The sequence below is a fragment of the Oryza brachyantha genome, chromosome 5 (genome assembly GCF_000231095.2).
Source record: "Oryza brachyantha chromosome 5, ObraRS2, whole genome shotgun sequence".
Taxonomy (NCBI): domain Eukaryota; kingdom Viridiplantae; phylum Streptophyta; class Magnoliopsida; order Poales; family Poaceae; genus Oryza; species Oryza brachyantha.
In genome coordinates, this window is record NC_023167.2 from 1,914,655 (window position 1) to 2,036,550 (window position 121,896).

Here is a 121,896-nt window from a genome sequence, read left to right on the forward strand (position 1 = left end):
CGCCGCCCTCCGGCTGGCGGCGTACATGGACGGCTTGGTGACAAGGTTGTAGACGGGGGCGATCTTGTCCACCTTCTGGACGTCCACCTCGCCATTGCCGGAGGAGTTCTTGGGACGAGCCATGGTGAATGTGTTTAATTTTTGTGTGTTTTTCTCTCTCTAATGTGTTCTTGATGCCGATCGAGATTGCTTCAGTGGCGAGCTCAATTTATAGAGCCTGCAATAATTCGTCCTGAAAAATCTACTTTCAGGTACTTTATGGGATTATAAATTGCTCCGTGTGCCTCTAAAAATACGCTCAACAAACTTTCTTCTATTGTATTTTAGACCATTAGCTCTAAACTATCTTTTATATTTATTTCTTAAAATATTTAAGGGTAAGTTATATTGTATTTTCCTTCTGGTTGATTATACTTCCTCCGTTGCATATTATAAAACTTGTTAAGTTTGTTAAGATTCATCTATATATCAATGTATATGTTTTGTATATGTGCTTAGCTTCATTATTACATATGTAAATCTAGACAAGACAAAAAGTCTTATAGTCTAAGACATAGGAAATACTTAATTTGTTTCACTTTTCTGTACGGAGTTTAGCATATAGCTTCGTTGTACACCATTGTATACCAAAATAAGTTTCACTTAATACTAGGTTAGGTCAGAAATCTTGTATAACATTGATAGAACTCATGCAACTTATTAAATTAATTTAGAATAAGTTTTATTCAGATTTTATGAACTTCCATTAAATTCCCATAGGTTAGTTTAATTTCTCTAATAGAGTAGATAATACCCCAACAATAATACGGTGCTACTGTACCTATCAATATCTGTCACTGGTCAGCACAGTGATCCAGCAAGCAGCAGTATCCTCTCATTTGTTGCATCAGAAATATTCTGTTCCTACGTGCCGTGGGAATTAAGCATCTACTCTGCAGAGTAGACAAAATTGTAAACCATTGTATAGTCCTAGTAGCGATGTAGTGCAGCTTTGTTGAGAATCTTGTGGAGAAATCGCGAGATTTCGGTATCTCCAAAACTCGCCAAGACTGTCTCATGCATGCCAGGCAAGAATTTAATTTGTTTAATAAAACGAAGGGTCAAACGTAAATATAAAAATTAGAGTAACTATTCGGTGCATTTTACTTGTAGTATTATACTACCAGTAGAAAAAGGCTATTTTTACTTTGTTAATTACTTGATTAGCAGTATTTTGTAATTTTATTTTTTTTTGCAATAAATATCATAAAAAGAACGATATTACTCCTTTAAATTTCTACTACACCTAAAATTATTGTTACTATAATTTAATCACCGTCGTCGGATAAAAATAGATTAACGATATGGATTAAATTCTACTACAATTAAAATACACCGGAGTCGGCCACTAAAAGTTAACGGTGTCATATAAAATACGTGGAGGGAGTAATATATAACAAGCATATAAGTCTTATGTAAATAAAAAATATCTATAACTTAGTGATAATAACATTAAAACTACATACTATAATTATTTTGTAATTATATTAGCATGATTAATTTCGGTGAAAAAAAAATACACAACACATCTATAGCAAACTGGATAGAATATTGAAAATTGGTCGAAACCCTACAAATTAACTCTTGGTCTTCTAAACCCTTTAGAAATGCAATTATATTCCCTAAACCCTAAGTTAGTGTGAAAACATCGTCATCTGCGATGTGCAGCACCACATGCTCAAAAGCGAGAAGGTTCATTATCTCCATTGACCAACGAAGGAAGCCTCACTGATCGGAGGGCAGTTTTCACGTGGGGAAAGCGAGAGCAGATGGTATATAAACTTGATGTGTGATGAATGAACGTTTGCGACACATGGGTTGGGTTCCTTTTTACATAAAAACACTATCTTGTTTTTATAGTTATTTAACGATATAAACGATAAAATCAATTAGTATAAAGTTAAAATATACTCTAAAATATGAGATGACGAAGATTTATATAGAACCTTTTTAAAAAAACATATTATTTAACAGTTTAGAAAGCGTGCACGTGAAAACAAAGAAATAATCTAGGATAAGCTGCAGAAAAGAACGCAGCCCATGAAACAATATATGAAAACCATGAAATAACTCTAGATGTATGCTACTCTTTAGAAAAATAGATGCACAGCAAAGACGAGGATTTTATATGAAATTCCTTACATGAAAAAACACAGACGCTGTTCAACTAGCTAGCAAATACTACCTCCGTTTTATATTGTAAATCTTTTTGGCTTTGCTTAAATCTATTGATTGATGAGTGTATATACTTTATATATACATCTAGATTCATTAGCATCAATATGAATCTAGGCAATGCTAGAAAGACTTACATTACGAAACGGATGGAGTATCATATTACAAGGAGGTGATTACATATCCAGTAGCAGTAGATGTAATAGTATGTCTGACCTAAATATACTGGATGCTAAAATTCGGATATCAGACACTACTAGAAAGAATTCAAAGGAAAGATTCAGGGTATTCAATTCCGTGTCAATAATACCTGCTGAGTCTCTTTGTGCCGAAAGTTCGTCGGGCAATCACCAACAGGTAAGGTCATTACCGTTATCAAAACCGTCAGCGAACTAAGTGCAAAGCTACCTTGTCAACTAGCAACCCTAATTCTGACAGAGAACTATTTCTCCATCATTGGATCCTTCTAGGTTTAAGTCAGCTAACAACAGAAGATATTTCACAAGCCACAGATCAGTGCTGTGAAGATAAGAGGGCTAGATGGCTGTATCAATCAGGAAAGGCAGCAGCAAGGAAGAAGCTAGCTTCTTCAGAAGTCCAAAAGAGTTCTTTTTTTTTGCTGAAATCCGTAGATTCCTCATGTAAATTGCTCAATCGAAAGTGCTCGATTGATTCCAATGCTTTTTGAAAACATCGTGCCTCATGACTGCTTGGAAGTGGAGGGAAACATCACGATCACCCCAGGGAGAAATTGCGTGTAAGTTTCTCTGAATAAGCACCTGATCAAAATCAGTAAATTAACTTTGTGTCGACCAATCCATCAGTCTCAAAATTAACCTTGTTAAGCTCTCGAATTCCTGGATGCAAAATCATGCAGGATATAGATCATAATCATGTAGGTGGTACAGGTGTAAGAACATATGATTTCCAGAAACACACTTGAATTCACTGAACTGAAGACATATTAATTTATCTGTATCACATCGTCATGTGAAGCTTGCCTGCTCTTGTATATCTTACCAAATGGCAACCAAGCAAGAGCAAAAGGCAGGACATTCATCGTACCCAATACAGTGTGATTTTCAGTCGACACAACGTTAAAGTTCAGGAATAGGTTATGAATGATGACTCCAGATTATAGCTCGTGGCGATCGCAATCTCGATAATTTCGCTGTTCATGCAGCTGATCTGTGTTGCTCCAGAGACCAATCAAATGCAGAGGTATCCATCACTGTTAGCTGCAAGAGCATCAGGTTCTCTCCAGACAGAGTGACTTGGACTCACAACAGTAGTCTACTCTGCCTCATTGAGACGGCAATGACCTGCACATATATTCAGGGAAGCACTTGCACTCTCATGCATAGATAGTGGGCACTCGAAAGCAAAGATTTTTATGAACTCATGTTGCCTGCTGGCTTTCTCTAAAGCTGGATCATATAATGATCTTTGTTCTAAAATGTAGAAGATATTTTAGTGCTGGCTGATCTTTTTGATGTGCTGCCTTTGTGAAATATCTACAAGTTGGTGATTGCAATCTTTAACAGCATCCATGCATGATATAATGCTTTAATTAGGAGTAACAGGTGAAATCTGAATAAAACAAACAAAAGAGAATCTGGTTATAAGGTTTTCAGATTTGGTTGTTATGTTTATTTTTATTTAGTTAAAAATCCCAGTGATAAATCTCTTGAATAACCCCAATGATAGTTCAACAAAACTTTGTTAACTTTCACTTTCTGGCTGTCTCATATAAAGTAAAGATATTTTAGTGACATTTTAAAAGGAAGCTTTTACATGATCTTTTTGATGTGCTGGCTTTGTGAAATATCTACAAGTTGGCGACTGCAATGCGTGAAAACAAAAAAATATATATTTCAGCTGTCCATACATATGGGTTACTGTTTTAGGAGCAACTGGTGAAATCTGAATAAAACAAACAGCTGAATGCCTGAGGGTGTATCTGATTATGAGTTCTACAAATTTGCTTGTTATGTTTATTTTTGGTTGGTTAAAATCACCTTTCTACAAATCCCAGTGATGGCTCAACAAAACTTTGTTAGTTTTCACTTTCTGACTGCCTAACTTATGCGTATTCTTTTGTTTGAAAAAAAGAACTTTTTAGGAGCTAGCCAAGAACTTATGCTTAACTTTGGATTAATGCATATGCATTCAGTGCTAGCCTTGCAGCAGAGATGGCTTCAGTCTCAAATAAGCAACCTTTAATTTGCTAGTTAAATTAGCTGTTGCCACTACAAGGAATCTGACGTTCTATCTACTATGATGGGTAAACGTCATTTTCCCTAGTGAAAATAGGTGTTCAAACTCTGCTTCAATTACGGTCGATGCATCATGCTGATAGTAATTCTTTTTTTGTTTCGATCGGTGAATCTTCTTTGCTTATTGAGACACTCTACCTAGGTAAACGTGGCACAAAAACATGATCGGAAATGGATGCACACTGCATTTGTGATTTGATATCTGAACGTTACAAATGTCACCGTGGTAATAGTGCGGATATATTACTAAGTTATCTTTGGAAATCCTTATTTGGAATAAGAAATCATTAAAAATAACGGTGAACTCAAATTTTGTTTTAGTATCATTACAGAAAAATATAGTGTGTTTTATCCTTTTTTTTCTTTCTGTACATTATATATGTACAATGCTGTGACAGCAACTAATAGTTTTTTTTTCATTTTTTGAACTTGATTAATATTTTCCTAAATACAGTATTTAAAAACCATTAATTTGGTCACACTTATTTTGTATTCTTGCCAACCATGGATAAAGTGGTTTTTTCAAAATAATTAAATTCCAGAGGGTTACTTTAGAATGTTATTAAATAGTTCAAAAAATTGTAATTATCATACTTCATGAGTGTGCCGCTATAAACCTACAAAATTTGATACTCCCTCTATTTCAAAATATATGACATATTTTGGTTTATTAGGACAAGAATTTGACCAAATATTACTCTATTAGGAAACACTTTTTATGACATAAAATTAATATTATGGACTTGTATTAAAAAACACTTTGTTATTATTATATTTTGTTTCACATAAGTGATATATTAATAGAGTAATATTTGATCAAACTCTTATTCCAACAAACAAAATATATCATATATTTTGAAATGGATGGAGTATTGTTATTCCAGTGCAGCTTGCTAGAATTCCATCAATTCCAGTGTACAATTGCATATAGCAAAATGATTCATGAAACTAGAGGGCTTACAGATCATACCTGCAATTAAAGAAAGATTACGCTAATTTGCCACGTACATAAATATATAATTGGAGGGACAGCTTAAGTTTGAGATATTTTTGGCATCATATCATTTGGAGTGTGGTAGTGCAAATATTTTGAACTATCACAATTCACAAGTGAAAGAGTGTAAAATTGACAGAAGTTCCAAGACACCAAAGTTAATGGTCTTGACAATTTTATGGTCCTTGAAAGTACACGTAGGCATCAAATTTTACACTATAAAATATATTATCTCCTGATACCATCACAAGACTATAAAAAAATACCCGTCTTATATATTACATATGATATTACAAGAAGATTATGTGATTAACACCCCTACATAATTGGTAGCTATGACTATGTCTTATATATGGCATCACAAGAGCAATAAACATGTAAAAACTTTTGCGTACTGACACATACACATATTATTACATATATTTCATTGACTGACACCACTTACACTGTCTTGTCGACAGACATATGCAACCGTCATAGATAGAGCCACATGTTTCCCAACGAAACCATGGCATGTTAGCTAGTTGTTCGCTATAGCCACTGGTATATCACCACCAGTTTTTCCAGCCATAGACCCAACCCGAACAACGGTGACGGCCATGCCCTCAGCCCGGCCCGTCGGCGATATCTTTGTGGTAGCATATGATGACGGCTTGCCGACGAGGTTGTGGGCCTGTCGGATCTTCTCCACCTTTCTCACCCTCACCACACCTTCCACCGGGAGCTCGTTGGTCATGTTCTTGGCTCCACCCCGAAGCATCGTCGTCGTTGTCGTTGTCGTCTCCCCCGTTTCCTCTCTTCGCCGCTCTTTAATCGAATGATGGAGATCGACCTAGCTATTTATCTAGGGTTTCGAGAGCTCTAGCTATGGCAAGATGGTACATGTTCTTGAGTGAGCTTGCCAGCCTTGGCCACCATTTATACTACTCCTAGACAACTACCAACGAGTTGTGTTCTTGTGGGACTCTGCACTAGATCTCCAGTGAAGATGCCAATTGTACAGTGAGAGAGCAACCAATCAATGGAGAAATGTGCAATGGATGCTCCTGACTCCTGTTCGATCGACGTGGCTAGCTGCTTTTTCTTTTGCCTTTTGGATTTGGATGTAGCAGCATAATATTAGGTCTTGTTTGTTAGGTCGTTGCTGTGCAGAGTGGTTATCATTTGGGCATCTTTGCTTGATTCCAAATTAGCCTGATCTTTTTGCTGCTCCCATGTGGAAATTATCGATCCCGAATTCGTATCGATGCTCGATCTTGATCGGAAGTGAAAACTCATATGCTGATCTCAGGATTATTTTATGATTAGAGCCTCGTGCTGGAAGGATTTGTGAGCATATGGAATATATATATATATAACATCTAGTCATGATTGTGGTCTAATTAATTAGTTCTATGAGGGGAAAATCATGGAGAGATGGAGTGTAGATTTATATAACTGTAAATATCTGAATCGGTCCGTGCAAATTTTCCTGGGTCGTCTGCAATTGCTTGTAAAAATGTAATTTGAAGGTTATACGAATTAAGGAGATGGTTCATATTTTTTTTGGCTGCTTCAGATCATCATCCTGAAGCTTAATTATAGTGGATTAATAGTTCATTGACACTGCCAATCTCGTGCTTATATGCCTAACAAAGACGAATTAATTAATCGTGCGTGTTGCACGTTCCATGGTATATATATAATCCAAAAGCTTAGCATCTCCAATATAACTGAGCACACTAGAAAAGTGTCAGCAGGATGCTGCTTTTTCATATATATACAAGCCCATATGCTTTCTCTTTTGTCGGAGAAATATATATATATATATATTTGTCAACTTTATTTATCCCTTGGCATATATCTGGGCCCCAAGCTGTGTGAGGTTTCTATACGTTGTCATCAATTAAAACTCGACCAGTGGAGAAATGACCGTCCCCACAGTTTTCCATTAAGAAGAAAGCTCAGCCAAATCAGTCGAGAAAGATCATGAACCCTGGCCCTCTACACGTGGACTCGTCTCCTGAGGATCAGTCCTTAATCCATGCTTTGAGGTTTCCTACCCCATACACAAGGGTATGCCCTCCATAGATCGATAATTAACACGTGTTAGGAGTTAACGAGTGATATTTTTAACCAAGCCTAATATTCGCTCCTGTGGGGAGTCAAACCAAGGACCTATAGGTGCTAATCAAGCACTTGTAAGTTGTAACCGCTAGGGTACCTTGTCATCAATTAATTAAATGTTGTGACAATAGTGTAGTAAACCTTACAAGACAATAACAATTAGGTGATCACACTAAAAAAAAATAACCTGTCGAGGCTTTTCTAATAGTATTTTTTTAATGTCTTTACAAAGTGTAGAGACACTAAAGTGTCTCATAAGTGTCTAGTAGTGACTTGCCTTTATAAACAAAGAGGCAATTTTTAGTGTTTGAATGCATTGCAGTATTTTTGTAGAGGCATTTTGTTTGTTTATGGGAGGTAGAATGATTTTCTAGGGACATTAAATTATACCCCAAGTATAGCACAACTATTGTAGAAATATAGAAAAACTTTAATACCGTACCTTTGCATCTGCCAATCTTTGAACTCATGATCTCTTGACACAAAAGTCCATTTCACTATCATTTGCATCACTTTTATGGAAAGGTATCGCAAGTGATGTAAGTATTTACCCCTCTAAGGATATAATAGAGAATCACTATATGTAATCAGAGGTTTGTTTAACCTATTCACTTTATGCAAGCCCAACTAACATCAATTATGTAAGAATTACAATGAAAATAAAACAAGAATACTAGAGAATGATATCAAGTCCCTCACATTGACATGGAATCCCCTCATAAAAGATGAGATTGCCTCCAGCTCCACTTTGGTTGCACCCTACCTCCGCCATTGCCATCGCAACAACTAGATCTACATCCTCAATGCCCCCGCCTGGTACCCCCACTGCTCCCTCATCCTCCCCTTTGGGATTGTCACAACATATGCTCCTATGCAATCTCTAGCCCCACCCCCTTCTCATCTCCTCTTATCCATGGAAGCATTGGCTTTGGTGATAGAGGCAATTTCGAGTGAGGATCACCTAACACCTCTCATGGTGTAGCTGTTGCACTATATGGGATAGTTTGACGCCACCTAATGTACGAGTGAAGTGGAGGAGAAATGTGACTATGGAACATCAAGGACCATCATATCACCATAATCGTGCCATTCTTGGGCCTCGACGATGTCTACAATCTTTGCCACCTCCATCTCCTTAGATTACGTACATGTTCTTCCCAGCCATGCTTCCCATTTAGTAGTGTTTGGCCTTTTGTGAACTATATTTCTAATTCTAGCATGTTAGGTCCAACTGTCTATTTAGTGAGATTTGTTTAACATTGTTAATATTAAAATTTGGTAAATTCCCGTATTGGATTCGGATAAGGAAAGGTGCAATCGCCGATAGAAATTTTATCTGAAAGGGTTCGAATCCGACAGGGAATCGTGAGGACCAAGGCTTGGCGGCGTAAATTTATCTGTTAATTAGAGTTAGTTAGGATTTTTATTTCATCTCTAAGGTTGTTAGAGTCCGATCGGGATTTGTGTGTTAGAGATAGAATCTATCTAGGAGTTTGTTATTTCTTTTTATCTATTAGGAGTCGCATGTCATGTCCAACACGGACTAGCATTTACCCGAGGGTATAAATATGTATGCCTAGGGTCATTCTAATCATCTACATCAATCAATAGATCAATTACTCTCGGCGCATCGCCACCCTCCTAACCGAGGTTTCAACTCAAGCGGAACTTAATTGGCACCTGACGTAGGGCTGCATCGTCTCGATCTCCGACGGAGGGGTAAGTCCTACGTTCCGCCGGGCCACTGTAACCGTTCGGCTAGATTAGAACTGTCTCAGTTCGGTCTAATCTTCTAATCTAGTTGCGCGATTGCTAGCTATCGTATCAGTTTCAACTTAGATCACTTTCGTGTTTTGAGTTGATCTGGTCGACCACTTTGGACGATCTATGTTCGTTTGATGTTTGTCATTTGACATATTCAATCTAGTACTGTCTCGGTTAGGTCCGATCTAGTAGATTGCGTTTGTCAGATAGTTTATATCAGATCGATATATTTTGTTCATTGTTTTATCGGAGTACCAGCCGATAAGTTATCAGTCATCGGCTTATTGGCTTGATAGCAATCTAGATCTATTTAGTATCTATCCTGACATTGCTAGGTTTAATCTTGAACCGTCTTGGGTGGGTCCGATCTTCTATGATTATTCTTAGCAATCTGGGTTAGGTATTTTATAGATCTTGGTTGTTTGTCCGCCGTCTATAGCCGATGATTTTTGCCGGCCTGCATGCTTATCATATTTACATCAATAGAGTAGCCGATTGCTTTACTGCATTATTTCTATACCAATCGGCTTGATTTAGTTAGATCGGTAGTTATTTATGGTGCATCGGCTTATGAGAATTACATACAAATTGGTTTTAGCCGATCGTAACACATGATTCATTGTTTATTCTAAGTAATTCGCTGGTTTATTTATTAGCCTTATCGATCTTTATATTTCCTATAATCATATCGTGCTCGACTGCATGCTGTCTTAGTTAAGTCCAATCTCTGCACGTCAAGTTTGATCCGGTTATGGGGGCTCATCCGATCGACTAAGATTAATAAGTAACTTGGCGGCTAAGATGGTCTAATATTTAATTTAAGTCTATTTCTATCAAGTATCTAGCCGATCCAAGCTTTTTACAACCGATCGTTCATCCTATCGGCTAACCGTTGCAGCATTAACATCTGATCAGCTGGATTACTAGTTGTCTATCGGCTCGATAGCCGATCGGCTTATTTTATTGTTCATCTTGTCTGTTGCAGGATCAAACTGACTGGCATGTCCGCGCATTCTAAGATTTAGGTCCTGCATTGGAGCTATCTAAGATTGACTCCTAGGCCTACGTGTGTGACCGTTGATTGTTATTTTCAGCGTCAACAAACATGTAGAGTGGATTATGCGGACTTTAGGCTAGGGTTTTATAAGTGGTATTAGAGCCTAAACCTACATTGCACAGGCGTACATGCGTCGTGACCCATGGAGGAACACGTTGCAGCACTATGGCACCAAAGAAATATACTAGGTATTTACTTGCTAAGTAGCGGTAAACTACCATGGACATCAGCCCTGAACGAGGGAGAGTATGCCATTAGTAGTGCTTGTACCATTTGTGTGTTCTAATTCAGGTCCAAACGTTGGTATTAGTACCACGAGGCGAGGACAAATGTTCGAGTGGGGCATCATATGAACGTGGATCCTTAGAGTGAACCATGCAGATTAAGGTCAAACTTCATCGAGATGGACAATAATAGGACATGTCCCCATCGTCGGCACTTTCTCTCCCTTCCTCTACTCAAATGGCTCGATGTGCATCGTCATGATACATCATAGATACTAGGTTGGTAATTGGGTAGCATGTCTGATACCACCTAGTATTAGTTTAGTATTGATGGGTAACAACTAGTATTGATGAGTACTAGATCCAATACCGATGGAGTACCAAATCTAGTATCTCGACCATATATTACACAGTTCTAGAAGTCAGTATTGATGTGTATCAACTAGAGTATCATTGGGTACTAGATCCGATACTGACATAGTACTAAATCTAGTATCTCTCCAATATATTACAGAATTAAGTAAACTGTCATAGAGTATAATTGAAGACCCAAAATTAGATGGCAAGGGTGACTAGTAGTGAACAGAGACGAAAGATCTACTTTATTTTTTACATGAGAAATTGTACATGTTGTGGTATGAAGATGTTTGGTTTTACATCTTGAGCGGCTTTTAGTTTTTTTTATGAAACTATTTTGTTCATTAAACCAACAAATTAATCATTTAGGATGACATGTGCTTCCATTTAGGAAACAAATCGTACCAACCAAAGTGGAAGGTATGTTGTCTTACTGTGACAAATACACTTTGAAACATGTTAACGTATACGACGTTTGTAAGAAAGGCCTGTGCACATATGACCCTTTCTCCAATCATGCATCTCTCACCTCCTCCAAAATAAAAATTAATTAAGACGCATTTGGAAGTCATAGGAACTTAATTAATATTAAATTTAGTTCAATTCCTAAAAGACGCCTGAAAATCTCTTTATTTCAAGGTAGGCCTAGAGATGAAATCCGAGAGGCAAACATAATCATCGGTAACCTTAATTTTATAACATAATTAAGACAGTCATACACACTGTAGCATCCACAGCTAGAGTTCATCAGTACACACGTATCTGAGAATACAAATACTTGTAGGATATTATATAAGGACGGAACCACGAAATTCCTAAGTCTTATAGGACGGCTCAACAATTATATATATATAAAAACAAATTTTAACTAAACTTAGTATTTTTCTAATGTATTTTTTTAACCAGACGTGAGACTCAAGTCCAACCTGCCCATGCCTAATTCCGCTGCTGATATTATATATGTTATATGACATACATAAAGCAACACTTGTATACATGGAGTACATTAATTTAAGCATATATGCATCGATCATTTGCAAAACTTAATTTATGGCCTGGTTTGTTGCTGGATCATTGAACCCCTTCTTCTTCCTCCAGATGGAGTCCCAGGCTATGTCATCGACGTTGATCACCTCGCCGGCCTTCTTCTCCGGCGCCGCCGCCGGTGGCAGCAGCACCCCGTTCATGACCGGCACGATCTTGTACTCCACCCTCTGGACATGAACTTCGCCGCCGTCGGCCGGTACACGAACGCCGCCGCTGCTGCCGCCGTGGTTGCCGCCGCCTCGCGACATCGCCGGAGATGGATTGTCTAGCTAGAATTAATATGTACTCTAGGTAGATTGATATGCTAGCTCTTGGTTGATACGGATCGTATTTATAGGCTCCATGCATGGCTCAGCTGGAAAAGATCCAATTATATTGTGCAATTAACTCTCTCTGATATGAACAAGTAGTAGCTTTGCATATCGTTAAAGTTGCATGCGAGTGTAACTTACAATGTAAGGCACCGGTGAACGTACTGCCTCAGCCACAAAATATAGAACATTTTAACGTTAAACACGAGTGTTAAAAAAGTAAATAAATTAAGTAAAAAAAACTATGATTGATTGAGAAGACAAAATAACGCTTCGTTTTATTTAAAATTTGTATCCAAATATATAAAATTATAAGTCTTTCTTAAAGTTTATATAGCAATAAATTAAATCATAACATAAGTTTTTGAGTGAGACGAATAACCGAATGTAGACCTGAAATCAACGGTGTACATAGGAATATTGTATTTTAGAATTGATTTTAAATCCTAATTAAAGTTATAATATTTATTTTTGGCCAAGTTTCCAAATTCTATAAGTTGTTTTTTTTAAGAAATTTGCAATTGTGTCATTACAATTTTGCAAAGTTAGATATATCTTAATAACAAGTAGGACACACATTAGTCAATGACATGTGGGTCAAGATGACATATCTCCAATTTAGCAAAATTATATTGGCAGTATTGGAATTTTTTTATTTTTAAGATTAGAGACAATTAATGCCATTGATTCGAAGAAATGTATTTTTAATCTTCAATTAAGGCTAGCCACACATGCATAATTGATCGGTTGTCTAGCAAAAAGTCCGAAAGAGTGGCGCCGGATAGAATCGATCGGTTGTCTGATTGACAGGTGACAGACCGGCCGAATTATCCAAATGTTGACTTGCTTTATCATAAACAGTAGCATACGTGTTTCACCGAGAAGAAATAATGCTGGCCATAACTATAGGGGCCAGCCATATTTTTATTGTTAATATGCAGTCATTATAACACGGCCTTAAATTAAATTAGTTTCTTTGAGTTTGATTAGTTTCTATAACATTATAACAATATTTTAATATGAAATGAAAATACTACAAAAATATGTCTACTCATTTATCTAGTGAAAGTAATTTGGTGTAGTAGATGTCAGCATTTTTTTAATACAAAATTAGTCAAACTTAAGAGTCTAGACTTAGAATAAATTAAATCAAACACAACTTATAATATGACAATAAAACAGCACTACTGCAGGAGAGAGGCTCCTACCACAAGCCAAATGTTAGACATGTCGCATATAAGATGGAAGCTTAAATTTTGTATTTTTATCATTATGTTATTTCCAGTGATTCTACTGGATGTGAAAAGGACGTACGTAGGTATTTATGGTTTTGTGCATCTTAAAATATAAAAGAAATATTAGTTAAGGATAATTTCTTATTGCCTCTCTGTTAGATTAATAGGCTAAGGTCCATTTAACCCCAATAAACTCCATAAGCCCAATTAGTATTAAGAGGATTAATATCATCTTGATCTGTCGCATATCTCCATATATCTACCCGGGATTAATTGACTCCCTCCTTTCAAGAATAATCCTCAGCCTTCTGTTCCGCGTTGCTTCTTGTCTCCCTAGTTCTGACCGCATACACGAATGGACAATCAAAGTTTCTGGGGAGCGTATTCTTGGGAGCGACTGCTCATGATCTTCAGCGCCCTCTTCCTCGACTGGATCATCATGTCTGCTGCTGGTGGAGGCAACGGCGCTGGCAATGGAGCAGGATACGGCGATAGTACCGGTGGAGCCGGGAACAACTTCATCGAGGCAATAACACCAACAGTGCCTCATCTACTTAGGAGCTTAGAGCATCTCCAGCGGTTTGGCCATTTTTGGCTCTCAATTTGTCTATTTAGCCAACTTGCCAAAAAGATTTCTCTCCATCCCTACTGTATGCTCCAACAGACTCTTTATTTCTAACTCTCCAAATCCTAACGGCTAGTTTCCTCTCCAAACAAAATCAATTATGGAATCCCATTCAGTTTTCAGGCTTTCGGAAGGAAGACGATCAAGCTGCAGTATTTGAACAAAAGGTACATTAATCGACCAAGATGAGAAGTCAAGTGAGCACAGATCACAAACAAGTTGATACGGTGAGATTGAGACCACACAGTAGACAGTACACCAGAACTACTACCCCATCTCCTCTGCAAATGCCATACATACTACAGGAGTAAATTCCCCAGCAATGCACAGGGGGACAGATGATCACATTCACCTTTCTGGATTCTGATTTCTATTCACCCAACAACCATATGCATCTCTATCTCTAGTCATGAACAATCTAGATTCAGAAGGAGAGAGGGTTAATATGCATCGAATAGTTGAACCATGTATCATAGTTTATCTTTTGTTGGCATATTAAGATTGCACAATTGTTTCATTAGCACATAAAACTGAGAAAGTATATAGGAAGTTGAAAACTAATGTTTATATAATAAAAATTTTGGTCTTTTTTAAGATGGCACCAAACTACTCAACAGAGTTTATTATTGGTCTTTTTAAGATGGCACCAAACTACTCAACAGAGAAAAAAGAACAGAGAAACTACTCAACATGCCTTAAACCTCTCAATTTTTGTACTAATTTTGAGTTCAGCCTCCAATCATGCTGTTACCAGCCCAAACTATTCAACATAGAAAAAAGAACGGTGCTTGAGAAGCATTAGCTTTACTGCAAGCATATGAACAAATGCTGGAACAGACCGTGCAGCGACTAGCTCGCTCAGCGGCGACGGACTCCAGGCCAGCGACGACGAACTGGAGAGGGCAGCGCTGCAGCGGCGGTGGCCTGGCCGGCCAGATCTGGACGGGGGAAGAGGCGGTCTGGCCGGAAGCGGCGGCGGCCGGACGGCGGTGGACGGCTCGCTATTTCTTCGATGGCTGCCGCGGCTGCTGCCTAGCCGGACGGTGGTGGCGGCCGGACTGGAGAGGGGAGCAGCGGTGGGGGTGGCTGGATCTGGACGGCTGCGGGGGGAGGGGGTCTCGCAGGACGGCGGCGTGGTTGGCCGGCCGCGGGGGCGGTAGATCCGCGCGGCACCGGCCTCCAGTCAGGTTGGCTGGCCAAATTTGGCCAGTTTGGGGCTGCTTTGGCCAGCCGGATGACTTAGCCATACAGTTGGCCAGTCTGTTGTTAGAGTTTTTAAAAAAAATGGTTAAATTTGAGTGAGATGGGGCATCTGTTGGAGATGCTTTTACTCTGGATATTTGATTTCTATCCATATCATTGTGTTAAACATGTTACTAGTTGAGTAGTTGATGGTTTTTCTGTTATTAGTTTGTTCATGCTTAAACTACCAATAGATATATCTATATGCATGCCATATTTAGTTCGATGACCTTTATTACCCCATCTCTTGTCTACCAACAAGAGTCAATAACATGTTTATTCTACACCCACATATTATTCAGAGCATGAAACATAAATAAGAAATTCACCTGGTTATATTGAAAAATAGTTTGTTTCAGACAATTGATTAGTCTTGAGATCCAAATATCATGCGTATACAATTTTGAAGTTAAAGTTAATTTGTCTATATTAGAAAGTTTAGTCTACTGATTAAAATATGTTTTTAGATGTTGCTATCACATGAGATCCCGTTGGATAATATAATCGGTAGTATTAGGTCTAATACTTATGTGGTATCTGCCAATATGTCAAGCTAATATTCACTTGGTAATACCCATTCATATCAGGACTACAGTCATTTCCATGGGCCTTGAGCCCAACTCTAGTTGGATGTTACAGACCATGTTTGCTCATGGATTCTTTCGTGGAGCTTCTTTAAGGGACAATTGCTTTTTTTTTTATCCCGTTTCGAAGCCTAACTAACAAAATAACCTTTTTTTCATTTGACCCTCGTTTTTTAAAAAAAACCAGCCGTCAGACCATATTTCATTAATCATTACTGAAGGTGTTCATATAACAAAAAAATTACACCAATGCCCTCGCTCATTTGACTATGCTTTACTACGTGAATTCGGATTGTATTTGGTCATTTATAAATATGTGCACAAAATTGAATTGCTTGAAATATATGTGATACATTATGGAGAAATTTGAGATATATTTGATACTTTTTGCACAAATTTGAATTATATTTTTGATAGTTCAAATTTATCTAAAACGTATCAAATATATGTAAGTATTTTGAATTTCTCCATAGCGTATCACATATATTTCAATCATTTTAATTTTGTGGACATATTTGCAAATGAACAAATCCTACCTAGATTAACATAACAAAATAGGGCCAAATGAGCAATGGCATCAGTATCATTTTCTATATTAGCGCCTGCATTAATGCTATCATATAAAAGGCTAGAAATTGGGTATATTAATTAAAAAAATGTCCAAGTAGATATATTATTTTGGAATATTTAAAAATAACAGATATTGAGATAAGAGTCATGTAGACATACAATTTAGAAAATAAATCCTAAAATTTGGATTGAAAATTAGACAATAACTAATAGTCAGGCAACAATACATGTAGAAATATAATTTAGAAAAATATCTAAAATTTGTAGTCATGTAGAAATACAACTTAGGAACATCTAAAATTTGGATTAAAAGTAAATAATATTCATATAAAGTATCTGCAAAAAATTTAGAAATATATAAAATAACAATTAAAATAAGTATTATGGAATAATTTAGAAGTATCTAATATTTGGGTAAAAAATAAATATTATGTAGTAAATAGTTCATGTGGAAGTACAATTTATAAATATCTTAAATTAACATTAAAAATAAATATTATTGAGAAGCAAAATATATAGAAACCAAAACAAGTTATAAGAAATTTGTTTATGCTTGTGCACGCAAGTGCACGGGTAGATGGCCAATTAATTAAGTAATACCAGGATTAACTAAGGAAGAACACGTATATATGCAACTATTTATTAGCATAGCTAAATTAACCCTCGACGTCCTTGTCTGTAACAACAGTACGTAATAATAATCCTGTTAATCAATTTGCTACCTCCTAATTCCAAAATATTTCATCTTTAATTAACAATACAAACATAAATTAAGTTGAAGTGAAAAATAAACCAAAGTGCCCTTCATTAACAGAGTAGTACCGGTAGAGATCGATGAGGATCGAAATAAGGAAGGCAAAAGTAAATGAAAATAAAACTCCATCCATTACGGACTCTAGCGAGTAAAGAGAAATAAGTGAACTTATTTTGAGACGAATAATAGATATATACTACTATAAATGAACTATTTATTTTAGAATATAAGTAACCAAGATAATGATAATAATCACACTAAATATAACATAATAATATGCTGCTCAGAAACACATAAAATAGTAATATAAATATGCATGAAAGTGTTTATGTACCTTAAACCTATAAAAAGATAGGGACGACTGATAGTATGGTATAGTTTATATATTTATTTATATATATATATATAATATATGTATGATATATTTTTCTAGCTGCAAAGTGCATGGTAGCTCTAGCTAGCTGTCTGCTGCGGCCTCCTCCTCCGCCCATTGCCGTTTCATCCTCTCGATGTACGCCCCGGACTCCCTGTCGATGTTCCTTCCCGCCGGCGGTGCTCCGCCGCCCATCGTCGGCGTCGGCACGGCGTTCACCACCGTCGGCGGCGGCGCCGTCTTCGTCTTCATCACCGGCTTATCATAATCGATCCTCTCCACCCTGCTGACGCTGATCTCCCCCTCAGGCGACATATATACCCAGTAGCTAGTAGGTACTCGTACTCCAGTAGGTAGCTAGCTGCTGAGCTGATCTCTATAGATGGATTGATTGGTGGATTTATTGGCAGGTTTCATTTGCCCGTATATATATTTATAGATGGGAGAGATGGCACGTACATGTAATCCTAATTAACTATCACCCATTCACTCTTGTCGTGAAAAAAGCCATACAATATATTTGCAAATAAAAAATAATTCGTGAATAAAATTTTTATATATGTGTTATTGACGATCTAAAAGCAAATGCTAATAATAACACCATATGTTGAGAAAATTCTAAAATTAACTATAAATATAAAGTCGAAATTTTAAATTTTTTCTTGTAATTAAGCAAAGACAAAGACAAAAAGTTGAGGCTATATGGACAGTACGGTCCCAAGGACAGAAACGAAAAGGAGAGACCAGAAGCTTCATGCTAATTGTGTTGATTGACCCTATTCATTCAGCTTAATCAGGAAAATGCACTGATGTTTCTGACGAAAATCACAGGCCACTGCATGCCGCTGGAGGCAATTAACGTCCAAATCAGATATATCATGGTCGGTTCAGAATAGAAGCCAAATAGTGCAGGATATCTGCAGGTCAATTGTTAAAAGGTAATAAAGTAGTATGAATATCCAGAAGAGAGGCTAGCTGCTTGCTACTAGTAACAAAGCTCTGAATAGTACTCTGATGGAGCAAGCTCTTGACCATATGCATGCATGCACACAAGTGCCTGGAACTTCCTTGGACAGTACTCTTGAGTCTCAATTCGCTTTATTTACGTAATCAAATTGCAGTTGGTTAATTTCGTCTGCAAGAATGCGTCATGAAGAATTACCGATGGTTGTCTTTATGCTTCTGCTTATATTTTATAAACCAAAAGTTAATTTTAATTTTAACCTTAAATTTAGAGTAAATTTTAGGATTTTTATCCTAATTTATTTTTTGGTCTTAACATTCAGATTATTAAAAACACACATATATAAGATTCAGTCATAAATTATTTTATTTGCAAATATGTTTTGTTTTCTGAAAAGGTCAATCAATCAACACCCACCCCCTAACGCGGAAGCTGTGCCTTAAGGCCTAAGATTACTGCTGCTGAATGCTAATTACCAACTAAAGTGTGGCATATGATTGATCGGCGCACGGCAACATAAATGCTCATCTATTTGGTCGGGGAAAAGCGAAAAGATATATTTATAAACAAAATAATTTATAACTACTTTTTCTACATGTTCTTACCTACCTAAAAACAAAGGCTTGAAAAATAAACTATGATAAAAACTTTAAATTTAAGTTTTGAAATATAAATTTTGGTTTATAACCATACGTACAAGTGAGAAAATGAGGGTGATACTCTCTCTGGCCGGTTTGACATTTTTACCATCATTAACTCTTGAACACTTGTGTAACCATTCATCTTATCAAAAATATATAATATTTTTTTAGAGTGAAGTACACCCGCGGTCCCTAAACTTATGTGCATGTGTCATCTAGGTCCCTCAACTCTCAAAATACATTTTTAGGTTCTCAAACTTGTCCAGGGGTATCATATAGGTCCAAACGGGCTCCAACCCACTCCATTCATCCGCTGACGTGACATGCCACGGTGGCGCCTATGAGAGAGAGAAAAGAATAAGGAGAGAGATAATGACATGTGGGACCAACATGGCCCCAACAACACGTAAGCGCTACCGTGACATGCCACGTCAGCGGATGGAGCGGCCTGATTGGGCCCATATGACACATTCAGACAAGCTTGGGGACCTAAAAATGCATTTTGAGAGTTTAGGAAACTAGATGATATATGCACATAAGTTTAGGGACCACTGGTACACTTTACTCGTTATATTATATATGTAACATGATTCATTTTCTAATGCATGTACAACTTATAAATTGTTTTCTTCTAGAATACAGAAGGTTAGCTTAATACGATATATATATCGTGGTATATTTGAGACGTATCTAGCCGATACATGTGTAAATAAAGATGTATATAACGGATTTGCTGCATATATGTCGGCACGAAATCTTTTATTTTTTGTCATTTAGTTTCAGTCCTTTATGCTCTCATCTTTTCGCTTTTAGAACCAAAATTCAAATTTTCAATATTAAATTTGCAGTTCATTTTAAGAGTTTTTATTATTATTTTTTAGTCCTTGCTTTTAAATCACTAATAACAAGTGTTTTTGCCTTATCTCAATCAACTAGAAGCGAAAACTTATTCGAATAAATAATAGTTATATACTTAATAATAATGGTGCACTTTTTTTTGGCTATCGTTCATTGATCTATCTAGTAAAACAAAGTTTAGCCTGCCAGTAAAGATTGGTCTCTTTAATGCATTGATCGGTGCAACAACTTGCTTAGTGCCACGCGTTCTTCTTTTGCGTTTATACTTATATTTCCAAGCCAAAATTTAAATCTTTAATTTTAAATTTAGAATTGATTTTAAAGTTTTTTTATCGTAGTTATTTTTCAGTCTTGGCTTTTAGATCACTAAAACACGTATATAAAAATTTTATTCATAAATTATTTTTAACTTTTAAATATATCAGTTGATATTTTTTCCCAAAATACTAAGAGATTACCTCAAGCTAATTAATTTGTGTCATGGTGCAAACAAACGTATTGTCAGCTCACATCTTCTTTAGTCATCATTTCTCATCATGTATCACGTATATCTGGTTAATTTTACCGTCTTAAAAAATATGTTTAGATGCTAAAATTTAGAATAATTTAAGTATCTCAAGATACAAACAATCTTAAAGGATAAAATTTCACGCTAAAAAATATGTTATGTTCTATTTATTAAAAAATGCCCTAAATATATTTATTAAAAAATGCCCTATATACATATTTAGGCTTCATGCTTTCTAAATTAATTAACCTCGACGTAATGATAAAGACAAAGACGACAACATCAATAATAATTCTAGCTAGCTAGACACTGGAAATTAGCATCAAACCATTCATATCTATATTCTGTATATGCATTTATATATGCATGAAAATTTGTTGCATTCTCTCTAACGTCTCCACGTCGACGAAGCACGAACCGACGTCGCCGCCGCCGCCGACTCCGCCGCCCATTGCCGTTTCATCCTTCTGATGTACCCTTCGGCGGCCACGTCGATGCTGTTGCGTGTAGCAGGCGGCGCCACCGCTGCTGCTGCTGCTGCTCCGCCGCCCATCCTCGGCGTCAGCCGCACCGAGTTCACCACCGTCGTCGTCGCCGCCGCCGTCTTCGTCTTCGTCGCCGGCTCGATCCTCTCCACTCTGTGGACTCTGATCTCCGTCATATTAATTAATTGTGTGTTGATGTGTTCAGGTTGAGCTAGCTAACTGGCTACCTCTGAACTGAACTGAACTGAATGAATGATCACAAACCACACAAGGCAAGTGTTTATATAAGAAAGATTACAGAAATAATTAGCCCTAAACTATGTGGAGCATGCACCGTAGTGCCCAAACCAAAGGATTAAAAAAAATTAGCGGTCATGTGCGTTGATTATGTTGACCTATTCAGCTGATCAGGAAACTGCATGCACTTTTTTTCTGATGAATATGACTGCATGCAGGAGATAAATTTGCCAGCCAAAACACTAGCTTTCTGCATTAGTGCTGGATCTGCAGGTCAATTATAAGGTAAAGCTGTATGAACCATTTGACGTATATATAGGCCAGCTAGCTAGCGCGTACGGGGTCATCTTTAGGGTTTTTTTAAATAAAAAATAATTTGTGAATAAAGATTTTATATACGTCTTTATAGCGATCTAAAAGCCAAAGCTATAAATTAAACTTCAGTGAAAAAACCTTAAAATTAACTCCAAATTTAAGGTTAAAAGTTTAAGTTTTGGGTTATAAACATAACCCAAAGCCAAAAGAAATAATTTAGAAATGCTTATATTGAGCACATTCGTAAACCTCAAGGGGTTTAACTTTTTCCTTTTTTATGCGCACAACTTGAACTGCTAAATTGTTTTTTTTTAAAAAAAAAAGAAGTTTTATATGAAAGTTGCTTTAAAAGTCATATGAATCCATTTGTTAAATTTACAATAGTTAATACTTAATTATATGCTAATGATATTTTACGTTTTGTGTGAGATAATTAGCCAAATGACATTAGCGTTTAGGAATCCGCCCATTAAGTACTCCTTTCTCTCAAAACAAATTAACTTTTCGGTTTTTAGATACAAATATTTAACTCTTCGTCTTATTAAAAAAGTTTACGATTAATATTTTTATTTTTATTAGATGATAAAACATGAATAGTATTTTATGTGTGACTAATTTTTTAAAAATTTCTTAAAATTTTTTAATAAGACGGATGATCAAAAGCTAAAAAAAGGAAAAATTTTGTTTTTTTGGACGGAGAGAGTACATGTTTTTCAGACAGAAGACTGACGGAGGTAGCTAGCAGACTTTGACCACACAGATCCAAGACAAGTACGTACCCTGAAACTTCCTTGGATACGTAGTCTCAGTTTGATTAATTAATTATGACATCAAATTGCAGCTGGTTAATGTCCTCTGCTTGAATGCGCGTCCGGGCTGTGGAGCGTTCCAAATTCGAATCAGATTCAGTAATTAAATTATTTGCAAGCCGTGAACGGGCACAAGCTAGAGAGATGTGACTCCATCGATCGCTGAATAGGCTGATGTTAAACATTAAAAATAGAGGTACAGTAGTATATACGTATTAAATTTGATGCTTATTTATTTATTTGTTTGTTTATTTATATTTATGAGTGTGTATATCTATATCAGAAGTTGCATATATTGCGATTTTTTTGTCCGGAATAGTATAATTAGCTGTCAATCACTAGCTAGCAGCTGCCTCTTGCTGCCTGCCATGTACAGTTTGCATGCCTTAGCATCATCTTTTGATGCCTATGAGGTAAAATTTAAATTTTTAATCGTAAATTTTGAGTTAATTTTAAGTTTTTAGTCGTGGTTTATTTTTTATCTTTAATTGTATATTGTCAAGAAAACATATGTAATTTTTAAATTATATTTTATTTGTAAATATCACTTCATCTTTTGGCTTTTGCTTATGTTTATACACTAATTTCTAAATTTTTAACGTTAAAATTTAGAGTTAATTTTAAGGGTATTTTATTGTAGTTTATTTTCCAACCTTCACTTTTAGATCGCTATGAACACATATATAAAAATTTTATTCTTAAATTATTTTTTATTTTCAAATATCTCGTTTGACTTTTTTCTTTAAAAACCCTAAAGATGTCCACCCTGGTTTCTTAGGAGAAAAGCCAACGATGGCCCGTGAGATATGAGCTATTATATATTACTACTACCTCTGGTTTTTTGTTTGACGCCGTTAACTTGATCATCTTTTTATCCTTCATCTTATTCAAAAAATTTATATATTTATTAATTATTTTATTATGATTTGATTTATTACTAAAATAATTTTAAGTATAATTTATAATTTTATATATTTGAACAAAATTTTTGAATAATACGAAAGATCCTACATAAATAAAAAGTCAACCCGTCAAAGAAAACGAAGGAAAGTATATGACATATTTCATTTCCTGCCTTGATTCCTCAAGTCAAAAAAGGTGGCATCTTAGCGTTGATCAGCATACTGCGATATACTAGTCGTTGTCAAGTTTGTAGTGTACATATTGTTTTTCTAGAATAATGCAACACAGTTTCATATATACTTTGTGATGTCATAACGGTACATACGATCCGAATTAATCTGCCTACTCTCCCTCTATCTCATAATAGTACTATTTATATCTGCCGTTTATTAGGGGATTAAGATTAACATGAGAAATTGTTGTGATCGATTGAGTTGAGATCATGGATGAAAAAATTAAATAAGATATATAAGGTTGTGACTGTTTGAGGTGACAATTAAAGTAGGTGAAAAAGGCCATATGTTCTTTCCTCACTATTGATTTTAGTTTTTCACGGCCACATGCCCAAGCTATTCCACGCCAAACAATAATATAGAAGTTTATCATCTAAAGTTTTCTTTTAATTTTGTAATAGTTGATTTTATCATTTATAATCTGAAATAATTACCACAAAACTAGATGATCTAGAAAAACTAAATCTCATGAGAGAGGAACAACACAGATGCAGTAGTATTTTGGGATAAATTTTAAATTAAACAGGTGGTAATATTATAATTTTATTAAAAATTTTATATAATTATTAATTATTTAGTTGTTATTTGATTATTAGTAAAGAGTCTTCAAACCTGACTTATAATATTACATATCTGTATAAAAATTGAAAAAGACCAACGATCAAACCTATGTCGAAATATTAATTAACGGTATAAAGTAAAAAAAAAAGGAGAGAGTATGTTAAAAAAGAATACATTGTCAACTTTTCAGGATATATATAAGAGCTGCCATGGCTCTGCTTTAATCATCTCTCAAGAGTCAAGGTCAGAATAATACATTACTCCTAATTAATCATGTAAGACTTGCCGAAAAAAAAAGACTGTCATGTTGACTCGACGATTACGGAACACATATAATCCATACTACTACAGTATTTAGGCTTAACTTAGCTTTGATAACTGAAATAATTAATTAACCTCACTCAAACATCATTAACAACCTTGAGCAATTTTACAGCACTTGAGAAGCTACCATTAGATACGAAAACACAGTACCAAATTTTACACTGAAATTTTGGTAACTCTGAGCACATACTCAACGACTATAAAATTGCTCAACAACTAATTAATCAAATCCATACCAATCCGGCTAACTAATTAATGACACAGTATATTCACAACAACAAAATAATTAACCATCCATGCATCATACATATATACTCCATATGCACTAATTGATCGATCTTAGCTAATTAACGCTGCTGCTGCTGCTTCTTCCTCGCCGCCGCCGCCGCCTCCGCCGCCAGCCGCCGTCTCACCCTGTCGATGTACTTCCCGGCGGCCTCGTCGATGCTAGGCGTCTGCACGGCGTTCACCACCGTCGCCGTCGTCGTCTGGATCTTCTCCACCCTGTGGACGCTGATCTCCGCCGCGCTCGGCATAGTACTGTTCGTCGTCGCCCTAGCTGTTCGCTCGATCGATCGAGAGGATGAACACACGTACAAATTAAGGATGCTGAAAAGCTACCAGCTGCTGATCGATGGCTCTGAATCTGATGATGTGTGCTCAAGTTTTGTGGGCTCTGGATGTGATGATCATGAAGCTGGCCACTCAAGCCATGTATTTATACAGGCTAGCTCAGGAGAAATAGTGTGGTACACTGATTGACCCAACACCAAGGGTGATTGTTTGTCTTATTTCGATAAAAAACAAATAATATATTTATTAATAAAAAATAATTTATAAATAAAACTTATATATATTCTTAACTATCTAAAAGCTAGTGCTGCAAAATAAACTACAATAATAAAATCCTAAAATCTACTCTAGATTTAATTTCAAAAATTTAAATTTTAGCTTATAAGCATAAACAGAAGTAAAATGATGGGGCCACGAAACAAAATGCCAGACAAAGATCGAAGCTTCCTCATGCATGTGAGCTGTTTCAATGGATTGACCAAATCAGTTTAGGAAAATGCACTGCTCTTTCTCTGCACGAACGAAAATCACATAATGCCGGAGATCGATTAAACTTAATTGCAAGCCGGGGATCGATGTGCAGCTAGGTCAATGAAAGCGTTAAAGTTGTATGAATCATTTGAAGATCCAGCGAGGAAAATATGGACCATCTAAAAGCTACTCGTATTAGCTATAGCTAGCTAGCTCCTGCGTGTTTTCGAACAGTAGACTGAAAACTTATCGACCAAGAACTTGACTGGAACTTACTTACACCCAGTTCGCTTTAATTTCGTCAAATTACACGCTTGTTTGCGTCAGGAATGGAGCGTTCCAAATTCGAATCAGATTCGGCCGGTCGGTCTGATCAGAGGCAGAATCGAATTGCAATTTGCAGGACGCGCGCGGCCCGCGGATGATCATCACAACGACTTTGACTGGATCGCCGCATACACGCATGTGTACTGTCTACGCTCGTATTTATAAAAATTGATGCATATTATTTCGTCAGGAATCATATTATACCTCTGTCCCTAAATATTTGACGCCGTTGACTTTTTTATACACGTTTGACCATTCGTCTTATTCAAAAAATTTATATAATTATTGATTATTTTTATATCATTTCATTTATTATTAAGTATACTTTTACCATACATATAGCTTTACATATTTTGCAAAAAATTTTGAATAAGACGAATGGTCAAACATATATAAAAAAGACAAAAAGAGTATTAGTTAGGAGACAATAGGTGTGATTGTTTGGTTTTTTCATAGAAAAAGTTAAATGACATATTTATAAACGAAAAATAATTTAATAAACTTTTTATATACATATAGTTAACAAACTAAAAGCCAAGAATAAAAATAAACTTCGGTGAAAAGATCCTAAATTAACTCTAAATTTAAGTAAAAATTTTTAATAATAACTTATAAGCATAAATATAAGTAAAAAAATATGGGTGAAATCGCTGTCAGGCAGTTGCCTGACTGTACCTATGCAAACACGGTAGACAGCTGCTAGCTCTATTGCCTTGTGACCTAACATGTGGCCAGGGGTATTTTTGACCTTTCACACTATTTCACTCACATATTCAACTGAAAATTCAATATTTCAATGGTCATGGTGTCCAACAGAAAATATTCACCTTTTGAGAGTATCTCAGCCTAAAAGAAAATGACTATTGTCGTGTCCTAAAGCTAAAACCACAAAATTATGATGTCCTATGGCAATTTGCTAGTATTTTTTTAATTGTAATATATACTTTATAAACTATACGTGCTAAAAACATTGACACAAATACTACGGACAATATTGAGATTACTGGTGTCCAAGATATTGTTCTCGGTGTTACGTATTGCCAAACAATTCAATATTTCGCGTCACATAGTTGACCTCCAAAATGTTTTCATTGATTTCAATTTCAGAAAACTTCTTTCCACCAACACTACATTGACAAAAGTATAATTAAGAGGGCAAGAGGGACAACTGTGCTTAGAGGAGATGTGGCTGGCGGGTGACTCCATGGATCTCTCCTATGGATAACTTTATTTCTAGCCTCTAATATTTATCCCAACATAAATTCAGTTATATCCTTTACCTACTATCAATCCGTAAATCGATGAGTTTTATTCCTTCGGTGCCTTTTATCTAAAGGCAGGGCCTCATGCCTATGGTCTAAAAATTGTCACGGGATTATATAATAATGCGTAGTAGAAAAAGAAAAGTATTAGAAAGAATAATAGAGAGAGCTAGAACACAATCAACCCATGATCAAGAGAAAATTGCTTTTGTGTCCCTGAAAAATTTAGCCAGTCCCTTATATACCCTCGAGTTTTGGTCACTCTCCTATATACCCCTAAATTTTTGTTTTGATTCCTTCTATACCTCTCTCATGAGTTGACCATAAGTTGACCGTTAAATAAGTGTAAAAATATCGATTTTATCACTGGATAGGTAAGGAACGAGGAAATAAAGTATTTATACATTAAAAATCTATACTTTGTTGTATGACAATAAGTTTGATGTATGAGAAAGTAATAAGCGTAGCGCAATAGATTTTTAAATGGTAACCATAATAATTTAAGTTAGCATTTTTTTAAGTTATACAACACACAGCAAATCTATTGTACTACTATCACAAAAATACATTACATATTTTTAATAAAAATGATATATTTTATTATTATAAAATATTTTTGTCATGAATAATACATTACACCGTAAAGAATATAATAGTCACATACAACAAATTTATAGCTTTTAATACTATATTCTGCATATTTCTATTATTTTTCTTTCCAGGCAAAAGGGCAAAATTGATATTTTTATAAAAATTAAACGGTCAACTAACGGTCAATCGACCAAAAGGGTATGGAAGGGATTAAAAATCAAAATTCAAGAGCATGCAAGAGAGTTAGCAAAATTCAAGGACATATAAGGGATAGGCTAATATTTGGAGGACATAGAAGGAATTTTTCTAATGGTCAATCGATCAACTTTTGGCTGTATTTTTTACTATATTTTTCTTAGATTTTTTTCTCAAATTTTACACGTACACTTTCTAAACTGTTTAAATGGTATGTTTTTTAAAAAAGTTTCTATTCTAAGTAGATTTTAAATTTTTCAATGACCAACTCCATTATCTGTACAATTAAATAGTAGCTACCAAAAAATCAACCTTTTAGCCCCAAAAGGAACACACGGTACATGAGCTGCAAAAGGGTTTAATTTACGCGTTAGAGAAAGTAAAGAGCAGAGATGATAGCGATATATGCAAATGCAATGAACTGTATTTATACAAGAATCGAATAATCGAAGGCGTCAACCGTCATGCACGACGCGTTCTTGACAACCAGCTGCAAGTATATATATGACGCGTGTACGTACGCTCCAACGTACAATACTTTGCCGTACGTACGGTACGAGACCTAATTTACTAATTTCTCTATATTCTAATAGATCATACCATTGATTTTTAATAATATGTTTGATATTTCATCTTATCAAAAAAATATGCAAATATGTTGTAGTTTATGTTCTTCTGATGATGAAGTATGATGAAGAATGACAAATCAAAAATTACACAAGTGTGATAGCTATTTAATAGTATAAAAAATGGAATTAACTACATGAAGATGCAAATCTATTTTACAAGTGTGAGATAATCTTCCTGAAATTTTTTTTAAAAAAATACATTGTTTAGCACTTCGAAATGTACGTGTATAAAATACGAGAATAATATGAGAATAATCAGGTAAAAGAACACACGGCCATAATCATATTCATAATTATGTTGGGGCAAGTAATAAAAAGAATAAGACGTACGTGTATATATGCATGTGTGCATGCTGATATCACTATGCATGCGTCAGCAGGGCCAGGCAGGAACGAACAAATAATAAAGATATATTCGATCAGTACGTACGTTTCAACCAGTTAATGTTCCGTTCTCACATATATGCATGATTCATGTGAAAATTGATACCTCTGTATTTTAAAAAATTACTCTCTAATACTCTTATTTATTTGATCCATAATGATTTTGTTTTTAAAATTATTATTACATTGGAGTTTGGTAGAGTAGAAAATAAAGTATTGTGATTTGGAAAGGTAAGGTATTTATTAGGGTTTCAAAATAAATGTGAGGTAGTCTAACAATTTTGTATATATAAATGTGAGGTAAGCTTAAAAAGAAAATCGGAGGACATATATAGGGGGCGGCTGGGCGAACAAACCTGTGTATCGATTATTTGGCAGCTTTTAATGGTGACTATAATGATTTAATTTGGATTTAGAAGCTAGTATATATTTATCTATTGAGCAATATATATTATTTATATATATATATATATACACACACATTAGCATCCACATATATATCTAATTAATTTTAGAAAATTTTATACTTTAAAATGGAAGTATTATTAATATTTAATCAGATGATCATCACTTGCTAGTGCAAACGGTGCATTGATCTAGTCCAATCATCCTTTGTCACGGCGCGGCGAAAATTAAACCAAAATATATTTTACAATTAGCTAGAGAAAACTTTCAATAGTTAGTGTTTCTAACGTTAATTAACCATTTGGCAATAACCATCAAGATAACAAAGACATTGACATGGATATTGCATGCCTTATATTTGACTGGACATTTCAGTGATACACAAATTTCACCAATACATTTCCTAGCCAGCCATATCATAACTATATATAGACTTGAGAGAGGCACAGGCTGCTTCACATGAATGGGCCTGATTTAAAAGAGGCCCAGCCATTTGCATGTTTTGCATTTTCCTCGCGCAAATACATTAATTAATTTGAGATTTTTTTTTTATTACAGGGCACACGCTACTCCTCACGCTCATATAGGCAAACTTAAGGCTGTGTTCGGCAGTTGTTGGGAGGTGCGTTAGTTATCTCGCTTAAAAAACGCAGTAATAGATTAATATATAATTAGTTAATTATGAACTATTAAAAAATATATAATAGATTAATATGATTTTAAAACAACTTTTCGATAGAAAACTTTTGCAAAAAATACACCGTTTAGCGGTTCGGGAAGCGTGCGCGTGGAAAACGGGAGAATCTGGTTTGTTAACTTGCAATGCCGAACACGGCCTTAGTCTGTGTTCTTTAAACTATATTCTTTCTTAGCTTTGGTATGTATATTTTATGATTACTAATATTTTTTTAAGTTTCTGTATGAAAATCTTCTCATAGAGTAGATTTTTAATTTTATAATAATTAATTTTATTATATTATATTAAATAATTATCAAAAATTAGATAATTTTTCATCGTTCATTAACCAAAAGAGCACGACCTAATATGTAGAACGGTCGGCGCAGCAGCAAATCCATAGGGCACTAAATATGTACCGAAAGAGCACTCGCGTACGAGTAAAAGCCAAATTGAAAGAATTCCATAATTAAATCAACAAAATTATTAGCCAGCATGCAATAGATTGACAAACCTACTAAACCCAGATTTGTACCAAGAGGAGATCAATTGATCGATCGTAAGCAAATAGATTAATTAACACAAGCACGGTAGTGTAGAAAGAAATTAAGCACTCATATACGTCCGTCCAGAGATCACTAATGATCACTTCTAGCTCCTAATTAATTCTTTATAATAATAATCTTAGGCTTAGAAAATCTGTGCAGCTAGAGTATTAGTAATTAATCACTAGCTGCTAGTGCGAATTCATCTTCCATTTCATCTGGTCGATGAAGATCTGTGCCCAGATGTCGACGCCGTTGCCACCGATCTCCTCCACCCTGTCCACCGCCACGCCCACGCCCACGCCCACGCCGTCGCCGGCGATGGCTGCCGGCGCCCGCACTACTGCGGCGGCGTCTTCCCGCTGCCGCCGCCGGCCAATCTTTGCCACCATGTCGACGCAGACCGCAGCTCGGTCGTCGTCGCCGGCGCCGGCCTGCTGCCACGTCGACGGCGATATGCTGGCAGCTGGCCAGAACGACAAGATTAATCAACGAGTGACAAATTAAGTCGAGATCGAGAGAGAGAGACAAGACAGAGAGATGGAAGGGATGCTACTATGGCCTTGTTTAGTTCCTAAACTTTTTTTTTAAAAACATTACATCGAATTTTTAGACATTTAAATAAAGCATTAAATATAGATGAACTAAAAAACTAATTATACAGTTATGAAAGAAATCTTGAGACGAATCTTTTGAGTCTAATTAGCCCATGATTAGCCATAAGTGCTACAGTAACCAACATGTGCTAATGACGGATTAATTAGGCTAAAAAGATTCGTCTCGCGGTTTCTAGGCTAGCCGGGAAATTCGTTTTTTCATTCGTGTCCAAAAACCCTTTCTGACATCCGATCAAACATTTGACGTGACACTTCTCCCAAAAATTTTCTCAATCTAAACATCACCTATATATACAGCTACCCGACGTCAAAGTCAAATCAATTTGAGTAAATGGCACTTTCTCCCTGTATAGTATTTAACCATTCGTCTTATTTAATTTTTTAAAAAAAATTAAAAAAAATAGTCATACATAAAATATTTATCATCTACTAAAAATAAAAATATTAATCATAATTTTTTTAATAAGACGAAAAACAAATATTATAGGTAAAAAGTATAAGATTGGTTTGTTTTGGGATGGAACGAAAGAGTATTTTGGTTTTTGGGCTATCTTTTTTACCTACCACACATCTGTCTCGTTTTTCATATTAACCCAAGTAAATTTATCGTCGTTTTGGTTTAAACAACTCGGAAAATTTTTCTGACCATATCTAACCTCTGTTTTATATGGACTGTATGTAGATAGAAGTTCATCAATGTAACAGAGCTAATGTGTTTTTAGGTTCTTGATGTTTACCAAAAAGTAACGTGAGTTACCCAATCTAAAATGAAAAGTGAAACTGGATAATAAAATATGACCAAGAATAATTCGCTCTTTTCTTTTGCTTGTGAGAAAACTTAAGGAGTCGGTCATTAATTTGCTGATGATATTCCTTTGTCTTGCTTGCTATTCTCACTGCTTTAAGCTGTTGCTTAATTATTCTGATTTCGAATATAAGGCCAGGTTCTGTGATCTATCGAGATACTTGCTAGGCATATAGAAGTTGCACGGAAGCTACTAGCTCGGAATTGATGGGAATCATCAGCACATAACATGTTCATTATTCGATTCCTTGGGTGGCCCAGAAATCTGGGATCGAGTCATCCCTCCAATTTAATAATTTATGTTGTTTCATCAACATGATCTTTAAAACCTAATTTTGATATGATTATGTTTATTTATTTACATATATATAAACAAAAAATTATTTGTATTAAAGTACTTTTTAATACTTATGCATAATATATATATATATATAGCAATCTAACAATCAAGGCTGAAAAATAAAGTAAAACAAAAAATCTCAAAATTAACACCAAATTTAATATTGAAAATTCCTAAGGTTTCTTATGGTTTGATTTTATTTTCCTTCGTACAATAAATTTTTAACTTTATGCTATTTAGTTTCATCATTTATACTATTAAATAGCTATCAAAAAATTAGATAATCTTTCATCTTCTATTCCTTATTTCATCAGCGAAAGAACAGAGCCAATGTCCAGGGGTGAAAACAGGACGGATATTACCCGCCCGTCCAACCGACCGAATTAATCTAGAACAAATTTGTGTCACCAAATCGGGTATCGGGAAGATAATATGGATTTCGAAGCTGGGTCTAGGTACTTTTTTGGAAATAAGTACAGGTTTAGAAATATTGTATCCAATGGATATACTTGACAAAAAAAATAGATAGTACCTAGTTGAACATACACATGTGACCGATAGTCATATCCCATCGAACGCCCATACTGCATTCACAAACTATTATAACCTAATAACAACAAAAACCTTATTATAAGTACTCCATATTAACGTTCATTGATTTTATCTGTAGTTCTTACTCATATATACTAACATAGTGTAATGTAACGAATTAATTATGCTTTCCTTAGCTACGGTTAGCTGTTATTTATATGATATATAGTTATAGTTGAGATTTATGAAATGGTTGAATAGCTAGCTTATCATGTATGTGGTATATATAAATGCTGCTTTAATTTGATATATCCGGAATTCGTATGTTATTTGCGTCTGAGGTTATTCATTAAAAGTATTTGTATTGCGGTAGGATGTGAGAAGGGTGCTATCCGAACCGGTTTCACCAGTACCAACGTCAGATAAATAGTACGGAGTAATCCGCTGCCCGGAATCCCGACGGATCCTCCTTTTCTTTCTTTTTTTTTCCGTCGTCCAACGGTCCCGCCCCCACGCGCCGCGGCGGCGCATCTGAACCGGAAAAAAAAAGGAGAATCCATGGCGGCGGCGGATGAGGAGCAGCAGCTGCTCCACCTGAAGCTCGCCTTCCTCGCCCGGGAGCCCCCCTCCTGCGTCCTCTCCCTCGCCAGGTACACACGCCGCCGCCCCGCTCCACTCGTGCTCGCTCGATCGAGTCCCCGGTCTTCTCGCCCGCGCTCTCCTCCTCTCACCTGTCAATCATCCCGCTAGTGTGATTAGTCGTGACCGCGATGGCCAAATCCGTCCCCTGATTGATGATCTGCTGGCTTGGGCTGCGCTGGCTACCTGCGGTTTGCCTTGCTGATTCAGACGATAATGCTGGAGAGGCAGCGATTGTTTTTTGGGTTTAGTGGAAGCTGTCTATTTACCATCAGTAATGCAATGTGCTAATAAAACTTGGCACATCTTCATATCAACAAAGCAAAGCAAGTTCAGAGAACTTGTCAATTTTTGTCTTATACTAGTTAAATATCCGTGCTTTGCTACGGATTTTATGATATGTTATGAAGTTTTCTTATATGAAATAGTCACCTTAATTTAAATTTATATGTAGATATCAATCTATATTTAACTGATTTTTATATCAACAAATTTGAAGGCTAAATTCTAAAACTGTAGTGATAGTAGGTGATGGTGGCCACTCAGTATAGATAAATGTGTCAGGATACTTCATATAAGATTAAAAATTGTCTTCTCAAATGTATGGTTGTGACTTACCAATACGTTTAGATGAGGCAAAGTAATAGTACTTTTTTTCTCTTTTTTTTTTGAAAACCCTTCATTGTTTTGTTTATTTAAATGTTTTTATTTGATTTGTGCAGAAAAGCTGGGGGAGGTTCTGTCACGCCACCCGTTCAAAATTTTATTTTGGCGAATTGTACTGGCAATAATGTAAATGTCTTCTGTTATCTCGCAATAACTGTCAACTGAAACAAACCGTGATGTCTGCGTTCTAGAAATTTACAAATGACAAAACGGTCACTGACTTAATTTACTTGAGAGATAGAACAAAGATATTTTTTATAAGTTTCTGGTTATTTGTTAATATTTTCCCGAGTGCTGGTCTAAAACATTGCGTATTTATACAGGCATGGGGAGACCAAAAATGTACTTATGTTACAACTATTCTTAAAAGGATTATAGCAGAAGCTGAGTTGTCGTCAGATATTGTGATTGATGGACTGTACGAGGAATTTGGCCAGTTCATGTCATCAAAATCAGTACGTCTTGTAAACATTATAATATGACCAGGTAGTTGATAAATGTTGAAATTTTATACTAGAAGTAGCTCATTTTATAGCATTTGCAGAATAATTCATCCTTAAATAGGACTGAGAAGATCTATAGAGAGATATCTTTTCTTTCTCCTACAGGTGAGTTTGTAATTTTGAAGTCTTTCAAACTATAGTAGTTTATAACATGCACGTTTTGTGTAGATGACAATAAGCTAGTAAGCTTGGTTGCTCGTTTATCATGTTCTACTAATATGCTGGAAGGTGATACAGGGTATGATGCCATTAAATGTAATTACAATTTAGTTTTAAATTACTATCATCTATATCAAGCTATTTTCATATATTCTTGATTCATGTCAGTGGACATTTTTATTTTACAGGTGCTCTCTTTGGCCATCAAGTTTATTCCTATCTGAGTTTATTCTTTCATACCCAAAAATTTTCTCTAAAAAGTGTTGCTTTGAGGTAAAGATTGATTATTATTAGTGTCTCTGTTTAGATGCATCGAAATGTTATCTTTAGCCAGTGTATATATTTATAGGAATATGTTCATCTTATCTACTCTATCATCTGCTGTAAAATAATAATATAACCAGGGATGGATCTAAAGCCAGACAACCTGGTCATTCCCTAGCGAAGATTGGTTATTTCTAGCTCTCTTGTGATTAGTACTTACTGAAAATTATGCATACTGCTGTTTTAGATTTGTTTATACATATATCTTGCTTACGCATGTGTTTTGCAACCCAAAGACATAAAAGACCATTGTACATTTTTCTGATGATTATAAATTGTGTAATATTGAGGTTGGACTCTGAATGTATGTCACTTTTACCTTGATACTTTTCTTGAGCAGATAGATAGGTGGTTATTTAGTACTGGTCTACTGGATCATGTTCCTTATTGATATCATACATTTTCCTTGCCTGTTACATCAAAAAAAGCTCATGGCCAAAATATTTAGAAGCTATGTGTGAGTGTTTCTTAATGTTCTCGTGATAAACAGCTAGGTTCTGGCGTTGGTTTGGTTGGTGTATGCCTGAACTATGTTGGCGCCTCCAAGGTATGAAAATTCATAACGCCACTCTCCATTAAAGCAAATGTCTATCTATCTGTGAAAAAGTAATGTTTGTATAGTCTGTTGAGATGACTTAACTGAGAAATGAAAATGCAGATATGAGACACTTATTCAACTCTTCAAGTTTGGCTGACTGTACATACTAGTGATGATTATGCCATGAGCTATTCCCTCCGAACTAAGGCTCCGTTTATTTCCACTTAGGATCTATTATAATCTAGATTATTAGAAATAATCTGAAACAAACTAATAAATTATTGTAATTTAGAGCCAGATTACTATAATCTGATAAGCTCATCCAAGGATATATTTTTTCAGATTGTTGGGTGGATAAAGGCCCACTACTCTTGGATACTTTAAAGAAATTGTACCTACTTCATCAGCTTATAATAATCCAGTTTATAGTAATCTGGCTTAGTAATCTAGATTACAATAATCTTAAGTGGAAACAAACAGAGCATAAGCTCATAAACTTCTTTAAAGGTCAGGGATTAGTTCAAGAGGGAAGACATGTGATGCAAAGTGTTTGTATGATGATGCAGGTTATTCTTACTGATGGTGATGTATCTACACTAGAAAACATGAAAGCCAACATGGAAATGAATAAATTATGCGTTGAGAAGGAAGGTTCTCAACTTCTGAAAGAGAACAAGAATAAGGTATGCTATATATTCTTATAGAGATGGCATCTTCTATGCTTTCAGGATTATATCTTGTGGATTGCTTTCAGTCTGGTTTCATTTGAGGAAATAGGTTTGTGCTTTCAAAAAAAAAATGTCATACTAGCTTAATTAGCCTCCCTCTTGTAGTCTTGTTGCAAGATCCATAGTGCACTTTAACCACTAGATACCAGCTTGAATCAGATACCTCACCTTTTGAGGTTAGATCAAATTCATTACTGGGTAAAAATATGACTGTACTATATTCTGGCATGCAGGTACAATGCAAATATCTTTCATGGGAAGAAGCATCTGAAAGCGTTTTATCGGACTGCATGCCAGACTTAGTGTGAGTACAGTATTTCCTTTGGCAATATTTTTTCTTATTATTATATCAGTTTACATGACCCTTATTCATTCATCTGACACTGGATATGGGACTGTGGGAGCCATGAAGCACTTGTTTACTCTTGTTTATATTATAGTTATCAATTTGTCGAGTTGTTGAGAGTTGGAAAATAGAGAACAAAACCCTTTAAGCATAGTGTTGTCGAGTTAATGGCTGTCAAACTGCAGTGATCTGGTTGAACAAATACAAATAACCTTGCAAGCGAATGACAGGATACATCCCTGTTTTTCATGATCTGGATTACATCAATTCCTTCATCTGTTTCGCTCTCGTTTTGATAAACACTAACTTCATATCTTTTGCCAGGCTTGGTGCAGATATAATATATGATCCGGTCTGCGTGCCACACCTCATTAGAGTACTTTCTATGCTATTGAGAAGGGGCAATAACCGAGGAACTAATAATGTTGCAAACAAAGAAGAAATCAGCAACGAATTCAGTAGCACTGCGACAGAAGCTCCTGTCGCCTACATAGCCACAGTGATTCGAAACGTGGAGACATTCAATTGTTTTGAGAAAGCAGCTGCAGATGCCAACTTCTCTGTTGTCAACATTACCAACAGTGAAGCTCCTTCGAGTCTTCTTCCTTACATGCTCTCATATGACAGATCGAGTGTGCAGCTACTTAAAATTACATTATCTACCTAAGACACTGAAATTCCAACTGATATTTTTTTAAGTAACCAGCTGGTTATGATAATAAATTTGTTGCTGTTTCCATGTGAAGTGTTTGCTCCATGTTCTTTCGTACTTGCCCATGTGATTTGTGGGAAAAAAAAAGACTACAGCAATCGCATGGTGGGTTTTGCACTTACTTTTTCAATTTGTGAGCATTCTGCAAATCAGGGGCTCACATTGTTTTGCTAACGCATTTTTGTAAATGAAAAATAATTTAAAGTTAAAACTTTTATATACATGTTCATACCGACTCAAAAACAAAAGTGAAAAACCACAAAATCAAACCCAAAAAAATTTAAAATTTAATTACTCAAAAACAAAAGTGAAAAACCACAAAATCAAACCCAAAAAAATTTAAAATTTAATTTTTAGCTTATAAGTGGTTGTAACCGTGAAACAATGAGAGTCAGGGTGTCTGCGACATATCGCAAATTTAACGCATGAACTTGCTAATTATTACGCCAAGATATACTTCAATCCAGCCCATGTCTGCTGGATTGATAGAGCTTTGGGTATTGGATCGTTGCTCATCAATAACATGTAAGAAAAATCCATATTTCATATACACCGAGCTGCCAGCAAAATTCTGTACAATTCACAACGTTGCTCATTTTCTACAAAATTAGCAGGGCTCATTGGTACTTAATCCTATAGAAGCACTAGTGCTGCACTCCTGGACCAAAATGGTGGATTATATATCACAGGTGGTGGGTCGGTGAAAAAGGCAAAGCAGTATGTAACCTCTCATCAAGCAAATTTAAATGCAGTGATTGCCAATATAGTGACAGCTCTGAAGAAAATGTCGTTCATGCTTTTCTGTATTCTGACTGCAACCTCCTCATCCTTTAAGTTCATATCACTTGGGCTTCTAAATATGCCAGTAATCGTGTCTCGCAACCCGTTTACTGCCCAGGAGAGCCAAAAGAGCCCAAGTCCTACACCAGTGTTCACCAGTCGGGTAGCAGCGATGGGACTCTTCATACCAATAGCCATCTTGCACACAACTGACAGAAGAACAGCCAAGCCAGTTCCAGCAATGCCAATAGAGCATTGTGTCAACAGTTCACTGATCTCAGGACCAGCTTTTTTCAATGAGTTAATTGTTGAGCTGCTCATCTCTTTGTCCAGGAGAATAGATAAAACTGCTTCACTAGCATGGAAATAGTTCTTCTGATACAAGTCACGTTCTTTGATGTTTTTGTTCTTCTGCTTCTTCTTCGACAAAGATTTTGACTTCATGCTTGCAGTGCTGAGTATTTAAAAACACATTAATTGTAAAAATAACCTTGGATGCAGTTTGAATAACAGGTAACCCCAAGTACAAAGAGAAATATGAAATATGATTGTAGTTTAGCACAAATTAATATCCAATAATTCTCACATCTATTCTATGTTTGTAACTTTTTATTTGTTCGGACAAAAAATCCCAGTCAGATACTGTTTGTGCCTAGTCTAAGCTGCAGGTGATTGTTTCTTTTGGAACTATAAAGTCCATACTAAGCAGCTGTCTGAAGAATAACAATTGAAATACTCAAACCTAAGTCCTTCAAGTGATCGAGTCTTTAAATCTTTATGATGACTATGGCAGAAGAACAGTATAGAAGTCACGGCAATAATGTGTGTTACGATAAACATCAACATGAACTATGCAAGGGAATGCAACTGAGTGTTGTACCTTTTTGCATCAACTGCCATGCTTGCTAAATTTGAATCAGATGCTTGGTTGTTACCTCGGGAACGCCTTTTCCTGTTTATGAAAAACTACATGTGTAAGACAAGCAAAAAAAAGGCTTTGAACAATGAGGATGAGGCATTAACACAAAACAAAAGCATAGGATTCAACCATTACAGAGGCAATGGAATGCCCTTTCTTAAAAGATCAGTGTGAGGCATAAAGAAATGCATTGTTTAGGCCAATGACAATAAGAAAAACTTTTGACATCTATCTTATATTTCTTCACAGATCATCGTGAGGCATAAAGAAGTGATGCAGCAATCTCTAGAATTAAGTTGGAAGTTTTGATCCATGCATGGAATTTATTAATTCCAACAAGAAACAGATATGTTATCCACTATTCATGGCCAGTTGAAAAGGTGTGAATGTGTCCAGCTGAATATTTTATCTTCCTAATGCGGCTAAAAGATGATAATAGGTGCCTAATAGCTTTCATCTAATCGAGTTAGAATCATTGGTCTAGCTTAAAGTGCTCAAGATAACAGGACTACTAAGGAGTTTACATATCACTCAAGTATTAAACCTCATTTAACAATGAATAAGATGAACAAAAAGGTCTACAAGGAGCATGATGCTTCACGGTATTACCTGTCAAAATAAGGAACTAGATATGCTGACTTGCAACTGCTTGTTTCTCGTTTATGCATATTGAAATCTAAGACAATCGAGAGTAAATATCTCATCTCATCTCCATTCCCATTGAAGAGGACTCTCCCATTTTGATCTATGGTAAGGGCAGAGCCATGGGACTGGAAAAATTCCACAAGAGGATCAGGGATAACAAGTTGATTTTCTGGTAGATACTGCTGGGGCTCATCCAATCCAAACTCACAGATAGATAACTTATCATCAGGGATATATGGTTGATTGGCCATGCTGATTGGAAGAGCCGATATCTTATCATCAGGGATATATGGTTGAGTACCCAAGTTGATTGGCATAGTTTGGTGCCCCGTAAGTTCAGCCAGTAAAGATACATCAAGTTCTTTCACATCGGACCCTGACCTTAGAAATCTCAGGATTTTCTCCTGCCTTGCGCATTGCTCAGTGATTCCAAGGCCAAGTTGAACCGAGTCAGGGTGAGAATCTGCTGCACATGCATCAAGGTTAGAATCGCCATAAAATGCAAAACTGAAAATATTTCTGAAACTGAATCTGATCGACACATGTACAACAGAAATTTTGACAGATTAAATTTTGAAACAAACGGGACAAACCGCTTAGTGAGAGTATAGTTTTTTTTAATCTTAACCAGAACTGTGTTACATACTATCAACAAACAATCCTAATAGAAAAGTCCATTGCGACCTCGATGGACAATCTTGTACTATGTGCAACGCAGAAGAAATCAACCGATGTGTAAAGCAATGGTTCGTGGTCTCATCTGTAAACCAGAAGCCAAAGCATGAACAAGCAACGGATTTTGTTTCTACTACTTTATGCAAAGCAAACTACAGATTAAACTTTAGGAACAAAGCAGGCTTCTTTGCACGCAAGAACACCTAACCGAATCCCCCCTAGGCTAGCCATTCATAGCTGAGACGAACCATTCAATTGTGGGGAATTTTTCACCAGATTAGATCCCCGGCGTGTCACTGCTGCGCATGCATAAGAAGTAACCGAACAGACAACGCGAGCACCGCTAGAAGGAGGAAGCACATGTGAAGACGAGACACACACAGACCTTGGACGTCGATGAGCGCGGCCATGTCAGGCATGGCGAAAGCCTGCGGGTGGGCGGGCACCATGACCATGGCGGCGGCGGCGTCGAGGTGGTGCGCGCAGAGGTGGACGGCGGCGGCGTCCTGCGGCGGCCTCTTCGCCTGGAGCGGCAGCACGCCATGGAGGTCCTAGGAAAAAAGCAAGAAATCCCCACCGCCAATCAGGCAACCAAACCAAACCAAACCAAACCCATCCCGGCATCTGAGAGGAGAGGAGCAAAGAACGCACCTTGGAGGGCGCGAGGACGACGGGGGAGGCGGCGAGGAGGGAGGAGAGCTCGCCCACCATCCCAGCCCGTCCGGTGATGAGGCGGCAGCAATCGCAGACGGGGCAGGGATTAAATCCCGCGGATTCACCGGCGGAACGGGTGGATGCGGCGGCGTGCGGGGCGGCGTGGAGCAACGGCAGCGAGGGGAAAAGGCAGGGAAGAAAAAAGGCCCGATTTTTGGCCGCCGCGGCGGTGGATTTCGTGTGGTCGCGGAGGAAGATTCGGGAAGCGGTGGAGCATTGGTTTTCGTTGGTGGTCGCGGGAAGGAGAAGGCGTTGATATTTCTGGCTGCCACTTTGGCTGCTACCACCTCCATCCACCTTTGCCATTTGGCGGTACCGCCAGCTTGGTTCTGTGGTTTCCTGCTTGCTCCTGTACAAGGAAGAGATAAAAGCAAGTTCAATAGTATATTCAACTACTAACTCTAATTTATCCGTAATCAATCTAATAGTCTATTTATATAATAGTTATCTATAAAACATCAATACATAGTCTCACGTGTCATACATAAATTTTACATAAATTTTGTCTTAGAGTTTGTATGCAGCTGACTACAAATTAGTAGTCCACCTCTCTTCTCTCTCCTCTCTTATCTCTTTAAAATATGTTTATAGCTAGCTTATAGCCTGTTATTGTACCTGCTCTAAGTGCTCCCCAGCTATAATATTTATTTTAGGTATGAGTCAGCTATAACCATATTTTAAAGAGATAAAGAGGGGAGAGAGAAGAGAGGTGGGCTACTAATTTGTAGTCAGTTATACATGGGCTCCAAGATAAAATATGTGTATGATATGTGGAACCATATATTGATGTTTTGTATGTAACTATTATATGAATTGGCTATTAGATTGACTATAGATGAATAGAGCTAGCAGTTGGCTATACTATTGAATTTGCTCTAAGTGGGGTCTATTTGAATTTGAGTTTGCACAAAAGCATAGTAACATTTTAATGCAAAATATATTTAATGGTGAAAAATACAGCTGTATTTTAACCTATTTAAGTTTGGTGCTACCTTAGCTCTCTCTCACGAGGTTGCCTCTCTTCTCAACTTCTCTATAGTTTTTTAAGTATGGATGCCTTTTCGGAACAATTAAACTACATATTACTGCTTTAAAATTATATTGATTTGTTTTTAGGGTTTTTATATAATATTTAATTAATTATGCTCTAATTCGTTGCTACATTTTGCATGCCGTTGGGGAAGGATTCCTGACATCTCCTTTGTTCATATGATTTTGTGGTTTCATGTTTGTTTTTTGCAAGGATGAAGATAAGCAGTGGGATTATATAATGAGTTATTATCAGTTGTCGCTTCTATTCCAGAGAAGTTTTCTTACGAGGTATCTCTTGGGTGTACAGTTTTTCAAAAAAAAAAGGATATTGGTGCCGAAAACGATGGGTAGTTCACCCACATGTAAAATTCAAAGGGACCTGCATGTGAAAATATAGTATTATTTTTAGTAAATTTCATAATACTACCTACTTTGATCAAATTATCACAAAACTACGGTTATTTCGATAAAAAAATCAATAAATATGTTTTTGTTTGAAAATTTATAAAACTAAATCCCCAATGCTCATATAATTGACGATATATATATATATATATATATATATATATATATATATATATATATATATATATATATATATATATATATAACACCCATTAACTGAGCGATATATCTGACACGGCAAACGTCAGTAGCAGCATACAAAATGTTTCCGGTCATAGGAGGGGAGAGGGGAGGGGCAATTTTGAAAGCAGCACTCCTAGAGTTGAGTGAGAATATTTAAGGGAAAATTGTAAGGATGCCATTATAATTTTGTAAAATTAGAGATATGTCATCCTAGTCCACATGTCATGACTCATGCGGGCCCTACATGTAATTGAGATACCAATGACATATCTCTAACTTTATAAAATTATAATGGTATGTTTGAAAATTTCCAATATTTAACGGGTGGTTTCTCTGAGTGAATAAAACGTCGGTATAACGTTGAGGGGATAGTGCTTATGAATTACCATGGACACGTACGGACCATCAGAGTGTGTATATATTGCCAACCAAATGGACGTTGTGATCTAGTTTCGTAGTTTTTCAAACAAAAATGTATTTATATTAAATTTTATTAAAAAGTATATAAATAAAAACATCCTGAAGATTCTAGGAGAAATTGTAGCTGATATAAACTTGGCAAACGGGTACAAAGACCAAACGGGCCGCGTTTCCTCTCATGCAGGCCCATGCAGCCCATGACCACCCACTCCGCTCCGCTTTCTTCCCCTCCCGCCGCCGGCGGAACCCAAGCTCGCCGCCGCCGCCGCCGCCGCCCACTCCACATCCACTTGACTGACTGACACAGCCGGAGTAGCCCGTGGGTTACCCTCCACCTCGTGTCCAGCGACCAGCGGAGGAGCAGAAATGTCTTCTTGGGAAGACGACGACTCGGCGGCCGCGGCGGCGGCGACCACTGACGTGGAGCTCCTGAAGCGAGCGTGGCGCAACGAGAAGGCCTCCCCGGAGATCCTCCGCTTCGACTCCCCCCTCGTCTCCCGCGTCCGCGAGCAGATCCAGCTCCTCGTCGGTTTCCTCCCCTCCCCTCCCCTCCCCTCCCCCTCCAGTTCGTCGTGCTCTAGCTCAAAATTTCCCCGGAATCGCTGGCAGGAGGAGACGCTGGACGACTTCGCGGAGAGCGGCGTCGACGACCTGGTGGTGTCGCTCTACCAGATGGACCTCGACCGCACGCTCTTCCTCCTCCGCTCCTACCTCCGCCTCCGCCTACAAAAGGTCAAATCAAAATCACTCCTTTTCCTCCCCTTTTCTTTGTGCTTCACCTGCATAAGCAAGGCTGCATTGGATCGATCAATCAGTGACTGAACTGGTTTTGGTGTAGTAGATTGAGAAGTACACGGTGCACATCTCCAAGTCTGAGCATCTCTTGAGCCGGCTGTCGCAGCAGGAGCAGCGCTTCGCCAAGAGGTATTTCGTGCAAACTAGACCCGCTCTACTACTCGTACTCGTAGCGTATGCTGGTTGGTTAGTGAATTGAGGAGCTCTTGATGATCCTTTTGATCTGTTGCAAGCTGTACTGAGGTGATGGAGAAGCATCTCGAGCAGTCGGTGCTGTCGAAGCTTCCCTATGGGTATGACTCCATCACGAGGCAATCGTTGTCGAGCACGGAGGATGACATGGGTATTCCATTTGATCTTTGTGATTAATGTGTTTGTTTGGGATGCAATACGATTCTGTTGGTTGTAGCTGTAGTCTATACATATGCTGCTTAATGCAAATTCTGGGTGGAAAAGCTCACCATTTTCAGAGTATCGACTTCGAACATAACATTACTGATTTGTGGAATGCAAAAAAAGGGGCCTTTTTGTATGCTCATGCATCTTGCAGTCCCATCTGATGGCCCTCTAGTTCAGCGCTCACTACTGTTACCTAAGCCTTATCTCAAAACCTCCCATCCCACAAATGGGAATATGCTAAACAGCTCTGGACCAGAATCAAGCTCGTGTCAATTGATCCTTTAATTACAACTTTTGGGGAATACTAATGACTGCTCCGTTATAACATAGTGTATATTCTTTGAAATGGTTTACTGGCAACAAAACGTTCTACCTTACTGGAATTTAACTGTTATTTTTTCCCTGAAACTGGCATTGTGTCATTTTCCACATCCATACCATAGATCTGCTCTAAACATTTCTTCGTACGGGAAGTGCATTACGCACCAGTATGACAAGGATGATTGGGTTAGTAGCCAGAGAAGTGCGAAACATTTTAGGGAGTACTGAGTGAGGTTCGACAACCATACACAAGTGGGATAATGCACTTTGTCTAACATATTCGCCAGTTTTTTACTAATTACCAACTCAGCCAAAGATTTATGTTGATAGATTTTACCTTATATAGTGATTGCAGAAGACATCTCCAATCCACCAGAGAACTGTGTCGCATACAATTAGGAATTAACCTATATTCATTGACGACAATTTCTACATAACCTATGGAGCTGAAAAGTATTCCACATGCATTTAACTAGAGCAGTAACCTTAGATTCACTTTTAGTAAAAGAGTAAAGAAAGTTCCAGAAAACTGTTTCCTTTTAAAAAAAGTTGCAGTGTATATACCACAGGGGCCTCCCCTAGTGTTTCTGGTTAAAAAAATGGTTCCAGCAAAAGGTGCTTTCCCATGTTAATAACAGATTTGGGGAAATATTTATAGACTGTCCATATACATGGCTTTCATTGCTCAAAATGTTCTCTTATATCTGAAGATATGGGACAAATGTGTTTTTGAGTGATGTAGCATTGTAACTGACCACTAAACACTATCTGATTCGGTTTTATTTGCCTTGCTCAGTTCCAGAGCCCCAGCTAGACACCTTCGTCTTTTGCAAAACCAAGAGCGATGTAGGGGCCTTCCAGCTAGATGATATGTAAGTGATGAAGCTCACTTGCTTTTTTTTTTACTGTTGCACCTTTTCAAGCTCTACTTAACTGTGACTCTTATTTCCATGTAGAGGTGAGGAGGTTGTGGATTTGGTTGCTGACGACTTGTATGTCCTTCGGTACAAGTCCATCAAGGGCCTCGTCGAGAGCGGCCAAATTGACCTTATTTGATGCCAATCACAGGGATGCTAGCAAGTGGCCACTGAAGATCAAAATCCTGTGACAGACGTATCATAAACCTCTGGTTCACCAATCTTCACTGGTCTTGTCATGATATATTTAAGTGGGTCAACTTTGGATATGAGAGTGACCTGATGTGCTAATTCCTGCGGAAGACGGAATTAACTTGCACCATATGTGTTCGGCAGCAACCAGTTAGGATAACAAACTATCGTCTATCTGTGCATGTTATAAATCTGTTAATTTTCTGGATTGTCATCAGCTGTGTTGTTAACCCTGGTCCTTCAAGAACCAAGATCGTTAATGTCCTCGACAGGAAAAAAAAATCAAGTTCACTGGTGTTCATTATAAATTGGACAACTATTTCCCTTAGTTGGCAGAACATGGCTGCAATGTTATCTGATCGTCCGATTAATCGCGACGGGCTGATCGGTCCCCTGACCTCGATCAGGGCATTCTAAACGATTAGGTCGATCAGTTTCTGATCGTCCGATTAATCGGGGATCAATCGGCCGATCAGCTGCTCTAAACGATCAGGCCGATCAGGATGTTTTGGGCCATCCTGGAAAATCTTTTGTCACTTAGAATTTTAGTTGGGCCGGCTCATTATTTGTAGGGTTTCTTTCCCCTTTCCCTCAAAGGTAAGTTCCATCTAACCCTCAAATAATATCTCTATTGTTGCATATTATGGTGCACACTAAATAGTATATAGAATTATTATGGTTCGGTAAATATACTGCACTACTGTACCGACCAGCCTCGATTAATCGGGCTGATCGACAATTAATCGTCCTGATCGACCAAATCGGTGCGATGGCGATCAGGTCCGATCGGCCGATCAGACAACATTGCATGGCTGACAATGGCACCTGTAGCCATTTTTATAATTAGTGAGCAATCAGGATCATGTAATCCCACTCAACTTTGTCTTAAAAGTGGAGTGCTTGCTTTGATGAAAGAGTATCTTGAAAGTACCATTTCCACAAAAGAAAGGTGATACTATCTGCTCTCCATGTTTCTTAGTGCTGAAGGTGCAAGATTTGTTGTTTCTGTTTCATAGATCATTGCTGCTTTCGCATGATGCTAATTGTTGCATACAATTGCCAGTTTTGTCATGTTAATCTCGGCATCAGATCTGCACAGAATGGCTTCTTTTTGACATTCAACTGAATCAAGCAATGAACTGAGACAGCTAGGAAAAAGGTTGTTAATCAACCTCTTGCAGTTTCTTGCCTGGCAAAACACTCTTTATTTGGAAGGTTGATATTCTCATGTCTAGTTTCTATGTTGATAATGTAGTATGCAACTGTGAATGGGCCAACAAATTAATTTGGTCTGATACCCTCATCCGTTCTTGAAGAGATTTGTTTTAGAATGCTTTCGGTCAAACCTAAAAAGCTCAAGTCATTAATATACGCAGGAAACTAATATTTTGATGTATAAAATAACATTATCATATTTCTCATAAGCATTTTATTCTGTGGTTATTTTTAAGGAATAGTTTGCAGAGTCATCCCTTAGACATGCTGGCCTTGCTTCTAATGATTGATTTATATTCGCTCTGTTCCACATTATAAGACTCTCTAGTCTTGTCTAGATTCATATGCGTGCTAACGAAAATATGAATGAATCTAGATAAACTTTTGAAAGTCTTATAATATATAGTTAGTATAAGTGTTATTCGGTTTACACAAATGAAGTATAGAAAAATCAAATGAATTTTTGTTTCCTTCAACATGGATAAGATATTGTCTTGGAACTTTTGTAGATCTGCCTATGTTTTCTTCTAGATTACGAGGATGCCATTTACGGTGGCACTTCAGAAATTTTCTAGTAATAGTTTTACAATAATGATTTAGACCTGTAACAAATTTGCATTTGCCTCTTTTAGTATTTCATAACTCGTTCAGCTTAGCTGTCTCCATGTAAATACACTTGAATTCTTGGCAGGAACTATAGGGTCAGGGCTACAGAAATGCTCATTCAATTTGCTGGTCCATCGCCTATACATTCTTAGTACACAGGATTACATTAACTGGGATGCCTTGCATGCTCCCCAAACGCTGTCACAAATACTCACAGTCACAGCTCAGCAAAGGTCGAATTTTTATGTTGTTTCCTCTTTCCAATTGTCTCCCAAAATATTTTCTTTTTACATAAAAACGAAATCTTTGTACATTGCTACTACTCATTTCCCGTTCCATAACAGGTATAACATGTTTTATATAATGAAATGCAATTTAGCCTTTTCATCAAAAATTATGTATTGAAATGTATCGGTAACAATTACGCGATAATAAAACCAATCGATTTAAATCCTGGTTTCACAAATATGCTGGTGTACATGCGTTCTTAGATTGCGCGGATCTGAAAGTTATATTCCTTTTCCATAAGGGAAAAAACACCCAAAAAAATATACATAAAAACATTTTATACATGTATCTATAACTACTTAAAAGCAAATGCCAAAACTATAATAAATGAAATCCTAAAATCAAGTTTAAAACTAATTTTAAAATACTAAATTTTCTCTTAAGGCTAAAAGCTGAAGGTATACGTTGACATCCACAATAACTTAGAGCACCCAAAAGTTAATTTTTACATACATATAAAAAAAAAGTGACAATAATACAATAAAAGGAAACATAAGATGTGGACATAACGTCAGAAGCAGATGGCTGCATGTGCACCAATCCTTATTCTAGTGAGAGCACCGAGCACAGCAACTAGTTTTTATCTTTTAGCTTCTATTTATATTTATAAACTAAAATTTAAATTTTAAATTGGTGTTGATTTTAGGATTTTTATCAAATATTTTTTTATCCTTAATTTACAGATATATATATATATAATTTATTAATTACTTTTATTTATAAATATACCGTTTAGCGATACCGTGCATCTCCAGAGCAGCACAGGGCCGGGAGTAAATTTCGCGATTTGGAGACGAAACGAAAGCGAAACCAACCTGCAATTTATCAAACAATCGATCGGAAAAAGCAGAGACCACAACCTCTTCTCCACGACTCCTCAGCTACAGCTACGAGCAACCTCTCTCTCTCTCTCTCTCTCTCTCTCTCTATGTGGCCGCCATGAGCTTTGCCTAGATCACAGCTGGATTTCTTGGCTGCATCCTCCTCTTCTTCTCTTCTTCTTCCTTGTTTCTTTCTTTGCAGCTGTGCGCGTGAGAAGCAGTAGGAGCTGTGAGCTGTGGAGCTCGCTCTCTCTTTTCTTGCTGGACCAGCTGGTGGCTTAAAGATCCTGCCTTTCTTGCTTCCTTTCCCTGGAGATCCCCTCTCTGAAGGTCCCTGAGATCTCCTAGGAGGAGTTTGCTGGTGTTCTTCCACCCGTGCTGCTTGTTCTTTGTTCGATTTGTTAGCGCCGTGGTGGGAGGGGAGCTCGTCTCCTTGGTTCGAGATCTCGGTGAGTTGGATGAGTTTGTGTTGATTGGACTTTTGGCTGTGTTTCTTAGCTGATCCCTTCTGTTCTTGCTGTGAATGTTAATTTTTAGTTGGATCCATTCGGTTTTGAGTTGATGTACTGTTTCTTTTGGGGATTTTCAAATTTCTGGGTGAGTGATTGGGCTATTGTTGATCTACAGATTCGCGAGTGCGAGTACTTTTCCAACAAAAAAATTGGTATTTCTTTTAGGATATTTGCAGTGCACTTCTCTAATCTCTTCGATGTATGAGGTTTGCTCTGAATGGGGATAATATTCATTGACGATGTGCTATGAACTGCCCTTTGCGCCTCCTAATTTGCATCTTGTCAGGACAAATTTCATCAATCGGGTTCCTTCCTATAGAGAACAAAAGTTTACCTCTTGATTTTTCGTATACTGTACGTATGGTCCCGTACACATCGTTGAATCATGTGGTTTTTTGTCAAATAATTAATATTCGTTGATGTAAAAGTGTACATGATTGACATGGTACGTTGTTTCGGATGAAACCACTTCCATGTATGATTTATCTAATGCCTTGGACAGTTGACTTAATTTCACAAAGGACTATGTCTTTACCACGCTTAAAATTATGATCCTAGTCTTTTCCCTTTTGTTATACTAAAAAAGCTGATCTGAATCTGATTTATTTTTCCTCCTTATGATTCAGACACCTTCTGAAATGGATTTTTTCACCGAGTACGGTGAAGGAAGCAGGTACAAAATAGAAGAAGTAATAGGAAAAGGGAGTTATGGTGTGGTTTGCTCTGCTTTGGATACTCACACCGGTGATAAGGTTGCTATCAAGAAAATCAATGACATCTTTGAGCATGTCTCTGATGCAACGCGTATACTTCGCGAGATCAAGTTGCTTAGACTCCTGCGACATCCGGATATTGTCGAAATTAAGCATATTCTACTTCCTCCATCAAGGAGAGAATTCAAGGATATCTACGTTGTTTTTGAACTTATGGAGTCTGATTTGCACCAAGTTATAAAGGCTAACGATGACTTGACTCCTGAACATTATCAGTTTTTCCTGTATCAGCTGCTCCGAGGACTGAAATATATACACACAGGTAATTGATTTATTTTCACATGAAACATGGTTCAGCAGCTTGCTGTAAAGAGTGTTCTATTTAAAAACGAAATAAATTTTCTATGGATAATGGCCATCATGGTATAACAATGGGAGTGATATAAATTTTATTAGAATAGTATATAACAATTGAACTGTTATTCTACTAGCAGATTGTTCTGGGATTGCTGATTCAGCTTTTGTGTTTTTTCTGTGGAAAGTTTTATGGTCCCTGAGAAAGTATGTTGAGGTAATACTTTTTAGTGTAAAATTCTGTTATCTCTAGATACCTCGAGGTACCAAATTTTTACACTAGAAAATGTATTACCTCAAGGAACTATTTCAATGATGATAAAACGGCTCTTTTTCTGTAACCTATGGCTTATCTGCATAGACTGTATAGTGAAACAATCTTATGAAACTGTGAGTTACTTTAGTTCAGATGAGACCATAAGTATCCTGAAACTCTAGCAATGTAGAACTTTCTTGTGGAACGACTAGATGGCCCCTGATGTCCTTTGCTGTAGAATTTCTAAATATCTGGAGTGTTAGCCAAGCTTACATATTGGCATCAGCAGCCAGTAATTGTTCTCCTTTGCTTCCCCTGTTGTGAATTTGCTAATTTGTGCTAGGATGTATTTCCTGAGGTGTGGTGTATAAGTTTAATCGCCCAAACAATGGTAACTTCAACCTGATCTCTATCTATACATGATACTATCATGGTTTTTACCTTCTTGCAATGCCCATAACAAATTACTTTTCCTAGTGAAGAGGCTATGCTTGCTGCTCTTTGTGCAAAGTTGAACACCTAGCTAACAACTGCAACTGAATCGGATTATCATGTAATACACTACTCCTGTTTGGGCCATAATAAACAAGAAATTTCATACTGTGTAGTTGCTTCATCGTCTTAGCCTGTTTATTTGGTCAGAGAACTTAGTCTGTAAGTGCTGAAGAACATAGGCAGATGTGATGCATATATTTGATACATTCAGGCATCCCATTATTGTTGATAGGCATACCCCTGTGAAGCATCAAGCACCCTTTTTTGGTCAAGTTAGTTTTGTTCTTTAGATTTTTTTTGATTAACATAATAGTTTTCCCAATTCATCTTATACCATGATAAAAAAAAGATCTATTTTGCTGCAATAATAATACTGTAATACGACTATACGAGGAATAATAAGATAAGACGAGGACTACTAAAAGATTCATCCTTTTCTGTACTTAGTGCTGTACATTCGTGTAATTACTAATTACCAGTCCATTTTGTGTCCTCCAAGAAAAAAGTCCATTTTATTTGTGACCCTAATTCCTGACTGATGCATCTTTTGATAGCTTTTTGCAGCAAATGTATTTCATCGAGATCTCAAACCAAAAAATATCTTGGCAAATGCTGATTGTAAGCTCAAAATATGTGATTTCGGCCTTGCAAGGGTAGCTTTTAGTGATACCCCAACTGCCATCTTTTGGACGGTGCGTCATTTCACTCCTATGACCTATTCTGCTCATTATTCTAAGTTGTTTTAAGATTTATAATATTAGCTAATTGATTGTTCTGTTCTTAGGATTATATCGCAACAAGGTGGTACCGGGCACCAGAGCTATGTGGATCTTTTTTCTCCAAGGTTGTAATCGCATTTTAAATTTTATACTGAATCATTTTATCAGAAAACAAATTCCATTATTATTTCTTTTCTTTTAAGTTATTCTGGGGTAGAAGCAAACATGGATAGCATTTATATGAACAGATTGTAAATATTTAGCTATCATAAGGTCAACTTATAGCAGTTAGACAATATGGCTTCTTGATTAGGAGTTAATAACAGATGAAATGGAATGTTTTATTGGTTAATAATATGTTCGTATGCCTTTGATAGCTAGTGTTTCATTGCCATTTCTGTCGTTGTGTGACTTTCCATGCCTATTGTTTTTAGTATTTTCCTGGCAGCTTCACTCAGTTGAGACTATATATGGGCTTCCTGAACCAGATAACTCTAATTAACAAGCCACATGAAGGCATGCGTACTTGTAGTGCCACTTTTGACCCCCTGCATTTGTTGAAGCATATTTTTCAACCTGAACTACACAAACAACCTCCTTGCTTACTTATCATCTAACTATTTTAAACACCTTTCCTACATGAATGATCCAAACACATCCCAAATCGTTAACTCCAGGCTCTTGTACCGAGTTTTTACACATCGACCATACAATAAGTTGTGTCTCATACAGTTAAAAGAAATTGCTAGGAGAAGCGGGAGTTTATGCGTACTGATTTTTTTCCTGGTTTGACATCCAAACATCTAGTGTTTTTTTAATCTCATCTCTTCATACAAGTAATGCTGTGTACACGTGTATTCTCCCTCTTTTTTTACCTTTTTCATGGGCATATATGTTTGCCAATATCTGGACCACCCGTGAACATAATGTGTTTCATTATTTTGCAGTATACACCAGCAATAGATATATGGAGTATTGGCTGTATATTTGCAGAACTTTTAACTGGAAAACCTCTTTTCCCTGGGAAGAATGTTGTTCATCAACTTGATATAATTACAGATCTACTTGGAACACCTTCTCCGGAAACAATATCTAGGGTCAGTATGGGTTGACTTAGAAAATAGTTACTAATTTGAAATAGAAACCTGTAATGATTTTTGACATGTACTTCTGCAACAGATTAGAAATGAGAAGGCAAGACGCTACTTGAATGGTATGAGGCGGAAAAGGCCTATACCATTTACACAGAAGTTCCCAAATGCAGATCCACTTGCAATGCGGTTGTTAGAGAGAATGCTAGCTTTTGATCCAAAAGATCGGCCAAGTGCTGAGGAGGTATTGCCATTGCTAGCCTCAGCCTTGCATCTCTTTTTGTTGTTTTGTTAACTCAAGTGTCCGCAGCTAATGTAGCAACCACATTTTCAGGCGCTTGCTGATCCTTATTTCAAGAACATAGCTAATGTTGATAGAGAGCCTTCTGCTCAACCTATTACAAAGCTAGAATTTGAGTTCGAGAGGCGGAGAATTACCAAGGAAGATATAAGGGAACTCATATATAGAGAAATTCTCGAGTATCATCCAAAGATGTTGAGGGAGTTCATTGAGGGAACTGAGTCAACTGGTTTTATGTACCCAAGGTGCGTAGCCATTCTGAGCTTACTTTTGTTGCTTTAAAATCTTTAGCCAAGGTAGAGTACCTAACATGATTTCTGAGAAAATTTAGTGACCTTATTGTTGAACTACCTGGTTAGTTCTATGTTGAACACGCTATATGTTTGTATCATTATTGTTTGTGTTTGTTCAGGTTAACAGTTAAATATATTTATGCACATTTGACAGTTTTTGTGATGTGTCGTATTAAGTAGTGATTACTTATTTTAGTTGCTCATTTGTTGTTGAAATTGATCAGGCACTACAAAAACCTGAGGCTAATTCAAAGAACTAAATTTAATTACTCTATTATGTTTACAGTGCAGTAGATCATTTCAAAAAACAGTTTGCATACCTTGAAGAACATTATGCCAAGGGATCAACAGCAGCTCCACCTGAGAGACAACATAACTCATTACCAAGGTAAGATATTTACTTCAATTTTTTAATATGGCATGGATTGGCTGATGGAACTTCTAGCTCCAAATTGAATATATACTTGATTATTGACTATCTACTTTTGTGTCAACAGGCCTTGTGTTGTCTATTCAGATAACCGACCACAAAGCACATCCAATGTCACTGAGGATCTTTCCAGGTGTTTAATCAGAGACAATACAATAAAATCACAGCAAGATTCTGCTTCAGTTGGTGCAAGCAGAGTTCCTCAAGGTTAGCATCTGTAGCTTACTAGTTGACTTTAATCTGCAATTAACTTTGTATCCTCAATTGTATCTATCATACATTGTGTCTGAAGGTAGATTTGCACATTACCTATATTCTAGGTGCTGCTGCAAGGCCTGGTAAAGTAGTTGGTTCGGTGCTGCGTTATGGCAACTGTTCAACATCTGCTGCTGAGCAACAATATGAGCAGCGAAGGGTTGTTCGGAACCCAGCAATTGCTCCAAACAGCAGTGTTTCTTTGGGGAGCTCGTACCCCAGAAGAAACCAGACCTGCAAGAGTGAAACAGGTGATGCTGAAAGGATTGATACCAGCCAAGCCGGTCCACCAAAGCCATATGTGGCAAACAAATTGCCCGCTACCGTCGATGGTCGGAGTGGCCACTGGTAAATTTCTGCAGTTCACCAGCAAAACCTTAGTCACCACAGCATCAGCATGGGCTTATTATTCTCTGTAGTTCATTCTTAGACATTTAAAACATGTCATTCTGTACAGACGTGTATTATTTCTTGGGGCTTTCCACCGAAAAAAAATGAATTTTACTGGAAGCCCTTGGGGTTAGGCTGCTTGTTTCTGCGTTTCTTCATAGCTCAACCTCTAAAAAAAGATCTGGTACACAAGATCACATGGAATTGGACATGATTCAGTTCGAGGGGGGTATAGTGGAAACTGGAAGCAACAATGGACTGTAACATTATCTATTTTCTGAGAAAACAAGGACTCTTTACTGACCAGACTGATGCTGCTATTCAATTTATTTTCCAAGTGGGTAGTAAATCTGAAGAAGGATCATGTAAACAGCACAATGTTAAACATTACTATGTATTTCATTCTTAAGAACACTCTCCTCTTTGCGGAGCTATGAGCTGCAACTATTTGCTACTATGTGACATTGCTGTAACTTGTGTAACTTAATTGCATTTCAAGTATTTCCCTTCTTGTTTAGCCTGTAATTCAGCTCTAGAATTTGAACTGCCACTTGTGTTCTATTGCCCGTTGTTCGGTTTGTTGGTTGTTACTCTCCAGGTTATTGTTTTTGTAGGTTGTCTGGTATAAACTGTAGCATTGTTTCACTTGCAAATCTATTCTAATTTGTACTCCGGTTTTTAATATTTGATGTTGCTGATTTTTTTTATATGCATTTGACTATTTGTCTATGTAAATATGTAAAAATATAAGTCATTGGTAAAGTATCTGTATCATAAAAATAAATAATTTTTAATAATTTTTTTTAAATAAGATGAATGTGATTCATTACACGAGTGTTCAAAAGTCATTGGTATCAAACGCTAAAAATTGAAAATTAATTGAAGGCAGTATCACAATTGGAGGGAGTATCACAATAACATGTACTCTTTGTATGTAGTTCGAGGCCGCATGTTGGATTTGTGACACTACGACCTTTTAAAAAAACTCTTGTCACAAAGGGATTTTAAAACTGATTATAAAAATGGAGTCTTGAATTTGTGACAATGTATTTGACATCGATAGCTAATGCCAGATAAGTTGGCACCAAGGCACCAAGCCTGTATAGCCCATGTCCAACACATTATGGCCACCTTTTTGCCTGCCCTTGTTCATGTTTTGGTAAATGTTCCCATTCAATAGAATACCTAATTTTACAATTTCATACTACATGTTGATAAGAGATTATCACCCGATTTTAATGTCCGAGAAAAAATAATTTGTTCTATTATCTGTCATAGTAAAAATTATGCAGCTATAGAACTTTGACTGAATTGCATTATACTCTATTTAGAATTCAAATTAAACAGGCAGACTGATCTCTTTTTTACATCCAGCTGTAATATCCATTGAGTAGTACGGAAAAACATAACAGCAGCCCATCTTTGACTGTTCACAAAGCATAACCAGACCTCTTATTAATAATTAAAGAAATTATAGGCAAACCTTTTATATATGTGTTCCTAGCGATCGAAAAGCAAAGACCGAAAATTAACTACGATTGAAAAAACAAAAAAATAACTTCAAATATAAGAAATGCAACAACATCAACTCTAAATATAAGTTTTAAAATATAATTTTTGGCTTATAAACATAAGCGAAAATAGGAGTCTATAAAGTGTCCCGTCTAATTATCGGTACAAATTTGAGATAAAATTTTCAGCATTTTCAGCATGCATACTAGTGTTCCCTCTCTTCAAAACTACACCAAAAGCAAAACCATCCAAATATACAACAAATCCACCCGTAACTGCGTAAAATCATGATTAGCAGAGGGGTATTCACATTTCATTAAGATCACATTGCAATTTTCGGCAATATTGAGCTCCTAGCATACCATTCTAAAATTCTAGATCTAAGCTATAAGGGGAAGCATATACATGCAAAATCCACCAAATTAGAGGCATGAATTCACAAATAAGCTACATCAAGAAGATAGAGAGAAGGATCTAACTTTAGATACCAAAATCAAACTGAAGATTTTTAGTTGAAAATGTTACCCCTATGATTTGGGGACAAGAGAGAAAACACAATGGGCTATCCGATTAGTCCAAGGTTGAATAAGACATCATCTTTCCTGGTGGACCTCTTAGGGAGCCGTAAGTGAAATGGTGTCTTCGCTAATGGCTCCTTACTAGAGCCACTGAGAAAAGTGAGCATCTGCACTAGAGGGCCACATTACCTGGCCGCCAATGAAGATAAGTCTTTGATGATGATATTACTTCTTTGGATACACATGATGCTCACATTCCTCAAGTTGTGATACAAGATCATCACTAGAGTTCGTATGGGATAATTGAAATTACTCATGAGTTTGTCTCTAACTATTTTTAGCAATTTTGAGAATATACAAGACCAACACGAGTGTTCAAGTCAAGATGGAGATCCAAGTTATTTGAAGTTCGGGTCCACCTTGAGATTAAGGATCATGTTCCACCAAATCGGTCGCCCAAATTACATACAAATTTCGTTTTTGATTCTACCTATTTACAAGAAGCTAACGAGAACACATTTTCAATGGATATAGTATCACATCAAAATTCCTTCTAATTCAATGAGAATCATCAAAACAATAAGGTAGTTGTTGCATTACCATTTTTTAGGCCATGGGTCTTCTATCGTGTTGGAGTTCAATAGGGATGCATCCCAGGGTCCTTGGTCTACTCTAAACCCTTTATCTTCAGCAGCCATCATCAAGTTAACATTGGATTTTGCTTAAATTATTCGGACGATTACAATTTCACTGGTAATAAGTTTGTGGAACCCCAAATTCATGAGATTAATCATTCATCCACAATTCATATTGTCTTTTCGTTATCCTTGATAATTTCTTCGATTGTTTACGAAAGCAAAGCCTTCCTTATAACTTTATAAGGCTGGCTACACGAAAGTACGGTCGATAATGACTATACGCATAAATATAGCGGTTTGTGATGTACATTCACCAATCCAAAGCTAAATTGAGTTCAATCTTGGTCAATATAATGAATAATGGTCAATATAATGAATAATGGTTATTGAACTAAAATACTACACATGTATAGGCGTTCTTCTCCAAACCGAAGGCGTATTCTGTGCGCCCGCGTCCCCTGTTTCTCCTGAGACCAACCTCGCCGTCCACCGGTGGCGCTAGGGTTAGCGGATCCCCGGCGCTGCCGATCGGAGGGAGATCGCCGCCATTAGCCAACGACAAGCTAGGTAGAGAGAGAGAGAGATAGAGAGAGAGAGAGAGAGAGGAGGAGGAGGATATGTCGTCGTGGGGGAGCGCGCTCGTGCACATCTCGCCCTACACCTTCTCCGCCATCGGCATCGCCGTCTCCATCGGCGTCTCCGTCCTCGGCGCCGCCTGGTCTGTCCCCGTGCCCCCCCCCCCTCCTCCCCTCTCTCGCATCGCTACATGTTTGCGTCTCATCGCCCGATGCCGTTGAACTTTTTTTTTCTTGCAGGGGGATCTTTATCACCGGGAGCAGCCTCATCGGAGCCGCCATCAAGGCGCCCAGGATCACCTCCAAGAACCTCATCAGGTACCAGTTCTTCAATCCATGTATCCCGGTGTGCACTAATCTCCTAGACCGCCTCGCTCGGTCTGTGCCTGTCTTGCTTTGTGACCTCAAGCCTCATGATTTCATTTAATTGGTTGCTGCTGCTGCTGCTTTGGTATGTGATGTCGGTTAATTTCCTGATGCGGTTTAGGAATAGTTGATTTAATACAATAGCTTTGTTAGTGCTGCTGATACATGTACAAGTCTTGTTCTTGTATGTATACTTCCTAAGGTGGATATATTTCTGGTGTGTTCTGAGCTAATAACATGAATTGACTTAGATTTTAGTTTTTTTTTTCTTGCTAGAACGAATCTGATGCCATCTTACAACTTTTCTGTTGATTTGTAGTTTTTATTAGATCTGTAGTAATGCCAACAACATGCAATAACTTCTGGACAGCTAAAATCTCATGTGTTTTAGATCTAGGGAGACCGGGGACTCCTAAACGATTTCTCTAGGCAGTTAGTTTAGTTGAGTGCCCTTTCATGCTTTCAACTCTTATGCCTTTTATGTTTAAGGTATTATACACGCATGGAGCCATGGCTTAGTTTCCCTGTGAGCACTATCCTATTGTTGGCATTAAGCCATCTTGTTCGCTTCAGTTGCTAGAAAATTGAAGCTCAAGGCAAATATTGGATCCCCGCTGTTCCGTGTTCTTTTCACTGGTTACCGTAGTCAAAGTCTGGGGCCAGACCAGTATCTTACCCAGCTAATGTCTTGAACTACCTCTGTTTCATTATGTAAAATTCGATTCAGACATCATATTGAATAACTCTATTAATTAATGCATGAAGGCATCATGCTAGAGATCTGATTGTTATTGCATCAATCTCAAGTGACATAGTCATATCATTGATAAGATTAAGACTAGTCAACTACATTCATACAGGCATAAAAATCTTTGCCCTACCTTTTATCTGCAAAGTTTTTAATGAATTTATCAAGAACTCAGATATATATATATATATATATATATATATATATATATATATATATATATATATATATTAAAAGAGCATGCAAGACCTCATATGTTCTAGTTGAATTTATGTCTTGTAGTACACGCAAATATACATTAGCTGCCGCACCTATTTTCTAGTCTATAGTCTAAAAAATGTGTGCATTTAATGACTATACAACATTAATTAAGGGACTTGGGATTTGTTTAGTTGCTTGAAGCAATTCATCCTGCTTGTGGTGGATACATGGTGCATTTTACTGTGAATAAATAAATGCAGCTTGAATTTTTTTTTTTTTTGGCTGCTACGGTTCTGGTGAGTGTCTACTGGATGCACTATGATGTGATTTCAGTTTTGTTAACTGAATTATTTTTGGTTTCTGCATCAGACATACAAACAAAGTCTATGGCTTCTAGAATTGCATCTGCTAGGTTCATATCTCTACTAAAAAAGCGTTGTCGACTGTCCTCCTTCTCCCCTCATGCATAGAGTGCTCCAACTGTGAGAAATTCAAAAAAGAAAGTAACTGCCCCGAAACCCTGAAAAAAACCAAAAAAAAAAGGGAAAAAAAACTGTTCCCTCGCTTCCCTCCATGCACAGTGCATCACATTTACAAGAAAGACAGGCAAATAAAGAACTTTTGTTTTCTGCTCAATCTATCAATTGGTCCTATTCCCAATGTCCCATTGCAAAGCACGTAATCCTTTTGAATGATAATGTTTACCTTTTAACTTGTGATACTGACACCTATGCATCTAATTGTACTTTACAGCGTCATCTTCTGTGAGGCTGTTGCAATTTATGGTGTAATTGTGGCAATCATCCTCCAAACAAAGCTTGAAAGTGTACCATCAGCTCAAATTTATGATCCAGAGTCTCTCCGAGCTGGCTATGCAATCTTTGCATCTGGTCTTATTGTTGGCTTTGCTAATCTTGTTTGCGGGTAAGCACCAAATTGTTGTGCATTATTTCTTGTGCTTCATCCATTCAGTCTCATATGGTTTAAATTTCTGATCGGCAGGGTATGTGTGGGAATAATTGGAAGCAGCTGTGCATTGTCTGATGCTCAGAATTCATCACTCTTTGTAAAGATCTTGGTGATTGAGATCTTCGGCAGCGCGCTGGGTCTGTTTGGAGTGATTGTGGGCATAATCATGTCATCTCAAGCAACATGGCCAGCGAAAGCATAGCGCTATCCATGTGGGAATCTGTAAATTACTTCGGGGAGACCTACATCTGGTCCAGTTGTTGTTGTTTTTTTTTTATATATATCGCATTTTTTTAGTAAATCTTGTATATTTGATGCTTTATGCATCTGGTGGTAGACATACTGTTCCTACGGTAAAGACTACACAACTACTGGGTACTTCCACCTTGTAGTTGTAGGTGATAGTATGTAGCTTTTGCAGATTGACATTGTGGTCTGCGATTAAATAAAATCATTGGACTCGATAATAAAAATACCTACTGATTCTGGGTGGGTTTCTCGTTGCTTTGTTGGCCAAAGATAAATCTTATTTTGTGTACCTAGTGATCTTTACAATGTTTGTTTATATTACTGGAAGCTTGCACAGTTACAGTCCCATGACTCATCTCATCTGGATATGTACTTGTTTGACACAAGACCACATGAATCAATTTACATAATGCTTAAAAGCGATGAACTTAGACAACCATAAAAGTTTATATTCGTATCATTTTAGTGGCAAATGGAATCGAGGCTCCGTTTATCATGTTGCTATAGTTGATTATAAGTTGCTACAGCTTATAAGGGACTAAAAATAGTTTATAGGTAAAACTTTTATATATTTTTCTTAGTGATTTAAAATGTAATACTGAAAAATAAAGTACAATGAAACAAACCAAAATCAACTCTAAAAATAAGTTTTAAATTTAAATTTCACAGCAACTTTGAGCTGAAAAGCAAATGATGGAAGCTTGTTTGTACAAACACACCCATATATTCAGAATGCATGAACATGTTCTGCTGGTTACCACTCTGGACAATTAAATTATCAATAATTACATCGAATTCAAATCAAATCGTATTGGTTCGCCAATCACGAGCACCAGAGGCAGGTTTGAATAAATTAGTGCGGAATTTTGAAGGTGCATTTAGTTTCAGATGAGATTACTACCATCCAAGTCTTTTCATTTTTGTTTATGTTTACAAGCCAAAATTTATATTTTCAATATTAAATTTAAAGTTGATTTTAGAGGTTTTTACCGAAGTTTATTTTCCAGCCTTGACTTTTAAATCACTAGGAATACGCATATAAAAGTGTTATATACAAATTATTTTTCGTTTACTAATATGTCATTTGACTTTTTTATTAAAAAATGAATCAATCATTCCGGTAGAGTTGTTTTAACACACTCTATATTTTAATATAGGATGTCATTGATGTTTTGACGTACGTCTGATTATTTGTTTTTTTAAAAAAATTTTATGTAAATATGTAAAAGTTTTAAGTTATAATTAAAATATATTTGGCGGTAAATTCAATCGAAAACATAAATAGTAATTAAATAAGGTTTTTAATAAGATGGATGATCAAGTATCTACCAAAAAGTCAACTGTCATACATAGTGAATACATTTCACCCTATTTTTTCGCTTATGCTTATGCTTATAAGCCAAAATTTAAATTTACAATATTAAATTTAGAGTTGATTTTAGGGTTTTCTTTTACCGAAGTGCATTTTTCGTTCTTGGCTTTTAAATTGCCAAGAATACGTATATAAAAGCTTTATTCACAAATTATTTTTCGTTTACAAATATATTGTTCAACCTTTTCAGGAAAAAAAATCAAACAACCACTCATTTAAAGAAACTTTTTAAGATGATTATCCAAAAACATGAAATTTTTTCATCCTTTCAGTGAATCAGTGGTACAGCTGCTGCACACTATGGAGGATTGCAGCACATCGATGAGGCGCCGGTGCCTGACGATCTTGGGCGGCTTGTACTGGTTCGCCGGAGCGCCGCCGCTTATCGCCTCCTCGGCGAGCCTGTCGAAGGTGCCGGGCGTCACCACGGCGATCTCCAGCGGCGCGACGTCGCCGGTGGCTCTGCTCAGCCTGTACGCCCCACCGAAGCAACCCTCGAGCGGCGCGCAGCATCGCCTGAGGAAGGCGGCGGCGTCGCCTGACCTCTCATGGTCGGGCAGCCTGCTTCCGTTGCGTACCTCGACGGCGATCGTCGCGCCCCGCAGCCGGCGTCCGCCGTCGTCGCTGATGAACGCCGCGAACTCGACGACTTCGCCGCCGGCGGGTAATGACGGCTCCTCGTGCTCCTTTAGCATGAGCTGGAAAGTGTCCATGGCGGCCATGACGTCCCTCTCGTTGAGCATCTCGGCGTGTTCTTGCGGCGGCGGCGCTCGGGTCACGAACTGCAGCCGAGGGGAGGAGTTGTGGAAGCCGGTGACCTTCACGACGTCGCCGATGCGGTAGCGGTACAGCCCACGGAACGTGGAGGCGACCACCTCGTACGTCTTGCCAGCCTCCACGCCGGTGATGTCCACCGGCTCGGCCGTGTCGGAGCGGCGGCCGGCGTCCATGTCGAACGGGATGAACTCGAAGTAGGCCGCCGTGGGGAGGAGCACGTAGGTGGTTTCCTCCGGCGGCAACGTGCGCTCCAGGTTGATGCCGATGGGGCACTCGGAGGCGAGGTAGTCCGTACCGAGCACAGGCACGGCCTCGCCGGCGAAGTGCTTGATCGCCGGGAAGTACTGCTCCATGATCCCCGTCGTGACGCAGGAGACGTACCTCGCTTCCGGCCACAGGTCGCGCAGCACGCCGCGCCAGTCTTCTCTCTCGCAGACACGGCGGACACGGTCGGCGAGCTCCGGGCGCGGCCCGGCGAGCACGCCGTCCTGCACGGCGCCTCTCATCGCCGCGTCGGTGACGACTTCGGCGCAGACCGTGCCGGACTCGAGGTCGGCGCAGAGCTGCCGCCATTTGGACTGGAGGAGGCGCAGGGCGCGCGCCAACCCGGCGGCGTACGGCGCGCGGATGCAGTCGACGGCGTCCCAACGCCGGAGGCCGCAGAGGAGGTGGCAGTACATCTGCTGCTGGTAATCGGCGCCGAGGATGACCTCGACCGGGCTGACGCAGGCGGACATTACCGGCGAGGTTGCCCGGAGGCCGCTGCTCCGGATGCCCCACGCCGTAGTCGCCATGGCCTCGTGCCCGCCCTTGGTCTTCGTGACCTCACCGGCGTACAAAAACCACAGAGCCTTGCTCACTGACGGCCTTGGAGGGAACATCCTGAAAGAATCATTCCGGCGGCAACGCCGGCGAGAGTCAGTTCACCGGCTGATGAGTGAATCGTGGTGGAGTGAAAAGGTCTTCGTCTGCGTCGAACACCTTCTGACGAGCGCGGAGTTGGCCTGCATCACGGCGGCGGAGGCGGCCCTCGCGCCGGGCGAATCCAAGTATGGTATCAGCTTCGGCCGCAGCGAGCTCGTCCCGGAGCTGCACGTCGATCGGATCAGCCATCAACCGATCAGGCTGGGGAAAGGAGGAGCAGCGGAGGTGTATCACCTGAGGAAGAAACAGAGGAGGCGGCGCGGCGAGAGCTCGAGCTCGAGCTCGTCGGGGCGGGCCTCGCCATCCGCGACGCGGCGTATGGACTCGGCATAGTCTTCGTACGAGCTGACGGGGACGACCCGGCGGAACTCGTCGGCCGCCGCGGCGAGGCCGATGGAAAGGAGGCGGCGGTGGTGGGCGTCGTCGGGGACGTACCGGCGGAGGTAGGCGGCGCCGGCGCTCTCGGCGAGGATGGCGCGGAGGGTCTCGAGCTGGAGCCGCGGGGCGTCGCGCGTGGCGTCGTCAAGCCGCCGCAGCGCGAGCTCGTCGGCGGCGGCGGTCGCCATCGTCGGGGGTTGGTCAAACCTGGAGCCGGAGGTGATCGGGGGATCCCGGCCTCTCTGCCTCTCAAGTAACGTGGCTTTCAGTCACCGACATGTGGGTCCCAAGAAAAGGTGGACCCACATGTCTGTCACTCCAATGTCTCGCTCTTCGATGGCTGCCTCTCACTGGTCAGTGCAAGTCAAGTCGCTTGCGCTACCTTCTCCTGTCGGTTAAAACGACGGCGGGAGAGAGCTGTTTTTGTAAGGATTTCTGTTGATTCCAGGTGGATTTCGTGCGTAATCTTTTGAGTTTTGAGCTATGACCGATAAGCCGTGGAAAAAAAAAATGAAAAAAGCTACCCGAATAATTTAGGGGATTTTATAAATTTACCACTGTTTTTTTCTAAATTATAAGCACAATTTTCGTGACATTTTTGTAAATTTTCAATGACAGTTTTGCAATAACGTTTTAAGCCAATGATAAATTTATAATTATCATAATAATTAAGTTAATTAGATTCATGTCATTATAAATTTGTTAGTTTTAAAATATGCCATTATACGTGTATGGATAGAGATTTTATACGTGTTGTAATTTTAAAAGCTAAGGCTGAAAACATGCTATCATAAAAAATCTCTAAAAATTGATCAACAGCTTGCCAAAAGGAAATATGCTTGTTTGACAAGAAAAAGTCCCGATGGATCAATTCGTGTTCAGCACGAAGGATTTTTTTTAAAAGCAAAACTAGAGGATCCTAATTTCTAAAGGAATTGACACTATTGACTCATTTGGAATGGAGGATTGGAGCATAGTAGAAGTAGAGGAAATTTTCCTTTGCCATAGATTTCATAGGAAAACATAGGGATTTTTAGGGCTTTGAATTACAGGAGATTTAGAAGAATTCTGGAGGAACTGAATAAAATCATGTGAAAAACATATAAACATCTACTAGAACCTCTTTTTTACTTTTCCTTTGCTAAGTCTTCAAAAAGAGCGCGTAGGTGCATTTGCTTTTCATTATCTTCACTAAATCAATACGCCCTAGTTTACAAAAGAACCGAGGCTAAGTGCTGAGAGTGAGAGGAGCTTTGGTTTGTGTCAAACAAATCCAAGCAAAAAAAATAAACCGCTATTTGTCTTGACAGTGCCTCCATCATAAAAGTTTGACTGCATTTGGCAGAGGGATTTACCGATTTGACATTAAATCCAGAAAGGTCTTTATCGACTAATCAACTATCACTCGTGATTCTTCTGTGCCTCACGTATATGAAACATAAGCTGCAAAATTTTAACAGTTGTAAGAAAATAAACCTATTCTTTTGCAACGTCGAAAAGAAAGTAATTAGCAATAAAATAACCTTGACGGCCACGTAGAACGTGATAAATATGAAGGCAAGTACAGGCAGGGCTGCGAAATGGACACATGCATCAGCGGCCATGTTCGTTTAAGTAAATTAGATTCACTAAGTAATGGATGTTACTAATTTGTAACTCACCATCCTTCCCAAGCATTTGTGACATGAGAAGTTTAATGCCGGATGGTCCTACAACATAACCAACAAGGTTTGCCACCTGCATGAGTGGAGCATGTCTGTATCAGTGTTTTGGTTGCACGTAAGAAGGTTAAAAATGTGACCCATCTACTGTACAACTGAAAATCTTAGATCTATGAATTGCCCCAAAAGAGTCTTGTTGCCACCGAATGCTATTACATGAGTTGTTTAATGCAGACTTTTTCTAGGAGATTTGTTGCCAAGAATCGTTAATAGTAGATTTGCAGTAAACCAGTGGTAAAATAAGAGAAAAAACGGTTGAATACATTTAACTGTGAATTCAAATACCAAAAAATAAAAATGACGTACCATAAGGCAGCTGATTGTCACGGCACCAGCAATCGCACTTAACTCACGGTGGATGAACAACCCAAGGGCACTTCTTGCCTACATTTTTAAATACATTAGATACTAATCATGAAAAATGCCATCAAGCATCACACAAGCATGATGAAGGACCCACCATTGCATGAGATAACAAACTTAAATATGTTATTAGTTTGGAGTATTTCTAGTTGTCATGTGTAGTTCTTGCTTGTGCCCTAAATTAGTACTATCAGTATTGCTTTCTAACTCAAGCTTTACACACTGGTTCATTGTTTCCAAACAAAGGGAGTAACTTCTACCATCTCGCAAAATTGCTACGCAAAATACTAAGTTTTGTTTCTTGCAACTAAGCAAATGAATGGAAGAACAGGAAAGAAAATACTGCTTTATCCTTTTTAAGCTATGAGATCTTACCAAATCACATAAGAGAAATTTACCTGAAACTTGTTGGATAGAGACTTGACCAATATTTCCGGGACAAAAAATAAGCATGTTAACCATGCCCATGAAATAAGTTTCCTGTTTATGAGAATGCAATCAGGTTCACATCATAAGTCATCATAACATCTAGCTGTTGCCAAACATAAATAATAATTATAATACCATTCCAGGTCATGCCAGACTGCTACAAATGTGAATACGACCCAGATACTAAGTAATTTTCTTTGAGCACCCCCAAGAGGAATGTATAGATACCTGCAACATGCAAGATATAGGTCAAAGAAAGTTACACTTAATTTATGACCAATAATTACCTATGCACATTGGTGTACACACATAGCAACTCTAAGCATGGGGTTTGGTAGTCGGTAATCAGTAATCAATTAATCATGTTGATGGGCGTAAATTATATTCAACTCGTATGCACCTTTATGTGGATGTCATAGTTTTTTGCATGCATTTCTTGAGCACATGTTACAGAGAAGTGGGGCTATGAACAGGAATAAAATATATATACTAACCCCCAAACATTAAAATGATATATATGTGTGGTAACACAGATGAGTTCATAGAAGCAGTACTTAAACCAGTTACTTTAATACAAACCTGACCAACCATCTGTTAAAAGAAGCATGCCAGCTTTTCCAGAAACTTTCCAGATCATGGCAGCTATTTATACACCTTGGCATATTTTCAGGTGTCTCAACTCCTCCTACCTGTGATCAAATAATCAGCATAAAAAACAAAAAGAGACATGAAACAGTGTTGATATTCATGACAACACAGTTGTTTTCTTGCGAATGTTCCCTATATCTATAAAACAAGAGAAAATCTAAAAAATGTCATTGACAAACATCTAAGTCTAAAAAATGTCATTGACGAGTACGAGTTCAAGGAAATGTCATCGTACAAATGAATTTGTCTGAGAAATATCATTGAAGTTAGGGTTCCGTCCATTTTTGCCATTAAATACATTGTTTACACTATAGAACTTAATGAAAAAATGCTGACGGAACCCTAACGGCAATGACATTTCTCAGACAAATTTGTTTATACGATGGCGTTTCCTAGAACTTGCACTCGTCGATGGCATTTCTTAGAATTAAGTGTTTGTCAATGACATTTGTTAGATTTTCTCATAAAACAATTGTTCAAAAGGAAATGCAGAACACGCAATGAATCAATATGGATTTTAAATGTTGAATTACCAGTGACCAAAACCTGAAGTAGCGCCAAATCAGGAAGAATTTCAGCCACATAAAGTTCAGCACCTGCATGGGAAAGTTTGGGAAGTTAATTCTTATTAATGATAATTGATCCCAACAGCAAACTATGCCAACTTAATAGCAAGCTCCTGTATGTTAGTTAAGAATAGATACAACAGAACCGTGGAATCAAGTGATCATGCAATTTGATGAATTAAATTAAAGTACAAAACAACCTAGGGGGACAACTTTGAAAACAAAAATATAGTATTGCATGTCCGGACACCTTTTATTCATAGTTTTCATACATCTTGAATAAAAACAAACAGTAAGAAACATTGGTAATATGGAACTGGTACATATTGACTGAAAAATACGCGAGAAAAATTCCATGAGTGACAACTCTGAAGGAAAATCGGTGTATACAAGAAAATGCAGTATGTGTAACACAATCTTACCCCGTAACTAATGATGAAGATCTCAAAAGGAGATAATTGCTGCCATAATCGGCTGTCACAAGAATAATTAATACAAAATTAAGAAAACAGCAATAAAAATAAGAAAGGATTTCAGTCCAAAAAAAGAGAGGACTGTTCATACTATATAAAGATAAGCAAATACCTAACTACAAAGGCATTGTAGTGGAAAAAATGTGTCATGGCTTCCATAAGAAGTAAACTTAGAATCCACCTTACCCCATACCAAGATATTTGTGCAACTGAATAATTTTTCTGGGGTACATCTAACTGCAAGATTGCTACAACAAGAACAGGTTAGTATATGTCAGGATATTTTTACACTACTAAACTTACTACTTGAAAAAGAAGCATAGTTCAAATCTCTTACTGGAACTCTGCACATAGTTCTTAAAGCCAACCAATGGCCAGTACTATTTAACATCGTTTACAACAAGCTTAGAAAGATATTTTGCAAAATCAAGGAAAGAAACGAAGGCATGAGCTCATCTATTAGACAGTTAAAAACAAATCCAAAATAGCTTATGGTCTTTTTGCAGTTCACTATACATACATTGTTTAATTTATTTTACATTTCTTCTTCTCAAAACAGAAATTTGGTCTTAACAACCATGCAGATAATATATTAGCCTGTTAAGTACTGATTTAGGAAGCCTCGCAGTGCATAAAGAATGCCTAGTCCAGTGTTGAACTAAAGACCGTACATGTAATTGACTCACGAAAGCAATATTTGTTTATGTCAATTTTGTCCTCTTCTAATATAATCAAATGGTAATTCTCTCCCTTGCTGCCTTTCATTTTCTTAAAAAGAAATATATCTGCTGTTTTCAACTTGACCGATTCATTTGCAGTTAAACCATTATCTATGAGAAACCAGACAAACCTGGGCTGCAAATGCATTGTAGCTTACAATAGGTCCAGCAATGTAGAGTGGAGCATATGTCAAGTAGCATAAATATGTTAGTAATGTGTATTTGTCAACGATTAGCCCTCTCTCCTGCCATCGATAGTGCAAAATTTCAGCAACAGATAAAAGAAACAAAATAGTCTGCTTGTAAAGGAAAGACTTATATGATACAAGAGTGGTATCAAAGCTGAACACTCAAATTATATACTACAGACAAAGGTAAATAGAATACTCCAATGTCAAGACTCGAGACCTACACTACAAGCAGCCCAGAAAATTTATATTGCAACTACTTATAACTCACAACAGTTCAGCCTGGTATCAGCAGAAATATCAACCAATCTTACAATCTATCAACATCTTTCAACAAAAACACTAGATTCATTCAGTACTATTTCAACACCTAAACTCGAGGCATGCCATCTTAATGCTTCAAAAATTGCAAAACCAACAATGGCTCTATGAAACTACCATGAAGCAGTACCACATCAGAGCAGCACTATCAACAACAGTAGACAGTAGTTTTATTGGGACAAGAAAAATACAAAAAAAATAAGTACCTGCAAAGTAAAGTAGCATGTTTTGCCAGAATAACAAACTTGGCATCGCTGCATATGCTTCTGTACCAAGAGAACTCGTCAATACAGTGAAGTACTGACAAGACAGATGTATGGTTAAAAAAAAGTTTACTAATTTAGAGGTATAGATCTCTACAAGAGCTGTGCATAAACCTATCAGTCTCCCATTTGGCACACAACAAATATATCAGATAAAGTTTATAATGTATCCAAGAACATTCATAATACAAGACAACTCGATATATTGTTTTGAAAAATTACCAAGATAAATAAGAAAATGTAAGATCATGTTTGTTCAAACCCTATGGCCCAACAGCAATGTTAACCAGATAATATGTGCTTGCAAAAATATATTTGTGTAATTTAAAAAAATCTGATGCTGCAAACCAAAAGTATGGATAATGTGGTAAGTCTACAATACCTTATGGTCAAAGTGAGGAGAATGGAGTGACCAGCAGTAATCACATCCAAAGCTTATCATTCGTAATATAACTGTCAGACAAATCAAAAGGGGCATAAGGAGAAAACAGTTATAGATTTCTATACGGTAAGCATCAAAAGCTCAATGCATAAACACGACCTGAGCCAAACTAAGATGACATAAGGAGAAATATACCAAAATTGAAGCAAATATGCCATCGAAATGTACCCCGATGATTGTCTAGAAAAGCAAGCCTGTGCCTATTTAGATAAAAAGTCAAATTTCACAAAAACTTAAAGCAAAGGAATGAGAAATTGCATCATACAAATAGTACAGCTGCTTCAGAACATCTCACCCAAACAATGAGAATGAATAGCCTTCATAGACTCGGTTAAGTATAAGGACAGCTAAGTTGAAGCTCCAAATGAGGCCAACGCAATGTTTATATCGAGCAAATACCTACAAGACAGAATACTACAGTCAAAAAGAAAACTTAAACCATTATTGTAAACCGCACAATGAAATGTTGCGCTGAGAATGGCCTTATGAATCAATTAGAACAGTGAAAAGGGAACAGTGATCAAAGATGCTAGCACTGACCTTCACTATGGAGTAGTTAATCAATGCTATTATAAGAATGAAAGCAACACTGCAGTAGAGATAAATATGTATGTTAGTGAATTTCACAGATAAAGAAGAAAAAGAAAACGAGCATTGATCAGTTAGTTCCCTACCAAGCACCATGTAGATAGCATAAATAGGCCAAAGACAGGAGAAGCCACAGCAAAGATGCCCCTCTACCCTTCAGGCTGTAGCAGTAGCGCAGTGCATTCACCAAGATCAGAAACGCGCCCATCACAATGGTAAGAACAGGTAAGTTCCCTCGGAAGTTTCTCCATTGCGCATCAGACAAGTCCTGCGACAGAAGGCAAGCTCATCACCTGCTCGATCTTCAGATCAACCTAGAACACTGGCAATCGAACCAACAAACAGGTGGAATTTCACATACGTTCAGATGGCCGGCGAGTGAGCCTGCCCGTAGGCCGTACAGCCTCCCAGAGTAATCTGCACACATCAAGCGACATTGTGATGCCAAGCAGCTCCCGAAACCGGCGTGTGAACGAACCAGTGGGACTGTGGGAGAGCATGGGAAGATTCGGATACCGTGGGAGAGACGAAGCGACTTGAGGATCACGACGAGGTAGAATCCCAGCGCGTAGAGGCAGAGCGCGGCGAGCTCCAGCCGCCTCAACGGCACGCCTCCCATCGTCTCAGCCCGAAACCTCCCACCTCGTCGCCTTACCCCACGCGCCTCAACGGCGCCGCCACGCAGAGGAGACTTCGCCGAACGGCTCCGCCTGAGAGATCCGTCCCGCCTTCCCGGAGCCTCGAGAACCTGACGCGGGAGGCGAAGCAAGAGAGGACGTGGGACGGGGCCGCGGCGAGGAGTCGGGGGAGGCTCCCGCCAGAGATGAGGGCCGCGGTGGTGGTGGTGGTCGTCGCCGGCGACCGCGGCGAGTGGAGTCGTGGTGGTGGGGAAGTCCGTGAGCCGAGGCGCGGCCGCTACTTCTGTGGGCCGAAAGTGTGTCTCGGCCCAATTACTACCCAGATTGCCTCCGGCCCATCTTACAATAAGCCCATGGGCCGAATTACTCGGTCACGTGGTCTCCATCTCCTCCTCCTCCCACTTGGTCGGACGCCAGCCCACGTGGCCCCTCCTCCCACCGTATCTCACTCATCCGGGCCCACCCGTCAGTGACCCATAAGCAGATAGGGTATATTCTAAAATACATTTTGCACAAACACCCCCGGAGCAAACACTATTTGCTAAGAACACCTCTTCCCCCCACGCTCTCCTCTCCTCTCCTCTCCTCCGTAGAGGAAGAAGCGCCGCGCATCAAAACCCTCCTCCTCCTGCACCCGCGCAAGAAACCAAAGGTGCGATTTTTTTCCTCTTTTGATGGTTTTTTTGGTTGCGATTGTTCGTGCTAGCTTCCACTGGTGAGGTTTTTCAGGGTCGAGGAGTGGTTGGTCGGGTCCTGCGTGATTCGAGAACCGGGACCGGGCCTAAAGTTTGTTGTTTTTCTGATAAATTCGATGTGGGGATTTCAGTTGTTTAGTCCTGGATTGGTGTGATCCATCATCCGTGAATCTTCTGTTGTCGCATCGAGTTATCCCAGTGATTAGGGAGTTCCTGTGTTCTTGAGAAGGATTCTGGTTGATTGATTGGTAGTGATACGATATTCATTGCAAAAGAAGAGTAGAAGAAGTAACAGCAGCAGCAAGAATGCGGGGGAGACAACGGAGAGCTCGGGAAGCCGCTGACCCTGCGCCTGAATCGTTCACCATCGATGAGGAGGTCTCCCATCTCACCAGGATTAGATCAGAGCCAAGTCAAAGGATTCTTGGTGCTTTTCACGCCGGTCGGAAGAGGACCTTGTCGACATTCGAGCTGTTGTCCGGGAGGGAGTTTGGCCGCTCGGGTGCTGGTGGATTCTCAGCAGCAGATTGCGCTTATGTTGGCCGGAAACACCTGCCCACAAAAGGACCTTGGTGTGTGGATGACATGACTAGCGAGGCATATGTGTCGCAGTTCTCTAGTGATGGTTCGCTGCTTGTTGCTGGATTTCGGGTAGGTGATTTTGCTTTGATATGTTAGTTGTGTTTTTGTTAGTAAAAGTTGCACGCGCAGAAGCTTCGGAGCTAATTGCGAATGTTGCTCTCCACAAAATTTTGATGATAAGGGAAGCCGCATCAGAGTTTACGATGCTGATAATGGGTGGAAGGTTCATAAGGATATAAGCTGCCAAAGCTTGCAGTGGACAGTTTCAGATATTGCTCTTTCACCTGATCAGCAATTTCTCGTAAGTCTCTGTCTCTGACGCATCTAATAAACAGTGCTAGATCTTAGAGCATCTGTTTGGATGGAGGAAGATATATAGGAAATGGTAGGTGCTGGTTATTCTGTTATGGGGAATGATAACCATAATGGATTAATGGCAGCATTTATCCTATCTGAAAAATTACATGCTACTTCCAAGTAAATAATATATCTAAAATAGAAAATAGATAAATGTTGGAAACCCACTTCAACCCTATACAGAGCCTTAATGTTTTTATCTTTTACAGCCTGATATTGGTGGAGTTTACTTTTTCATGATTTGTTATAGATATAATTCCATGGTAAATCAATTTACATGCAATGGCCACTGTTTTTAGGAACAAAATTCTCTCCATGGTGCACATTCTGTTTTACACTGAGTTCGGTGCTGATTTAATTATGTTGTGCTCTGGCTATTTCATCTTCATCTGTATGCTTGTTTTTTTAGACAAATGTGTATGTTTGTTTTCCTCAATGCCATTTGATCCTTTCGCAGGCCTATTCCAGTTTATCTCCTATTGTTCACATTGTGAATGTGCAGAGTGGTGGAAAGGAATCACAAGCTAATGTTACGGTGTGTTTGTACTCTCAGCCTTCTAGTATTAGTAACTTTCAAAAGCATGAGCTGCATGGCTTTCTCAAATTCATAAAATGCTTTGATGTTCTTGTAACCTGGCCATGTTTCAATTTTTCTTCTTTTTCTCAGGAAATTCATGATGGTTTGAATTTCTCTAATGCTGATGATGATGATGACTATCCTTTTGGAATATTTTCTGTGAAGTTTTCAAAGGATGGTCAAGAAGTTGTTGTTGGAAACAACGATAGATCTATACATGTTTATGATCTTAGAGCAAATAAAGTATCCGTTCGCATCCGAGCCCATGCGGTATGAATTACCTGATTTCCCACATGATTTTTTGTTAAATCAGTTGTGGAACTTCTTTTTGCCTTGTTCATTCCATTTCATATTGTTGTAGCTATCATTCATATAAATCCTTTAGCGTTTATTTTAGGAAATTGTATTACATGTTTATTTGCTATCTTATTTTCCTCTCGGTTGCTTCTGTAAGGCTGATGTCAATGCGGTTACCTTCGCTGATGAAAGTGGTAATGTATTGTACTCTGGAAGTGATGATAATCTCTGTAAGGTTAGTGTTCTTGCTGCTTGTTGGGTTAGTGCCTTTTAATATTTTCTTCAATATGATAATGCACTTTGTCAATTGGAAAGAAATATTACAAATGGTTTGAATAATGAGCATAACAAGAGTTGAATAGGTGATATGTAAAGAATAGGCTTTATGGTTTGAAAATGGAATAATACAGTACTTAGTATATAGGTGTTGATTCCAGAATTCATTTATGATGGAACAGTAGTAAATCCAGTATGCTATGTTAGAACATCCAATCTGGTATTCACATCTATCAAGTCTGACCTTGTCCGACCTTGTCCTAACAATGTTTTATGACCCTTAGGTGTGGGACAGGCGTTGCCTTGCAAGAGAAAAACCAGCAGGTGTTTTGACAGGCCATTTAGATGGGATTACATTTATTGATAGCCGTGGCGATGGGCGTTATTTCATATCCAACTGCAAGGACCAGACTATCAAACTTTGGGATGTGAGGAAAATGTCTGCTTCTATTAAAGGGTATAGTTGCTTTATGGTCATGCACTGCACTACATTTACTCTCTTTTTTTGGTGCGAGGAAGTACATTTATAATATTGATTTCCATATATATTATATATATTTCTGATGTTTTCTACCATGTTTTGACAGCCGTCAGCAGAGATTATTTGACTGGGACTACAGATGGATGTCATTCCCATCAGAAGCCCGACATTATAGGCATCCAAATGATCAGTCTCTGGCCACATACAGAGGCCATTCAGTTCTGCGGACACTTATCCGTTGCTACTTCTCCCCAATGTACAGGTTAGGGTCCAATTATGGATTATTTTGTATCGCAGACAAATTCAAATTTATTTTATCTATGTTACATACTTCCATTTTTCCAATACCATCATGTATATGGTTACAGAAACAATGCAGTGTCGCTGTTGATGTTTGCTCCTAGATATACATCGCAGTTGGTATGGTATTGTACTCCAGCTAATAGCCATACGAGTGTAGACTAGAGCAATACGTCCAGTCAATTAGAGCTTTCTGACAGCCTTGGTTTCTAGAGTGTGTAGATCTAAGTTCAAGGTAGCTGATACCTACCCGAAAAAGTTTAAGGCAGTTGATGTTTCTTATGATCATTTGAAGGAAACCTTGGTTCATGACTAAACTAGCCACGTCTAACTTTAGTAAAGTGTGGCGAAGGAAACAGGCGCCACAAGTTAGGCAAGTAGTGGCTAAAAACTAAGTCTATGATAGGATGCTTGAAAATTGTGGCAAGCTAAAGTTGTGGCATAAAAACCAAACATGTACCTTGAAAATCATAGCATGCCTAACATGTGGCTTAGCGAACTTGAGACATGAACCAAATAGGCCCTTACTAGCATAGATCTTGTGTGGCTGCTAGTCTTAATTTCACTGCTTTTCTTCATCACAGCACGGGTCAGAGGTACATATACACAGGATCCAGCGATGAGTCTGTCTACATCTATGATGTGGTATGTGGCCTAATCAATTTCCCACAGATACTTATTTATTTTTCTATCTCACATTTTCTAATCATAGACTGTTGAGTTTATATGTTGGTACATTTTCGGATACTTGGGGTCATTTGTTATGGACATACAGTTACACATAGTGTGGCTGCGTTCTTCTCCCTCCTCTTACTAACCCAGATTTCCTCGTTTTTCACGTGCACGCTGTCAAACGCTGTCGAACGCGACCTGTGTCTTTCAACTTCATTGGACACAAAAGTTCATATTTTAGTTCTAAACCTGATGTTCTTGCAGGTAACCGGGGATATCGTGGAGAGGCTTTCGTGGCACGGATCGATCATCAGGGACTGTACCTGGCATCCTTACAGCCCAACGCTCGTCAGCTCGTCCTGGGACGGCTACCTGGCACGGTGGGAGGTTTCAGGCGACGAAGGTGACCCTTGGCTGCTCACGGACAATGACCAAAGGACGAGTCCTCCCCGTCAGTCCTACACAAGGCACCTTCTCTTGTAGACAAGCCCTTGAATCTTGATTGGTGGTAGCCTGACATGATGGCATTTGGATGCTGCTGATGATATTGCTGCGTGCTGACTGTGAGGCTGCAATGAGTTTGTGATGGTGTTGGGTTTGTTGCATTCTCCTGATTACCATGATAGCTGCAATAGCATAAGCATGCTTGCAGTCATTGATGGAAAATGGTGAGATGGGATGCTAGAGCTACTTGAATCGTTCTGCTTAGAACAGTGTATAACTGGGAGTGATTGTAAATGGTTGCGACACATTGTAGTGAAATAATAATCCAGTATATATGCAAGGATAGTCGAATGCGATACTGCATTGATTACTTGTGATTATTGAACATTCAGACTTGACCACAGCAAAGCCCAAAAATTGCGACCAAGCCATGCTCTGAACTCTTGTACACAGTACGCCATTTTTAGGCCAGAGATGATAAAAACTGAGATATATCTTACATAAACAAGTTGAACAGTAGTTTACAATAATAATAGGGTTTTAAAAGTTTGACATTCCAAAACTTAGCACCAGGCAATTCAGAGGACATTGCAACCACTGAACATTGCCCTGGAACTACAGAAACATGTAGCAAATTAAAACTTGAATATAATGAGAATCTATCCACCAAAACTTTGGAAGAAATTTTTGTAGCCTCATCAGATCTGTTCGAAGAGTATGGTTTTCCGTAGCATTGTTCGATGCCCTAACAGCACCTGTTCCCCGGTGTTCCAAGACCCACCATAGCCGGGTCGCCATGTCTTCCCCGTACATGCACAGGTGACGTTTCTAGCGTTGCTTCCTGCTCATGGGCAAATGAGACATAAATATTGGTTACAGTGTGAAGCACATTTGTTCTCTTCAAGATGTTTTGACCATTCAGCGACCGAAAGAGATAACAGTGAAGGACAGTAAATCTCTCAGCCATGACTTGGATGATGTTATTCAAATATCATTAACTTGTCTTTGAGATAAAAAGAGAACAAACCTAATTTTTCTGCTTGGTGCAAGTATCCCACGTTTCTCAATGCTCTTATAACGGTCCCTCGCTAGATTACAGCACCCCTACATGAAATTCATATAAAGCAGTTAGTTCACCGACTCAAGTTCACAGGACAGTATAATTAGCTGCTGAATTCTGGACCCAAAACAAAAGCTGAAAGAGGCATATTACCTTCAGCTTTCTAAGAGAGCCACTAATCTCTTCTGTCAATAGAACTTGAACAGGAGCTGGTTCAAATCTGTTTGAAATGTGTAAATGTTAATAAGAAAACCAAATCCATTACCAAATAACGAGTCAAATAGCATAACATAACCAAACCATCACCAAATAACAAGTACAATAGCATAACATGTAGCAGAAAATCCTGTTACTAATGTATAGCAGGAAATAAGTAGCAACATTGCCAATCTTAATTTGAAAACCACAAAATGTGGACTGGTGGATGTTAGAGATGTACTTGTGTCTGCCCAGACGAGGCGGGGCTGACTTGAGTCTTTCTTGTTTGGCCACAGTTCGCCTTATGTGCCTTTTCTCCTTTTCCTCGTCTTCTTTAGCAATTTCATTTATTATATCAGGCAAGCTGCAAAGAGATTAGCATAACAATATAAGCTAACTTTGACTAAAATCACAAATCTTGGAAGATTGGCGAACAAGAATAAAAAAGAATTACCTATCTATTTCCTTTGAAAGATTTTCTATTTTCTTTGCTTCTGCTTCTGCTCTTAACTTCTCCTTACGACGAGCTCTTTTGTTCAGTTCTACTCTTGTAACTCTTTTCATTTTAGTCTTCCTGAAAAATAATAGAACTTACAATCAAAACTACACTAATAGTATTTGTAAAAATAACATGAAATTTAAAAATCAGAACAGTGTGTTCTGTTCATAAAAAAAGCACAGGATGGTTCCAGAATTATGTAGTTAGATCTCTAGAATACAAATTGTGATTTTCATGGTTATTTTCACAAAAACTGTAAAACCTGCATATTAATATAATCACTGAGCATGTGCATATATGATATATCAATAAGGAAATACAAAAACTGTAAACATGATTAAGGGGATACAATCTTTAATAGATTCTAGCAGTATGTGCCATATAACTCAATAATACTATACTTCCAATAATATAGCCAAATCTAACCTCTGTGAAGCCAAAGCATCAACAGCTTGGTCTCCATCACCTTCTTCAGCAGCTTCATCACCATCATCAGCATCGATAAAAAATTTCTGCAGGCAAGGTGAAAAAAAAAGGTACAAGTGAGATTTTACACAAACTGCTACATTGACAACACAAGCACACGATCCATCAGTAAGGTGAAGGCATACTATTACAAAATATCTTGTAGAATACAGTCTTGTCATTGTATATGAAATCTAACTCACAAAATCGTTAATAGTACACATCCAAGTTCACAAAGGCAGATTCATTGCAAAAAGTTGAGAGCACATGTAAGGTAAAGAGATGCATGATAATCATAAAACTTACATCTTCTTCAGCGATTGCTTCACCAGGAACAATCAGTGGCACAGGCGTGGGCCCCAGCTCTTTAGTATAGACTTTACGCATCTCATCAGCAACAGCTTGAGCAAGAGAATCCTACATTCACCAAAAGAGACTATGAGTAAAAGGATTTGTTGCTAAATACAAGTGGTAAGATATCATTCAGGATCATTAGTTCCTAAAAATGGGTTAATGCTGCCAATCTGGAGCTTAATCTTTAGAACATAAACTACAATGCATACCTGATGGGCTTCAAATGGAGGATTAAATGAACAGCCTGGGGGTTCGACTTCAACAGCAGGAATCGCAGATGCAGTAGTAGACCTCTGCAACCAGTAAAAAAGAAACTGGCAAACTTAACATTGAACAAAAAATGCAAAACCCCCAATTTTTAAGCATATTGACAAAAGAAGATCTGCAAATTTTCAAAAATGACTCCATACATCTAAAAATGGCATTTCTTTGTGCAAATAGTAGAGCAGATTAACAGAATGTGGAGCATTACAACACCTTTTTAGACTTGGCGTCTCCTTTAGCATCTTCACCCCAGATGTCAAGGATCTTTTCACCACCTGAATCATCTTCCTATAAAACAGATAAATCCACCTTAGTACCATGGGACTCAAACAAAAAGAAATTTATTTGTCTCAAACAGAAGTAACTTATACCATGGGAACAATTTTTGCATCATGTGTCTCCTTTGTTTCCTTCTTTGCCTTCTTCTTATCCTTCTTTGCCGCTATAGAAGATGGAACCGGCTGTACATACGGATTCCGCTTCAACACACTCTCATGATGAAGAACCTTCTCTCTCTTCTTCTCAATCTTCCTTTTGACAGGAATATCTATAGGCAGAAAACAGAAGTTCAGAACACCAAGTGATGGTAAGCATTAAGTTATGTTGCATTTAGCCATGTACACACTTTACGCATAATTTCAAGCATGCCAACTAAAAGTAACTCAAGGCCAACATGTCCCAAACCGAAGGTTAACAAATTTCAACAACATTAAAGCAAATTATGGTGAGTACGGGAAGAGATACTTCACGTCAGTGCATACAAAAACAAAAACTTTAATTTACCCTGGGTTCGGTACTACTGTCGCAGTCATCCAGATCACATGTAGACGCCCAAAATAGGGGAAAATTAACAGCAACAGCGTAGCAAGGAGAGGCGGCACGTGTGTAATCAATTCACCTTTGGGGGCAGCGTCTGCGGAAGTGGAGGCGGAGGCGGGCTTGTCGAGGAAGAAGAGGGAGTCGGAGGGCAGGGACGGGATGTCGGCGGCGCCGGCGTGGGCGTCGCGCGTCTGCTTCTCGTAGAAGTCGTGGATGTCGTCGGTGCTGATGTTGGCGCGCCACGCCTTCTTCCCCTTCCGCGAGCCCTTGGAGGCCTTCCCCATCTCCTCCGCTCGATCGCACGCGCCGCCGCCGCCGTTGGCTGCGTGGGAGAGAGCGGGAAGGAGGAGGCGAGGGTTTGGGAGAGAAGGCCTTCGTGTGGAGCTAGGGTTTCTGCGGTTTAGATGTGGAGTGGGCCACTGACAGGTGGGGCTCTGGGTTGATTTAGAACCTGAAAGGACTTTTAACTACGGCATAATCCCTCCGTCCCCCGAAAAATACAACCTTTTGGTGTCCGGGTAGAGTGCTTGATCATCTAATAAAATAATCGTAATTTTTTAAATAATACGAAGAATCAAATATTTAATCTAAAAACCAAAAAATTGATTTGTTTTAGGAGGAAGGGAGTAGATGTGTTTTATTTAGATCACGTGGGCCCATTGAATAGTAAAGATAGGGCGACAGGTGGGTAAGACAATATTGTAGGAGTGCATTTTAACTATGGCATAATTCTGACATATTTTTTTAAGAACACAGTACAGCGCAGACGCTCACAACGCACGTACACTCTCCCCTAAAAACACACGCACGTAAACCCTACCCTTTGAGCACCTCCAGAGACTGGCCGCTGTCGACGGATACATCGTCTACCACTCAAAAGCACAAAGTCATTAGAGTTCTGAAAAATTCGCTTCAAGGAGTCGAGCCTAGGACCTCAAATACTACTACGGCATAATTGTGACGTAATTTTAAGTGTAACATGCATGTAACTTTTAATATATAAGTCAGATAAATAACTTAAACATAAGTTAGCACGGTTGGTTTGATGTTGGAGGTGTGAGGGTAGGGAGGTCATTCTAAGTTCGATCATAACAATTGCAAGTAGATGATTTAATGCATTGGTTTTTCACTCTTACCTATCAACATGAATCTTAAAGTAATTCTAAGATTGAAAAATCAATTTCTAAATTCTCACCAATTCGTTAATCATAAGTTGTTTCTCATAATCTCAAACTAGAATTGTGTTAGGATAATCATAATACAAACACTGTCATGATTTTAATATCCTTCACATCACGAAGAAACTATTACAGAAAGAAAAAATAGGTGGCACTAGGCTCACCCATGCCCCATGCACTCCACATCGCGATGGCCGCCACGGGCACAGGCTTTGGATCAGACGGTGACATGTGCGATGGTGGCTTTCAGGATTTGGATCGGACGGCAACGCTCATCACGCTCGGTTGGCCCATCAGTTCAGAGCCACGAGATGCTTCTGAAAGCACATGTCACCGTTCGATCCAAAGCCTACACCCATAGTGGCCATCACAACGTGGAGCGCACCAATGCGCAAGTGAGTCCGATGCCCACCAAATTATTTTTCACTATTACTAAATATAATATATTTTCAATGCAAAGACTATATCCATATATGAATTAAATTACTTATCCCTCACTGTCTTATATATCATGTAGATATCATATCTCATACCGAACATGTTTTCTCATCTTCTTCCGTTTACCCTCTTATCACCTAATATTGTATTTTATGATAGTTGTTTAATTCCATAAATATATTTAGTCTTGCATTATGGATTTTCAAACCATGTCAAGATGCCACAATTACTAAAGAACAAAAAATAATTTTAGATTGATATCCTCAGCCCATAATTTACATGCAACCTCATAAAGTCCAAATTTACATTTTTTTTCTGGTTTCATCGTAAGCATAATTGATCGCGGGCGTCAAACACAATATGAATATGATCCATTGAAGAAACACCTAGCGCTAGATTAACACCGTCAGCCCAATAGATTGCCAATAAACACTACCAAACCATGGCCAACAGTAAATTCTTCATACCAGATAGCCATTGGATGTATCACACCATGATAAACAGTATATCTACTTTGCAGAAAGTCACTAGATATAAAACTATGTTTCGGTTCTGGTGGACACAATTTAGTACCAACAAAAAACAATACAATACCACTAATCCTAAAGTTGGTAAGCTAAAATGTACTCCTAAATTTAACCCCTGTTAATTTCTATCAGGAGCACTTTTCTCAAAGGAGGGTTCGAGCTCATCAGTGAGAATCTGTGGACTGGATTCCAATTTAGAATGCCGAGCGCCCTCTCGAATCTGACGAGGAATTGGAGAAGTGGCTTGACCTTTTCCTTCTCAGGGTCTTCCATGTGAAACTGCCACCCTGCTGCAAACCACTAGTGGTGGATTCATCTTCGGCATCGTCTTCATTCTCATCCTTGCTGTATGAAGAAACACCAGCCCTTACTTTCTCTGGTGTCCACATTGGAATGCTTGCATCATCTGCAATGTTCTCTAGAGTTCTGTGTCTTTTCCTCCTCTCATTGAAATCAACTTCTTGTACATCAGACGAGTAGGCGCTCCGCTTTGCTCTTGGAGTCGTCTTTCGGATGTCTTCCACTCCGTCGTCTGCTTTCATCCACTGATCAGCAAAAGAGTCTGAGTAGACAACCTCTTTCCTGCGTCTCTTGGTAGTTAATAGAACATTCTGGGGTTCATCTGCAGGTGTCTTCTCAAAGGGTTCGTTTGTGGCAAACACCCAGTCCGGAACCTCAACTCCCTCCATGAGTCTGGGTTTGTAGTTTTCTCTTTGCCGCCTTTCTTCATCCATTTTCTCAAACAACCAAAATTCGTCATCATTGCGAGCGGCTAAACGATTTATTTCACGCTCACTAGGGATATCAGTTCCCAGTGTGCTTGTTCCTCTCCTCAGGATCTCCTGTAGCATTGCTCGCCTATCCTGAGCTGCACAACAAATTGAAAGTGTCAATCTGGTAAGGTCAAATAAATACACGCAGAGGAAATAAAAGCCATATGAAGGCTCTATGAACTTGCAATTTCTTACTCTGCTAGTGAGTTACTATAGGTACCTCCACTTAAGAAATATCACCCCTTGATCATATTAGTGCCTCTAGTACCTTCCAAGTTCATTTCAGCAGTTGATATTTCTTAAGAGTAAAGGTACCTCTAGTAAATTTCCAAGAATCATAAAATGTCTATGAATTTTGTTCGGTAACTAACGGATTCAGTCTAACCTGTGGAGGTTGTGTTGAACAACCCAGCCTGGATAACTTTTGCATCAATACCCATCTTCTGTTTTGCACGGTCCAAAATCTCTTCTTCAATTGAGCCAACACTAACAAGAACAAATACACGCACTTCATTCTTCTGTCCTATACGGTGGGCACGGTCTTCAGCCTGCTGATCCATTTGAGGGTTCCAATCACTGTCAAAAATAATAACAGTGTCCGCAGTCTGCAAGTTCAAACCTAGGCCTCCAGCTCGGGTGCTGAGAAGAAACAAGAAATATTCCGAATCCTTCTTATTGAAGTCTGCCAATAGTCTCCCTCGCTCTTCAGTCTTTGTAGATCCATCAAGCCTCATGTACTTGAATTGGTACATTTGCAAATATACTTCTAAGATATCAAGCAGTTTTGTCATCTGAGAGAAAAGCAGAACCCTGTGGCCAGCTCTCCGCAATTTTGGAAGTAACCGATCAAGCAGTTCAAACTTCCCTGATGCTCTAACAATTTCCTCCCGCTGATACATGTTATAATGCTCAACAAACAGATAGGGATGGTTGCAGCATTTTCTAAGTTGCATTGATAGGTTCTGCAGAGCCTTTGATTTGAGACCTGCATATATGCAGACATGAGAATAAGTTCAGTTTTATTAAGCAAGACAGAAGGGTAATCCAAAGAATGAAAATGCAAGAGTAACGCAACGACGAGACTGTGTAGTAGATATACCGACATAAAAAAGACCCATATTCGAAATGGCATTCTACCAGAGGTTAATAGTACTATGCATTATTCCAATCTCTTCAAACCAGTCAAATATTACAAATTTAATTCTTCTAGAGTAAAAGGATTAGTATCCATACCAGATCCTAGACTAACCCTTCCATTGCTCGTGACTTGTTCATAATATGCTTTTTGCCAAGCAGACATGTCACACTTGAGTATTACTTGTGTTTTCACAGGAAGATATTTTTCCACTTCATCTTTCTTCCTCCTCAGCAAAAATGGACGCAGAACCTGAGCAAAAACAAAGAGTAATGAAATTATTCAATAGTGCACAAATGTCAAAATTAGCCAAAAAAATCATGTTTTAGCCACACTTGACATCCTGCCATCTCATGAATTGAACCCAAAAGGTGATATGACTAACCACATTGAAGCATTTAAGTTAAAACCTAATAACACCGAATAATAGGGGCAGGTGGATTGGGGGGCAAGCATCACTCACTTGATGCAAACGATGTATAATGAGCAGCTGTTCCTCATCATTAAGGCTAACTTCACATGCAAATGGTGCATTGAACCATTCCTCAAAATTCTGCGATGAATTAAATATGTTGGGAAGAATAAAGTTAAGCAAAGACCACAGCTCTTGCAGGCTGTTTTGAATCGGAGTGCCAGTCAAAAGTAATCGACGACGGATTTGATATCTACAAATGAAGTACAATGAATGTTAGTCAAATTAAAATGGTCCAGAAAAATGAAAATACTTCACTTCATTAAACATGAAGGAACAAGTTAATAATGTCAATCACTAAAGATAAGGATATATAATAAATGAGGCTGCTACAAGAATTTGTGAACATGGGTAGGCAAGTAGCCATGAAGCAAATAAATTATCAAGTGATAGGAAATAGGTGTGCTAGGAATATCAATTATACTAACACAAGAAACTAGTAATATCAATTGCATTCACAAAACAAACTCCATTGTTCTAATTTTTTCAAATTTCACCAATCTACAATGGCATTCAAAGTTGTTGGGACCCATTGAGCACCTTTTTTGTGAGAAATCGGTTTCAACTGATAACTAGTCAAATAGAGTTAGCCTCCTGCAAACGATTAAATTCACAAGGTTTTGAAGACCTCATTTTAGGGCAAGGTTTGTAAAACCTGGTACTGTAAATAATGCTTAAATTTTTTTGGTCTTTGATACGTGCAGTGGTTTATGGACCAGAGTGTTGAAAATCATAGGACAGAAATTGTGAGTGCTACATGATCACATGCTATCTAAAGTTTCACTAGAGTACATGAGCAAAATCTATACCTGGAAACTAGTGTGCGAGCAAGCGCGCATTCATGGTTTTTCAGACGATGTCCTTCATCAACTATCAGATAATGCCAGTGAACCTTCTTCAAGAACTTCAGATCTTTCAGTATCAGGTCATAGTGTGTGAGCAAAACATTAAACTGCCGTTCTCCAAAGTTCTTTTCCCTCAGAGCCTTCCTATCATCTGGACGACCATCATACAGAATCGTCCCAATGCTGCAAAACACAAAAGTATGATTGTTTGGTGTCTGATGCATGGTAGAATGGAAATGTACACAGATGTTTATAATTATCCTCCCAATGAAACAATACCTGGGAGCCCAAGTTTTGAATTCATTAGACCAATTTGGCAATACAGCTTTTGGGGCTATTATTAAGTGTGGTCCTGTAACCTCCTTCTTCTCCAATAGATAGGCGATCAAAGCTATCGTCTGAATTGTTTTCCCTAAACCCATTTCATCAGCCAGAATACCATTCAAATTATTGTTGAATAAAGAAAGCATCCATTGCAAGCCCTCTAATTGATATGGTCTTAACTCCCCGCCTTCAAGAGCTGCTGGCTGTTCCGTTACCTGTAAATTCAAAGAAAGGGGCAGGGAAATATTTCAATTTTAGTTGCATAAATCCAAAAGTGCATAGCACTACAAATTGTACTGTAATGATACAAAAGTAAAATGGAAAAGGATAAATAATGAGAAACCAGAACAGCAAAAGTGCCAGCTAAAGATGGATAACTGGATCGTTAACACTGGAAGTACTCCACCTCTAGACCCATTCGTATTGGAATCAAACAGATACAACTATCACTCTATCAGGAAATTAATGCACACATACAGAGAGAGAAAGACAATTACTATTTTATATCAAATTGCCCATGTCACGTGAGAATGTACAGTAACGTTGGCTAGTTGAATAAATCAATACTTCTGAAAAAAATATTCAAAAGTTAATTTCGTAAAACTACATATATGTTGCCAACGGCATAGTGAAACTACAGAGGTAATTGTACTTTTTCACAACTGCACATCATTTGCACAAAAGTTTCAAGCAAACCTCACCAGGGCATGTTGCAATCGAACTGACATTTTAAATGCATGCAATTTTTCAGGAAGTTCCATAATGCCAGATTGCAAGTAAGAGAAGAGGAACAGTGAGTTACATGTCCACCACTGATGCTTGTGAGCTAATATAACATAGTGGGGTTTCTTGAAAATTGTGTTAAACAATCATTAGTTCTGTGATAAAATTTTGATTTTGTAGTTTTTTGAGTTTCTCATAATTTGGCAACATATATGTAGTTTTCCCAAACTGAATCTCAATTCAAATTATCATTTATTTACTACTACTAGGGATCCAAGTCCAAGGGAAGCATAAATATCAGTGCACCTGAAAAGTAGAAACTCAAATTTACACCCCACCTACTTCTGGAACATTATCACATGTTGACATCAATATATCGATCCTCTTCTACTGAACTGTCAGTCTGTCACATTAGTTTTTTTACTAACAGATAAGATTGTCCTAAGAACCCAGATGACCCAACAATTTTTCAAGCAGCATGTGCATATAAAATATATGAGTATATGGAAAAGGATGAACTTCAGTATACCTTCTCTTCAATGGAATGGACAGTAGAATCAAGCCTATGGCCAGCATTAAATTTACTATGATCAGCAGAACCATTGTGATCTGCATCAACATCTGATGGGGATTCCTCCTCAGGGGATTCAATCTTGAGGCCTGATACCTGAGAACAATCATCAGATTCTGACCCTTTTGGCACTTCAGATCCTTCAGGGCGACTAACATGCTCAGCATCTTTTTGTCTCTGCACAGCTTTCCCTATTCCTTCAAGAAGCTCGTTTGTTTTGTCAAGGAGCATTTTCAAGCGCTCATTCTTGCTCTCCTCAACCATACGCAAATAAGCTTCTTGATCACCAGCTTTCAAAACTTGTAATCTACTCTTTTCCATGCGATTTATACGTTGACGTGCACGAAGATGCCAAGCCTGAATTTAGAAAATAAAAAAGGCTCACAAACTTAAAAGAACATATCGAGGAGCAAAACCGAATTCTAACCTAGGAAGTGCAATACCAGAATGATGAGTTGATACTCGCTCCATCCAAATACATAAGGGATTTCGCCCCTTCAGTTTGTCCAGAATTGTAAGGTATTCTACGTTCCCGAGACCATACTTTATTCTCTATCTATCAACTCACGCCCTAGTTTATTCCCAACCTAAAACCTTTTGTACTAGCTTATTCCTCTAACCATCACCTTTTATACTTGTTTATTTCTCAAGTCATCACCTTTTGTACTATGATTTACCCTTAATTTTTGCAAAAAAATGGCATGATCCCTTACATATTTGGACGGAGGGAGTGAAATGCAATGATGTGTTGATAAAATAGCAAACTATAATCAAGAATGTAAACACCTTTTGTAAATGCTTAACCATACTATCCACATAAAAACTCAAATTTTAATTCATTGTTTTTATAGAATACACAGTTAATTCATCATCCATATCAAGTAGTTCACTCTTTTTATCTCATCAAAAGTGCAAGCCATCAAAATTCCCATCTTCCATAATCACCAGCAGCATAAAATATTCCCAAGCCATAGCAAGTTATTGACAGAAGACCATCACAGCTAGGAAAATAGATCATAGATAACTTTTACATCTATAACATAAATCACCAGATGATATTGTGGACATATCAATAGAGTGTTAGAGTAAAATAAAAGTAGTGTCTTTTTCTCTTAACCTAATCATCAAGCACTATTTACAAAGAACAATGTGGTAAGGTGCAGGTATCACTGCAACCTAGTCTTTCTAACCAAACAAAAAGATAGTTGGTCCAAAACATGGTGAGTATTAAGTCTGAATGTCTCCCACAGAGAAGGCACAATTAGGCATTGTCTCAGGTTTCTTATCTGCTAATCGCTAAATAAAATTAATATTGAACCATACCAGAACTCCATCATTCCGCTGCTTTTTCCTTTTGTAAGAAGCTGGTACTTGCACCTGATATTCCCTAGCAGCATTAAGAATTTCTGAAAAAAATTTCCTCTTCCTGATCTCTGCCTGGTTCTTCTCCTCCTCTTCAAGTCTTGAGATCCTCTGAAGTTCCCCAATATATAAAAAAATAGAGTACTTATTGATTCAAGTGTATATAAATTACCAAAAACAGAATAATCAAAATATACATGATCAAAACCTCTGTGAATCTCTTCTTGCGGTGGATATCATCAGCATCCATTGAAAAACTATCTCCAATCCCATACATAGTAAAAGGATACCGTATCCGCATCATGCCCCAGTCAAACAATTGCCTATCAGGGTGTGCACATTTTTTGTGTAACCAGTATTCTGCAGCGATATCAGACCTAACTTTCTTCTGCAAGTCTAATAACTGCACAAGTATACAAATAATTAGCAAGCTTGATACAATAACTCACTGCAAATATCATACTTATATAGACCTATGAAATTCATACACTTCTTGAGCTTCGCATCATAGCTTAGAGTTTCAGTTTTCAAATAAGTAAACTAGCCAACAAGAATAAAGATTCCCTCCAGTCACTAAAGACTGACGTTTGGAGCTGATTCCGTAAGTTTAAGGATACAAAGTCGTTTTGGTTCAATGATGCTTCCTCTACTAATCATACCCTCAATTATGTCCTGTGTGAATGTGCTTTTATTAGTGCTTGTCAAGTACAGCACTGTTGCATGCTTGGCGAGCTCTAAACCTGACAAAGGACAGGAGCAACCGCAGCAAAAAAGATGGAGGGAGAGAACAGGGCATTAATGGGTGGGTGGACACTAATAGGGGTACATGCATCTCAAAGCTCTCTCCTTCGCTCTTTCCTTCGTTTTGTTAATCATGTCTAAAATGATTTTTATTAATGACCGGATAGAGAACCTGCTAAAGGATAGTGTGCAGGTTATACTACTGCTGTACTTTACTTCCTGTCTAAAGATGTCCTTGATACCAAACTATTAAGTTGGTTTATTGTTTCACTGCCTTGATAAATGAGCGCAAACAGGGTGTTCAACTCCAGACTTTTTTTTGTTTTGTAAAAAGAAAACTACCTTAATTACCTACGCAAATCATTTGCATTGAGAAATTACAGAAATCCTTTGTGAAATGCCCATGCATTTTCAACCAATATTGATTTTTCTTTAAATCTACTCGGACATATCACGTAAAATTTTCAATCACATGTGAGTTATTTATATGTACATTCATGGACCAAAATTTAGTAACAAAATTTCTCTCCATTCAGAAATATGAAGTTTTAGAAAGCATGAACTAGTATATCCAAACTAATGATGGAGGGAGAAGGAATGTGGTGTAGAACGCACCATCACAATCAGTCGTCAATTACCAACATAAACATTTTTATTAGTGAAGATTAATTATCTATTGAGTAGATGGCCTATTAGATAATTTGCTAATTTGCAAAATCACAACTGCAGTTAATGCAGCTCACACACCTATCCCTACCACTGGGAAAAAGCACGTGTATATACCAGAAAACCTTATCCTACACACGTTCAGCATGAACAATTCACAAGCTTTTATATTTTTGAATTCTCTGTCATGTGCACGATTTCCGTTTTCCTTTCCACACAGAACTTTCTGTTTCCACAAACGTATGTGCGATCACACCACTCTTGACGGGGCGCTGAGCTTGATGGCAGAAGGCCACATGGGCTTTCCTCTTTTTAGTTTTCAGCAATATTGATTCGAAGTGGTGTTTTATTAGATTTAGTTTTCGAAAAAGGAAGTCTTTTCAATGGAAAGTTTCCCTATTGGAATTTTACCATAGGAAAGTTTGTACACAATAACTACAGAAAGTTCTCTCAAAATGAAATTCTGCAGAATGGTTTCTCTAATCAAGGCATGTAAACCTCTACAGGAAGTTACTAAAACAACTTCCTAAATCTAACTTCCCAGACAGCTTGTGCCGAACACTACGTGTGTTACATGTGAGAACATGAGCATGACTTGAGTGGCGCACGCTCGCTTGCACATTAGTGTCCCTGTTATATGCATAGTGAGCACCAACCCATCAATAGTTGCTTTGGTTTGTGTTCTAGGAGCTGAAACAGCTGCCTGGGATAGTACTGTTATGGTTTTTCACATGTGCATTAAGATTTGATAGGCAAACTACCAGTTAAAGACAACATGTCATTTCTAGAGTCAAAAGAAAAGGACAAACAGTTTTTGTTACTGCTATAGCACCGGCAGTTGTGCCTGTGAAATCTGCTCGTCCATAAAATGTACTAGAAATCTATAATGTAGTAGATTATGCATGTGTGCACAGATGCTGCTTTCCAAACCAAATTATTTGAACCACTGGGACCATAACTGTACAAAAAAGTCACCATCTAAAAGAAAAGGCAGTAACAGCAAAATAAATCAATCCCACTGAAGCAATATTTGCTTCTATCACAATTACCTTAAGCCCATACAATTCAAGCAAACACTTCATTTGCAGATCTTCACCCCTAGTAGACGGCAATCCTGGCACATAAAGAGAAATGAGTAATGACCAAAAGATTAACAGGTTTCAGAAAAGTCGTACATTAAAATAATTACAAGAGACACAAGCACAAACAAAGGATATCTGATGCATGCTCAATATTCATAAGTCGGTAGGATCCTATTGGTGGAATAGATGCTAAAAATATTTTTTACACAATTAGACTGTTGACAAGGAAATGCACATACTAGAATTTTAAAAGGACAGACAAAAGAACATCAGTTTAAGTTTGAAGGTTTTAACAGTTTGAGGAGGCCAGTTACAATTAATTTTTTCTTCACAAAGCAAACATGACACTCAGAATCAAAGGTTTTACAGTTTACAAGGCCAGGCCTGGGAACTTCGTAAGACTAAATATGTAGTTCATCCAAAAGGCCAGAATAGGACGTCCGATCTAACCAGTTTTTGTAAAAATAAGGAAACGAAAACAGGATAAGTACAAACACTAAAGAGAAGTCTTCCCAATAAAGTAATTTAACTTAGAATCAATCAGCAAGTAAAAATTATAAAGTTCATATATGATCAAACCTTCAAGTTCAGCAAGCCTATGCTGAATGGATGTGTTGAAGCGCCCTTCTTTTAAAGCAGTCAACTCTGAGTATGACATGTATGGTCTTTGATTTGTCAATACAGCATCTTCAAGCTCTCCAATCAAGGTGAGTCCCTATAGGGCAACCGATTTATTCTCGGTTAAAACGCACGTGAGAAAGCCAGTCAAAAGCCTAATAGCAAGCACTTCACCTCAGCGGCTCAGCCTTATATAAATTAAAAAGACAGAAGGAAGCAACTAGGGCCCAGTCATCACAGTGACAATTTGGTACTTTGAAACTACAGAGTCAACAACGAAATCGGTACCAAGCAACGCAACAAGGCCCAATGGGATGGATCTAATTTTTGGGCCAGATAACCAAGTTCTCTCAAACTTACACACCGAAGATTTAGCAACTGTCAGCACAAATGAATAGATTAATGTCACCTCCAAAATTACACACAAAACAAACCTACATGCCTTTGTAGAAGAAAGCTAACAGTTGCTGATTCACCACATCATCAGAAGTTCCTAGAATTTCGACAGAAACGTCAGCACATCTCATCCTTTTGTTTCTGTGTGTGTTCTGTGAGAGAAATTGGACATTATGCCACTCCCAATACTGAGTTATGCCAGAATGCCACTCCGCGTTTTGCCACATTTAAAAATGCCACTCCGAGCATGAGCACACCATTTGTTTTGCTATTTTGGAGAATCCATGCCAATTTAATGTGTTTGCCGACCCGTTGTGACCAATACCCCCATGGCTGAAAGAGAGGAGAGGCCGCCGTTCCGTCCGGATCTAGATCGTGATCCAGTGTCCAGCCTCTCCTCCTCTCCTCTCCAATTTCTCCACGGGCGACCACCCGACGAACGGCGAGCGGCCACCGCCGAACGCCGCCGTCACCGTGCCTCCCGCCATCGTCGCGCTCAGCTCCCGGTTACTCCTCCCGCTGCTCCCCCCTCGACGTCGCTGAAGCCCCATCCCCCCAGCTGGGTGGAGTCGCCGACGCCCCGACGAGCCCGTCACCCCCGCCTGAGTGCCGCTGCCTCGCCCCGACGACCCCGCAAGCTGCCGCCGCTTCTCCCTCGACAAGAAGTCGCTCCCCACCGGCTCCGACTACCCCGGCGCCCTCGGCTCCGACGAGAGCTCTGACAAGCCCATCGCCCCCGGCTCCGACTACCCCATCACCCCTGGCTGCTCGAAGCAGCGGCGGTGCAAACAGCCGCCGGAGCCAGCCCGTGCCAGCTCTGTGCCCGGCCGGCGAAAATGGTGGCGACGAACAGCGAGGCAGCAGCAGTCTCGCGGGAGGGGAGGCAGGGTGACCGACACGACGACACAACTGCGGACGAGAGGACAACCTACACTGTGGCAGGATCCATCCCGCCGTCTCTCTCCCGGACCTTTGGCGACGACGGACGGCGAGAACCAGTGAGGAAGAAGAAAGAAGAAAGAAGAGAGGGCGTCGTCTCAGCCTCCCAGGAGGCCAGGATATCTCGGTGAAGAAGAAAATAACGGGGGCCATTTTCGTCCCCCCAAGTCCAGAAAATGAACAAAAAGGCTCGGATTCTCTAAAATGGCAAAACAAATGGTGTGCTCATGCTCGGAGTGGTATTTTAGATGTGGTAAAACGCGGAGTGGCATTCTGGCGCAACCCAGTATTGAGAGTGGCATAATGTCCAATTTCTCGTTCTGCCAGGAACAAGACATCCTTCTTTTCACAGAAAAAGACATCTCATCCCACCCGCAAACAAGTCTACCTCTAGAATAATCAGGTAAATATGTCTTGACCATGCCTCCACCCAACGAAAACTGAAACCACAGCAACTTAGCAAGCATAGACATTCATCGCAAAATGCCATGGAGGAGCGTTCTACAAGTGCAGCCCACAATCCCCAATGTATACCGCACTTCAAATCCAACAACGCTTGGGAAACCCTAACTACATCTCGCCAATTCTAGCTAATCCAGAAACCATAGCAAACGCCGCAGCACCAGGGAGCACAGATGGAGCAACAGAGTCGAAGCATCCAACCGAGAGGGGAACCCACAGCAGCACAGGGGCACGCACCTCATCCGCACCGCCGGCATCCGCGCAGTCCTCCGCATCCCCCTCTCCGCTCTCCCCGCACCCATCCCCAGCCTCCACCGCCGCCGCCACCTCCTCCTCCTCCCCTTCCCACGCGTCCCCGCCCCCGCCCCCGCCCCCGCCGTGGTAGATGGACGAGACGGCGTGCAGGACGGCGGGCGGCAGCGGGAGGTTGCGCGACAGCAGGTTGAGCGCGCCGATGAGCGCCCTGGCCTGCTCCGACGCACCCCCGCCCCCGGCCTCCTCGGCGCCGCCCACGGCCGGCGGGGGCGGGGCCGGGGCCGCCGCCGCCTCTACGGAGGCCGCCATCGGCTAGGGTTCCCGCGGCCGCGAGGCGGCGAGGCGGCCTCCGCCCTCCGCTGCTCGGGTGGGGGCGGTTCAAATCGGAGCGCGGCAAACGGTTGACGAGAGGGGGGATGGTGCTGGCTAGTTTTTCCCGCTGCTTCGTCGGCTTCGATCGATCGATCTATCGGGGACGGAGCGAGGTGAGGCGAGGCAGGCGCCTGTGGCTGTGGCTGGGCTTTCGGTGGGGAATTTTAGGTTTTTTTTTCTCTTATTATTTTTTCACTGCGTTCGGGTTGGGTTGGGTTGGGTTGGGTGGGTCGGGTCGGCGGGTGGACCGGCGGGATTCGGTTTGGATGGGCTTCCGCAACGGGCTGAGCCGGCCCGGCCCGGGCCTGCAAGATGAACCCAGTTTTGTAGGGGGGTTTCCCGGTCTATACATGTATCACTAAACAATTTTTATTAGTATTTTCCTCTTGAACCGTCTTACCGCACTGGTTCGAAGGTTATGGTAATAATTGTTGATGCTATATATAGTAGAATGAATTAGAAGAGATGTTGCTTCCTCCATATTGTAACTGAGGATACCGATGATATTTTAGTACATGTTTCATGTTTATCTTATTAAAACAAGTCACGTAACTATTGTTTATTTTGTTGTGATCGGATATATTACTAAACATGTTTTAATCATAGCTTATATTTTTTCTTATTTGCAAAAAAAAATCTTAAATAAAACGAATAGTCAAACATACGTCAAACGGTCATAAGTGATTATCTACTCTATTGATTTCAAAATATAAGTATTTTTAGTATTCGATCTTGTACCAAAATATAAGTATTATAGTATTATTTACGATAATACTTGTCTCCTCGATCATTCTTATTTTATCTCTGTCTATCCTCTCATCACGTCAAGGGGTACTATAATCCTTTGTTCTAAATCTTAATCCCGGCTAAACAACTTATAAGTCTTTACATTTTGGGATTGAAGCAGTAAAATACAAGGGGAGTACTACAGAATAAAAAAGTTTCAAAAAACGTCTTCTAATATGTGCTGATATATAGTATCACTTCTTATGCTTATTTAAAAACAAAATATGATAGTGGGTGGTGAATCTGCTATTACCACCGTCGCTGCCACCGCATGGGACCTTAGACAATGAGGTTAGGTGGACTTCTTTTGCTCCCTTTCATTTGCTCGCTTGTTGGACCTGTTGGGTTAATACAACTCAAATGGTAAATTCCAAAACATATATTTTGTGTATTAAAATAGTAAACATATAGAGCCAATATGGCTGTTGAATAATATCATCTAGATAAACAATATGTTATGAATAATGTAGATCTTTATAATAATTATCCCTCGTCATTCATCATAATTAACTGTAACTTAGTGGTATTAGTGGTAAGGAACAATCTTATGATTTGACAATTGACATAGTTTTATTTGATTTTGACATTTGAATTGTTCACCTTTTTTAATGCAGTTGCAATGCACATATATTTAATTAGCGAGGAAAAAGTTGTCAGAGATTGTATTGCTTAGTTCAAAAACATGTCGTGGATAATCCATAAACTCTAAAGAGCACAACCTTATATATATATGTGTGAGAACCAGTAAGAACATAAAAAAACATATACTCTAGTAGTTTAACCTCAAATTTGGGCTAAGCGGGAAGTTAACTCATTTTTTCGCAAAATGGTAAGAAACTTGTCATTGTTTGCATGGTTAGTTTATCACATGGTTGGTTCTTAGACATTCATGTGAAAAATTATGAAAACATATTTAACAACCAAATGGTATCACACAATGACAAAATGTTTTTATCAACACCCTATCCAAATATTCTTTTACACATGAGAATGCCATTGAGCTAAACTAAAACTTTATTTTAAAGAAAATCAAAATAGATTTCAATAACACCTATCAATGATAGAGTTTAAGTGTCCACCGACAAGCGACAAGACTTTACAGGGCTAAATTAGATTCCAATGATGGTTATTAATAATATGGCCAAACGTCCGACAATAAAACATGTTTTAAATAATAGCGCCAAAACACACACTTGGTCAATTAATAACTCATTTTTGCATGCGTCTTACGTAAGCTACTCCCTTCGTTTTACGATACGAGACTTTTCGTTTTACTTTTTAGTCTTGCCTAGATTCATAAGCTAAAAAGTCTTTTAATATAAAACAGATTCATAGGCTAAAAAGTCTACTATTTTTCAAATCTTCGCAAGTTATTTTACCAACAAACTATATTTTCACCAACAAACTATATTTTCCCATAAACTAGACTTTATCCGCTGACTCCTGATCGACGACATAACTTCACCTACACTCAACATATGAAACGATTCGTCAACCTTACGAAAAATCAGTACCCCGTACTTAAAACCAAGCTACCAAACACCATTGCTCACAAAATTTGTCAAAGCCAGCGTTGAAAACTCGCCGGGTTGCCGTCTCCGCGGAAAAGATGACAAAAAGTCACACGGTTGAACAAAATGCATACGATAACGAGGAAGAAAGAAAGGGAAAAAGAAGTCACGGCAATAATGCTCCACTTTTTATTCTTTTTTTCAAGATCGCCATGGCCGGCAATTCGCTGCTCCCGGAGAAGAAACCCGTCCCGATCCGAGCTGCCATGGGGGGACCCTGCCCTACCTACCTACCCAGAACGGTCACTTCGCCGCCGGTTAAAGGCCAGCCAACGCACGACGCATGCAGCCCCCACTGCACGCTGTACCGTCCCGGCCGGCGGCGGCCGCGCCTCCCATTTACTCCTCCTCCTCGCGTCGTCGTCGTCGTCGTCGTCTTCGTCTCTCTCTCCTCCGGTGGATCTCTGAGCTGGTTGCTGCTGCCAGCTGCCACCATTGACTCACACCGGCAAAAGCAGCGTACCCCTGTATTAAACCCACCGTCACTGACGCCTGGGCCCCGCCGCCATTAAACCCGCGTGGGCCCCACCGAATTCCCCACCCAGTCTCTCTCTCTTCTCTCCTCTTCTCCGCGAGTTTTTCCGCTGCCGTGCGTGTCTCTCTCTTGTTACCACCACCTCCGCCTCGGATCCCAAGCTTGGGCGGCGGCGGCGGCGGGCGGCGGCGGGTTTGGTGAGGGTGGGGAGCGAGGGGTTTTGGCGGCGGGGGGGGAATGGGGACGGCGGGGAAGGGGGCGTGGGTGGTGCCGGCGCCGGCGTACAGGGAGGTGGAGGGCTGGGAGGGGGCCGGGGACGACGCGCCGGGGTTCAGGTGCGGCCACTCGCTGACGGCGGTCGCGCCCACCAAGGGTCACGGCCCGCGGCTCATCCTCTTCGGCGGGGCCACCGCCATCGAGGCCGGCGCATCCTCAGGCATGCCGGGCATCAGTTCGGTGCTCTCCTTTTCAGTCCCGCGCGCGCGCCCTCTGTTTGAGCTTTTCTCTCCTCTCCTTGCGTGTGTGCTGACTCTCGCCTCTGATGGTTGGGTTTTGGGTCTCTGCTGAAGGGCTCGCGGGGGTGACGAACTCGGTGCACTCGTACGATGTGGAGACGCGCAGGTGGACGAGGTACGGGCGGCTGCTTGCCTCCAGATTTTGCTTCTTATGCTCTCTCGGGAAGTCTAGGGTTTAGCTCAATTTCCATGCCTCCTATTCTCAAGCAGCTTATTTGCGGCCAATTTCGTATATTCTCTGATGTAGTATTTTAGGGTTTTGCGCGTTGATGAACTCATTATATTTGTCATATTTGTGTTGTGCTTCCATTTGTGTAGAAGAAGAAATGGTTAAAACATCCATTTATTTACTTTGCTTAACTTCGCTGTTAAATGGTGGGAGTGGGATCTTGGACTCAAATCGTTGGGGGTTTAATTTTAATTATAAACGATGCAGATTGCATCCAGCTGGAGAGCCTCCGTCGCCGAGGGCTGCACATGCTGCAGCTGCCGTAGGAACGATGGTTGTTTTCCAGGTATTTGGAACTTGGGATCTTTGATTTTTTGTTTGGCACTTGTCTTCTTACATTTAATTGTAAGTGATGCGATGTTTGCATAGGGTGGTATTGGACCAGCAGGGCACTCGACAGATGATCTCTACGTTCTTGACCTGACAAACGACAAGTTTAAATGGCACAGGTGAATTTGAAAGACATCAACCTTATTTTTTTTTGTGGATGCGTTTGCCTCTTCTGGGCATATCATTGGATGGGGATGTGATGTTCCATTTCTGCCATCTGATGCAGGGTGGTTGTTCAGGGGGCTGGGCCTGGTCCTCGATATGGCCACTGCATGGATCTGGTAGCCCAACGTTACCTTGTGACCGTCTCAGGAAATGATGGTTAGTCCTTGGATGCTAAACTCTCCGAATCAGTGAATTGTATTTCCATGATAGTTGCTATATGGCGTTACACCTCCATACTATTTTATGGAAATCCATTTTGCTCTGACTAGCAAGTAGCAACACTCTAATGAAGTTACCTGCTTATAACTGCCTGTGAGTTATGGCTCTCCACAATATTTATTAAACATGTCTATATAACTTGTTCCCGAAGCAAGACAATTTCAGACAAAAGTGCATGTACCCACGTGCAGGAGAAAAGATGACATGATTTTTCACTTGCACGTGTTCAATTTATTTAAAGAAAACATTTAACTAGAACAATTCTCATTTGGTACAAAACTCATTCGCTGCAAATATATATGGACATTTTCAGTACCTTGACTAGCAGTATTCATAACAAAACTATAGTTAACTTGTCTATTATTGTTGTAGATTTATAGTTCAGCAAACTATTTAAGTAGGCTGAAGTTCTCAACCCGTCATTTTGCCTTAGAAGATTTTACATGGGTTACTTATTTATTGCCTTCTTAAAAGCCTTTGTTAGCAAGTTTTGGAATAACTTTTAATACTTGTCGGACTTATCAAACAATGTTTCCTATGGTACAGGAAAGAGAGTTTTATCAGATGCTTGGGCTCTGGACACAGCACAGAAACCATATAGGTGGCAGAAACTTAATCCTGATGGTGATAGACCTTCAGCAAGAATGTGAGTCGGTCCATATACTTTAGACAGCACTGCTTCAGAATCATTTGTACTTATTTTCTTGGGAAAATTCCAACTATACCACAAACTTTTGAGCGGTACCATAAATACCACAGAACTACCCACCTTTCCAACGATACCACAACACAATGGAAGTGGAACGTTCATATTTTATAGGACCAAATACCCCTATGCACCGTGGAGAAGACCGGGAGACCGTGAGACGGGAGAAATCGTGTGCGACATATTGGATCGATCTTTTCCTTTTCTATGGAAAAAAAACAATGTTAATAATATTTCCTTTCATGAAAGGACAAAAATTTTCTTTACATTAGGTGCACATAATTAAGAAATAATGATAAAAAAACAAGGTGCTCACCATGCATGTCATCCTGGTTCTTTAACAACTAGAATTTTTTAAAAAATAAAATTACGTTTTTTCAAAAAAAAAATAGAGATTTAAAAATAAAAATAAGAAACGATCGATATTGCTTTTTTCCCGCATAAGAAAAGGAAATTTAGAAAGAAAAGGAAACGATCGATCCAATCCCGTCGCATGTTTTTTTCCACAAAAAAGGAAACGATCGATCCAATCTGTCGCACGTGATTTCTCCCGTCACACGGTCTCTCGGTCTTCTCCACGGTGCACAGGGGTATTTTGGTCCTATAAAATATGAATGTTCCATTTCCATTGCGTTTTGTGGTATTGTTGTGAAGGTGGGAAGTTCTGTGGTATTTTTTGGTACCACTCAAAAGTTTGTGGTATAGATGGAATTTTCCCTATTTTCTTCTATCCAGCCTCTTGCTAGTTGTCAACCTGACCACCTTTTTAGTTGATTGGCAGCTGAGCCAACCATGTAAATTCTTATATTTGACCTTTTTTGGACAAACTGCAAACGGCTCCATCTTCGAATAGTACCCCGTGTTGGAAACTGTTGAATCTTTGTTAGCCTTCTTTTCTAAATACATTGGCGAGCCCTCTTACAATAAGAAAAGAAGGAAAACAAAACTGTATTCTGCAGAGAGTCTGGTATTATGTCGTTTTACGGTCTTGTCTGGGTTTGCTTTTCACTTTCGTGTAATGTTGCTAATCAAGGGGCCAATATTTGACACCTGCCAATATTCTACTATTAGTACCGCTTAATTGCTTTTGAAATTATTTGTGTGTATGCACGCGTGAGAGAGAGAGAGAGAGAGAGAGAGAGAGTATGCACATAACAGTATGGTAATTATCTCCCTGACAGCGTACAAATATGAAATAAGTAGTATGGTATCTGTGGATGAAGTTCACAGCTGCAAAAATTGCAGCATGTGGCACTTAATTCATTTCAGTGTGCTTTTATGTATATTCAAACTGGCACTTCAAGTTTGTTAGGCATAACAATTGCATTTAATTTACACTGTTTGTATAAATCGGAATGGCTTACTTTATTTATTTTTTATATCGCTGTAGGTATGCAACTGCCAGTGCACGCTCTGATGGCATGCTTTTACTTTGTGGCGGAAGGGATGCTTCTGGGATGGTATAGTCTTATGCTTTTGTTACTGTTTTCTCCTCAGGTCATATTACGTTTTATTGAAAAAAGTTCATTTTATCCCTCCAAACTAATTGATTGAACCACTTAACCCCTTAAACAATTTGTTGGCTCATTTTACCCCCTAAACTATTGAAAATAGTTCACTTTACTGCTTCATAACATTTCTCTTTGTTGCCATTGCTAATACAAGTTGTATTTAAAGCTGAATTTTTTTAGAGCCATAGATGACACCATTATCAAAGTTTTTTAAAAAAAATCATTTTTTTGTGACTATTTGCTTGAGCTTTAAAATATTGATGTTTAAGTCAATCGAAGTTGCTTCCAACCTATGTAAACAATTTGAAATATTCTAAAAGATTGGTGAGACACAAGTTATAATGTGTCTATCATCGTAACAAAATTTCAGTGCAAAGTGCAAACTATGACTAATATAGAGAGAAACAAAAAAACAGAAGTAGCGCTAGAGAGTAAAGTGAACTATTTCAATAGTTCTGGGTGTAAAATGAGCCAAAAAATAGGTTAGGGAGCTAAGTGCTCTGATGAAATAGTTTGAGGGAGTAAATGAACTTTTTTGCCTTTTTATGTGTTATGTTTTATTATTTAATGCATGAAGCTCATATACATATATGGTGAATGAAGATAATCTATGGCTTTATCTAATGCATGATTTCTTGTGATTGAGAAGGATCCTTCCATTAATATGCTAATTGTCAGTGCTCTCTTCCTAATTATCTATCTTTGGAAGTTGGAGCTTTAGAGGGCAAGCATTAAATATAGCAAAGGAGCATAATTATAGTCATAAAATTTTTAAGGCTATTCTACTGCTAATGGATTTAATCACTGTTTGTTATGGAAAATATCGCTTGAATGAAAAAAAACATATTTTTTGTTCTTTTCTTATCATCTAGTGGTTCCGCATCAAGTAATTACAGCAAGTTCTTAAGCTCACAGTATTTTAGAATGTACTGTTAATGTATGGTATTGTTATTCATATTTTATAGGCAGTGAGACTCACACTAGAATTAGGATTGCTTTGTCATGTCAATCAAGTTATCTAGTTTTGTTATTATAAGATGCTGGTGGGACAGTAGATTTGTGTGTCACTAAATAGTTTCATGCTGAGAACTTGAGATTAATTTATGATACATGCAATGTGCAGCCACTTTCTGATGCTTATGGACTACTGATGCATACAAGTGGCCAGTGGGAGTGGACACTAGCTCCAGGGGTATCTCCATCTGCAAGATACCAGCATGCAGCGGTAAGTTATCCATATGTGTGACAAATCGGTACTCACATGATGTTGATGGTTTTTCCTGGTTTGTTGGTTACAGCAATGTCTTTCTTTCTTGAAAATCCTGCCTTCTTTACTGATCTAGTTTCTGCACCCGAGTTCGTACAATAGTCTGCTTTTCTTCTATTGACAATTGTATATCTTAGGTTTTCGTTGGTGCTCGGTTGCATGTTACTGGTGGTGTCCTTAGAGGAGGGAGAGCCATTGAGGGAGAGGGTGCAATAGCAGGTGAGTTTATCCTCCTTTCGTTCCCATGGCTTTCATATGTGTATTATCCCTACTCTCTTGGACTCAACCATGCTGCATTTTCTGAAGTTCTGGACACTGCTGCTGGAGTTTGGTTGGATAGAAATGGCATTGTGACCTCTCGCACATTGAAGTCTTCACACGACCATGACGCTTCTTCGGATCTACTTCGTCGTTGTCGTCATGCAGCTGCTTCTGTTGGAATGCAGATATACATTTACGGTGGTCTGAGAGGAGGTAACTGCTTTTGGATACCATTCTGGTGGTTGGCTTCCTCATTTTCAGCCTATCTTTTCGTTTCTGCTTATGCTTATAAGCCAAAATTTGTTTTTTCAACCTTAAATTTGGAGTTGATTTTGGGGTTTTTTTTCATCATAGTTTATTTTTCAGCCTTGGCTTTTAGATCGCTAAGAACACATATATAAAAGTTTTATTCACAAATTATTTTTCGTTTGCAAATATGCCATTTGGCTTTTTCAGGGAAAAAGCCAAACGATCACCCCTTTTGTATTTGTCTATCAGAAAAAAAACCTTTTCAAACGACACTGTGACCATTGTTGGCTGAACTGTAATTTTCCTTTTATTATCACTAGATGGCATTACTATATTTAATATTTGTTTCTCAAATGGAGTGGGCTTTGCAGTTGGCACCTTGCTATGTTTAGTGTAGACAGTCCACACATGTTCAGACAATCAGATTTGTAATCTGGCAATTTTTTCTTACAGAATTCCCTATTTATATCTAGGACACAAGTTTTTTCTTACAGAATTCCCTATTTTAACTATTCATCATTTTGGCAAGATACAAATATTAGATAATGGAAAATTTTCCTTTTTACATCAATACCACAAATTTTTGCAAGCAACTGATTGAGTAGATGGGAAAATGGCCTGTTTCTCATTTCTTTTACTTTTTGTTGTTATATTTCTGTGTCAGCTTTGGATTATTCCAAGTTTTTTTTGTATGATGATTTACATATCTCCAAATTTATGCTGTTGAAGAAAAAAATCTAATATATGTTCTTTTGAAACAGATATTCTCCTTGATGATTTTCTTGTTGCTGAGAATGCACCTTTCCAATCAGAATTTAGTTCATCTATGTACGACAGAGTTCCAAGGGCCGAAAATCAAAATAGAAATCACAGTTTTAATTCAGATTCTCTGACTACAAATAACAGGCATGAGACAACTTCTGGTTTCAGGTTTCATACACATCTTGTTTAGCACTTCTAGAGTTCTTGCGTGTTAAGAACTTTAAATAATCTTTCCATGTTTTTCAGCATGGACAAGAAGTCCATTGACATGTTGACAGAGGCCTCAGCTGCCGAAGCTGAAGCTGTTAGCGCTGCATGGCATGCTGCACAGGAAGCATCTCATGCATCTTCAGAAGACAGCCTTTCGGAGGGAATAGGATCTGAGTCCCCACTCAGTGAAACTTCACCAATGCCTGAGGATGTAGATGATGGAGGCTCCCTAGAACCAGATGTGAAGCTGCATTCAAGAGCGGTATGCATTTTGATGGTTCTTCCCGTTTGCCTTCTTAAAGTTGCCAACGTTAAAGCATCTTCATACAGTTAGTGGGGTGTAAGACAAACCTTTCATTAGTTTTTCACTTTTGAATCATCAAAAGGCAATTCTGGAAATATATACCCTGGCATGGGATGCATGTATTTTTCTTTTGGGGTGCAGTTTAATCTCCCCGCCGCATAGGTTGGTTCAAATCCTAGGACCTAGCCCTGTGGCATTCCCCTTGGTTACTTGGTGCAAGAGCTCCTGGTCCTCTTTTAGAGTAATATGTAATTTTCTGCAATGTTTCGCATTGATTTGTTGAGTGAATGGGTAATTTTTTCAGTCGAAATTGTTTGAATCATAGTAATATTTTACCTCAAGACCAATTTACTCAATATTTATACCCTACATGATTATAAAATGTCCCCTGTAGTCTATCAAGCTTCCATTTCCCTACTTTAATGTACCCTCCTAATCTATGGCGTAGAAACTTCTTGAACTAAAGTTTGTTGATTTCTTTCCTATTGTGTTCTGCATATTTTGTTGATTCCAATCAAGCTACCACAGTTTATTGATCCTAAATCCTAAATTCCCAATACCGTTTTGAAGGTTGTAGTTTCTAAAGAAGCAGTAGGAGATTTGGGTTGTTTGGTCCGACAGCTTTCACTGGACCAATTTGAGAATGAAAGCAGAAGAATGCATCCCTCAAGCAATGATCAATCATATCCAGCCAAGAAAGCATTAAACAGACAAAGGTCCCCACAAGGTTTGCATAAGAAGGTAAGTTCCAATCTTTAATTTTTCAGTTTGTTGGGGGAACTATTTCTCTTACTTTCTTTCTATTGCAGGTTATTTCATTCTTACTTAAGCCAAGGAATTGGAGGGCTCCTGCTGAAAGGGCTTTTTTCCTTGACTCATACGAAGTTGGAGAGTTATGTTATGCTGCTGAGCAGATTTTTATGCAGGAGCCAACTGTTTTACAATTAAAAGCACCAATTAAAGTGTTTGGTGATCTTCATGGGCAATTTGGGGACCTAATGCGTCTTTTTGATGAATATGGTTACCCATCAACTGCTGGTGACATAACGTTAGTTGTTCCTGAACTTCTTAATCATATTTTGTTTCAAAGCCGAGACGAAACTTGAGTATATTAGATGTTTTCAAACATATCTGTATTTTTCCTGTGCTTTATATCCTGCCAAATACTTTGAACCCATGTGCTTTTCTTTGTCTAAACTCCTGTTTTATTTTGTTAGGTATATCGATTATCTCTTCTTGGGAGACTATGTTGACCGAGGTCAGCACAGTCTGGAAACAATTACATTACTTCTTGCTCTTAAAGTGAGTATTTCTGGTACTTGAAATGAGTTAATTGCCTCAACACTATTGTAATGAAGCTAGTTCTGAACCATTGAAAACATATCCTGCAGATAGAGTACCCTGAAAATGTTCACTTGATTAGGGGAAATCATGAGGCTGCTGACATCAATGCACTTTTTGGGTTTCGCCTTGAATGCATCGAGAGAATGGTAGTTCTTATAATACTTTAAACATTTGAACTATAGAAGTTTTTATGTGTTAATTGTCTCAACTCTTATGCAGGGTGAAAGTGATGGCATATGGGCTTGGACAAGATTCAATCAACTGTTTAATTATCTCCCACTTGCTGCCATGATAGAAAAGAAAATAATTTGCATGCATGGTGGTATAGGGAGGTCAATAAACACTATTGAGCAAATTGAGAAACTTGAACGGCCTATTACCATGGATGTTGGATCTATTATTCTCATGGACCTTTTATGGTACTTGTACCTGTTCTTATTTCGTTTTGTCTTTTACATTCATCTATATTCAATGATTCATGAGTACTTTTCTTGTATAAATGCAGGTCTGATCCTACAGAAAATGATAGTGTGGAGGGTTTGAGACCAAATGCACGAGGACCTGGCTTGGTAACATTTGGGGTATGATATGATAATTGAATTCTGACATGATGCTTCCTTTGAGTTTGAGCGCCAGCAGTTTTAGATTAATTAAATTGCACATCTTTTTTTTATCATGGATGCTTCATTATTGACTCCTTTTAATTCCTTCTACTTGCAGCCTGATCGGGTTACTGAATTCTGTAAACGAAATAGACTGCAATTAATCATAAGAGCCCATGAGTGTGTTATGGATGGGTTTGAGCGTTTTGCACATGGACAATTGATCACTTTATTTTCAGCCACTAATTATTGTGGTATGTCTCCTCTTAACTCCTTTGTTATCTATGCAACCAAGTTTTTGCTAAGATCATGTGTGCACTAGGTACCGCGAACAATGCTGGGGCCATACTTGTGGTGGGCAGGGGACTAGTTATTGTTCCAAAGTTAATTCATCCACTTCCTCCTCCAGTTAATTCTCCTGAGTCTTCCCCAGAACGTGCCATGGACGCCACATGGATGCAGGTTAGAATGAGTATTTCTTCTCATTTCTTTAGTGAGTCAAGGCAGGGCTCAACTTGATTCTTGTGAGCAACAATTGTTGATAAACAACATTAGGCTCTGATTCATTTAAAAAACAACAATATTAGGCTCTGAATGAATGGTTCCATTTAATTTTTGCATTCATTCTGATCATGCAGGAACTTAACATACAGCGGCCACCTACACCAACTAGAGGACGGCCACAGTCTGCTAGTGACAGAAATTCTCTTGCTTATATATGATACATCGGTAAACCGCCTCCAGCTTCTTGATCTTTCTTGACCAAGATTTCTTTTCCGGTCGCAAGGGTACATACATTATACCTCAAACAACCAGCAGCGAAGCATCCACATCGCAGGCTCCTGTTAGTCAAAGATGTTCATCTGGTGGTTAGTTCATTGTGACGTTTCAGTGTTCAGTGTAGTTGATATGACTTCAGCTCCTCGATGGGAAGCTCCACAACTGTTCAGAGCTTCGAATCATATAAGCGAAGCTACGTGCCTCCAGTCCCTTCTACAATTTAGGACAGAATTGAATGATGAGCAATAGTCGAGTTGTATGTACTTTGGGTGGTTTACCTGTAACTTTAGTGTACATGGTTAGTTCATTGTTTTACCTGAGAAGTAAGAAGGTTGTAATGACTGTACACCATGTCCCCATTGTTGGGACGCTGCTTGCACAGCGCAGCTATACAAGGTACCGAAGTTAGGTTGGACGGAGAGCTTTGAGGCTTTATCCAGTTGCTCTTTGTGGAGCGTGATGAATGTTTGTAAGTGAAACCGTGTTGTGATTAATTAAAATTTATAGGTGTGTGAACAATAAATTATGCTGTGCTTAGTTCAAGTTCAGTGGTGGATTGATGTTGCCTGATAAACAGAGAAAAAAAGGTGCAAGTGTTTGATCCTGTGTGATTCCGTGAAGCTGAATTGAGTAGATCAGGTTGTTTTCTGGCGTTCTGGTGGTACAAGGGTGGAGGTGTGTATCCTTTTGGAGTGCTACTCCCGACTGTCCGTCCGTTTCAATTGATTAATCCGCTCTTTTCGTAAACACGGCGATCTGATCTACCAGTGATGTGCAACGAGTGCTACCAGGATATGAATTGGCTTAACCGATGATTTCTTCTATTTCTTGTCACAAGTTCAATCGTATGAGATGTTTTCTGGGATGAATTTTGTTTTCTTTTGAAGTAAAAAAAACTAAATTTAATCCACTCAAAATGCAAAAAAACACAATCGGATCTAACTCAAATGAGACCAAAATCACTCAAAATCAAATTTAACTCAAGAGGCAGAAAAAGAAAGAGCAAGGGTTTAATTCAAATGAGACCAAAATCACTCAAAATCAAATGAAAAAAAATAAGCAAGGATTTAACTCAAATGAGACCAAAATCACTCAAAATCAAATGTAACTCAAGTGGCAGAAAAAAAAAGAGCAAGGATTTAACTCAAATGAGGCCAAAATCAAATGAAAAAAATAAGCAAGGATTTAACTCAAATGAGACCAAAATCACTCAAAATCAAATTTAACTCAAGTGGCAGTAAAAAAGAAAAATCAAATTCAACTCAAGTGGCATAAAAGGGAAAAAACCGCTAGAGGGAGGGCTTGAACCTCCGACCTTGTGGTTAACAGCCACACGCTCTAACCAACTGAGCTACTCCAGCTCACTATTTTTTTAATTAAAGTGATTATTCATATCATATCTTGTCTTTTACAATACAAAATAATATAATTTCCGACAACCGTAAAAAAATACACTTAGCCATAAACTAGAAGAATAGAAATTAACACTTGCTCATGAAATTCATGCTAAGCACCAGCTATCCTTTTTGAGTGAGAGAACACAGAGAACACACATGACACAATCTAGATATTCATTATGGGGGAGTGGCATATTTGCAAATGAAAAGTAATTTTTAATAAAAATATTTTATATGTATTTTTAGCGATCTAAAAGTCAAAAACAAAAAATAAATAATTATGTGGTCATAAATAAATAACTCTAGTTGCTCATACACAGAGAAAATTTAAATACAACGTTATATTAAGGAAATCAACTCTGAAGGCTATAGCATATTTTCCCAATGAGCAGGAACCTTTTTTCAATAAATAAAAGTTTTATTTTTTAATCTTGACTTTTAGATCGCTGAAAGTACTTAGATAAAGCGGTGGCCGATCTGATGCGCTCAGCGTGTTGCTAAAAGGGTTCTGAGGAGACAACGACTTTGCCCACACGCGATCGTGACTAGTACCCCTGTCCTATAACTTATGCTTATGTTTATTAGCTAAATTTTAAAATTTTAATTTTAGAATTTTCTTCATCAAAATTTATTTTTCAACTTGGCTTCGCTAAGAATATCTATATAAAAATTTTATTAATAAATTATTTTTTGTTTACTGATATACTGCCAAATAATAAGGCTATCAACGAGCTCGAGCTTGAGCCGATCCTAGCTGTGGACAGAGCTTAGAATTAGGTTCGAGTTCAAGCTTGGTGAGCTTCGAGCCTTCTCGACCTTGACTTGATAGAACTAAAAAGAACTTGCTCCTACGTACTAAGATCTGTAAAGCCTGGAGTAACTTTTTATCAGTACTACTTAGAAGAAGCATTTACTATTTTCTCCGTTGCATGATATAATTTTAATTTGTATCCTAGTATAAACATAAAACATTTCTATACTGATTCCTATGATTTTAATTATTCTGATGAATCTAAAATCAATCAGGTACGTACAAAACAAATCTAGTTAATTCAAAATTTTAATTTAACCACTGAAGTAGCTAAAAGAGAATATTTTAACATCTTATTAGCCTATGTAAAATATTTTATTTTGAAATGAAGCAGTAGTTCTCCAGTGAATCCATGGCTCTACATAGAAACATGAGCTAGTGCTGGCTACTAACCTACTACTATTATATACAAAGAAACTCGTGCGATAATTTAAGCACGATTGTTTAAGTGTTTTATAGAAAAAAAATCAAATAACATATTTATAAATAAAAAATAATTTATAAATAAAAATGTTACATACTTATTTAAAAAAACTTAAAAAATAATTTATAAATAAAAATTTTATATACGCCCCGGCGCCCTTGCACTGCTTGGGGAAGGGCTCCTTCACCGGCGGCAGGTGGATGATCCTCTCGCTGTCCTGCGGCCGCCACAGGAACGCCTCGCCGACGCCCCCTGCGGGGTCTAGGCACTCGCCGGTGATGCTGTAATGCGTCTGGGAGCTGTCGCCGCCGCCGCCTCGTCCTGTGTCGTCCTGCTGCTGCAGCAGCAGAGCTCCGGCGAGCTTGAGCTCCATTGCCATCTCCTTCAAGATCGCTTTGCGCTCTCTCTCTGCTCGGCGGCCGGGAACGCGGCGTTCGACGCCTACGTGCTATGGTGTGACGCCTACCTGATGCAAAACTTTTTAGGAGAAGATGTCACATCCAATGTTTAACCGGATATCAAAAGGAGTTTTTGGATATGAATAAAAAAACAAATTTCACAACTCGGTTCGAAACCGCGAGACGGATTTTTTGAGTCTAGTCATTAGCACATGTTGACTACTATAGCACTTATGTCTAATCATGGACTAAGTAGGCTCAAAAGAGCTCAAAAGATTGTCTCAAAATTTCTCGCATAACTGTGCAATTAGTTTTTCGTTTCATCTATGTTTAATACTCTATTTAAATATCCAAAAATTCGATATGATATTTTTATAAAAACTTTTTAGAAACTAAACAAGGTATTAAGGCCTTAGTTAATCAATACTCATATTGTATTATCATGAAACTCCTGCTCCTCTATGATATTAATCATAAGTCATTTTGGATTTGTCTTTAGTCAAACTCTTAAGTCAACCAAAATTTATAGAAAGAAAAATATAACATTCTCGATACAAAATATATTCAATTATATAGATTTAATGAGACTAATTTAATGCTATGGATGTTTTATAAACTTGATTAAAATAAAAATAGTTTAATCTTAGAACAAACCTGAAGTGACTTATGATATGAGACGGAAGAAGTACGTAACTTTAAAATAGTAAAATTACTTTTAATTGTATGAAATAATATATATCCGCGTGTTGGCTATGCAATGTGCCAAGCTGCCAATGTAACACGTCTGAAATTCAGAGGCATCATCTTCAGATCCTGGCACATGTATGTGTTGATAAAGCCGATTCATTAGACTGGCCCGTGCAGATGGAATTCATGCTTGTTACATGAGTAGCCAAAATTTCTTTGTACATTTCTGACTTGAACCTCAATTTTGAATGTATTGTACAGCAGATAGATTTCTCCCTCTCCCTCCCTCTTCAGGCCTTCAACATTGTTTCACATCTCCATGGCGTCCTGTGCCATTTTCTGCAAATCCTCCTCGGTTAAGAGGGTCTTGCTGCCGCCGCTCCCCGTCTTGTCGTAAGGCTGTGCCATCCTCCGGAGGAACTATTCAGTTAAAAAATGATGATGATGCCAGACGTTAGAATTCAGCTAAAACGACAAGTTCGAACAAATTTCTTGTATGAGAAGAACGGCCAAATACAGTTTGCTATACAAGCATGTTAATCATGGAATATTGGAAACTGCTCATGTGTAGAGTGGACAATAATAGCTCGGGCACCGCTAGTTTCATCAGGTTTAAGTAATTATAGGTTGCAATACTCAAAACGATTCAAACTACAGAGCACCAATCAAAGGAACAAATGTTATCAAACATACCTCACGGGCTATATGCAAAGCCATATCAGTGCTCAGATTTAGGTGAGCATCATGCAAGTGCGACAATATCCACCCAGGAAGTTTAGACCGTTTATCATGTCGACTGTATCTGCATTTGACAAACACCATGATATTTAGCGATCCTGAAGTATTACAGCTAGTAAAGGCAGAGAAATGGAGAGGATGCATGTTTACTGCATGACAAATTATAGTTGCATTTTTTACAGAATCAAATGGAAACATCAAAGACCTCAGTACCAAAATACCTAAGATAAATATTTATGTACGTGTAACTGGCTGTCCTTTGTAAGCCAAAAAGTGGGATGTAATATGCCAGTCCTGTATTGCCCAAGTATTTAATCGATTAAGCGATTATAAGCAGTAAAATCTGTTTGCCGCCTCCATACAGCATAGTGATTCCAAAGACGTTTTGTTCCGTTTAAAATCAGTACCATTCTACATGATCATCACATGGTAGATGCAAAAAATTAGGAACCTTTATGTTCAGCATATGCATATTGAAAATCAGCTCCCCAATCTAGGCAGCACAAGAATTGGAGTTTTCTTGTCAACCATATGGCAGCTAACTATAATGAGGTCTTTTTGATGACCAGCAATGTTCTAATTTTCTGAGTTAAGGTAAAGGAAGTAATCAAGTACCTCTTGTCAGCAAATATCATCATTCCATAGTCTGCTTTAGAACGAATCACACGGCCAACACATTGTGCAGCTTGCCTCTGGCATTAACAGAACCCAAATTGTCAAGGAAACATTGGTAGAAGGTAAAGATAATCCAGCCCTTCTTTCCCTTCACAGAAGTAGTAGTATTACCAATGCATCGAAGGTCAGGAAGTCACCCTCCTTTATCTGAAAAGTTTCTCTTAGGTACTCTAACCTAGCAAGTAATATCCTGCAATTGGTATAAACAACAGATTCAAAGAAGGCTGTCATTATGCAAGAAATGTGTTACAGGACAACATATGATGAACCATTCATAGGCACAGAAGCAATGCTCAGTTACAGAGATCAAGGGTGGCACAAAATAATGATCTAAAGTCCAGACCTGCTGAGTGTGTACTGGAAAGGAACACCAAACATGATCACAAGTCTGCCATAGTGTCGATCAAAATCAATACCTTCAGCAACTTTGCCTCTGGATTAAGCACAGTGGTAGTCAGCCATGAGTCATGACCACTTAATATTTATAATAGTAATATTTAAAACAGAAGTAGCCAATCTACAATATACTGTAATGATGATATATTAGCTCATGGTGCCTACTGAGTTATGCTTATTGTAGCCTATTGATCGGCCAGATGAGTATGGTGACAATTTAGTTATATCTATTGAATTTTACACTACCGTGGACTACCTTTTGGAGCATTCAATAACAAGGGAAACATTTTTTTTGCAAGAAAATTATAAATTTTAAAAAATATGATTCAGACATGAGTCTCTCCTGTTTACACATCAAATGAAATGCTGGTGAATGCCTGATTGGATGTGATATTTTGCATGATCAAGCTGCTGGCTTGGTAACACATTTTCTGAAATTATTACCTGCACTGCTGTACAAACTAGGCAATTCATTTGTTCGGTTAACACATAATTATACCTATTTTCCGACTAATATTCCCTTTGTTGTTTTTAATATACTAGGATTACAGAAACTTGCCCAAACAGCAATTATATATCACCTAGACACCTACTTGGGTCAATGTCAAAATAGAAAAAAAAAGCAGTAATAGTCTGAAGCAATCCTATCAAGTTCTCAGTTTTTCAACTGAGACACCGGATCTGAAGGGTGCTTTCTAACAGAACCAATATAAAGTGAACGAACCTGGCAACAGAAAAGAATATAGCACCTCTTCCACAATCACATGCCTTTCTGTAATTATCAAGGGCCAGTGTTGTCTCAACAACATCTGGTGTTTCGATGAATACCAACTTATGCTGCATGATGTCCTGTAAATTAAAGTCATAAGATTTTCATATTAGGTGCTAATGCATTGCACATGATATCCTGTAAATCAATGTCATAGTCCATGAAGAGCTTCACACTAGATTCCAATTCTCTAGACTACTCCATAACGGAAAAATGGTGAAGAAAGTAACCTGTAAAATGCCCATCTCATTCCAGCTGTTGACAATGCCATCCATATAAGAATAACTGACAAAAAAACAAACTATGCCATCTGGAACAGCAGCAGCCATCTCCAGCAAGAGCCGACCATAGTTCCTCACAACGCCAGGATCACTACGCATATCAAACTTCGTGCTGACAGGTAGCTGGTCGCTGAAAATGTGATGGAACATTTGAAGTTATGCACCAAGATTTGCAGCATCACCAGTAAAGCTAGAATTTTGAGACTCAAAACCTAATACATAAAGTAAACACAAGTTTCCTGTGATAAAAAAGATCCAATGTGTGTAATTCAATGCTAGTATTTCAAATGTACAACAAATAAGTTGGTTGTGCTTGCACTTAAAATAATATATGGCACATGAACTCTTAAAGGATAAAGTTAAAATGAACCCAGTTTATACCTTCCTCTTGTCAAGACCATGGGACATATGCAATCCCTTGTTAAGGACATCGTGAAGCTCCTACTTATAACAGGATTAAAATTCAGAAGTCGAGGATAGAGGTCTATTGGGCTGAGAGTTCCAGAAGTTATGACAACCGTTTGGAAACGCTCAAAAACAGGTTGTATTGCGAGTGAAGCATCATGGCAACTGAGCTGCGGGACATAGAAATTGATTAGTACAATAATAATGTGCTTGATTTTTGGTGACAGCTATTATTGTCATAGGGAAGAACGGATACCTGAATCACAGGATCACGGATATCAGGCATTCTCTCATCGTAGGGTTCTATTATTATAGAAAAGCCCCGCGTATAAGTTCCAATCAATGTGGCAAAGTCACAGATTGTTTGGATGTGCATGAACTCATCTGTATCGGTTATCTCCAAGGTAAGCATTAGAGAGTGCAGTCGGTCATAACAAAATCTCAACATTTTCTGGTCGATTCCAGCCTGAGAATGGATTGAAGCAACAAAGGCAACAGGCATTTCATTCTCAACATTCTCTGTATCCAGGCGTCCATCTAGGAATCTGACAAGCCTTCGCAGTACAGCAAGGAAATGCTCAGCCCTCCTGATGTTTCCTGGTACAGCTTCCTTCAGAATGTCATCAGGCAAGGCTGGGTTCGCGAGCCAAGTATCCGATACTACACCACAAGAAGCAATTTATTATAAACAATTAAACTGTCCCAGAAACACCACAATGAACACTCTAAGATGCAGGTTAGTGAAATAAAGAAAAATCCTCACTTGGTAGGTTTCCCCTCTGTGCCAATCCATCAACCAGCCTGTTGTATTCAGCACGAAGCCTATTGGCATCGGTGGCCTTGAACCTTCCTACCAGATAACAATTGGTGAGCAAGCAAGCTTCAACTATTTATCACAGAGTAGGATGCTCGAAATGAAACTATTCATCACAAAGTTTCTATGCACATCAGTAGCTGTAAGCTTCTTCAACTTCAAGTACCTATCGATCTCGTGTGAGATGCGCCGCAAGTTTCGTTCAGCGCCTTCAAGCGTCTGCTTGCGGATGCTGACACTAAGAGCCTCAATGCAGACGTTGTCGATGTTGTGCGCCTCGTCGAAGACGACGACGCACTCCTTCTGCATCTCCCTGGACACGATGCTGGACACCTTGGGGTCGATCAGGTACTGGTAGCTGTAGACCACGACATTGGCGTACTTGACCATCTGCCTCGCGAGGAAGTAAGGGCAGATTCGGCGGTCGCGGCCGAGGGCGCGGAGGTCGGCGAGGGTGTAGACCCCGGGGGGCATGTAGGAGGCGAGGTCACCGGCGGTGGCGGCGCGGTCGAAGGACTCGAAGAAGTCGCAGAGCGGGGTGGAGTCCGGGTCGGAGGCGGCCTTGTCGCGGACCCACGAGGCGGTGAGGCGGCGGCAGGCGGTGTCGACGGAGTCGCGGGCGGCGGCGGCGGAGGCCTGGGGGTGGACGCAGAGGTTCTTGCGGGAGGAGAGGCCGAGCGCGAGGAGGGAGCGGGAGGCGGCCGGCGGGAGGTGGGCGAAGAGGAGGCGGAGCTCGGCGAGGGTCTTCTCCATCTCGTGCACCGTGCGGGTGCAGTAGATGAGGCGGAGCGGGCGGGACGGGTTGGCGAGGGAGTACGACGTGATGAGGGAGATCAGCGCCGCCGTCTTGCCGGTGCCCGTCGGCATCTCGAGCAGCGCGTGGCCCCGCGCGTCGAGGGCGCGCTTCAGCTCCCCCATGTACGCGTGCTGCTCCGGGTAGATCGCCGCGTACGGGAAGTGCACCGTCAGGCCCTCCAGGTCAAACTTCATCGCGGCGGCGAGGATGGGGCCGATGAACCGCCGGAGTTTCGAGGAGAGGCGGACTCGCCGGCTGCACGCGCCGCCGCCGGGAGTGGAGCGCGTGAGGTGTTCGTTAGATTTCCCCTGGGGCTCTGGACTCGGGAGCAACAGAACTATTCTGTGGCCGAGTGGGCTTAAATGGGCCTCAATGGGCTTAAAGGGGCCTCGATGGGCTTAAATGGGCCTATATGGGCTATTATTTTAGGCCATCTCATAGCCCAATACCTAAACTACAGGCAGGTTTGGTTCGCAACTTCCATCGAATCTAAAAGAAAAAAGTTCATTTTACTCAGCACATAGCCCACTAACTATTTTTTTGGCTCAATTTATACTCCGAACTGTTAAAAAACGCAGTTCCCTTTACTCTTTACTGCTACTTCGGTTTTCTTTATTACTCTTTGTATTATTTTCTTTTTTGCTCTGTATTTTTCATAGTTTGCACTGAAATTTTGTTAGGACGATAGATGCATTACTAACTTACATCTCATTAATCTTTTAGAGTTTTTTAACCTTTTTACGTCGGTTGGAAGCACCTTAGATTAATTTAAACATTAATGTTTTAAATTTCAAGAAAGTAGTCATAAAAACTAAAACTATTTTTGAATTCTGATAATAGTGTCGTCTATGGCTCTAAAAACAGCTTAAGCAACAAGAGAAACATTATGAAACAGTGAAGTGAACTATTAAAAGAGATAAAAATGGGTCAAAAGTTGTTTAAAAGGTCAAGTGGTTCATCATTGAGTTTACAGAGGTAAAATAGATTTTTTTTCAATCTAAAATCGATTTATTGGTTTTTGTGTTAGGAGAAGTTGCAATCTTAGGTTCAGAGAACTTGGTTTTCAATTGTGATGTTTGCCCTTTGATTACGGATTAAATGTTCTTGAACTGTACCCAAAAAAAAAATGTTCTTGAAGTCTCAGTGGTAATTGGAGCATTGCCAATGACAGATAACCTGCTCCATGGAATAGTTCTGTGTCCTACTATTCCATTTCTTGATACACTTCAGTTAATGCTGCAAGCAATATTCATTCTTTCACGATATATATTTTTACTTTTAAGTCGCCGACTGTCATGCTGTGCTGATAGCGACGGGCTTTAGCTTGCCTGGGGCCTTGTTTGATATCACTATCGTGCTGAACTTGGTATGCTTGGATAAACAACAGTTGATGCTTCAGTTTAGCATTTACTCCTCTTTTTTTTTTTCTCACATGCTTCTGTAATGTGGATTGAAATACTTATACAGTACAGCTCCGGACAGTGCATGTGCATCATGTTAATTATTTGTCTTTAGTCTTTACCATTTTGCTCTTCACGTTCCAATTTCAGTGACATCCATTTTAGAATTCAGATTGTTTGGCAGATCTGCTAATCTTTCCATGCTGATTCTGTTCATCAGCTTGAGTAAAACTCTTTGATTGAGATTCAAGATCGAAGTAGCAGCAGCAGAATGTGGAGTAATATCTGCTGCAGCCACAAGATTAGAAATTCCCCTTCCTGAAGATCAGCCATGGTGGACACACTCTTTGATGCTGGTGAGGCAGGGATTCGACAAGCGTGCAATAGCTCTTGCCTTACTAAGACAGAATTTATTCCAGCTTATAAAGTCAAATGCCTCGTATTTTCATCTATGCCTATGTTTATAAGCTAAAATTTAAATTCTAAAACTTATATTTAGAGTTGATTTTGATGTTTCTCAACGTCGTTTATTTTTCCGCATTTTTTATATTGTCAACAATATGTACATAAAAGTTTTACCAAAAAATTATTTTTAATCGTAGTAGGTCGTTTCGCTTATGCTTAATATAAGCCTAAAGATGAGACTTAGAACATTGAAAGGCAAAATGCCAAGTACGTTGTCAAAGAATTTCTCTGACTTTGTGATTACAAATAAAAGACTCATGCTTAAAGTTACACAAGTATTTTTTAATGATAATCGTATAATCCAAGGGCAAGCTACTCTAATTTTAATACCCCTCCTTTTAAAATATATTATGTTAGTTAACTTTTGGACATGACGTTTTATAATTCACCTTTACTACAAATATATGAAATAAAAGTTACACATAAAAAAATAACTTTAATGATAAACCAAGTAGCAGTGAAATAAGTGATATTTGCATGTTTTTTAATAGAATAAGACTATAGTTAAACATGATGTGATGTCTAATAGTCATCAACGTCATATATGAAAAAAAATAAATATAGTGCTGAATAATGTATATAAATCAAGATTTGATGTCAGCAAGGAGATGTGGGAACAAATTTTATTTGTACTTCTTCAGTCCACAACTGCTGCAGGAGGTACTTTGCAAGAACTTTTATTTGACCATATGGGTGCTTCGTCAATGTTTGCATTTAACATACCAAGATTTGTAACGGCGAAAACATTGAAGCTATTATAGAAATGCACTGGGTTGCTGCATTCTATTGACCAAATGGAGCTCTGTGACGACATGCTACCTGCCTCACATTAGACTTGTTGAAAAGCTTCCGGATCACAAAGAAGACATGTTCAGGAAAAATGTCATTTTTATTAATATAGTTTTCATTATAGCAACCTTTTCTTCATCCAAGTCTAATTTCGTCATTAAAAATATTGTTTCAGTTCAATAACAATATTTTTTAATTAGAATAAAACTATATTTTTTTGCAGTATAATATATCCTTTTGTCTACGGCGTATTCCACACTACGGGAGCTCTTTTCTCATCAGTTTTTTTAAAATTTTCATTGCTATTTAAGAATATAACCAACTTAATTAACTACTAACTGTGTCTCATAAGAAGTTTAACACTCATCTTTTCGTTTATGCCTCGTGCTTATAAGCTAAAATTTAAATTTTCAATCTTAAATTTGGAGTTGATTTTAGGGTTTTTTTATTGTAATTTATTTTCAGCTTTGACTTTAGATCACTAGGAACACGTATATAAAAATTTTACCTATAAATTATTTTTTATTTACAAATACGTCGTTTAGCTTATTCCTCCAATAAAAAAAGATTAGCACCTAGATGTGCTAGCCAAAATTTCTTATACATTTTACGAAGAGAGTACTTAAAAAAATCGACTTGACAAACTTTTATATAGACACATTTAACTTGAAATGGATAGTTTAAAAAATTTAAAAAGGTACCACGATAATCCAAATCCATGATTTTTAAAAGAACAAGGCCTAATCCTACCGAGAGACAGGTAGCATATGTTCTAATGTTCATGTTCCCAGCTAAAAGTCCCTCCTTTTTGTCTCCTCCTCGGCTCTTCGCCTTCGCCGGTCGACGCCGCCCGCCTCGCCTTCTCCGGCCAGCCCAGCCACCGCAGGCGCGTGCTCCTCGACGCCTTCTCCGCCCGCCGTCCGGCCACCCAGGTGAGGAGGCAGGAACCTTCCTTGCTCCCGCCCTCTCCATTAGTCCGTCAAGTAATCGATTGCAAGATGCGATGCTTCGCCGGCGGGCTGCGAGCGATTCACACATTGGCGCATTTCCTCGCGTGAAATCGAATCGGTGCTCGCCTAGTTGATGCCAGTCGCTACCGGGTCGGTTCTGATTTCTTCTGGCATCGATCTCACCTTCACAACTAACCAGACGAAATTTTTACTCACTCCACCCCAAATATATCTTTAGCTGTGTATATGGACAAGTGCTTTGTCCAGATACGTGGTGGCTAAAGGCAGCTATATATTTTTGGGATGTGAAGTGATGGACGTAGTGTTGTACAGGGTTTTTAGCTCACTGTTCTTGATTTATTGCTTGTAATGGATAATGCAGGGGACAAATTTTAGTGGGGGCTCATTGGTAGTTGGATGCCTGGAAAGTGTAGTTGGATGGTTTGATGGGTTGCTCGCCATCAAACCATCCAACTACGTTATCTTGTTGTTTGGAGTAGTTGTCTTATTTGTAGATTTTCTTTTTCTGCTTTTTTTTTTAAAAAAAAGACCTTGCTACTATTTACAGAGATTGGTGTAGTTGTCTTATTTATAGCCTTTATTTTTCCTTTTCTTAAAACAAAAGTAGACTTTACTATTTACCAGAGATTGACCAAAAAGAATATTTAAGGCTGAGGAGCAGGCTGTAGTTTTGGTCTTCCTTGTGTGTTCGCTTGTTCGGGGAAGTGTACAGGTTAAATTCTCAAGTTTTCAACAATTTGCACAGGGACTTCTTCTCCGGTTGCGCTGCGAAGAAGAAATATGGATAAGCTCGACGGTCCTGCCCGTCTTATGGTCGTTTCTGATCTTGACCAGACTATGGTGTGTATTTAACTCATCCTTTGATCTATTCAGACTCAAGAACTAACCCCTATTGTTATGCTCTGTATCTGCAAAATGCTTGATCTTTTGAACTTCTAATTTGCAGATTGATCACAATGATCCAGAGAACTTGTCCTTGCTCAGATTCCAGGCGCTCTGGGAGTCCGAGTTCTCCCAAGATTCTTTACTAGTATTCTCAACTGGAAGATCACCCATGAGTTACAGGGGTTTGAGGACACAGAAGCCTTTGCTTACTCCGGACATCACTATCATGTCTGTTGGCACAGTGATAACATACGGTGAAGAGATGATTCATGATGTCGGCTGGGAGGAGTTCCTTAGCAACAAATGGGATAGGGACATTGTTGTCGAAGAGACAGCTAAGTTCCCTCAGCTTAAGCCTCAGGCATGTTCAATGAGTTATATGATTACAATCCCTTAGTTGGTTTTCCATTTTAACCAGTGAACTAAGAGCGATGGTCTTTTTTTTCTTGATTTTGTATTGATGCAGCCAGAGAGGAATCAGGGTCCTCATAAGGTTAGCTTTTTTGTCAACAAGCAGGGAGCTCAGGAAGCTATGGATTCTCTTCCCAAGACATTGAAGCAGCGTGGGGTAAGTCTGCACATGTCTAGACGACTTTCATTATGAGTGACATTGCTTAATGCTGTTTTAATTTGGTTACTCTGCTTCTTCTCTCTGATCAGCTAGATGTTAAAATAATCTTCAGTAGTGGTGAGGCCCTTGATGTATTACCGCAAGGTGCAGGAAAAGGCCAGGCTCTTTTATATTTGCTGAAAAAGTTTGATGCACATGGGAAACTACCAAACAACACTCTTGTTTGTGGTGACTCCGGCAATGATGCAGAATTATTCAGTGTCCCATCTGTTCATGGTGTCATGGTCAGTGACTCAGTGCATAAGGAGTTACATGAAACTGTCCACTAAAGTTCATTGATGTCAATGGTTTTCCTTAAAGCTTATTACAGGATTTTGAAACTTTTTTTAGGTCAGCAATGCCCAAGAGGAGCTGCTTCAGTGGTATGAAGAAAATGCCAAGATCAATCCTATGATAATTCATTCAACTGAGAGGTGTGCTGTTGGTATCATGCAAGCTATTGGACACTTCAAATTAGGACCTAATATTTCTCCAAGAGATCTTGAATTCCCTTACCCGAAGTTGGACACCATCAAACCTGCAGGTGCAGTAGTGAAGTTTTATGCTCTCTATGAAAAATGGAGGAGGGGTGAAGTTCAAAATTCCCCATCCATTATGCAGTACTTGAAAAGGACTACTGTGAGTACTTCCTCAGCTACATTATTAGAGTAACTCAGTTTAGCTTTGTTCATACCCCACCCCACATCTTTTTTTTTTTAAAAAAAAATCATATCTTTCGTGGACTGGTTTAATTAGGTTATGCAATTTACATCCAAATATGGTCTATTGTGTGTTTTTTTTAATGTCAGACGTGATACCACTTTTCCCTTGTTTGCCAAAATGTACATCTTGCTGATTCATGTTGACCCCTTTAGCTTCATTTAAACTGATCTTATTTTGCATATTTTAGCATCCCAATGGAACAATTATTCATCCTTCTGGAACGGAGAGTTTACTTCATGCATCCATTGATGCGCTGAGTTCATGCTACGCTGATAAAAAAGACAAGAAGTTCCGAACATGGGTGGATAGAGTTGTCACTTCATCGATTGGTACAGATAACTGGATGGTGAGATTTGACAAGTGGGAAATGGAAGGTTCGTCCTCAGATTGTCCACAAAGTAGATTAGACACAGAGTTATTCAATCACAGTAGTTTTTTTTTGGTTCAAAATTCCCAAATAGCCTCTTAGCATGATTTTCCATGCCGTTGTGCGATGGTTCTTTTCATCTTGTTGTTTCCTTGTATGCTGTCTACTTGTCATTTTTGTTCTTTTCGTTGAATTGCGCTATCATGCTAATGACTATACTAATCTCAGGCGATGTTCGGTATTGCTGCCTCACAACTCTTCTGCTGACAATGAAGGTAAATTGTCACATTTATGTACATATGTTTCACTATACAGCACTGATGCAAAACTTTTTGACATTTATAACTGCATATCATGTATCCTTAAATAAGGTTATCTGCCTAAACTCACAGCCTGAGACTCAAGAGGGCTTTGAGATGACACACATCCACAAGACATGGCTTGAAGGATACTCTGCAGGAAATGAGCATGCATGCATCCTCTAGACCATTTAACCACATGCGACTTACACAAAAGACATGGTGGATTCATCAGCAGCCAAGATAGAATAACAAGTTTACTCACCCTGGTATGGATTTTATCCCAAACTACTCATAGTGTTATACTGGGGATACTCACAAATGACATGGTGCTCTTACTGATTCATGTATAAAGAACAGTATAGTATATTACCACGGGTCCATAAATTGGAGCTGATGATCCCACTACTGGAAGGCTGGAATGCTTCAGTTTGCAACAAAAAAAGTTCTTTTTCTCGATGACCTGAACCTTGATACTCCTTTTTTAGGGATGTTCTGTGGATTGAATCTGCGCCGGTTGGCTCTCACCACCAGGAGCCAACCAAGTTATCGTTCAGTTGAGAACCGAGCGGTGCTCGGGTGGTTAGTCATGTGAGTTCGATCCCTGAGATCACAACTCGCGCGTCTCATCCATGGATTTTCCCTGACACGCGTACGCATCCCAAAATCCTAAGCGTGTGGTAGGGGACGCGCACGCATCTGTTATGGTGTGTGTTCGTGTGCGTCCTAAGTTATATCCTTAAAAAAAGTTATCGTCTAGTCCTCAATCGTATAGTACTCCATGTATATAAATTTATATTCCCTCTATTTCGTAATGTAAAATGTTCTAGTATTGTCTAGATTCATATATAGATGCTAATGAATCTAGACAAATATATAAATTATATACATTCATCAATTAATAAATTTAGATGAGGATAGAAAATCTTACAATTCAAAACGGACATTAGGAAAACCCAAACATCTTATAACCTGAAATATTATTTCGGAGAACGGAATTGGTTGGACTGGGGTTACACACTGGAATACCGT

General features: G+C 38.8%; 14 protein-coding genes and 1 non-coding gene across 22 annotated transcripts in view; 7 read left to right on the top strand and 8 right to left on the bottom strand.

Moving 5' to 3' along the window:
* The window catches only part of LOC102712081, a 551-nt gene extending 384 nt beyond the window's left edge, over nucleotides 1-167 (bottom strand). The window contains exon 1 of the mRNA XM_040524626.1: nucleotides 1-167. This exon is cut by the window's left edge and continues 384 nt beyond it. Coding sequence (XP_040380560.1) covers nucleotides 1-123 — 123 coding nt within the window. The 5' untranslated portion in view covers nucleotides 124-167.
* A 33,249-nt stretch (nucleotides 168-33,416) lies between these two features.
* Nucleotides 33,417-37,589, top strand: LOC102712358 (putative uncharacterized protein DDB_G0277003). Of its 2 annotated transcripts, none has more exons than XM_015837320.2 (10): nucleotides 33,417-33,572; nucleotides 34,284-34,353; nucleotides 34,551-34,682; nucleotides 34,763-34,835; nucleotides 34,899-34,968; nucleotides 35,078-35,162; nucleotides 35,704-35,760; nucleotides 36,318-36,434; nucleotides 36,713-36,783; nucleotides 37,150-37,589. In XM_015837320.2, the coding sequence occupies exons 1-10, from the start codon at nucleotides 33,481-33,483 to the stop codon at nucleotides 37,490-37,492; spliced, it is 1,110 nt and encodes a 369-aa protein (XP_015692806.1). In that variant the 5' UTR covers nucleotides 33,417-33,480; the 3' UTR covers nucleotides 37,493-37,589. The 2 variants fall into 2 exon arrangements, with proteins under 2 accessions (XP_015692806.1, XP_006654029.2); XM_006653966.3 differs by having other exon boundaries at nucleotides 34,772-34,835.
* Nucleotides 37,590-38,061: 472 nt separating this feature from the next.
* Nucleotides 38,062-41,518, bottom strand: LOC102710786. Of its 2 annotated transcripts, none has more exons than XM_040524452.1 (5): nucleotides 41,208-41,518; nucleotides 40,942-41,107; nucleotides 39,846-40,347; nucleotides 39,198-39,269; nucleotides 38,062-38,771 (listed from the first exon to the last, which is right to left on the bottom strand). In XM_040524452.1, the coding sequence occupies exons 1-5, from the start codon at nucleotides 41,265-41,267 to the stop codon at nucleotides 38,270-38,272; spliced, it is 1,302 nt and encodes a 433-aa protein (XP_040380386.1). In that variant the 5' UTR covers nucleotides 41,268-41,518; the 3' UTR covers nucleotides 38,062-38,269. The 2 variants fall into 2 exon arrangements, with proteins under 2 accessions (XP_040380386.1, XP_006654982.2); XM_006654919.3 differs by having other exon boundaries at nucleotides 39,846-40,344; nucleotides 41,208-41,517.
* A 1,981-nt stretch (nucleotides 41,519-43,499) lies between these two features.
* On the top strand, nucleotides 43,500-46,255 carry LOC102711068 (DNA replication complex GINS protein SLD5). The gene is made up of 6 exons (XM_006654920.3): nucleotides 43,500-43,835; nucleotides 43,920-44,042; nucleotides 44,152-44,234; nucleotides 44,339-44,448; nucleotides 45,622-45,697; nucleotides 45,782-46,255. Exons 1-6 carry the CDS (start codon nucleotides 43,677-43,679, stop codon nucleotides 45,879-45,881), a joined length of 651 nt encoding a protein of 216 aa, XP_006654983.1. The 5' UTR covers nucleotides 43,500-43,676; the 3' UTR covers nucleotides 45,882-46,255.
* Nucleotides 46,256-48,815: 2,560 nt separating this feature from the next.
* Nucleotides 48,816-55,198, top strand: LOC102712808 (mitogen-activated protein kinase 14). The gene is made up of 10 exons (XM_006653967.3): nucleotides 48,816-49,313; nucleotides 50,003-50,411; nucleotides 51,759-51,886; nucleotides 51,979-52,038; nucleotides 52,861-53,010; nucleotides 53,093-53,248; nucleotides 53,339-53,550; nucleotides 53,885-53,986; nucleotides 54,096-54,235; nucleotides 54,349-55,198. The coding sequence occupies exons 2-10, from the start codon at nucleotides 50,015-50,017 to the stop codon at nucleotides 54,633-54,635; spliced, it is 1,632 nt and encodes a 543-aa protein (XP_006654030.1). The 5' UTR covers nucleotides 48,816-49,313; nucleotides 50,003-50,014; the 3' UTR covers nucleotides 54,636-55,198.
* Nucleotides 55,199-57,769: 2,571 nt separating this feature from the next.
* On the top strand, nucleotides 57,770-60,703 carry LOC102711349 (V-type proton ATPase subunit c''2). The gene is made up of 4 exons (XM_006654921.2): nucleotides 57,770-58,059; nucleotides 58,157-58,234; nucleotides 59,985-60,155; nucleotides 60,234-60,703. Exons 1-4 carry the CDS (start codon nucleotides 57,959-57,961, stop codon nucleotides 60,400-60,402), a joined length of 519 nt encoding a protein of 172 aa, XP_006654984.1. The 5' UTR covers nucleotides 57,770-57,958; the 3' UTR covers nucleotides 60,403-60,703.
* A 1,317-nt stretch (nucleotides 60,704-62,020) lies between these two features.
* On the bottom strand, nucleotides 62,021-64,431 carry LOC102713079 (probable indole-3-acetic acid-amido synthetase GH3.6). The gene is made up of 3 exons (XM_006653968.3): nucleotides 63,757-64,431; nucleotides 63,580-63,687; nucleotides 62,021-63,480 (listed from the first exon to the last, which is right to left on the bottom strand). The coding sequence occupies exons 1-3, from the start codon at nucleotides 64,086-64,088 to the stop codon at nucleotides 62,082-62,084; spliced, it is 1,839 nt and encodes a 612-aa protein (XP_006654031.3). The 5' UTR covers nucleotides 64,089-64,431; the 3' UTR covers nucleotides 62,021-62,081.
* A 363-nt stretch (nucleotides 64,432-64,794) lies between these two features.
* On the bottom strand, nucleotides 64,795-71,496 carry LOC102711620 (membrane-bound O-acyltransferase gup1). 3 transcript variants are annotated; one of them, XM_015837269.2, is made up of 19 exons: nucleotides 71,138-71,496; nucleotides 70,983-71,038; nucleotides 70,708-70,889; nucleotides 70,574-70,622; nucleotides 70,329-70,432; nucleotides 70,169-70,233; nucleotides 69,974-70,044; nucleotides 69,535-69,591; nucleotides 68,951-69,064; nucleotides 68,213-68,337; nucleotides 68,050-68,101; nucleotides 67,595-67,657; nucleotides 66,993-67,102; nucleotides 66,549-66,641; nucleotides 66,383-66,464; nucleotides 65,928-66,005; nucleotides 65,562-65,637; nucleotides 65,424-65,473; nucleotides 64,795-65,343 (listed from the first exon to the last, which is right to left on the bottom strand). In XM_015837269.2, the coding sequence occupies exons 1-19, from the start codon at nucleotides 71,238-71,240 to the stop codon at nucleotides 65,302-65,304; spliced, it is 1,572 nt and encodes a 523-aa protein (XP_015692755.1). In that variant the 5' UTR covers nucleotides 71,241-71,496; the 3' UTR covers nucleotides 64,795-65,301. The 3 variants fall into 3 exon arrangements, with proteins under 3 accessions (XP_015692755.1, XP_015692756.1, XP_006654985.1); XM_015837270.2 differs by having other exon boundaries at nucleotides 69,535-69,594; nucleotides 70,169-70,227; nucleotides 71,138-71,495; XM_006654922.3 differs by having other exon boundaries at nucleotides 64,798-65,343; nucleotides 69,535-69,594; nucleotides 71,138-71,495.
* A 326-nt stretch (nucleotides 71,497-71,822) lies between these two features.
* Nucleotides 71,823-76,104, top strand: LOC102713357 (LEC14B protein-like). Its single transcript, XM_006653969.3, has 10 exons — nucleotides 71,823-71,911; nucleotides 72,086-72,605; nucleotides 72,718-72,837; nucleotides 73,351-73,428; nucleotides 73,561-73,740; nucleotides 73,925-74,002; nucleotides 74,328-74,500; nucleotides 74,631-74,786; nucleotides 75,409-75,469; nucleotides 75,761-76,104. Exons 2-10 carry the CDS (start codon nucleotides 72,261-72,263, stop codon nucleotides 75,977-75,979), a joined length of 1,410 nt encoding a protein of 469 aa, XP_006654032.1. The 5' UTR covers nucleotides 71,823-71,911; nucleotides 72,086-72,260; the 3' UTR covers nucleotides 75,980-76,104.
* A 10-nt stretch (nucleotides 76,105-76,114) lies between these two features.
* LOC102714013 (ribosome biogenesis protein NOP53) lies at nucleotides 76,115-79,993 on the bottom strand. Its single transcript, XM_006653972.3, has 11 exons — nucleotides 79,679-79,993; nucleotides 79,152-79,327; nucleotides 78,994-79,068; nucleotides 78,726-78,809; nucleotides 78,469-78,579; nucleotides 78,124-78,209; nucleotides 77,653-77,772; nucleotides 77,440-77,562; nucleotides 77,154-77,220; nucleotides 76,968-77,044; nucleotides 76,115-76,781 (listed from the first exon to the last, which is right to left on the bottom strand). The coding sequence occupies exons 1-11, from the start codon at nucleotides 79,881-79,883 to the stop codon at nucleotides 76,769-76,771; spliced, it is 1,137 nt and encodes a 378-aa protein (XP_006654035.1). The 5' UTR covers nucleotides 79,884-79,993; the 3' UTR covers nucleotides 76,115-76,768.
* A 1,529-nt stretch (nucleotides 79,994-81,522) lies between these two features.
* Nucleotides 81,523-93,626, bottom strand: LOC102711887 (probable ATP-dependent DNA helicase CHR12). The gene is made up of 12 exons (XM_015837756.2): nucleotides 93,089-93,626; nucleotides 91,016-91,151; nucleotides 90,404-90,468; nucleotides 88,156-88,350; nucleotides 87,909-88,058; nucleotides 86,544-86,942; nucleotides 85,247-85,506; nucleotides 84,932-85,150; nucleotides 84,114-84,315; nucleotides 83,749-83,902; nucleotides 82,901-83,500; nucleotides 81,523-82,610 (listed from the first exon to the last, which is right to left on the bottom strand). Exons 1-12 carry the CDS (start codon nucleotides 93,413-93,415, stop codon nucleotides 81,937-81,939), a joined length of 3,381 nt encoding a protein of 1,126 aa, XP_015693242.2. The 5' UTR covers nucleotides 93,416-93,626; the 3' UTR covers nucleotides 81,523-81,936.
* A 2,798-nt stretch (nucleotides 93,627-96,424) lies between these two features.
* On the top strand, nucleotides 96,425-106,367 carry LOC102712170 (serine/threonine-protein phosphatase BSL1 homolog). 2 transcript variants are annotated; one of them, XM_040523880.1, is made up of 21 exons: nucleotides 96,425-96,761; nucleotides 96,880-96,940; nucleotides 97,262-97,340; nucleotides 97,424-97,503; nucleotides 97,611-97,705; nucleotides 98,315-98,414; nucleotides 99,865-99,934; nucleotides 101,109-101,210; nucleotides 101,390-101,471; nucleotides 101,559-101,726; nucleotides 102,524-102,668; nucleotides 102,771-102,996; nucleotides 103,609-103,779; nucleotides 103,848-104,086; nucleotides 104,256-104,340; nucleotides 104,430-104,528; nucleotides 104,602-104,801; nucleotides 104,888-104,963; nucleotides 105,103-105,238; nucleotides 105,307-105,446; nucleotides 105,623-106,367. In XM_040523880.1, exons 1-21 carry the CDS (start codon nucleotides 96,548-96,550, stop codon nucleotides 105,704-105,706), a joined length of 2,652 nt encoding a protein of 883 aa, XP_040379814.1. In that variant the 5' UTR covers nucleotides 96,425-96,547; the 3' UTR covers nucleotides 105,707-106,367. The 2 variants fall into 2 exon arrangements, with proteins under 2 accessions (XP_040379814.1, XP_006654987.3); XM_006654924.3 differs by having other exon boundaries at nucleotides 96,531-96,761; nucleotides 102,524-102,692.
* A 684-nt stretch (nucleotides 106,368-107,051) lies between these two features.
* On the bottom strand, nucleotides 107,052-107,125 carry TRNAN-GUU. Its single transcript has one exon. It is a non-coding gene; the product is annotated as a tRNA-Asn (tRNA).
* A 2,496-nt stretch (nucleotides 107,126-109,621) lies between these two features.
* On the bottom strand, nucleotides 109,622-114,656 carry LOC102714290 (general transcription and DNA repair factor IIH helicase subunit XPD). The gene is made up of 11 exons (XM_006653973.2): nucleotides 113,726-114,656; nucleotides 113,509-113,591; nucleotides 113,002-113,405; nucleotides 112,722-112,915; nucleotides 112,290-112,470; nucleotides 112,015-112,139; nucleotides 111,238-111,327; nucleotides 111,006-111,084; nucleotides 110,835-110,911; nucleotides 110,175-110,283; nucleotides 109,622-109,901 (listed from the first exon to the last, which is right to left on the bottom strand). Exons 1-11 carry the CDS (start codon nucleotides 114,547-114,549, stop codon nucleotides 109,791-109,793), a joined length of 2,277 nt encoding a protein of 758 aa, XP_006654036.1. The 5' UTR covers nucleotides 114,550-114,656; the 3' UTR covers nucleotides 109,622-109,790.
* A 3,129-nt stretch (nucleotides 114,657-117,785) lies between these two features.
* On the top strand, nucleotides 117,786-121,656 carry LOC102714559 (probable sucrose-phosphatase 3). Of its 3 annotated transcripts, XR_001550244.2 has the most exons (10): nucleotides 117,786-117,941; nucleotides 118,726-118,820; nucleotides 118,927-119,226; nucleotides 119,332-119,433; nucleotides 119,526-119,720; nucleotides 119,827-120,114; nucleotides 120,386-120,572; nucleotides 120,794-120,840; nucleotides 120,937-121,133; nucleotides 121,353-121,656. XR_001550244.2 is itself a non-coding variant. In XM_015837324.2 (9 exons), the coding sequence occupies exons 1-9, from the start codon at nucleotides 117,791-117,793 to the stop codon at nucleotides 121,048-121,050; spliced, it is 1,479 nt and encodes a 492-aa protein (XP_015692810.2). In that variant the 5' UTR covers nucleotides 117,786-117,790; the 3' UTR covers nucleotides 121,051-121,342. The 3 variants fall into 3 exon arrangements, 2 of the variants coding, with proteins under 2 accessions (XP_015692810.2, XP_006654037.3); XM_015837324.2 differs by lacking the exon at nucleotides 121,353-121,656 and having other exon boundaries at nucleotides 120,937-121,342; XM_006653974.3 differs by lacking the exon at nucleotides 121,353-121,656 and having other exon boundaries at nucleotides 120,958-121,341.
* The last annotated feature ends 240 nt before the right edge of the window (nucleotides 121,657-121,896 follow it).

Excerpts from the sequence above, each read along its gene's own strand:
- LOC102712808 (XM_006653967.3), top strand. The coding sequence starts at position 50,015 with ATGGATTTTTTCACCGAGTACGGTGAAGGAAGCAGGTACAAAATAGAA. Across the intron at positions 52,039-52,860 it reads GTGGATCTTTTTTCTCCAAG|TATACACCAGCAATAGATAT; the intron begins GTTGTAATCGCA and ends ATTATTTTGCAG. Across the intron at positions 53,987-54,095 it reads CAACATAACTCATTACCAAG|GCCTTGTGTTGTCTATTCAG; the intron begins GTAAGATATTTA and ends TTGTGTCAACAG.
- LOC102711349 (XM_006654921.2), top strand. The coding sequence starts at position 57,959 with ATGTCGTCGTGGGGGAGCGCGCTCGTGCACATCTCGCCCTACACCTTC. Across the intron at positions 58,060-58,156 it reads TCCGTCCTCGGCGCCGCCTG|GGGGATCTTTATCACCGGGA; the intron begins GTCTGTCCCCGT and ends TTTTTCTTGCAG. Across the intron at positions 60,156-60,233 it reads TTTGCTAATCTTGTTTGCGG|GGTATGTGTGGGAATAATTG; the intron begins GTAAGCACCAAA and ends TCTGATCGGCAG.
- LOC102711887 (XM_015837756.2), bottom strand. The coding sequence starts at position 93,415 with ATGGCGGCCTCCGTAGAGGCGGCGGCGGCCCCGGCCCCGCCCCCGCCG. Across the intron at positions 88,351-90,403 it reads TTGAATTGTATGGGCTTAAG|TTATTAGACTTGCAGAAGAA; the intron begins GTAATTGTGATA and ends ATACTTGTGCAG. Across the intron at positions 83,501-83,748 it reads AAGGGTTAGTCTAGGATCTG|GTCTCAAATCAAAGGCTCTG; the intron begins GTATGGATACTA and ends GCATATATGCAG.
- LOC102711068 (XM_006654920.3), top strand. The coding sequence starts at position 43,677 with ATGTCTTCTTGGGAAGACGACGACTCGGCGGCCGCGGCGGCGGCGACC. Across the intron at positions 44,449-45,621 it reads GAGCACGGAGGATGACATGG|TTCCAGAGCCCCAGCTAGAC; the intron begins GTATTCCATTTG and ends TGCCTTGCTCAG. Across the intron at positions 45,698-45,781 it reads GCCTTCCAGCTAGATGATAT|AGGTGAGGAGGTTGTGGATT; the intron begins GTAAGTGATGAA and ends ATTTCCATGTAG.
- LOC102712170 (XM_006654924.3), top strand. The coding sequence starts at position 96,548 with ATGGGGACGGCGGGGAAGGGGGCGTGGGTGGTGCCGGCGCCGGCGTAC. Across the intron at positions 96,762-96,879 it reads CTCAGGCATGCCGGGCATCA|GGCTCGCGGGGGTGACGAAC; the intron begins GTTCGGTGCTCT and ends TCTCTGCTGAAG. Across the intron at positions 104,087-104,255 it reads TCAACTGCTGGTGACATAAC|GTATATCGATTATCTCTTCT; the intron begins GTTAGTTGTTCC and ends TTATTTTGTTAG.
- LOC102712358 (XM_015837320.2), top strand. The coding sequence starts at position 33,481 with ATGGCGGCGGCGGATGAGGAGCAGCAGCTGCTCCACCTGAAGCTCGCC. Across the intron at positions 34,969-35,077 it reads ATGCTGGAAGGTGATACAGG|GTGCTCTCTTTGGCCATCAA; the intron begins GTATGATGCCAT and ends TTTATTTTACAG. Across the intron at positions 35,163-35,703 it reads CTAAAAAGTGTTGCTTTGAG|CTAGGTTCTGGCGTTGGTTT; the intron begins GTAAAGATTGAT and ends CGTGATAAACAG.
- LOC102714013 (XM_006653972.3), bottom strand. The coding sequence starts at position 79,883 with ATGGGGAAGGCCTCCAAGGGCTCGCGGAAGGGGAAGAAGGCGTGGCGC. Across the intron at positions 78,210-78,468 it reads AAGCAATCGCTGAAGAAGAT|AAATTTTTTATCGATGCTGA; the intron begins GTAAGTTTTATG and ends CCTTGCCTGCAG. Across the intron at positions 77,045-77,153 it reads GCTCTCTTAGAAAGCTGAAG|GGGTGCTGTAATCTAGCGAG; the intron begins GTAATATGCCTC and ends AATTTCATGTAG.
- LOC102714559 (XM_015837324.2), top strand. The coding sequence starts at position 117,791 with ATGTTCCCAGCTAAAAGTCCCTCCTTTTTGTCTCCTCCTCGGCTCTTC. Across the intron at positions 118,821-118,926 it reads CTGATCTTGACCAGACTATG|ATTGATCACAATGATCCAGA; the intron begins GTGTGTATTTAA and ends TCTAATTTGCAG. Across the intron at positions 119,721-119,826 it reads CATCTGTTCATGGTGTCATG|GTCAGCAATGCCCAAGAGGA; the intron begins GTCAGTGACTCA and ends AACTTTTTTTAG.
- LOC102711620 (XM_006654922.3), bottom strand. The coding sequence starts at position 71,240 with ATGGGAGGCGTGCCGTTGAGGCGGCTGGAGCTCGCCGCGCTCTGCCTC. Across the intron at positions 70,890-70,982 it reads CACTCGCCGGCCATCTGAAC|GACTTGTCTGATGCGCAATG; the intron begins GTATGTGAAATT and ends CTTCTGTCGCAG. Across the intron at positions 67,658-68,049 it reads TCTTCATCATTAGTTACGGG|GTGCTGAACTTTATGTGGCT; the intron begins GTAAGATTGTGT and ends TTTCCCATGCAG.
- LOC102710786 (XM_040524452.1), bottom strand. The coding sequence starts at position 41,267 with ATGGTGGGCGAGCTCTCCTCCCTCCTCGCCGCCTCCCCCGTCGTCCTC. Across the intron at positions 40,348-40,941 it reads CGCGCTCATCGACGTCCAAG|CAGATTCTCACCCTGACTCG; the intron begins GTCTGTGTGTGT and ends ATGCATGTGCAG. Across the intron at positions 38,772-39,197 it reads ATGGCAGTTGATGCAAAAAG|CACTGCAAGCATGAAGTCAA; the intron begins GTACAACACTCA and ends TTAAATACTCAG.
- LOC102713357 (XM_006653969.3), top strand. The coding sequence starts at position 72,261 with ATGCGGGGGAGACAACGGAGAGCTCGGGAAGCCGCTGACCCTGCGCCT. Across the intron at positions 72,838-73,350 it reads CACCTGATCAGCAATTTCTC|GCCTATTCCAGTTTATCTCC; the intron begins GTAAGTCTCTGT and ends ATCCTTTCGCAG. Across the intron at positions 73,429-73,560 it reads AATCACAAGCTAATGTTACG|GAAATTCATGATGGTTTGAA; the intron begins GTGTGTTTGTAC and ends TCTTTTTCTCAG.
- LOC102713079 (XM_006653968.3), bottom strand. The coding sequence starts at position 64,088 with ATGGCGACCGCCGCCGCCGACGAGCTCGCGCTGCGGCGGCTTGACGAC. Across the intron at positions 63,688-63,756 it reads CTCCTCTGTTTCTTCCTCAG|CTCCGGGACGAGCTCGCTGC; the intron begins GTGATACACCTC and ends ATCGACGTGCAG. Across the intron at positions 63,481-63,579 it reads AACTCCGCGCTCGTCAGAAG|GATGTTCCCTCCAAGGCCGT; the intron begins GTGTTCGACGCA and ends TGATTCTTTCAG.
- LOC102714290 (XM_006653973.2), bottom strand. The coding sequence starts at position 114,549 with ATGAAGTTTGACCTGGAGGGCCTGACGGTGCACTTCCCGTACGCGGCG. Across the intron at positions 112,916-113,001 it reads TCCGTGATCCTGTGATTCAG|CTCAGTTGCCATGATGCTTC; the intron begins GTATCCGTTCTT and ends TATGTCCCGCAG. Across the intron at positions 110,912-111,005 it reads TCCTGACCTTCGATGCATTG|AGGCAAGCTGCACAATGTGT; the intron begins GTAATACTACTA and ends TGTTAATGCCAG.